This window comes from Mobula hypostoma, chromosome 6 (genome assembly GCF_963921235.1).
Source record: "Mobula hypostoma chromosome 6, sMobHyp1.1, whole genome shotgun sequence".
Taxonomy (NCBI): Eukaryota; Metazoa; Chordata; class Chondrichthyes; order Myliobatiformes; family Myliobatidae; genus Mobula; species Mobula hypostoma.
The window spans coordinates 11800520-11944698 of NC_086102.1; the positions used below are offsets into that span (position 1 = coordinate 11800520).

The window sequence follows — 144179 nt, forward strand, 5'->3', positions numbered from 1 at the left end:
GTAAATAAACAATAAATACGGCTTTCCTGATGGTAGTAATGAGAAGAGGTCATGTCTCAAATGGCGAGAGTTGTTACTGGTGGATGCCATCTTCTTGGGGCACCTCCTTTTGAAGATGTCCTCAATGGTGTAGAGACTTTTGCCTGAGATGGTGCGGGCTGAGTCTACAACTCTCCCTGTAACCACTTTCAACTCTGTATATTGGAGCAATTTTACCAGACTGTAAAGCAACCAGTCAAAATACCAGAGTCTTCGGTGGCAAGCTGGCATGGTGACATGTCCTTAGTAATGGATCTGCCTTGAGGCATTACCTTTTTAAGATGACCTTGATGGTGGGGAAGATGATGTAGAATGTCAGTTGACCACTTATTTCAACTTGCACCGAACATCCCTCCATTCAACACAACAACCCCCATACCAATCACTTCCTCAGTAACGTCTCAGAATATAGATGTTTATAAAATCAAGATTGACACAGATAATGTGGAAGGTCTAAAACCTTTAAACCTTCCGCCATCTAGCAGCACCCCACACAGCCACCATGCCTTCAACAAACAACAAAGGACACAGCACTGATCCCTGTATCACATCAGTAGTCATAGGCCTCCAGTCAGAGAAAGCAACCGACTACCACCACTGTCTGGCTTCTCCCACCAAGCCAATGTTTAATCCTCATAAAAGTTGCTGGTGAACACAGCAGGCCAGGCAGCATCTCTAGGAAGAGGTACAGTCGATATTTCCGGCCGAGACCCTTCATCAGGACTAACTGAAAGAAGAGCTAGTAAGAGATTTTGGTAAATCTCTTACCAGCTCTTTCAGTTAGTCCTGACGAAGGGTCTCAGCCCGAAACTTCGACTGTACCTCTTCCTAGAGATGCTGCCTGGCCTGCTGCGTTCACCAGCAACTTTTATGTGTGTTGCTTGAAATTCCAGCATCTGCAGATTTCCTCTTGTTTGCAATGTCTAATCCTATTTACTTCCTCTTCCTGAATTCCAAGCCACTAAACCTTCTTGACCAACCTCATCCGCAAGACTCAGTCAAAGATCTTGTATACAGCAAAAAGCCCTATCCACGTTGTGAACATCCACTGCCTTCCTTTCGTCAAGTTTCCTGGTAACTTCCTCCAAAAAATGTTATAAGATTAGTAAGATACAACCTACCATGCACAAAACCATGTTGACTACCCCTAATCAGTCCCTGTCTATCCAAATACTTATATCTAGTCCCTTAGAAAATACCTTTTAATAATTAACTCATTGCTGGTGTCAGGCTCACTGGTCTATAATTTAGGCTTATATTTAGAGCCGTTCCTAAACCACAAAACAACATTAGCTAACCTCCAATCCTCCAACGTTCCACCCATTGCTAAGGTTGTTTTAAATATCTCGGCTATAGCCCCTGCATCTTCTGCATTAATTTCCCACAAGATCCAAGAGGACATATTGTCAGGTCCTGGGATTTTTTTCCACCCTAATATGCCTCAAGTCAGAAAAACCTCCTCCTCTGTAATTTGTTTATGGTCCATGACCTTGCTGCTTCTTTGCCTCACTTCTATACACTCTGTGTCCATCTCCTGAGTAAATACAGATGCAAAAATTTCATTATGAGCTCTCCCATCTATTTCAGTTCCATGCATAGATGACCACTCTGATCTTCCAGAAGATCAATTTTGGCCTTCCTTTTATCAAGTTTCCTGGTAACTTCCTCCAAAAAATTTTATAAGATGAGTAAGATACAACCTACCATACACAAAGCCTTTTGCTCTTAATATATCTGTGGCAACCATTGGGATTGTCCTTCTCCTTGTCTGCTAGAGCAAACTCATGCCTTCTTTTAGCCCTCCTGATTTCCTTCTTAAGCGTTCTTTTGCATTTCCTATTCTCCTCTTGTTTGCTCCTTTCTACCTACACATGCTATGCATGTCCTCCTTTTTTTTCTTAAATTGGGCCTCAATATCTGTCGAAAACCAGGGATCCATAGGCCTGCTGTCCTTGCCTTTTATTCTGACAGGATCATAAAAACACTGTGCTCTCAAACTTTCATTTTTAAGGCCTCCCACTTTCCGAGCACACACATGTCAGAAAAAAAGCCTGTCCCAATCCACTTTCCCAGATCCTTTCTGATACCATCAAAATTGGCCTTTCTCCAATTTATAATCTCAACCCGAGGGCCAGACATACCCTTCTCCATAATTATCTTGAAAGTAATGTCTTAATGATCACTAAAAGCAAAGTGCTCCTCTACGCAAACTTCCATTACCTCCCTGTCTCATTTCCTAAGGGGATCTAGTATTGAACTCTGTCTAACTGGAAACTCTATGTAATGATGAAGGAAACTTTCTTGAGCACATTTGACAAATTTTATCCCATCCAGCCTTTTTACAGTAGAGGAATCCCAGTCAATATATTGAAGTTAAGAATCACCTACTATTACAAACTTAGATGTCTTGCACCAGCAATCTCTCTACAAATTTGCTCCTATAAAACCCTCTGACTATTGGGTGCTCTATATATATATAGTCAGATGCTGTACAAGTACTTGAGTATATGACAGTAAACTTGACTTTGACTTTGACATCAGTTCAGAGGAGGCCCTCCGTTGGTCGGGGTCAACCATGGGTTTTGCGCCCTAGCTGTCCACGTGATATGTAAGCCAGTACGATATGAAGAGCAAGCTGTTGTTCATGTTGCAGGTCTCCCCTCTCCACAGAGCTGATGAACCCAAAGGAACGGCAGAGACCAACACAGTTTGGCACCAGCAGCATCGCAGGAGTTGCCAGTCAGCATTTAGCTCAACATAGGACTGCCTTAGGGGCTCCAGCTCTGGATTTTTCCTCAGGGTTTACTGCTGAAGCCTTCCCCAGGAGTGGGTCCAGCCACAAGGCAGCAGAGGTTTGAGATCTCCTTTGCCTAGATGAGCTACCAACCACAGCTGATGAGCCCTATCAGGCCAAAGTGATTGGTTTTAAGGCACCAGTAACCTGCTTTTGCCCCTTCTTCTTTCTATCAGTAGAAACAGTTCCGCCTCATGTAAAGGCCAGGAGCTGGGCTTGGTTGTCAGAGGCTAATTGAGATGAATGCCATTGGGAGCATTTAATAGGTAGTGAGAACTTATTCTTGCTATGTTCCTCCAGCTATAACAAACTTAAGGAACGTCAGTTACCTCATGCCATCAGTTACATTTGAAAAGTAAGCTGAAATATCCTGACTCATGGTCAACTACAAGAGATGGAAGGACAGAAGCTTGAATGGGTATTTTCTGTGTTTCTGAATGTAGTTTCAGAGATGGGTGATAGAAAAATTGAGATCCATATACACAGGAATGGTTAGATTGATCTTAGAGTAAGTTAAAAGGTGGCACAATATCATACTATGTTCTATGTTTGTTCCAACATAATACTAGCCCAGTCAGTCCTAAAGCAAAAGGGTCATTATCACACCTCAACTGTACAAAGGAAATGAGTAAACTGGTTTATGATTATCACATGTACTGAGATACAATGAAAAGCTTCTCTTGCATACCATCATGCAGATCAATTCATTACAAAGGTGCTTTGATGTCATGCAAAGGGAAAAAAAGACAGAGTGCAGAATAAAGATGAAGGATCTCGGCACGAAATATTGACTCTTTAGATGCTGCCTGTCTTAATGAGTCCCTCCAGCATTTTGCATGTGTTGCAGAATAAAGTGTTACAATTACAGAGAAAGTGCAGTGTGGGCAAACAACAAGGTGCAAGGTCACAATGAGGTAGATTGTGAGGTCAAGAGTGCACCTTATGGGACTAAATGGGAGAATGGATCAGCTCATGATAAAATGGCGGAGCAGAGTCGATGGGCGGAATGGCTGACTTCTGCTCCTTTGTCTTATGGTCTTATCGTACTAGGGAAACATTCGATAGTCTTATAACATTGAGATAGACATTATCATTGAACCTGGTGATAGGTGCTTTCAGACTTTTGTATCTTCAAGAGAAGGAAACCAGAGGTCCATGAGACAATCATCATCGGAGGATCAGAGGTGCAGAGGTTTAGCAACTTTGAATTCCTAGGTGTTATTATTTCAGTGGACCTGTCCTGAGCCCAGCACTAAGTGCAATTATAGAGAAAGTATGGCAGTGCCTCTCCTTCGATAGGACTTTGCGGAGATTTGACATGACTTCTAAAACCTTGACAAACGTCTATAGATCCATAGTGGAGAGTATATTGACTGGCTCCATCATAATCTGGTATGGAAATTACAATGTTCTTGTACGGAAAATCCTATAAAAGTAGTGGATATGGCCCTGTCTATCACTAGTAAAGCCCTCCCAACCACTGAGGACATCTTCATGAAACGCTGCTGCAGGAGAGCAACATCCATCATCAGGGACCTCTACCACCCTCAACGTGCTGTCTTCTCACTGCTGCCATCAGGAAGATGATACAGGAGCCTCAGGACTCACACCACCAGGTTCAGGAAAAGTTACCATCCCTAAGCCATCAGGCTCTTGAACCACTGGGGATAACATCACTCAACTTCATTCACCCCATTACCGAAATGTTCCCACAATCTATGGACTCACTTTCGAGGACTCGTCATCTCATGTTCTCAATATTTATTGCTTATTTATTTGTTATTATTGTTTCCTCTTTTTGTATTTGCAGAGTTTGTTGTCCAATGCACTCTGATTGAACACCCTAGTTGGGTGGTTCTGTTTTGATTCTATTATGGTTATTATTCTATAGATTTATTGAAATAGTAGGGGACAGAGGGTCCAGTGAGATGGAGGAACTGAGGGAAATACATGTTAGTAGGGATGTGGTGTTAGGTAAATTGAAAGGATTGAAGGCAGATAAATCCCCAGGGCCAGATGGTCTGCATCCTAGAGTGCTTAAGGAAGTAGCCCAAGAAATAGTGGATGCATTAGTGATAATTTTTCAAAACTCGTTAGATTCTGGACTAGTTCCTGAGGATTGGAGGGTGGCTAATGTAACCCCACTTTTTAAAAAAGGAGGGAGAGAGAAACCGGGGAATTATAGACCGGTTAGTCTAACGTCAGTGGTGGGGAAACTGCTGGAGTCAGTTATCAAGGATGTGATAACAGCACATTTGGAAAGCGGTGAAATGATCGGACAAAGTCAGCATGGATTTGTGAAAGGAAAATCATGTCTGACGAATCTCATAGAATTTTTTGAGGATGTAACTAGTAGAGTAGATAGGGGAGAACCAGTGGATGTGGTATATTTGGATTTTCAAAAGGCTTTTGACAAGGTCCCACACAGGAAATTAGTGTGCAAACTTAAAGCACACGGTATTGGGGGTAAGGTATTGGTGTGGGTGGAGAATTGGTTAGCAGACAGGAAGCAAAGAGTGGGAATAAACGGGACCTTTTCAGAATGGCAGGCGGTGACTAGTGGGGTACCGCAAGGCTCAGTGCTGGGACCCCAGTTGTTTACAATATATATTAATGACTTGGATGAGGGAATTAAATGCAGCATCTCCAAGTTTGCGGATGACACGAAGCTGGGTGGTAGTGTTAGCTGTGAGGAGGATGCTAAGAGGATGCAGGGTGACTTGGATAGGTTGGGTGAGTGGGTAAATTCATGGCAGATGCAATTTAATGTGGATAAATGTGAAGTTATCCACTTTGGTGGCAAAAATAGGAAAACAGATTATTGTCTGAATGGTGGCCGATTAGGAAAAGGGGAAGTGCAACGAGACCTGGGTGTCATTATACACCAGTCATTGAAAGTGGGCATGCAGGTACAGCAGGCGGTGAAAAAGGCGAATGGTATGCTGACATTTATAGCGAGAGGATTCGAGTACAGGAGCAGGGACGTACTACTGCAGTTGTACAAGGCCTTGGTGAGACCACACCTGGAGTATTGTGTGCAGTTTTGGTCCCCTAATCTGAGGAAAGACATCTTTGCCATAGACGGAGTACAAAGAAGGTTCACCAGATTGATTCCTGGGATGGCAGGACTTTCATATGAAGAAGGACTGGATGAACTGGGCTTGTACTCGTTGGAATTTAGAACGTTGAGAGGGGATCTGATTGAAACGTATAAGATCCTAAAGGGATTGGACAGGCTAGATGCAGGAAGATTGTTCCCGATGTTGGGGAAGTCCAGAACGAGGGGCCACAGTTTGAGGATAGAGGGGAAGCCTTTTAGGACCGAGATTAGGAAAAACTTCTTCACACAGAGAGTGGTGAATCTGTGGAATTCTCTGCCACAGGAAACAGTTGAGGCCAGTTCATTGGCTATATTTAAGAGGGAGTTAGATATGGCCCTTGTGGCTACGGGGGTCAGGGGGTATGGAGGGAAGGCTGGGGCGGGGTTCTGAGTTGGATGATCAGCCATGATCATAATAAATGGCGGTGCAGGCTCGAAGGGCCGAATGGCCTACTCCTGCACCTATTTTCTATGTTTCTATGTTTCTATGCCCACAAGAAAATGAATCTCAGGTTTGTATATAGTGACATATATGTACTTTGAAAATAAATTTACTTTGAACTTTCTGCTTTATGGGAGGGGGAGAAGAGACAATGTCAGTGGTGGGGTTCTTTGACGAATCTGGCTGCTTTACTAGGGCAGGGAAAAGTGTTGACAGAGTCCATGGAGGAATGGTTGGTTTCCATAATGTGCTGAACGGTGTCCACAACTCTCTGCATAAAGTCATAAAATTGCTGGGTCACTGAGTGTCACAAGTAAATGGGTTGTCTTTGAAAATTATACAACCATATGGGAGATGATTTCAGGGGGTCAACAATAATTAGAATTTAGAGGATTATCTTCAGAGGACAACTCAGAAGAAATGAGAGAGTATTACTCATCTCTTTCTAACAAAGAGCCTTAAAGTGTAACATGAACACTGTTGAATGGGGTAAGATGAAGGATTCTGCAGAGATATATCTCAGTGTCGGATTAAAAGTGTAATGTTAAACGCAATGTAAATATTATTGCACACGTGCAGATTAATCCTCATGTGCAGAGTTTTATATTAACAGGAAAGGCTTGGTCACAGACTGAGTACTTCAAGAGGGAAAGCAGGTGATGGAGAGGTGGGGGTGGAAAGTTTTGTGCTGTTTCACCATCCTGATGTCTTCCTTGAAGCCAAACAACAGCTGGAGAACCAGTTAGTCAAAGTAATCAGCCAATTTCCACACTCTTTTCCATCTCAAACATTCAGAGTCAGGATCAGGTTTATTACCACTCACATACATTATGAAATCTGTTGTTTTTCAGATGCAGTGCAGTGCAATGCATTCAAAAATCATTGTAAGTTACAACTGAAGCCTGGTGATTAATACTGGGGGGATGATGGTGTTCAGCTCTGAGTTGTAATCAATAAACAGCAGCCTAACATAGGTATTGTTGTTGTCCAGATGATCCAAAGCCAAGTGGATTGCATCCGCTGTAGACCTATTGTGGTGGTAGGCAAATTGCAGCAAGTCCATGCCCTTGCTTAGGCAGGAGTTAGTTCTAGCCATGACCAATCTCTTAAAGCACTGAATCACAGTAAATGTGAGGGCCACTGGGTGATAATCATCAAGGCAGCTCCCTCTGCTCTCCTTGATGCACTTCTGAACCAGATAGGAACTTACAAACACAGCAGCGAGTGATTGAAGATATCCTTGAACACTCCAGCCAGATAGTTGACTCCAAACCGTGTCAATTTCAGGGGTCAGTCTGTGGTGAGGGAACAAAGGGAGAAGGCAGGAGAACAGGACTGAGAGGGAAAATAAATCAGCCATGATGCAATGGTGGAACAGACTCAATAAACCAAATGGCTTAATTCTGCTTCCATGTCTTATGGTCTTATGGTCTTATGGTCTAAGAAGCAATGAGCTCCAGAGATGGAAAGTAAGGATATTAGTGCAGCCATTACTGCCCTCTAGATGAAAAAGCTGCCCCTCAAGTCCCCTTTGAATCTCACTCCTCTTAGCTTTGATCTCTAGTCTTTGATTTCCCCACTCAGGGAAATCTGCTCTGACTGGTGGGAGATAGGAGAGGGAATCTTTTTCATCCAGAGGAAAGCTGGAGTCTGGAAGATGCGCCCTGCAAAAGTGTAGAGGAAGACTCTCTAGACATTTAAAACACATCTAGACAATTACAGAAAGGATGTCTGGTATTGGAGAGGGTCCAGACGAGGCTTACTTAAGTGATCCCAGGAATGAAAGGATTAATGGATGAGGGACTTTTGATTGCTCTGGGTATCTTGCTGGAATTTAGAAAACTGAGTTCTCACAGAATCCTGCTGAATATTGAAAGGCTGAGAAAGAATGGACGTTGAGAGGATATTTCCAGTAGTGGGAGAGTCTAGAACCAAAGAGCACAGGCTCACAATGCAAGCATAAGGAACTTCTCTAGCCAGACAGTGGTGAATCTATGAAATTCATTGCCATGGATGGCTGTAGAGTACAAGTCTTTGGGTATATTTAAAGTGGAGGTTGATAGGTTCTTGATTAGTAAGTTCTTGATCAAAGGTTACCAAGAGAAGTTAGGAGAAAAGGGTTAACAGGGAGATAAATCAGCCATGATGGAATGGTGGAGTATACTCAATGGGCTGAATGGCTTACTTCTGCTCTGATGCCATAGGGTCTTATGAGAAACATGGAAGGTGATGGAGCTTATGTGGATGAAAGGAATTGGTTTCAATGGATAATGTGGACATGATGCCTGCAACAGGAGTCCCTCTACTTGTATCTCAGTGAGGGAGAAATGACCCAAAAGCCAGTAGCCCCCCGTGATTTGCATTCACCATGGCTGAAAGCAGCAGAACTGATACAGGGAATTGAGTTCTACAGCCTCAAGGTAAAGTTGCAGCTTGGAGTATTGTGTTCAGATCTGGTCACCTCATTAATGGAAAGATGTGAATGCTTTAGAGAGGATGCAGAAAATATTTACCAGGATCCTGCCTGGATTAGAGAGCACGTCCTGTGAAAATAGGTTGACTGAGCTCAGGCTTTTCTCTTTGGAACGAAGAAGAATGAGATGTGACTTGATAGAGCTATATAAGATGATAAGAGCCAAAGAAAGTGTTGACAGCCAGAGACTTTTTTTTCCAAGGGTGGAATAGTTAAGACAAGGTGCCACAATTTTAAGGTGACTGGGGGAAAATGTAGGGGGATGTCAGCGGTAGGTTTTTTACACAGAGTGGTGAGTGCATAGAACATGCTGCCAGGGTTAGTAATAGATGTAAATACATAAGGTGCATTTAAGAGGCTCTAATTATGGACTGGTCTAATTCTGCTCCTGTGTCTTGTGATCTAAGACATAGGACCAGCCATTTAAAGCACTCGGAGGATAGTCACATATTGAAAGAAAAATGGAGGGTTACATGGGAGCGAAAGGGATATGTGGATTGACCTTGGTGTAGGTTAAAAGGTCAGCATAACATCATGGGTTGAAGGGCCTGTACTGTGCTGTAATATCCTATGTTCTACATTAACTAGTGAAGGCATACACAGATCAGAGCCAGCAACGCTCTCTCCTAGACCCTTCCAGAGAAAACAAATAGAGGATCCTGAAGTTTGAACAATTTCCTGAAAGGAGGGAGAAGGAGAAGGAGATGTAAATGGAAAAGCTTGCGGCCAGCACACTGATAGGGCCCTGTAGACATCCCTTGCCTGACCTCTTCCTTTGTAGTGGGGAGCACAGATGTTTACAGATGTCATTTTCCCAGTCAGGATGAGAACTCAATTCTCTCAGCTATGGGCAGAAGACAGACAGCAAACAGCAATGATTTGTACAATGGCGTCATTGTAACTGGCTCAAGTTTATTTTTGCGAAGAGGATATTGTGTAATTTGGCAGTCAAAATATTAATATATATATTCCTGTCATATTTCTGGGGAAGACACATTTTGTGGTCATCTGTTTTTTAACTGAAGCACAGCATAAATGAGCACTGTCTGAAGGGTACATCCTTGCACTGGGAGCCAGGTCAATTCCCTCTTCAGTTTCAACAACCCATTTCTTATTGTACAGACAGCAGTTAGTAAGATGTTACACAGAGAGGTGAGTGCATGGAGCTTAATTGTAACTCTAAAACATAAAACTAATCTAAAGAAATATACGAAGCCAGAATTAACATGTCTGCTCTTAGTTTTGTTTTTATTTTAGTGAGGCACACACTTACGATGTGAAAGCATTATGACTTATGCCATTCATGTACTTTTACATATTAACCACAAAGAATAATGTAAACAAACGAAGAATGCTTAATCAAACAATATATTTACAATATTACTCATATTATTGAAATATTAATTATACAACAGCTACCGAAAGACCTTAAGACATGGGAGCAAATTTGGCCCATCAATTCTGTTCTGCAATTCTATTATTTTCCCTCTCAACCACATTCTCCTGAATTCTCCCCATAACTTTTGAAGTGCTGACTAATCAAGAAGCTATTAACATCCACTTTAAATATGCCCAATGACTTGGTCTCCACAACTGTCTGTAGCAATATCAAGCAGTAGTAAATCAAGGCAACTGGACTTGCTGTGTTGTTCGGAAGACATTTCACCACTCATCTGAGAGGCTTCTTCAGTTCTGATCTGTGGTGGGTGGTTTTGCAGCTTATAAACTCTGTGAGATGTTTAAAGGTATAGCAATCACATGTGGGTCAAAAAGAGTCGTAGAGGTAACGAGAGGGTCATTAGTCTTTGCATGAATGGGGATGTGAACTGTTGTGGACACACCAGGGTATAGCTGTTAGGACTGCATTGTAAGTAATTGGTAAGCCCCCACTTTTTCCACACTACATCAATGACTGCATTGGTACTGCTTCCTGTACCCATGCAGAGCTCATCGACTTCATCAATTTTGCCTCCAGCTTCCGCCCTGCTATCAAATTTACCAGGTCCATTTCCAAAACCTCCTTCCCCTTTCTCAAACTCTCTGTCTCTAGAGACAGCTTATCTACTGATGTCTATTGTAAACCTACAGACTCTCACAGCTACCTAGACTATACCTCTTCCCACCCTGTTAATTGTAGAATCACTATCCACTTCTCTCAATTCCCCTGTCTCCACTCAGGATGAGGCTTTTCATTCCAGGACAAAGGAGATGTTCTTTATCAAAGAAAGGGTCTTCCCTTCCTCCACCATCAACACTGCTTCCTGCCTCATCTCTTCCATTTCATGCATGACTGCTCTCACCCCATCCTCCTGCCACTCTCTCTGGGATAGGATTCCTCTTGTCCTCACCTTCTATTCCACCGACCTCCACATCCAGCACATAATTCCCTGTAACTTCTGCTATCTCCAACAGGATCCCACTACCAAGCACTTTCTTCCCTCCCTCCCACTTTCTGCTTTCTGCTGGGATTGCTCCCTACATGACTCCCTCGTCCGTTCATTCCTCCCCACTGATCTCCCTCCTAACACTTAACCTTGCAAGCAGAACAAGTGCTACACCGACCCCTACACTTCCTCCCTCACTACCAAACAGTCCTTCCAGATGAGGCGACACTTCAGCTGTGAGTTGTTGGGGTCATATACCGTGTCCGGTGTTCCTGGTGTGGCCTTCTGTATATTGGTGAGACCCAGCATAGATTGGGAAACCACTTCGCTCTGTCTGCCAGGAAAGCTAGGATCTCCCTGTGGCCACTCATTTTAATTCCACTTCCCAGACCCATTCCAACATGTCCATCCATGGCCTCCTCTACCATTGCAATGAGGCCACACTCTGGTTGGAAAAGCAACACCTTATATTTTGTCTGGGTCGCCTTCAATGTGATGGCATAAATATCAATTTCTGGTAATGCCCCCCACCCTTCATCATTTCCCATCCCCTAGCCTGCCCATTGTCCCCCAGTGTGCATTCCCAAACCAAAAGCCATGAATGAACCAGGAGGTACGTCATCTGCTGAAGGTTAGGTCTGTGGCATTCTAGCCTGGCAAACCAGGTCTGTACCAGAAAACCAGGTATGATTTGCGGAGGGCTATTTCAAGGGTGAAGAGACAATTTTGAACGAGGTTGGAGGCGATATCAGACGCACGGCAACTCTGGCAGGGTCAAAGCGAAACCCAAAAGCATGAATGGCAGCGATGCTTCACTAGCAGATGAGCTCAAAACCTTCTATTCATGCTTTGAAAGGGAGAACACAACTGCAGCTGTGAAGATTCCTGCTGCACCTGATGACCCTGTGATCTCAAAGGCCGATGTTAGACTGTGTTTAAAGAGAGTGAACCCTTGCAAGGCAGAAGGTCCCAATGGAGTACCTGGTAAGGCTCTGAAAACCTGTGCCAACCAACTAGCAGGAGTATTCAAGGACATTTTCAACCTCTCACTGCTACGGACAGAAGTTCCCCCTTGCTTCAAAAAGGCAACAGTTATACCAGTGCCTAAGAAGAATAATGTGGGCTGCCTTAATGACTATCGCCCGGTAGCACTCACATCGACAGTGATGAAATGCTTTGAGAGGTTGGTTAAGACTAGACTGAACTCCTGCCTTAGCAGGAGTTGGCCCCATTGCAATTTACTTATCACCACACTAGGTCAACAGCAGATACAATCTCAATGGCTCTCCACACGGTTTTAGACCACCGAGACAACACAAACACCTACGTCAGAATGCTGTTCATCAACCATAGCTCGGCATTTAATACTATCATTCCCACAACCCTGATTGAGAAGATGCAGAACCTGGGCCTCTGTACCTCCCTCTGCAATTGGATCCTCAACTTCCAAACCGGAAGACCACAGTCTGTGCGGATTGGTGATAACATATCCTCCTCACTGACGATCAACACTGGAACACATTGGGGTGTGTGCTTAGCCCATTGCTCTACTCTCTGTATACACATGACTGTGTGGCTAAGTATAGCTCAAATGCCATCTATAAGTTTGCTGATGATTCAACCATTGTTGGTAGAATCTCAGGTGGTGATGTACAGGAGTGAGATATGCCATCTAGTGGAGTGGTGCCGCAGCAACAACCTGGCGCTCAATGTCAGTAAGATGCAAGAGCTGATTGTGGACTTCAGGAAGGGTAAGACGAAGGAACACATATCAATCCTCATAGAGGGATCAGAAGTGCAGAGAGCAAGCTGCTTCAAGTTCCTGGGTGTAAAGATCTCTGAGGATCTAACCTGGTCCCAACATATCGACGTAGTCATAAAGAAGGCAAGACAGCGGCTATATTTTATTAGGACTTTGAAGAGATTTGGCATATCGACAACTACACTCAAAAATTTCTACAGTTGTACCATGGAGAGCAATCTGACAGGCTGCATCACTGTCTGGTATGGAGGGGTTACTGCACAGGACTGAATGAAACTGCAGAAGGTTGTAAGTCTAGTCAGCTCCATCTTGGGCACTAGCCTACAAAGTACCCAGGACATCTTCAAAGAGCGGTGTCTCAGAAAGGTAGCATCCATTACTAAGGACCTCCAGCACCCAGGGCATGCCCTTTTCTCACTGTTACCATCAGGTAGGAGGTACAGAAGCCTGAAGGCACACACTCAGTTATTCAGCAACAGCTTCTTCCCCTCTGCTGTCCAATTCCTAAATGGATGTTGAAGCTTTGGACACTACTTCCACTTTTTTTTAATATATAGTATTTCTGTTTTTGCACGTTTTTAAAAATCTATTCAATATACATAATTGAATTTACTTGTTTATTTATTATGTTTTATTTTATTTATAATAATTATTATTTTTTCTCTCCGCTAGATTATGCATTGCATTGAACTGCTGCTGCTAAGTTAACAAATTTCACGAAACATGCCGGTGATAATAAACCTGATTCTGATTCTGATCCTGGTGCTTCTCCCCCTATGTCTTTCCTACATGGCCTCCCGTCCTCTCCTATTAGATCTGCCCTTCACCAGCCCTGTATCTCTTTCACCAATCAACTTCCCAGCTCTTTACCACTTTATCAAACCCACTTGGAGTACTGTGCTCATTTCTGGTCGTCTCACTACAGGAAGGATGTGGAAACCATAGAAAGGGTGCCGAGGAGATTTACGAAGATGTTGCCTGGATTCGGGAGCATGACTTATGAGAATAGGTTGAGTGAACCCGCCCTTTTCTCCTTGGAGCGACGGAGGATGAGAGGTGACCTGATAGAGGTGTTTAAGATGATGAGAGGCATTGATCGTGTGGATAGTCAGAGGCTTTTTCCCAGGGCTGAAATAGCTAACATGAGGGGGCATAGTTTTAAGGTGCTTGGAAGTAGGTACAGAGGAGATGTCAGGAGATTTTACGCCGAGAGTAGTGAGTGCGTGGAATGGGCTGCCAGCAACAGTGGTGGAGACGGAAACGATAGGGAGACTCCTGGACAGGTACACGGAGCTTAGAAAAATAGGGGGCTATGGGTAACCCTAGGTAATTTCCAAGGTAAGGACATGTTCGAACAGTTTTGTGGGCCAAAGGGGCTGTAGGTTTTCTATGTTTCTATGTTTCTATAAACACTCCTCATACATTAACCATTTCATTCTAATCTTCAATAGTTGACCCTTTCATTTGCAGGATCATTTTCGTAAACTTTCTCTGTACCCTCTTTGATGCCAGCACATCCCTTCTGAGATATGGGACCAAAGGATTTTCTTAGATGTAAGAAAAGGATGCTGTATTGTGTTTGACTATTTGCTTTACTGCAAATGTGGATTTCTGGATAAGGATTTTAGACTTTTGACAACTAATACAGTCAACACAGGTTAATTGAAGTTCTGTGGCAGCGTTCTCTGTAACATTTTACTCCATGTGCAGAGAAAATAAACACAAGATTGGCTGTGATGCCCTCCAACAGTGCCTGAAAATTAAGCAGCGACGAAGAAGGATTCGCAACTTTGCACATTTTTTTGGAATGCAGGTAAATTTGAAAGGGGCAAAACTGTTGCAACTTAACCTGTTAACTGTGGCTCAACAGTGGTGTAAACGTAATATATCTGGGCAGTGGATTTAAGTCCCATCTCACACACTCTAATCCAGATGTGTAATGAGGGGGTGCCGTCCTGTCCAGATGTGTATTTTTGTGGATGTGGCGTCAGTTTGTTCCACAGGTCCTCTTTAAACTTTCTCCTTCTCAGCTTAAATCTATGTCATTAGGTTTCAATATTTAAGAAATATTATGTTTACAAAGTTCACGAACACAGCTGAGTGCTTAACTGAACTGATTAGAAACTAGGGTGGTGTGGTATTGTTAATGCTTGGTGTAACAAGGTTACCGCACAAGCGATCATTGATTGGTGTTCCTTTCCCGCCACTGTCTGTTCGGAGCTCTCCTTGTGATCACGTGGGTTTCCTCTGGATGTTTCCTCCCACATTCTAAAGACACCAGGGTTCGGGTTAGTAAGTTGTAGGCGTGCTACATTGGCAGCAGAAGTGTGGTGACACTTGCAGGCTGCCCCCAGCACATCGCAAAATGATGACGCAAACGTTGAATTTCACGCTATGTTTCGATGTATGTGTGACAAATAAAGCTAGCTCTTATCTTTTTCTAACAGCCATGGGTGAAAATTGTCCTGCTCGTCTGGCAGCAGAAATTTATCTAACTGAAGCTGAACACCTATAACTTACCTTATTGTCACTTGGGAACCTTGCTGTGCACGAATTGGCTCCTGCTGTTCCGTGTCCCAATGGTGACTGGTCTTTGACTGTGCTTCATTGGTTATAGAAGATTTTTGTTTGATTTGAAGTTGGTAAGAGAGATGCAAGATACTCTTATAAGACCATAAGATATAGGAGCAGACAGGCTATTTGGCCCATCGAGTCTGCTCCACTATTTCATCATGGCTGATCCATTTTCACTCTCAGCTCCAATATCCCGCCTTCTCCCCATATCCCTTCATGCCCTGACTAATCAAGAATCTGTCAACTTCTGCCTTAAATATACGTGAAGACTTGGCCTCCACAGCTGCCAGTGGCAACAAATTCCACAGTTCCACCACTCTCTGGTTAAAGAATTTGCTCCTAATTTCCATTCCAAATGGACATCTCTCTTTTCTGAGGCTGTGTACTCTTGTCCTAGACTTCCTCCACCATAGGAAACAACCTCTCTACATCCACTCTAATGAGGCCTTTCACCATTCAATAGTTTTCGATTAGGTCACCCCTCATTCTTCTGAATTCCAGTGAATACAGGCTCAGAGCCATCAAATGCTCCTCAGATGATAAGCCATTCAATCCTGGAATCCTTTTTGTGAATCTCTTTTGAATCCTCCCCAATGACAATACATCCTTTCTTAGGTAAGGGCCCCAAACTGCTCATAATACTCCAAGTGAGACCTCACCTGTGCTATACTGTACATTATATTGTTGCTTTTATATTCCAGTCCACTCGAAATGAATGCTAACATCACATGCGCCTTCCTCACCACAGACTCAACCTGCATGAGGGCCCAGGTCACCAGCGTCAGAGGTCCATGCAAATCCAGAAGTCAAAGTTCAAAGTAGAATTTATTATCGGAGTACATACATGTCACCGCATACGTCTCTGAGATTCCTGTTCTGCGGGAATACTTGGCAAATCTATAGAACAGTGACTGTAAACAGGACCAGTGGACAACACACTGTGGAAATACAAATATAAATAAATAGCAGTAAATAACGTGTATGAAATAACAAGTTAAAGAGTCTCTAAAGTGAGATCATCAGTTGTGGGAACACCAGAAATAGAATAAGTGTAATTTTTCCCTTTGGTTCCAGAGCCTGATAGTTGAGGGGTAGTAACCTGGTGGTGTGAGTCCTGAGGGTCCTGTACCTTCTACCTGATGGCAGCAGTGAGAAAAGAGCATGGCCTGGGTAGTGAGGATCTTTGATGATGAATGCTGCTTTTCTACGGCAACATTTCATGTTAATGTGTGGATGGTTAGAGAGGGTTTTACCCATGATTTACTGGGCTAAATCCACTACCTTTCATAGAATTTTCCGTTCAAAGGCATTGGGTGTTCCCATACCAGGCCGTAATGCAGCCAGTCAGCACCCTTCCCACCACACATCTATAGAAATTTGCCAATGTTTTTGATGACGTGCCAAATTTAAAGTTACTGGTCCTATCCCCATCTGATCCTCCAATGATTACTGGCTCCGGTTTCCCTCTCCTGAAGTCTACAAACAGTTCCTTAGTCTTATAGACATTGAGTGAGAGGTTGTTGTTATTACACTACTCAGCCAAATTTAAAATCTCCCTCCTGTATGCTGATTCGTCACCACTTTTGATACAGCCCACAATGGTGGTATCATCAGCAAACTTGTATGTGATGTTGGAACTGTACTCAACCTAGGAGACCCAGAGTCTGAACACGTGATCGATGTCCTGGGGTAAAGTCGGAAGTGGCAGGTTCAAGATTCCAGGGACAAGGACTGGAGACCCGAAGGTAGCCTATCCTAGGATTGAGCACCCGTCTGGTTGTGGGAGTGGATGAGCGGGAGGAATGAGAAAGGGGCTCGTTTTGTTGTTGTTTGTGTTGTTCTTGGAAACATCATGGGCATGCTCTGTTGGCACCCGATTATGGCAACACTTGTGGGCTGCCGCCGGCACATACTTGGGCGTGTTGGTTGTTAACGTGAATGGCGCATTTCGCTGTAATGTACATGTGACAAATAAATCCAAATACAGTCAAAGGGTAAGCTAGAAAGGCTTCACCTAATGCAAGGCCTGAATTGATAGGCACAGAAACGTTATTTCTTTGGGATGTTGGGATGCTATGTTGAAGTTGTGTAAGATGTTAGTGAGGTCTTATTTGGGGTATTGTGTGCAGTTCTGGTCACCTTCCTAAAGGAAAGTCATCAATTAGATTGAAAGAGTACAGATAAAATTTACAAAGAACACACACACAAAATGCTGAAGGAACTCAGCAGGCCAGGCAGCGTCAATTGAAAAGAGCACTGTTGACATTTCAAACCAAGGCCCTTCATCAGATGAAGGGTCTCGACCCAGAACGTCAACTGTACTCTTTTACAGAGATGCTGCCTGGCCTGGTGAGTTCCTCCACCATTTTAAGAAGATAAGAACATAATTAATAGGAGGAGGAGTAGGCCATCTGGCCCTTCAAGTCTGCTCCACCATTTAATAAGATCATGGCTGATCTAGGTGGACTCATCTCTACCTCCCTGCCTTTTCCCCATAACCTTTAATTCCCCTGCTATGCAAAAATCTATCCAAACTTGTCTTAAATATACTTACTGAGATAGCTTCCACTGCTTCATTGGGCAGAGAATTCCACAGATTCACCACTCTTTTGGAAAAGCAGTCCCTCCTCATCTCAGTCCTAAATCTACTCCCTGAATCTTGAGGCAATGTCCCCTAGTTCTAGTCTCACCTACCAATGGAAACAACTTTCCTGCCTCTATCTTATCTATCCCTTGTATAATTTTATATGGTTCTATAAGATCTGCTCTCATTCTTCTGTCCCAGGCGACTCAGTCTCTCCTCATAGTCTTACCCCCTCATCTCTGGAATCAATCTGGTGAACCTCCTCTGCACCACCTCCAAAGCCATATCTTTCCTCATGTAAGGAGACCAGAACTGCACGCAGTACTCCAGGTGCGGCCTCACCAGTACCCTGTACAGTTGCAGCATAACCTCCCTGCTATTTAATTCAATCCCTCTAGCAATGAATGTCAACATTCCATTTGCCTTCTTAATAGCCTGCTGCACCTGCAAACCAATCTTCTGTGATTCATGCACAAGCACTCCCAAGTCCCTCTGCACAGCAGCATGCTACAATTTTTTATCATTTAAATAATAATTTGCTCTTTCACTTTTCCATCCAAAGTGGATGACCTCATATTTACCAACATTGTACTCCATCTGCCAGACCCTTGCCCACTCACTTAACCTATCTATATCTCTTTGCTGACTCTCCATAACTTCTGCACAATTTGCTTCGCCATTCAGTTTAGTATCATTAGCAAACTTAGATACACTACACTCAGTCCCCTCTTCCAGATCATTAATGTATATTGTGAACAGTTGCGGGCCCAGCACTAACCCTTGCGGCTCACCATTTATCACTGATTGCCAACCAGAGTAACACCTGTGTATCCCAACTCTCTGCTTTCTATTAATTAACCAATCCTCTATCCATGCTAATACATCACCCCCAGCTTTCCAAATGTTAAAAAGCCTGAACAGATTAGATATGGCAAACTTATTTCCCATGGTTGGGAGTCTCAGACAAGAGGGCACGACTTCAGGATTGAAGGACGTCCATTTAGAACACAGATGTGGAGAAATTACTTCAGTCAGAGGGTGGTAAATCTGTGAAATGTGTTGCCACGCGCGGCTGTGGAGGCCAAGTCATTGGGTGTATTTAAGGCAGAGATAGATAGGTTCTTGATTAGCCAGGGCATCAAATCGTATGGGAAGAAGGCAGGGGAGTGGGGATGACTGGAAGAATTGGATCAACCCATGACTGAATGGCAGAGCGGACTCGATGGACCAAATGACCTACTTCTGCTTCTATATCTTATGGTCTTATGGTCTTAACTCTATGTATCCTTATCTTATGGATAAGTCTTTTATGTGGCACCTTATCAAAGGCCTTCTGGAAACCGAAGTAAATAATGTCTATCTGCTCCCCTCTATCCACTGTGCTCATTATATCCTCAAAGAACTGCAGTAAGTCTGTCAAACAGAACTTACCTTTGCTGAATCCATGCCGTGTCTACCCGATGGGTCCATTTCTTTTTGGATACCTCACTATTTCTTCTTTAATGATTGCTTCAAGCATTTTCCCAACTACAGATGTTAATCTAACTGGCCTGTAGTTTCCTGTCTTTTGCCTACATAATATTTTGAACAGTGGCATGACATTCGCCATCTCCTAATCCACTGGGACCTGCCCAGAGTCCAAAGAAATTTGGTAAATTATCACCGAAGCTTCCACTATAACTTCGGCCATTTTTTTCAGTACACTGGGATGCATTCCAGCAGGACCAGAGGACTTGTCCATCTTCATGCCCACGAGTTTGCTCTGCACTACCTCTTTACTGACAACTATTGTATTAAGGTCCTCACCTCCCATCTCATCATAATATCGCTCTTTGACGTGTCAGACTGTGTCCTCCACTGTGAAGAACAACACAAAGCCTCTGCCATTTCCTCATTACCTAATATCAATCCCCCCTTCTTGTCCTCCAAGCGACCTATGTTCACTTTCGCCACCCTTTTCTGCTTTATATAGTTATAAAAACTTTTACTATCCGTTTTTATATTTTGTGCTTGTTTATTTTCATAATCTAGCTTCCCTTTCTTTATTGCATGCTTAGTGGTTCTTTGTTCCCAATCTTCCAGTTTCACACTGCTCTTAGCAACTTTGTATGCGCAAGCTTTTAGTTTGATTCCTTTTTTTATTTCCTTAGTTATCCAGTGCTGGCTCTCCCCACCCTTATTGTCCTTGCTTTTAACTGTAATATTCCTTTGTTGAGCACCATGAAAAATCTCTTTGAAAGTCTTCCACTGTCCTTCACTGTCTCACCATAGAGTCTGAGTTCCCAATCTACACTAGCCAAATCCCCCCTCATCTCATTGTAGTCTCCATTGCTTAGGCATAATACACTGGTTTTAGATCAAACTATAGCACCCTCCATTTGTATGAGAAACTCATTTTGTGTGTGTTCCTTGGATTTCCGGCATCTGCAGACTTTCCCTTGTTCGAAAATTTACAGGGATGGTTTTGGGACATGAGGATCTAAGTTATTAGAGAGAGGCTGAATGGGTTTGGACTTTATTCCCTAGAGGGTAGGAGAATGAGAGGGGATTTATAGGGGGTATATATGGGGTAAATGCAAGCAGGCTTTTCCCACAGAGGTTGGGTGAGACTAGAACTAGAGGTCAGGGGTTAAGGTAGAAGCTGAAATATTTCAGGGATCTTCTTCACTCTGGGTGGTGCGAGTGTGGAATGAGCTGTCAGTGCGAGTGGTGGATGTGGACTCATTTGCAATATTTAAAAGAAGTTTGGATGCATACATTAATGGGAGGGGTACGGAGGGCTGTGGTCCAGGTGAAGGTCAATGGGACTAGGCAGATTAATAGCTTGACATGGACTAAATGGGCTGAAGGGCCTGCTTCTGGACTGTAGTGTTCTGTGACTCAGTGACTCCGTGAAATTCCAAGAGGTGATGGGAAAGCAGTCTACAAATGCATACATAAGGGTTCATTGATCCACAGACATAATAGAGTTTCGCACAGAGATTTACCCTTACACACTGTGGTTCTTCAACACAAAAAGAACAACTTCTACCTATATACAGTAGTACTCTTACATAATAATATGCTTGAAGCTTCCCTTACATGTCTGATGAGGATAGGCTAAGCAAGTTGGGGCTTTCTTCTTTAGAGTGAAGGAGGATGAGAAGGAACTTGATAGAAGTGTACAAGATGATGAGGCATTGTTCGAGTGGATAGCCAGAGACTTCTCAAAGTTCAAAGTACACTTATCATCAAAGTATATATATCATATACAACCTCGGGGTTCATCTTCTTGCAGGCAGCCACAACACCAAGGACATAATAGAAGAAATGAAAGGGTTGACTATTTTCTAAATGGAGAGAGAGTGCAAAAAACTGAGACACAAAGGGACTTGGGTGTCCTTGTGCAGGATTCCCTAAAGGTTAATTTGCAGGTTGAGCCTGTGGTGAGGAAGGCAAGGACAATGTTAGTATTCATTTCAAGAGAACTAGTATATAAAAGCAAGGATGTAATGTTGATATTTTATAAAGCACTGGTGAGGCCTCACTTGGAGTACTGTGATCAGATTTGGGCTGGAGAGGGTTCAAAGGAGGTTCATGAAAATGATTCCAGGATTGAATGGCTTGTCATATGAAGAGTGTTTGATGGCTCTGGCCCTATTTTCACTGGAATTCAGAAGAGTAAAGGGCGACTTCATTGAAACCTATCGAATGGTGTAAGGCCTTGATAGATTGGATGTGGAAAGGCTGGTGGGAGAGTCTAAGACACTGCCTCAGAATACAGGGGCGTACTTTTAATATGGAGATGAGGAGGAATTTCTTTAGCCAGAGAGTGGCGAATCTGTGAAATTTTTTGCCACAGGCAGCTGTGGAGGCCAAATCTTTACGTATATTTAAGGCAGAAGTTGATAGATTCTTGATTGCTCAGGGCATGAAGGGATGTGGGGAGAAGGCAGGAGATGGGGGCTGAGAGAAAAATTGAATCAGCTATGATGAAATGGTGCAGCAGACTCAATGGACCAAATGGCCTCATTCTTATGGTAATCCATGTTAAAATGCACACACAGCAAAACTGACAAACATCCAATGTGTGGGAAAAACGTAACACCAAGGTGAAAATAACTAATCCCAAAGGGCATCATTTTAAGATCATCGAAGAAAAGTACATGGTGGGGTGGGGGGGGGGGGAACATAAGAGGTAAGTTCTTTATAAAGAGTGATGGATACGTTGAATGCCCTGCCAAGGGTGGTGGTAGAGGCAGATACATTACAGGAGTTTAATAAACTCTTGGACAGGAACATGGATGATGAAAAAATGGAGGGCTATGTTGGTAGGAAGGGTTAGATTGATCTTAGAGCAGGCTAAGAGGTTAGGACCTGTACTGTACTGTAGTGTTCTATGTTCTATGCTTAATGTCATTCATTTTATCTGTAAGAAACAAAACATTGGAGGAGCTCAACATTTGAATAAGCCAGGTAAATTTGCAACAGAGCTGTCTTGACCCTGTCAATGAGCAGTTGAATGAGTCCATTGCCAAAGGAAATCATTAAATCTCTCTCTTACTCCCCACTGTGTACTTACTGTTCCTTCCCTCCACTTGGTCAAAGTGCTCCAAAGGAAATGGGTCAAAGATATCAGCTGAACAGAAGAAAATGTTCATATCCACCAAATTGGAATTTTATTCATAGATTTCAGTTGGGCTACTATAATTACAGAAGATTATGTTCTTACAAGTAAATGATATTAATGGGAGGAAAATGGAAATTCAGATAACATTATCATTACATAAATGTAAGTTTATTTTCCCACCCTAATCCTGAGATCAAGGTTATAAGAACATAAAACATAAGAGCAGAATTAGGCCATTCAGCCTATTAGATCTCCTCCTCATTTCCATCATGGCTTATTTATTATTCCTCTCAACCCCATTCTCCTTTCTCCACATAACTTTTGATGATCTGATTAATCAGCCTCCACCTTAAATATACCCAATGAACTGGCCTGCATCGCTGTCTGTGGCAATGAATTGCACAGATTCACCACCCTCTGACAGTTGTCACCTTGCCTCAGCAAGGTACAAGTCGGCCTACCAGACTACTACAGCAACCACAACCCCCACCCCCCCATCTGCAGGTTTGATAGTGAGGTTAGGACTAGTGTGGAGAGAGTGGAGAGCAGTGTGTTCAGAAGGAGTGAGGCTGGAATTGCAGAGAGGAGTGGTGAAGACAAGACAGCTGATAGCTTGTTGGCAGTTAGCAATGAAAAGTTCCAGAGCATGCAGAAGACAAGAGTGGTGTGTCCAGGAAGAGGAGGAGGGTTGAAGATGGGAGAAGGGTTTATCGGTATGGGCTGGAGAGTCTTTGCCAAAGAAGTAAGCTTGGAGATGGAGGCAGTGGAAGAAAAGCTCTGTGTAATGACAGGCGTGGAACTCACTGAGGTGTAGACATAGCGGGACAAAGATGAGGCCCTTACTGAGGACAGAACGTTCTGTTTCAGAGAGGGGAAGGTCAGAGATGACGGTGAAGTCCAGCACGGATGAGAGTTGGGATCAGAGGGGGGAAGGGGGTTGGTAGTGTCAGAGTAGAGGGGAAGGTTGGACTGTTCAGGGAAAGTAGAGTGAGAAGAAGATGGAGGCTCCAAGGACCCAAGAGCCGGCAGTGGGACCTGAGAGGCACAGGAGTTCAGAGTGGAAGTGGGGGAAGGGGAGACAGGGGTTCCAGCAGCCGCACGTAATGTCCTGGCCTGGAGATGCTGTAGGTCAAGGCTGGAGTTGGGGTTGTAGGTTACGCAGTCGGCACTTTGAAAGTTTTATTTCTTTCACCAATCGACTTCCCAGCTCTTTACTTCACCCCTCCTCCTCCTCCCGGTTTCAGCTATCACCTACTACTTTGTATTTCTTCCTCCCCTCCCCCCACCTTCTTACTCTGGCTTCTCATCTTTTTTCTCCAGTTCTGATGCAGGGTCTCGGCCTGAAACGTCGACTGTTTACTCTTTTCCATAGATGTTACCTGATCTGCTGAGTTCCTCCTGAATTTTGTGTGTGTTGCTTGGATTCCCAGCATCTGCAGATTTTCTCCTGTTTGTGATTGGACTGCTTCCTCAATCCTACTTGGCCCTCCACCTATCTTCGTACCGTTCGCAAACAGGCACAAAACCATCAATTGCTTCATCCAAATCACTGACCTATAACGTTAAAAGAAGTACTCACAACATCAACCTCTTTGGAACACCACTGATCACCAGCAGCCAACCAGAAAAGGCTCCCTTTATTCCCACTCTTTGCCTCCTGCCAGTCAGCCAATCTACTATCCCTGCTTGTATCTTTCCTTTAATACCATGAGCTCTTATCTTGTAAAACAGCCTCATGTGTGGCACCTTGTCAAGTTCCTTCTGAAAATCTAAATAAACAACGACCACTGACTCTCCTTATCTACCCTGTCTGTTATTTCCTCAAAGATTTCCAACAGGTTTGTCAGGTACAATATCCCCTTGAGAAAAGCATGCAGACCTTGCCCTACTTTACCATGTGCCCCCAAGTACTCCAAAACCTCATCCTTAAACAGCTTTCCAAACACTGAAGTCAGGTTAACGGCTCAATAATTTCCTTTCTTCTACAACAACCCCCCCAACTTCTTAAAGAGTGGAGTGACAATTACAATTTCCAGTCCTTAGGAACCATTCCAGAATCTAGAGATTCTTGAAAGATCATTACTAATGCCTCTACAATCTCATCAGCCACCTCTTTCAAAAGCCTGGGGTGTAGTCCATCTGGTCCAGGTGACTTATCAACATTCAAACATTTCAACTCCAAAGCACCTTCTCCTTAGTAATAACAATGACACTCACTTCTGCCCCCTGACACTTTCATATTTCTGGCATTCTGCTAGTGTTTCTACATTGAAACCTGACGCAAAATGCTTATTAAATTCATCCTCCTTTTCCTTGTCCCACATTAATACCTTTCCAACATCATTTTCCAATGGTCTGATATCCACTCTCACCTCTCTTTACTCTTTATATATCTGGAAAAAAAACTCCTTGTATCCTAGTTTATATTATTGGCTATCTTACCTTCATACTTCATCTTTTCTCTCTTTATGGCTGTTTTAACCTCTTTCTGTTGGTTTTTTAAAGCTTCTCAATCCTCTAACTTACTATTAATTTTTGTTCTATTTTATGCCCTCTCTTTTGCTTTTAAGTTGACTTCAACTTCACTTGCCAGCCACAGTTGTGTCATCTTGCCTTTAGAATACTCTTTCTTCTTTGAGATGTATGTATCCTGTGCCTTCCCAATTTCACCCAGAAGCTCCAACCATTGCTGCTCTGCTGTCATCCCTGCTATTTTCTCCTTCCAGTCAAGTTTGGCCAGCTTCTTTCTTATGCCTCTATAATTCCTTTTACTCCACTGTAAACTGATACATCTGATTTTAGCTTCTCCTTCTCAAACTGCAGGATATACTCTATCATATTATGATCACTGCCTCCTAAGGGCTCATTACCTTATGTTCCCTAAACAAATCTGGGTCATTACACAATGCTCAATCCAGAACTGCTGTTCCCCTAGTGAGCTCAACCACAAGCTACTCTAGAAAGCCATCTTTTAGGCATTCTACGGATTCCCTCTCTTGGGATTTGGCACCATCCTGATTTTCCCAATCTACCTGCATATTGAAATCCCCCATGATTATCACAACATTGCCCTCTTTACATGCCTTTTCTATTTCCCATTGTAATATCTACCCAACATCCTGGCTACTGTTCAGAGGCCTGTATACAACTCCCATCAGGGTCTTTTTATCCTTGCAGTTTCTTAACTCTACCCAGAGGACTCTACATCTTCCAATCATTTGTCATCTCTTTCTAATGGACTTGATATCATTTTTTTATCTACAGAGCCTGGCTTCAGTCTCTGCCAACCTGCCTGTCCTTTTGATACAATGTGTGTCTTTGGATGTTAACCTCCCAACTATAATCTTTCAGCCAAGTCTCAGAGATGCCCACAACATCATACCTGCCAATCTCTAACTCCGCTGCCAGATCGTCTACCTCATTCCGTATACCGCATGCATTCTAATATGACACCTTCAGCCCTGTATTCCTCACCCTTTGTGATTTTGGCCTCCTGTTACAGTTTAACTCATCTCACTGACTACAATATTGCCCCATCATCTGGTTTGTCCTTCCTCACAGTACACACTGCATCTAGTTGAATAGCAACTGCCCCATCCTCAAACCTATCTTTCCAATTTCCATCTCCCTGCCAAATGAGTTTAAACCCTCTGGCAAAGCTGTCTGCAAGGATATTGGTTCCCCTTGGGTTCAGGTGTAACCTGACCTTGTGTATAGTTCATACCTTCTCCAGAAGAGATCCCAATGATCCAGAATCTGAATGGTGTAATTCTGCTCCTATATCTTACAGTATGTCTAATTGCCATGGCACAGAAGACAACCAAATGTGGAATTAGTATCCATAACAGGCTGATGAGTAGATGGGTCAAGCTGCTAGAGGATGATCAAAATATATTTGGACAGAAGAAAGATTTTATAGGTAGATTATTGATTTTATGTCTATAAAGTGACTTTAGGCACAGGAGTGTCCGCACATAAGTTGACTGACAGGAAATGATCAAGTAGTAGTAGCTGGGGGTGTGATGGGGTGGAGTTTTTGATCAGCCTTACTGCTTGGGGAGAGTAACCGGTAGACCTGGTGTAGATGCCACATAGCTTCCTCCCTGAACTGTCCATGAGCAGAGTGGGTGGGATGGTTCATGATGTTACTCGCCCTCTTCTGGCATGTTTCTGTGTGTATATACATCTCTGATAGTGGGCAGGCTGTTGCCAGTGATGCATTGAGCAGTTTTGACTACCGGTTGTAGAGCTTTCCTGTCCACACAGTGCAGTGTCTATAACGTGCTCAGATGCTCTCTACTGCACATCTGTAGAATGTGCTAAATGCACACTTAGATGAGTATGTGCCACATGTGGGCAAATGGGACCAGCTCAGATGATTTGGACTGAGAGACATTTTAATTATCATGGAAAGTCTGCTGGAAATCCTAAGCATCACACACAAAATGCTGGAGGAACTCAGCAGGTCAGACAGCATCTACAGAAATTAATAAACTGTCAACATTCTGGGCCAAGGCCCTTCATCAGGTCCAGAGAAGGGTCTTGGCCCAAAGTGCTGACTATTTAATTTCCATAGATGCTGCCTGACCTGTTTAGTTCCTCGAGCATCTTGTGTGTGTTGACGTGATTTCATTGCCATAAAACTCTGTGACAATGAAACACAATGGTTGGCACGGACATGGTCTGTGACTCTAAGAAGCAGACAGCAAGGGAACAAAACGTAGCAGAAATTATTGGAAGTACTCAGGAGGCTTGACAACATCAACAGAAAGAAAACTTAACATTCCAGATCTATGACCTCTGATCCTTCAGAGATGAACATCTTGGTAAACTGGAGAGAAAGATGGAAAGAATGCACAGGAGACAAAGAAAGGTAAACAGAATTCTGAACTCAAGAGATTCTGCAAATGTTATAGATGCAGAGCAACACATTCAAATTGATGGAGGAACTCCACAGGTCAGGAGCATCTATGAAAATCTACCAACAGTCGACGTTTTGGGCCAGATCCTTCATCAGGACTGGAAAGGAAGGGGAAGGACTCCAGAATGAAAAGTTGAGAGGAGAGGAAGGAGAATAGCTAGAAGATGATAGGTGAAGCCAGGTGGGTAGGAAAGATAAAGGGCTGGAGAGGCAAGAATCAGATAGGAGAGGAGAGTGGACCATAGGAGAAAGGGAAGGAGGAGGGGACCCAGGGGTAGGAGGTAGTCAGCAACACACACATCAATTAAATGTAAGAGATTCAGCAGATGCTGGAAATCCAGAGCAACGCACATAAAATGCTGGAGGAACGTAATAGGTCAGGCAGCATCTATGGAGAACAAAGTGATGAATCAAGTATTAGATCCAAGAGAAAACTGATGGTAAAAGCATGCATGGATATCAAAAGTTAACTCTGGAGGAGAAGTAAACAGAAAGCAAATAAATATCTAAAATTATTGGCAAACAGAAACAAAATACAAAGCAGGAAATGTGAGATGCAATGACCGGAAATGATGATTATGATCTTCAAAAATATTTCAATGCAATTTTAAGTTCAAAAAAACATGATCAGGAGATGTTGTTATTTGAGCTTGCATTTGGGCTTCCCTAGACAAATCAGGAGATCAAAGATGGAAAAGGAGTGAACATGGAAACTTAAACCATGAGGTGACTGCAAGATTGGGGAATTGCTGATTAGAAAATCTGCATTTCATCAATCGTTTCAATTTCTCTAACTTCTGGTGATCTCATTCCCCTCCTTGTGCCTTCTCTGTTTCTCCATTCCCTATTCTGATTATCCTTTCACCATTTCTCCTCATTGCCCATCACGTCTCTTTGATTCCCCTCTTCCTTCCCTTTCTCCCACAGTCCACTCCTCTCCCCTATCATATTCCTTCTTCTTTAGCTCTTTACCTCTGCCACCTTTCGTCTCCCAGTTTCTTACTTTATCAGCCCTCGCTCGACCACCCACCTTTCCCCCTCACCTGGCCTCACCTCCCATCTGCCAGCTTGTATTCCTTCAACTTCCTCATCCTGGTGTCTTCCCCTTCTTTTCCAGTCCTGATGCAAGGTCTCAGACCAAAACATTGAGTGTTTATTCATTTCTACAGATTCTGACTGAAGTGTCTCCAGCATTTTGTGTGTTTTGCTCACAACTTCCACAATCTGTAAAATCTCTGGAGTTTATGATTTCAACAATAAGTCTACACTTTGCTGCCTCAGTAAAGCAGCCAACAGAATCAAAGGCCCCAGGACTTTCACTCTTCTGCTCCTCCTATCGGACAGAAGATATAAAAGCCGAAATGAACATAACACAGCTTCTATTGACTATTGAATGGTCTCCTTGTATAAGATGCAATCTTGACCTCACAATTTGCCTTGTTAAGACCTTGGACCTTTTTGTCTGCCTGCATTGCACTTTCTCTGTCACACTTCATTCTGTATTGTTTTACCTTGTTCTACCTCAGTGCACAGCCATAATGAATTGATCTTTATGAATGATAAGCAAGACAAGTTTGCACTGTGCCTCAATATGTGTGACAATAACAGTAAACAAAACCAAATTAGTCACTGAACGGGTAATATAGATCAGATTAGCTTATTGTGTTGTACATCAGGGTGCAATGAAACACCCCTGCTTGCAGGCAGCTCACAGAGTAAACAGAATAAACAAATAATAAACAGTTAGCAGTCACTTGCAATATAAATGCAGGTTTTTTTTCTGTGATCTAAAACTACACAACACGCAATCAGACTCCAGATAAGAATTGAAACTTAAACTCTTAAATTTTGTTAAAGATGGCACTGGCAAGAAACAGTGATGCTTTACAGGAAATATACAAAACTACTAACCATTCTGCTAAATATATTTTTTCTGGACAATGATCACAGCAATCTGTAGCCTGCAATTTCCCTTTGGGAGTTATGCTTCTGAACCATCTTTACGACCTGGCGTTTACACAGTATCCTGAGAGATTCAGTGAATTGAACTCTCTAGAATGCAGGTATGACTGGGGTGACCATTGCTGGAGCAGACCTGGGGCCAGATTGAAGTAATAGGGCCCAGGCCCAAGAACAAAAAATGAACTGATGTTTAGACGATTTCAAAACTGAGCCAGATTAAAATGATCAAGGCGTCAAGTCAAGGCTGACGGCAAAGGATGAACCTGTGTTCAGCTTACTGCTCCAGGAGGTTTACTCAACTCAGTGCAGAACTGACTGTAGCTGGGCCTTAAGCCATCAGCACTCGGCTCAGTGTTGAACTGGCTCCGTAGCTGTGGCCTGCAGCCATCGGGTTCCTGAACACTGCAGCACTGAACTGGCTCCATGGTTATGGACACTTTTGGGGACTCTGATGTTCAAACTAAGGTCAGTGGACATTGGGAGACAACACTCCAATCACATGAAGGAGGGTGGTTGTGGTTGTTGGAGGTGATCATCACAGCCACAAAACATTACAGCAGGAATCCTTCTTGATTAGTAAGGGTGTCAGAGGTTACAGAGAGAAGGCAGGGAGAATGGGGTTGACATGGATAATTAAATCAGCCATGTTGAAATGGCAGTGCAGACTCAGTGAGCTAAATGGCTTAATTCTGCTTCTACATCTTATGGCTCTATAGTGGAACCATTCAGGACAATGTTCTAAGGCCAGCCATCTCCAGTTACTTTATAAATGATCATCCTTCACAGAAGAGAGAATGTTTTGTTTTCTCGATGATGATGAAGATTCTTTGACCCAAAATGTTAAATAAGACCATAAGATATAGGAGCAGAAATAGGCCCACGGAGCTTGCTCCACCATTTCATCACAGCTGATTCATTTCCCTCTCAGCCCCAGTGTCTTGTCTTCTCCCTGTAACTCCTCATGCCCTAATAATCAAGAATCTATCAACATATGCGTTAAATATATCCAATGATTTGGCCTCTACAACCGCCTGTGGCAAAAAAATTCCACAGATTCACCATTCTCCAGCTAAAGTTTCTTTTTCCACAGATGCCACCTCTCAAGTTTGGTTTTTCCAATACTTTCTGATTTTATTGGAACAATACTACTACTTTTCCTTCATAGTTATTTCTCTCCCAAACAGCACCGAGCGATTATAGCTGTTACAATTTATTCTACATTGTTACTATTTTGGGTGGCACGGTGGAGATACGTCTCTACCAAAGGAGGTGTGAGGTGCTCCTTCCCTCTGCTAGCCTGTAGGTCACCCTTGAGTGAGGTGTAGTACCTGCTTAGCCTCCCCCCCCCATCCCTCCCCACCCCACCCCACGATGGGAGCAGGTGGTGGATGGTCATATGAGCAGCTGGTGCATATCACAAGTCCTGGTTATGTGACCACTGACACCAGGCAGATAGTCTCTGAAGAGTATTGATGATGGCCGGGGTCACCTGTCTTGTAAAGACACTGCCCAGAAGAAGGCAAACCTTGTCTGTAGAAAAATTTGTCAAGAACAATTATGGTCATGAAGACCATTATCACTCATGTCATATGACACAGAGCATACAGATGATTATGATTATAATGTTATTTTTTTACCTTGTTCTACCTCAATTCACTGTGTCATGATCTGATCTGTAAGAATAGGAAAAAATATTTTTTATTCATTGCATCTCAGTACATGTGACAATAATAAATAAATTCCACTTCCGGATCTAACCTTCACTAGAACAATTGCAGCGGTTCAAAAAGACAGATCACCTCCATTTTCCCAGGGTTTGTTGGGGATGGGCCATAAATGCCGGCCCTGTCAGAGACAAAGGAAAAAAAATAGAAATTATTTCATGCAACACACACAAAATGCTGAAGGAACTCGGCAGGTCGGGCAGCATCTATGGAAAGTAATAAACCATCAACGTTTCAAGCCGAGACCCTTCTTTGGGACTGGAAAGAAGGGGAATGATGCCAGAATAAAAAGTTGGGGGGAGGGAAAGGAGGAGAGCTGGAAGGTGATAGATGAAGCCAGGTGGGTGGGGAAGGTGAAGGGCTGGAGAGGAAGGACTCTGCTGGGAAAAGAGGGTAAACCATAGGAGAAACTGTTGGGGAAATTTTTTAATGTTAGAGACAAATTGATAAGCAAAACCTTTCCCATCCAAGACATTCTTTTTTCTCCCCTCTTCTTGGGGAAGAAGATACCAAAGCTTGTAAGCATGTATCACCAGGCCTAAAGACAGTTTCTGTCCAGGTACAGCAGCCTGAAAACACACACTCAGCGATTCAGGAACAGCTTCTTCCCCTCTGCCATCCAATTCCTAAATGGATATTGAACACTACCTCACACTTTTAGTATATATTATTTCTGTGTTTGCACAATTTTGATCTATTCAATATACATATACTGTAATGATTGACTTATTTTTTTTATATTATGTATTGCATGGAACTGTTGCTGCTAAGTTAACAAATTTCACAACACGTGCTGGTGATAATAAACCTGATTCTGATTCTGAATTCAGAAGAATGAGGGGTGACCTCATTGAAACCTATCGAATGGTGAAAGGCCTTGATAGAGTGGATGTGGAGAGGGTGTTTCCTGTGGTGGGAGACTCTAAGACCAAAGGACACAGCCTCAGAATAGAGGGGCATCCTTTTAGAACAGAGATGATTGGTAAAGGTGCTGAGGAAGAGGATTTCTTGGAATGTATGCGGGATGGTTTTTTGAACCAACATGTCGAGGAACCGACTAGAGAGCAGGCTATTCTGGACTGGGTTTTGAGCAATGAGGAAGGGTTAATTAGCGATCTTGTTGTGAGAGGCCCCTTGGGTAAGAGTGACCATAATATGGTGGAATTCTTCATTAACATGGAGAGTGACGTAGTTAATTCAGAAACAAAGGTTCTGAACTTAAAGAGGGGTAACTTTGAAGGTATGAGACGTGAATTAGCTAAGATAGACTGGCAAATGACACTTCAAGGATTGATGGTGGATATGCAATGGCAGGCATTTAAAGGTTGCATGGATGAACTACAACAATTGTTCATCCCAGTTTGGCAAAAGAATAAATCAAGGAAGGTAGTGCACCCGTGGCTGACAAGAGAAATTAGGGATAGTATCAATTCCAAAGAAGTAGCATACAAATTAGCCAGAGAAAGTGGCTCACCTGAGGACTGGGAGAAATTCAGAGTTCAGCAGAGGAGGACAAAGGGCTTAATTAGGAAGGGGAAAAAAGATTATGAGAGAAAACTGGCAGAGAACATAAAAACGGACTGTAAAAGCTTTTATAGATATGTAAAAAGGAAAAGACTGATAAAGACAAATGTAGGTCCCCTGCAAACAGAAACAGGTGAATTGATTATGGGGAGCAAGGACATGGCAGACCAATTGAATAATTACTTTGGTTCTGTCTTCACTAAGGAGGACATAAATAATCTTCCAGAAATAGTAAGGGACAGAGGGTCCAGTGAGATGGAGGAACTGAGCGAAATACATGTTAGTAGGGAAGTGGTGTTAGGTAAATTGAAGGGATTGAAGGCAGATAAATCCCCAGGGCCAGATGGTCTGCATCCCAGAGTGCTTAAGGAAGTGGCCCAAGAAATAGTGGATGCATTAGTGATAATTTTTCAAAACTCGTTAGATTCTGGACTAGTTCCTGAGGATTGGAGGGTGGCTAATGTAACCCCACTTTTTAAAAAAGGAGGGAGAGAGAAACCGGGGAATTATAGGCCGGTTAGCCTAACGTCGGTGGTGGGGAAACTGCTGGAGTCAGTTATCAAGGATGTGATAACAGCACATTTGGAAAGCGGTGAAATGATCGGACAAAGTCAGCATGGATTTGTGAAAGGAAAATCATGTCTGACGAATCTCATAGAATTTTTTGAGGATGTAACTAGTAGAGTGGATAGGGGAGAACCAGTGGATGTGGTATATTTGGATTTTCAAAAGGCTTTTGACAAGGTCCCACACAGGAGATTAGTGTGCAAACTTAAAGCACACGGTATTGGGGGTAAGGTATTGGTGTGGGTGGAGAATTGGTTAGCAGACAGGAAGCAAAGAGTGGGAATAAACGGGACCTTTTCAGAATGGCAGGCGGTGACTAGTGGGGTACCGCAAGGCTCAGTGCTGGGACCCCAGTTGTTTACAATATATATTAATGACTTGGATGAGGGAATTAAATGCAGCATCTCCAAGTTTGCGGATGACACAAAGCTGGGTGGCAGTGTTAGCAGTGAGGAGGATGCTAAGAGGATGCAGGGTGACTTGGATAGGTTGGGTGAGTGGGCAAACTCATGGCAGATGCAATTTAATGTGGATAAATGTGAAGTTATCCACTTTGGTGGCAAAAATAGGAAAACAGATTATTATCTGAATGGTGGCCGATTAGGAAAAGGGGAGGTGCAACGAGACCTGGGTGTCATTATACACCAGTCATTGAAAGTGGGCATGCAGGTACAGCAGGCGGTGAAAAAGGCGAACGGTATGCTGGCATTTATAGCGAGAGGATTCGAGTACAGGAGCAGGGAGGTACTACTGCAGTTGTACAAGGCCTTGGTGAGACCACACCTGGAGTATTGTGTGCAGTTTTGGTCCCCTAATCTGAGGAAAGACATCTTTGCCATAGAGGGAGTACAAAGAAGGTTCACCAGATTGATTCCTGGGATGGCAGGTCTTTCATATGAAGAAAGACTGGATGAACTGGGCTTGTACTCGTTGGAATTTAGAAGATTGAGGGGGGATCTGATTGAAACGTATAAGATCCTAAAGGGATTGGACAGGCTAGATGCGGGAAGATTGTTCCCGATGTTGGGGAGGTCTAGAACAAGGGGTCACAGTTTGAGGATAGAGGGGAAGCCTTTTAGGACCGAGGTTAGGAAAAACTTCTTCACACAGAGAGTGGTGAATCTGTGGAATTCTCTGCCACAGCAAACTGTTGAGGCCAGTTCATTAGCTATGTTTAAAAGGAAGTTAGATATGGCCCTTGTGGCTACAGGGGTCAGGGGGTATGGAGGGAAGGCTGGGTTCTGAGTTGGATGATCAGTCATGATCATAATAAATGGCGGTGCAGGCTCGAAGGGCCAAATGGCCTACTCCTGCACCTATTTTCTATGTTTCTATGTTTCTATGAAAGGAATTTCTGTAGCCAGGGAATGGTGAATCTGTGGAATACTTTGCCAGAGGCAGCTGTGGAGGCGAAGCCTTTATGTATATTTAAGGCAGAAGTTGATAGATTCTTGATTGGTCAGGGCTTGACGGGATACGGGGAAAAGGCAAGAGACTGGGGCTGAGAGGAAAATTGGATCAGCTATGCTGAAATGGTGGAGGAGACTCGATGGACCAAGTGGCCTAATTCTGCTCCTATATCTTATGATCTTATGGTTTAATGTTATAAAAATGCACATCTTGTAGAATAAAATGGACAATTGATCTCACAATCATCATGACCTTTCACAGTATCTACTTGCACTACATTTTCCCTGCACTGTAACATTATATTCTGCGTTATGTTACAGTTTTCCCTTGTACTACCCCAAGATACTAATGGGATGAAACTATTTGTATAAATGCCATGGAAGATAAAGTTTTCTATTCTAACAGTGCGTGTGACAATAATAAACCAATTACCAACCTCGACCACAAATTCAGTATTGATTGAGCTGACGGCAACATACCAAGTTGTTTAAAAGGGAAATAACTTCAAAACCAATATCATTCCTGTGGAGAGGCCAGTAAAAGTTCATGGTCAAGGCTGGAAAATGAGCTAAGAAACTAAGTCAGGAAGAACTGGTCTGAGGACTTCACATATGCCGATTTTAATTTGAGAGTTCAAAAACTAGTGTATTTGAGAACTAGATTATTCTTATAATGTAAATCCTTGCATAGTCTGACAATATTTTGATTCAGGATTTCTCAAAAAATCAATAGGATGCTTTTGAAATGTAGAGCAGATTACAGTCTTTTAAATTCAAAGTTTGAAGTTAATTTATTCTCGAACTACATACTTCTAACCACATACAACTCTGAGATACATTTTCTTTCAAGTGTACACAGTAAATCCAAGAAACTCAATAGAATTAGTGAAAGACCACACTCAAAAGAATGGACAAACAATCAATGAGTACAAAACAAGATAATAATTATAATAATAATTGATAAATAAAGGTACAATAAATATTGAGAACGTGAGATGAAGAGTCCTCGAAAGTGACTCCATTGGTTGTGGGAACAGTGATGGGACAATTGAAGTTAAGTGAACGTACCCCCCTTTGGTTCAAGAGACTGATGGTTGAGGGATAATGAACGTTCCCGGACCTGTTGGTGTGAATCTTGAGGTTCCTGTACCTTTTTTCTGATGGGTGCAGAAAGAAGAGAGAATGCTCTGGATGGTTCGATCATTGATGATGGATCCTCCTTTCCTGCTACAACTCTCCATATAGATGTGATCAATGGTGGGGAGGGTTTTACCCATGATGGACCGGGCCATATACTCCCGCCTTTTGTAGGATTTTCCATTCACTGGCATTAGTGTTTTCATACCAAGCTGTGATGCAAACAGTCAACATACTCTCCTCCTTACATCCATCGACGCTTGTCAAAGTTTTAGATGTCATGCAGAATCTTCACAAACTTCTCAGGATATAAAGGCACTGGTATACTTTCCTTATAATGGCACGAATATGAGGAATTTAAAGTTGCTGACCCTCTGATTCCCCCATTGAAGAGTGGTTCATGGACCCCGGGGTTCTTCCTCCTGAAGTCAATAATCAGCTACTTGGTCTTGCTGACACTGGGTACGAGATTGTTGCTGTAGCACCAATCAGCCAGATTTTCAGTCTCCCTCCTATATGCTAATTCATCACCACCTTTGATTCGGCCAATGGCAGTGGTGTCATCAACAAACTTAAATATGGACTAGGAGCTGTGCTTAGCCTCACAGTCATCAGTATAAAGCAAGTAGAGCAGGGGACTAAACACCCAGCCTCGTGGTACACCCATGCTGATGGAGATCATAGAGATGTTTCTGCCAATCCAAACTGACTTGGGGTCTGGAAATGAGGAAATCGAGTTCAAGTTCAGGTTTGTTGTCAATCAACCATACACATGTATATGTCTAAATGAAACATTGTTTCCCCAGGGTCAAAGTGCAAAAACCAGTCCATATCGATACACACAGCACATATAGTTATGATCCAACACATAGAGTTACAAAATAATATGAGCATAAGTCTGTGAGTGACAAGGCCTGAAAATGACAGGTTGACATATAGCACGAGGTGCATGTTTATGTAAAACAGTGTAATGTTACTGGCAATATTATAATGAAACAAGCACGGTGGCATAGCGGTTAGTGTGACACTATTACAGCTTGGGACATTGGAGTATTGGAGTTCAATTCCGGCGCCAGCTCTAAGGAGTTAGTACATTGTCCCCCATGACCACATGGGTTTACCTTCAGGAGCTCCAGTTTCCTCCCAAAGTCCAAAGATGTACCGGTCAGTAGGTTAATTGGTCATTGTAAATTGTCCCATGATTAGGCAAGGGTATTCTGGGTTGTACAGCTCATTGGGACGGAAAGACTGACCCCTGCTGTATCTCTAAACAAAAATTAAAAACAAAAAGATGAAAAGGATCAGTGCAGGATGAGGGTGTGTCTGTGAGAAGTTGGGATGGGTGTTGCCAATTAGGTGGCAGGACATTCAGACAGGGTGTATACGTGTGCTGAGTGGCAACAGGGTGTTAAAAAGTGTAATCGCCTGCGGGAAGAAGCTATTACCCAGTCTTACAGATCTGGTTCCTGTCTCATTTTGCATCCTTAATCCCAAACCAGGGAATTATAGACACACTAAACTCTGCTCACAATAGAGACTGTTCTTGGCATCTTCCCCAGAATAAGTGGCTTCCAAAGAAGGTATTTAAGATGCCAAATAACCACTTCTTCTTTTAAACTTTCTTAGACTTGCAGATGCTGGTTCTCTTGAGTTCCAGCATGTCACAGTTCTGGTTGATGAAGAATTGTGTACTTTCATTTTCATAGAGTCACAAAAAAGTACAGCACAGAAGCAGACTATTCTGCCCATCTAGTCCATGCTGAACCATTGAAAATGCCTTGTCCCATCAACTTGCAATAGAGACATAGAAAAGTACAGTGAAGAAACAGGTCCTTCAGCCCATCTATAGACATGAAGCTACATCAAAAGAAGCAATATTAGCATTATCAAGTTCAGGTTTAATTGTTATTCATCCATGGATGCAAATACAGCCAAACGAATCAGCAAAATACAATCACACACAGCACACAGCATGTACAGCACATATAATTACGATAGCAAAAAAACATACAATTAGAAAAAAAATTAAATAATGTAGCCCATCTTCCTGAGTGCTGTGGTCCGTAGACTGATGGTACATGGATATTGTCCTGGAGCCAGGTTTCTGAAGAACAAGCCCACTGCTGATTCTAGAAATATGAAATAAAACCAGGATTATGTGTGTTGTCCAGAAAATGCTGGAAACATTCAGCAGGCAAGGTAGCTTTTGTGGAAGGAGGAACAGAGTGTTTTTTTCGGTTGAATTTTCAGCCTGTCTAAGTATGATTAATTGATGGCACCTTTTCTGGTCCTCTGTAACAAACAGTTTATGTGTTACAATTAATCACGGTTTACCTCAAACAGGTTAATTCGGCTGTCAATTAGATAATCTGTTTAAATAATCTAAGACCAAGATAAACTGCAGATACAAGAAATCTGAAGCACAAATTGATCTAAGGAGAATGAGACCGTAAGACCATAAAACACAGAAGCAGAATTAGGCCATTTGGCCCATCAAGTCTGCTATTCCATCATGGCTGATTTATTATCCCTCTCAACCCCATTTTCCTGCCTTCTCCCTGTAACCTTTGATGTCCTGATTAATCAAGAGCCTATCAACCTCCACTTTAAATATACCCAATGACTTGGCCTCCACAGTCATGAGATGGCAATAAATCGCGCAGATTCACCACCACAGAAACAGTTAGACTTCCATTAATTGTTAATTGCTAATTAATTTATTATAATCATACGTTCCAAGATACAGTGAACGTTATTCCATGCATCCATCATCATCGAGAAGGAGGTACAGGAAGCTTAGGTCCCACACCACTAGTTCAGGAACAGTTATTGTCCTACAACCAACAGGCCAGAGCCAGAGTGTTAACTTTGCTCACCTCGACACTAAAATGATTCCACAACCCACAGACTCACTTTCAAGGGATCTACAACTAATGTTCTCAGTATTATTTACTTACTTATTTATTTTTTATTTGCAGTTTGTCTTCTTTTGCATATTGGCTGTTTGTCGGTGTTGTGTGCAGTTTTCCATTGATTCTATTGTATGTCTCTGTTCTACTATAAGAAAATTAATCTCAGGGTAATATTTAATGTCTTATACTTACTTTGATAATAAATTTACCTTGAACCTTTGAATCTTTGAAGTACATGAAAACAGACATTTCACAAGATCTATTTAAATAGATACTGTATGTTCAAGAAGTGTACAGCAAGCAAAGATTTTTAACACTGCACCTCTCTGCCATCGCAGAAAAAATAATTGCTGCACTCAAAGAGTTCAGAATAAGTTCATCCAACACTTCAAGGTTACACATTAATGTGTTACACTTGCACTGTATTTTGTAGATATTCTGTTTATATTTCCCATAGCCATTCCCAAAATCTTCATTTCAGTAATTGCTTCAACTCCTCTAACCATTCCTTCCCTTCTCCCCACAGTCCCTCCATCTTTCTCCAATCCCTATTCTATCTTCTCACCCATTCTCTTCCCCTCACCTGCCCATTACCTCCCTCTGCCCCACCCCTTCCAGCTTCCCTTTCTCCCATGGTCCACTCTCCTCTCCTACCAGGCTCCTTCTTCTTCAGCTTTTCCTCTTCCACCTATCACCTCCCAGCTTCCCACTTCAACTCCCCTACCCCCACCCTCCTTTCCCTCACCTGGCCTCACCTATCACCCTCCAGCTTGTACTCCTTCCCCTCCCTCCCCCCTCCCCACCTTCTTATTCGGGCTTCTGCCCCCTTTCTTTCCAGTCCTGATCTGCTGAGTTCTTCCAGAATTTTGGGTGTGCTGCTCTGGATTTTCAGCACCTGCAGAATCTCTTGTGTTTAATAATGTCTTTAAAATGAAGTGAGGTACAATGCAAATGCTCAGTGTCTGTGGCCAGTTGTTGCATTATTTGGGAATGTGACTCTACCATCCAACTGAATCACAGCAATCACTCACACACATATACACACACACACACACACACACACACACACACACACACACACACATAGAAAATAAGAAATTGCATCTTAAAAATATGAGTGGTTGCTAATGTTCTCCACCTCTTCTTCTCACCTGCCTATCACCTTCTCCTAGATCCACTCCTCCTTCCAGTTCTTCCATAGTCCATTCTCCTCTTCTATCAGATTTCTTCCTCTCCAGTCCTATACCTTTCCCAACCACCTGGCTTCATCTATTACCTCCTAACCCTCCTCCCACTTTTTTTATTCGAGTGTCTTCCTCTCTTTCTTTCCAGTCCTGAAGAAGGGTCTTGCTGAAACATCAGCTGTTTATTCCTCTTCTTAGAAGCTCCCTGACCTGCTGAGTTCCTCCAGCATTTTGTGCGTGATGTTCTGGATTGCGAGCATCTTCAGAATCTCCTGTGTTTATAACATACTCTTTTGCACCTTGAACTATATTTTCCCTGGAAGGCAGGACATTCAGGATGAGTCTCTCTCTCTCTCCTCTGCTCCAATAGAAGTCTTTTCATGGCATTACTCTGCAGCCTTCCACTAGCATGACGGGTCCACTCAGCAACTTAACCCCTTTACCACTCACCTACCACCCCACCAGCCTCCGGGTCCAACATATTATTCTCCGTAACTTCCGCCACCTCCAACGGGATCCCACCACTAAGCACATCTTTCCCTCCCCCCCTCTCTCTGCATTCCGCAGGGATCGCTCCCTACACAACTCCCTTGTCCATTCGTCCCCCCCCCATCCCTCCCCACTGATCTCCCTCCTGGCACTTATCCGTGTAAGCGGAACAAGTGCTACACATGCCCTTACACTTCCTCCCTTACCACCATTCAGGGCCCCAAACAGTCCTTCCAGGTGAGGCATCACTTCACCTGTGAGTCGACTGGGGTGATATACTGCGTCCGGTGCTCCCGATGTGGCCTTTTATATATTGGTGAGACCCGACGCAGACTGGGAGACTGCTTTGCTGAACATCTACGCTCTGTCCGCCAGAGAAAGCAGGATCTCCCAGTGGCCACACATTTTAATTCCACATCCCATTCCCATTCTGACATGTCTATCCACGGCCTCCTCTACTGTAAAGATGAAGCCACACTCAGGTTGGAGGAACAACACCTTATATTCCGTCTGGGTAGCCTCCAACCTGATGGCATGAACATTGACTTCTCTAACTTCCGCTAGGCCCCACCTCCCCCTCGTACCCCAGCTGTTACTCATTTTTATGCACACATTCTTTCTCTCACTCTCCTTTTTCTCCCTCTGTCCCTCTGAATATACCTCTTGCCCATCCTCTGGGTCACCCCCCCCCATCTTTCTCCCTAGGCCTCCTGTCCCATGATCCTCTCGTATCCCCTTTTGCCTATCACCTGTCCAGCTCTCGGCTCTATCCCTCCCCCTCCTGTCTTCTCCTATCATTTTGCATCTCCCCCTCCCCCTCCAGCTTTCAAATCCCTTACTCACTCTTCCTTCAGTTAGTCCTGACGAAGGGTCTCGGCCTGAAACGTCGACTGCACCTCTTCCTATAGATGCTGCTTGGCCTGCTGCGTTCACCAGCAACTTTGATGTATGTTGCTTGAATTTCCAGCATCTGCAGAATTCCTGTTGTTTCCCTTTACCACAAGTATGTATGTACAGTTGCACAGTGGTTTAATTTATTGTGCTGGAATCCAGATTAATTATTGCTCCATTTGGGAATTTTGGTACTTGACATCGTTATTAACAGGGCTTAGACAGTTGACTAATTCAAGCACAACAATAAAAGTAAACTTCCATAGGAAAAAGCCATGGCTAAAGACTATTTATATCCCATTACAGTTTATTTTCAAGTACCTTGTGGCCTACAGCCATCTTTTCTGGAGTTGTGCAAATTTTTGTGACAGGATCGGCCAATCTTTTTGCAATTTTTTCAGGTGGGCTTACTTCCCCGGTTCTTCTTTTCCTTTGCTCAACCAACAGGCCCTTATAATTTGCAAGACTGTATCATGATTTCATTAATTTTATGGAAGCTTGGCCAAATTTCGTTTGGTTGCCCTAATTACCCACTTCCTCTCCCTTGATATCGAAAAAAGCATAAGAGGAATAATCCTGGAAGTTATAAGTCCATCAGCTTTACACTCAGTAGCCATTTTATTAGGTACCTCCTGTACCTTATAAAATGGCCACTGAGCATATGTTCATGGTCTTCTGCTGCTGGAGAACATCCACTTCAAGTTTCGGCAGGTGGTACACTTGGAGATGCTCTTCTACATTTCAGTATTGTAATCCGTAGTTATTTGAGTTACTGTCACCTTCCTGTCAGTTTAAACCAGTCTGATCATTCTCATGTAACGTCTCTCATTAACAAGGTGTTTTCATCCACAAAACTGCCGCTTACTGTATTTTTTTCGCACTGTTCTCTGTAAACTCTAGAGACTGTTGGGCATGAAAGTACCAGGAGTTCAGCAGTTTCTGAAACTCTTAAACCACCCCATCTGACACCAACAATCATTCCGCAGTCAAAGTCAGTCAGCTCACATTTCTTCCCCATTCTGATGTTTGACCTGAAGAACAACTGAACCTCTTGACCTTGTCTGCATGCTTTTATGCATTGAGTTGCTGCCACATGATTGGCTGTTTAGATATTTATATTAATGAGCAGATGTACCGGTGTACCTAATAAGGTGGCCTCTAAGCGTACCTCAGCTGTTGGTAAATTATTGCAGGATGTTCATAACAATAGGGTTTATTTGCATTCAGTAAAGTGTGATCTCTCAATCTACCTCATTGTGGCCTTCGCACCTTCATCGTCTATCTTGACTTTCCCTGTAACGAGGACACGATACTCTGCATTATATTATTGTTTTGCCCTTTACACTCCTTCCACACACTTATGATTTGAAATGATTTGTATGGATGACATACAAAACAAAGCTCTTTACTGTATCAGAATCTGGTTTATTATCTCTGACACATCATGAAATTAGTTGTTTTACGGCAACAGTACTGTGCAATACATTAGAAACTTCTATAAGCCACAACAAGAATTATAAAGATAAGTAGTTCAGAAAGAGAGTAACATCGTGAGGTACTGTTCATGGGTTCCTGGATCTTTCAGAAATTTGATGACAGAAGGGGAGAAGGTGTTCCTAAAACATTGGGTGTGAGTCTTCAGGCTCCTGTACCTCCTCTTCGATGGTAGCAACCAGAGAGGGCATGTTCTGAATGGTGAAGGTCTTTAAAGAAAGATGCTACCTTCTTGAAGCATCCCCTTTTGAAGATGTCCTCGTAGGGTGTCTAATGTTTATGATGGAGCTGGCTGACTTTACAAACCTCTGCAGGTTTTTCTGATCCTGTGCATTGACACCTCAGCAATGATGCAACCATGCACCATGTAGAAGCTTGCAAAGATTCACAAGGACATTTAAAACTTTGACAAACTTCCATGGATGTATGAGGGGTGATTGATAAGTTCATGGCCTAAGGTAGAAGGAGTCAATTTTAGAAAACCTAGCACATTTATTTTTCAACATAGTCCCCTCCTACATGTACACACTTAGTTCAGCAGTCGTGGATCATACGGATCCCTTCTTTGTAGAAGTGGTCCACAGCAGGGGTGATTGATAAGTTTGTGGCCTAAGGTAGAAGGAGATGAGTTATTAACTTCAAACCTTCTTCATTATCACTCAAAGATTTGAACTGCACACACATGTAACGAGAGCATCTTGGAGCTCCAGATGGTCCACAGCAGGGGTGATTGATAAGTTTGTGGCCTTTAAGCTAGAAGGAAATGAGTTATACAGCTCTTGTTACATACACATGCAGTCCAACACTTTGAGTGAAAATGCAGAAAGTTTGAAGTTTCTCCTCATCTCCTTCTACCTTAGGCCACAAACTTATCCATCACCCCTGCTGTGGACCACTTCTGGAGGTCCAAGACACTGACTTCTACAAAGAAGGGCTCCATGACCGCCGGACTAAGTGTGTAAATGTAGGAAAAATAAATGTGCCTAGGTTTTCTAAAATTGACTCTTTCTGCCTTCGGCCAAGAACTTATCAATCACCCCTCATATAGTGAAGAGTATATTGACTGGTTGCATCACAGCCTGGTATGGAAACACCAATGCCCTTGAATGGAAAATCCTACAAAATGTCATAGATACAGCCCAGTCCATCACAGTAAAGCCCTCCCCAGTACCGAGCACATCTACATGGAGCTCTGTAGCAGGAGCGAAGCATCCATCTTCTGGAACCCCCACCAGCCAGGTCATGCTCTCTTCCTGCTGCTGCCATCAGGAAGAAGGTACAAGAGCCTCAGAACTCAGGAACACTCATTACCCCTCAACTATCAACCTTTTGAACCAGATGAGATAACTTTACTCAACTTCACTTACCTCATCACTGAACTGTTCCCATAATGGATGAGAAAATCTGCAGATGCTGGAAATCCAGGCATCACACACAGAACGCTAGAGGAACTCTGCAGGCCAGGCAGCATTTATGGAAAAGAATAAAGGGCTAATGTGACAGGTTGAGACCCTTTATCATGATGTCCTGAAGAAGGATCTCAGCCAAAATGTCGACAGTTTACTCTTTTCCATAGATGCTGCTAGCCTGCTGAGTTCCTCCAGCATTTTATGCGTGTTTCCCATAACCTGTGGACTCACTTTCAAGGACATTGGTTTGTTTTCTCAATATTTATAATGTATTGATTTATTATTATTTCTTTTATTTTTCTTCTATATTTGCACAGTTAGTTGTCTATTTCACACTGGTCGTCCTCTCTGTTGTGTGTGTGGTCTTTCATTGATTCTATTAGGGTTACTGGATTTATTGAGTATACCCACAAAAAAATGAATTTCAGGGTTGTACATGGTGACGTATATGTACTTTGATAATAAACTTACTTTGAACTTTGAACTTTCTCTCAGTATATGTGACAATAATAAATTTATTTACTAATTACATACTCAGGGTGGCCAGTGTGGCTTTATGAAGGTGAGTTTTCGTTTCATAGATTTGAATTAGAGAAAGATGACCGATGAAAGTAGGACATTAGCTGTTGTCTACATGGACTTCAGAAAAGCTTTTGGAAAGATCACTCATGGTAGGCCAGTCCAGAAGATTAAGTCATATGGGATCAAGAGGGAGTTGAGAAGTTGATGAAAATGGGGCAACTAGTACATCAAACTTATTAACCCATTGTGAATCATTGATTTCATTCTTGCTAACACCAGCGACATCCCCAAATCAGAACAATGGATAAATATAATTCAGATTATCCAATCCAATTGTCCCTCTACTGGAACAAGGACCTGAAGTTATTGAGGGAGGATGTCATGATGGCCAGGAAGCAGAGGCTCCTGAGCTGTGGCTGGAGAAAAGAATCCGATAAATTGGTGCATTTTTCAGAATTTCGCCCATCCTGATTTGTCCCAGATCTGTAGGTAAACCAGAGCTGTTGTGTCAGATGTTTTAATTTAGGATAATTTGGTACATTGGCAATTTATCAAGAAAGTACAAATTTCATTGGTGCGATGGCAGGATTTGAACTCAGGTCAACAGATTACTAATAACTTTACTATTGTTCCATTACTGTTGATCAGGGTTGACCATGGAGGTTGCATCCCAGCTGTCTACATGATACACAAGCCAGGCAGTACGATATGGAGAGCAAGCTGTTGCCCATGCAGCAGGGTTCCCCTCTCCGCACAGCAGATAAATTCAAACCAACAGCAGAGACCGATACAGTTTGACACCAGCGACGTCACAGGAGTTGCCAGTCAGTGTTGAACTCAACGTAGGACTTCCTTAGGGACTCCACTCCGGATTTTTCCTCAGGATTTATTCCTGAAGCCTTCCCCGTGATTGGGTATAGCCATAAGGCAGCGGATGATTGAGATCAGAGTTTTCCTTCCCCTAGATGAGCTGCCAACCACGGCTGACAAGCCCTATCTGCCCAAAAATGACTGGTATTAAGGTGCCAGTAACTCACCTTTGCCTCTTCGCCTGTCAGTAGAAATGGATCTGCAGGGCTCAGTAGCTAAGCCACATGTGAAAGCCAGGAGCAGGACTTGGCTGTCAGAGGCTATTTGAGATGATCGCCATTGGGAGCATTTAATAAGTAGAAGGAGGTTATTCCCATTACCACCATTTTGCTTCCCCCCACCACCCCCCACAATGACAACCTTAAGGAACCTGCCACCACTGCATATAAATGAATTAAACTACATATCAACATCTTGATACGTATCAACTCTCTCCTTCAAAGTGGTGCCACAGGTAGATAGGGTCATAAAGAAAGCTTTTGGCATGTTGGCCTTTATACATCAGAGCACTGAGTACAGGAGTTGGGATGTTATGTTGTAGTTGTATAAGGTGTTGGTGAGGGTGAATTTGGGATATTGTGAGTATTTCTGCTCACTCTACCTGCAGGAAGATATCAATAAACTTGAAAGGAAGAGTGCAGAGAAAACTTACAAGGATGCTGCCAGGACTCGAGGAGCTGAGTTCTCAGGAAAGATTGAATAGGTTCGGACTTCATTCCCTAGAGCACAGGAGAATGGGGAAGATCTTATACAGGGATACAAAATTATGAAAGGTATAAATAGGGTGAATGCATGTCATCTTTTTCCCCTTCAGGTTAGGTGAGATTAGAACTAGAAGTTGTGGGTTTGGGGCAAAAGATGAAATGTTTAAGGGAATCCTGAGAGTGATCTTCTTCACTCAGAGGATGGTGCAAATGTGGAATGAGCTGCTATTGGAAACGGCAGATGCTGATTCAATTGTAACATTTCAGAGAATTTTAGGTAGGTACATGGATGAGAGGGGTATACAAGGCTTTAGCCGGTGGGCAAGTAGTTGGAACTCAGAAGAAAATTAGGTCAGCACAGACAAGATGGGCCTAAGGTCCTGTTTCTGTGCTGTAGTGCTCTATGATTCTATAGCTCTAACTCATGAAATGTCTGGCCATGTTCAACAACACCATTCAATAGGTCGCATCGAATAGAAATTAGCCTGGAATAATTGCAATCTGTGTTCAGGAGCCGTGAGAGATATCCTGACAGAGCAAAATATTGTTAGGAGCATAAAGGGATCAAATATCCTTTTCCCTTTCCCAGTCAGAGGCGGTAGCAAGTGATGATTTTGGAGTTTGTGTGGCAAACCCACTGCTGGACAACTGCTGAGTCATCATGTTCAGATAGCTTTCCTGATCACAGGAACAAGCCTGCAAAGTTAATGCACTCTGTCAACACGCGCCCCCCCCCAAATAAATCCAACCACAAAATATTCAACGCTTTGATTTTTGCTTCCCCAGTGAGTGGTATATTTCTGTAGAAAGTCTTCTCACCCTGAAAACCACATGAGGCAGAGAAAATTCTTGAACTTAAATTTAATTTTAAATTAAAGGTTTCAGTTTACAATTACAGTAATTGCAGATGTACAATTGTAGTCAGCAGATTTTAATTTACAATTCTAGCAAAACCCCAATAATCCAGCTCCCTCGGGACTTGGGTGACTCCGGACTATTGAATTTTCTCGATAATTGGATGTTACTATTCTGCTGCACCCTGCATTTCACCTTCTTATATATGATAATAAGTTGTGCAGTTTCATTTAGCGTGGTAAGTTTAAAAAGTGGGAATTCAGGCCCAGTTAGTTTATAAGGTCTGGGAAATAGAACTGTGAGTTTCGGCTTGTATGCTTCAGAATTCAGAATCAGATCGCTAAGTTGCTGTTTCTGGTTCTGGCTCCAGCCCACCGTTCAGACCCGTACGCAGTCCACATTCTAGACCCCTGACTCTGTCTGCCAACCTCTCTCTCAGTCTGGTCCCTGAGCTCTCAATCCACTCGAAGGGCCACACTCAAAAGAGAGAGCCTCCCATGAGCAGGACAGCCAATCAATTCACTGCGTGATCCATCAGCCACATGCGCATTTTACCAGCTTCTCACAATCAAACTGGATACAGTTCAGCTACGACAGTCGTTAATGCTCCCAGAAAAACCTGCAAGACACGATGTATTAAGGCCAGCCACTTGGAGGAGTGCCAAGTCTGAAAAATAACAATCGCCAACTGCATCCTTCAATAAAAGGCTCTTCTGGTAAGTGGCATGTAGAACAAGGTCATGAATCTCAAACACAGGTGCTAGAAATCCAGAGTAACACACGCAAAATGCTGGAGCAACTCTCCAAAGATGCTGATGAGTTCCTCCAGCATTTTGTGCGTGTTACACGTGGATCTCAATTCATGTTTCAACCCTCTCTTACATCTGTGCTGTACAGAATCAGAATAAGGTTTTTTATCATTGACATATGTCGTGAAATTGAGTGCTTTGTGGCAGCAGTACAGTGCAAGACATCACAAAAATTACCATAAGTTACAATTAAAAAGTGAATAAACAGATATTGTAAAAGAGAAATAATTTCACATTGGATGGTCCCAAGCCTGGCGGTGAAGAGAGGAGGGTTGGGCATGGGGGTTAGCAACCCCTTCCCGTAAAAACCCAGGGCTACAGAAATGCCAACAGAAGCTTCAAAGGTCTCATCCCTGGCAGAGGAAGGATCTTCAAAGATGAACTACATCATGGAACAACTTGACAGACTGGCCCAGGATAGACAACTCTGGTGAGTGGCTGTCAGCGGCCTATGCCCCAGTAGGGGTTAAGTTAGTAAGCAAAAGAGAAATGTCAAATTTTGAAGGGTTCAAGGACAGTTCAGAAGTCTGATGGCAGAGGGGAAGAAGCTGCTGCTAAAGTATTGAGTGTGGGTGTTCAGTCTCCTGTAACCCCTCCCAGATGGCAGAAGCGAGAGAGATTACAGTACACATTAGTCATGTGGTTCTGTGTTCTGATCAAAGGATTTTGGGGGGAAAGTTTCCTTCTGAAGCAATCCCTCGAGACTGAGGATAATTTACTCGCAACTTTTTTGAGAAGTACGATGTCAGTGGAGGCAAACTTCAAGGGTAAACAGAACAAAGAGGAGTCATGGGATCCGAGTGTCATTTGCTAAAAAGCATCAATATTTGGTTTAAAACCACTCTACCAACTTATTTATTTTCCACTTTCACTTCTCTTTTTATTGGTGTTAATGATTTATCTCCAACAGAAATATTTCCATACAACATAGAACGAGGTTATTTGGTCCATTGAGGCTATGCTGACTCTCAAAGCAATACCATTCCACCAATGACTTCCATGTAAAATAGTTATTTATTTAAATAAATAAACAGATGGATAGATAGAGAGATAAATAAATAGATAAAAAATTCTTCCCTCCATTAAGTTCATTTTTTTAGCAATGCAGCGCAGAAGAGTATTTATGTAATGAACTGCAGGCAATTAGGGAGCTTAAGGTAGAAAAAATCGTTAGGAACCAGCGATCACAATATGATTGAGTTCAACTTGAAATTTGACAGGGAGAAAGTAAAGTCTGATGTAGCAGTATTTCAGTGGAGTAAGGGAAGTTCCAGTGGTATGAGAGAGGAGTTGGCCAAAGTAAATTGGAAGGAGCTGCTGGCAGAGATGACAACAGAGCAGTAATGGGATGCGTCTCTGGGAAAACTGCAGAAGCTGCACATATAAATATGTACATATATACACCTTATACATATGTATTCCAAAAATGAAAAAATACTCAAATGGTAAAATAGTACAACAGTGGCTGACAAGGGAAGTCGAAGCTATTGTAAAAGCAAAAGAAAGGGCATACAACAAAGCAAAAATTAGTGGGAAGATCGTGGATTGGGAAGTTTTTAAAAACCTACAGAAAGCAACTAAAAAAATCATTAGAAGGGGAAGGATGAAATATGAAAGCAATCTAGCAAATAATATCAAAGTGGATAGTGAAAGTTTTTTCAAGTATTGTAAAAATAAAAGAAAAATGAGAGTGGATTTAGGACCGCCAGAAAATGAGGCAGGAGAAGTAATAACGGGGACAAGGAGATGGCTGATGAACTAAATGAGTATTTTGCATCAGTCTTCACTGTGGAAGACACTAGCAGTATGCCTGATACTGTAGTGTGTGAAGGAAGAGAAGTGGGTGCAGTTACAAGACAGAAGATGCTCAAAAGGCTGAAAGGCCTAAAGGTACATACATCACCCTGACCAGATGAACTGCACCTTAGGGCTCTGAAAGAGGTAACATTTGAGGTTGTGGTGGCATTAGAAATGATCTTTCAAAAATCATAGGACCCTGGCATGGTGCCAGAGGACTGGAAAATTGCAAATGTCACTCCACTCTTTAAGAAAGGAGGATGGCAGCAGAAAGGAAATTATAGACCAGTTAGCCAGACCTCAGTGGTTGGGAAAATGTTGGAGTCAATTGTTAAGGATAAGGTTATGGAGTACTTGGTGACACAGGACAAGATAGTACAAAGTCAACATGGTTTCCTTCAGGGAAAATCTTGCCTGACAATCCTGTTGGAATTCTTTGAGGAAATTACAAGTAGGATTGATAAAGAAGATGCAATGGATGTTGTATATTTGGACTTCCAGAAGGCCTTTGACAAGGTGCCACACATGAGGCTACTTACCAAGTTAAGAGCCCATGGTATTACAGGAAAGTTACTAACATGGTTAGAACATTGGCTGATTGGGAGGAGGCAGTGAGTGGGAATAAAAGGATCCTTTTCTGGTTGGCTGGCAGTGACTAGTGGTGTTCCGAAGGGGTCGGTGTTGGGACCATTTCTTTTTATGCTGTATATAAATGATTAAGATAATGGAATAGATGGCTTTGTTGCCAAGTTTGCAGATAATACGAAGATTGGTGATGAGACAGATAGTGTTGAGGAAACAGGCTGCAGAAGGACTTAGACAGATTAGGAGAATGGGCAAGGAAGTGGCAAATGAAATACAATGTTGGAAAATGCAAGGTCATGCACTTTGGTAGTAGAAATAAATATACAGACTGTTTTCTAAACAGGGAGAAAATCCAAAAATCTGAGATGCAAAGGGAGTCTGGAATCCTTGTGCAGTACACCCTGAAGGTTAACTTGCAGGTTGAGTCGGTGGTGAGGAAGGCAAATGCCATGTTAGCATTCATTTCAAGAGGTCTAGAATACAAGAGTAAGGATGTGATGCTGAGGCTTTATAAGCATTGGTGAGGCCTCACTTTGAGTGTTGTGAACAGTTTTGGGTCCCTCATCTTAGAAAGGATGTGCTGGCATCGGAGAGGGTCCAGAGGAAATTTACAAGGATGATTCCAGGAATGAAAGGGTTATCATATGAGGAACATTTGATGGCTTTGGGTCTGTACTCGCTGGAATTCAGAAGGATGAGGGGGGGATCTCACTGAAACCTTTCAAATGTTGAAAGGCCTAGACAGAGTAGGTGTGGAAAGGATGTTTCCCAATGTGAGAGAGTCTAGGACAAGAGGGCACAGCGTCAGGATAAAGGGGCGCCCTTTCAAAACAGAGATGTGGAGAAATTTCTTTAGCCAAAGGGTGGTGAATTTGTGAAATTTGTTGCCACATGCAGCTGTGGAGGCCAGGTCATTGGGTGTATTAAGGCAGAGATTGATAGGTTCTTGATTGGACATGGCATCAAAGGTTACAGGGAGAAGGGAACTGGGGTTGAGGAGGAGACAGAAAAAAAGGATCAGCCATGATTGAATGATCTGTGGGCCAGATGGCCTAATTCTGCTCCTATGTCTTATGGTCTTATGGTCTAAGAGACTCCTCTACCCAGAAACCACTGAATTAACCCTAACCTAATCACAGGACAATTTACAATGACCAATTAACCTATGAACTGGTACTTTAAACTTCGGGAGGAAACCAGAGCATCTGGAGGAAGCTCACCTACTCATGGAAAGGACATAAAAACTTAAGACAGCATCGGTATTGAACTCTGAAGCCCTGAGCTGTAATAACACTAACACTGTGCGAGCTGCTACACTACTGTGACACTCCTAACCTCACAAACTACCCAGGTTTCACAAGCACTGACTGTTTTCTAACTACCTTACGTGACACCTAGAACCTATTTAAAAGCAGTTAAAAAGCTGAAAGTTGTATTAATTCTTTAACATCTGCCGGATGATGGTGAGGATGTTCTACGAGTCTGTGGTGGTCAGTGCTATCATGTTTGCTGTTGTGTGCTGGGGCAGCAGGCTGAGGGTAGCAGACACCAACAGAATCAACAAACTCATTCGTAAGGCCAGTGATGTTGAGGGGATGGAACTGGACTCTCTGACGGTGGTGTCTGAAAAGAGGATGCTGTCCAAGTTGCATGCCATCTTGGACAATGTCTCCCATCCACTACATAATGTACTGGGTGGGCACAGGAGTATATTCAGCCAGAGACTCATTCCACCGAGATGCAGCACAGAGCGTCATAGGAAGTCATTCCTGCCTGTGGCCATCAAACTTTACAACTCCTCCCTTGGAGGGTCAGACACCCTGAGCCAATAGGCTGGTCCTGGACTTATTTCATAATCTACTGGCATAATTTACATATTACTATTTAACTATTTATGGTTCTATTACTATTTATTATTTATGGAACAACTGTAACGGAAACCAATTTCCCCCGGGATCAATAAAGTATGACTATGACTATGACTATGACTATGACTAATCCGTTAAAGATAGGCTCCGTGATGCCGTGAGACTGTCCCCTACTGCAGCTGCGAACATTTCAGCGATTTGGCCCGTTAATATGATGAGCTGAATACCGAGGGTCTACTCCAGGCTGCTCTGGGGAATTGGATCTAAGGGCCCAGTTTGGTTTGTTATTGCTTGCTTCTATTGTTTGCATGATTTGTTTTTTTTCTCTTTCTCTGTACGTAGGGCAGTACAATGTGGAGAGCCAGCTGTTGCCCATACAGCAGGCTCTCCCTCTCCACGCATCATAGGACAGCAGAGCACCAGAAGTGTCACGGGAGCAGCTACCACCCCACCAGCCTCCGGATCCAACACATTATCCTCCGCAACTTCCGCCACCTTCAACAGGACCCCACCACTACGCACATCTTTCCCTCTCCACCCCTCTCCGCCTTCCGCAGGGATCGGTCCCTCCGCGACTCCCTGGTCCACATGTCCCTCCCCACGGATCTCCCACCTGGCACTTATCCCCGTAGGCGTAAGTGTTACACCTGTCCCTACACCTCCTCTCTTGCCACCATTCAGGGCCCCAAACAGTACTTCCAAGTGAGGCAACACTTCACTTGTGAGTCCTTTGGGGTCATCTATTGCATCCAGTGCTCTCGGTGCGGCCTCCTCTACATTGGTGAAACCCGACGCAGATTGGGGGACCGCTTCGTCGAGCACCTCCACTCCGTCCACCAAAACAGACAGGATCTCCCAGTAGCCACCCACTTCAACTCTGCTTCCCACTCCCATTCGGATATGTCCATACATGGCCTCCTCTACTGCCATAATGAGGCTAAACTCAGGTTGGAGGAGCAACACCTCATATAATGTATAGGTAGTCTCCAGCCCCTTGGTATGAACATAGAATTCTCCAACTTCCGGTAATTCCCTCCTCCTGCTTTCCCTATGTCACTCTGCACCCTCCCCCAGCTGCCTATCACCTCCCTCTTGGTTCCCCCTCCTTCTACTATCCATTGTGTTTTCCCCTATTCCTTCTTCAATTATCCTGCCTATCCCCTCCGTGCTTCCCCTCCCCCACCCCTTTATCTTTCCCCTTACTGGTTTTTCACCTGGAACCTACCAGCCTTCTCCTTCCCACCCTCCCTCCACCTTCTTTATAGGGCCTCTGCCCCTTCCCCCTACAGTCCTGACGAAGGGTTCCGGCCCGAAACGTCGACCGATCTTTTCCACGGATGCTGCCTGACCTGCTGAGTTCCTCCAGCGTGTTGTGAGTGTTGCCAGTCATCAGAGAACTCGCCTTAGGGGCTCCAGCTCCGGATATTTCTTCAGTTTCTTCCCCATGAGGGGATATAGCTGCAAGGCAGCGGAGACTTGAGCTTGGAGCTTTCCTTCTTCCTGATGAGCTGTCAACCATGGCAGATGAGCCCCACCTTCCCGAGCAATTAAATACGTAATGAAAATAAGCTCCGACCTTTCTCGTAGCCCCTTCCTTCTCACTCATTTGAATGGGACAGCTGCATACATGTCAGGTTTAACCTGGTCCATGTTAGACAGGCAGGTTTTCCAAGATGTGTCTGTGGAAAATTGCACTATCTTACTGAGCTGTCTTAGAGTAATTTTTGCAGGTCTATGTTTACATCAATAGTAAAACTAGAAAAATTATGGGGGTGTTTTGTAATTGCATGTACATTATTGTAAAAAAGTCTTAAGCAATCCAGATTTTTTATATGGTTTCAGATGGTATGGCCTCCACAGAGCCCTCATCTCAACATCAGAAGCTGTTCTGGACTACCTATAGAGACAGAAGTAAGCAAGACAGCCAAAGACAGCAGATGAACTGTGACATGTTCTCCAAGATGCTTGGAACAACATCCCAGCCAATTTTCTTAGAAAACTGCACAACAGCGCACCTAAGAGAATTGATGCAGTTTTAATGGCAAAGAGTGGTCTCAACAAATATTGATTTGATTTAGTTTCTTACTGTTTACCACTCTTTGCCATATGTTTTTGATATTTAGAAACTTTTCATTACAGTATTTTTGAAAGCATCTTCTCTTTACAGAATTTTTCTCTTGAACCTAAGACAGTACTCTGTGTGAACAGGTGATGGAGAGGTAGATCTGTCCCATTAGGATCCAGTGTTGTACATCATGGAAGCATGCCCTACCCTCCTATCCATTCATGCCACTAAAGATTTCCATAGACATAGCAGCAGAATTAGGCCATTCAGCCCATTGATTCTACTCCACCATTCCAGCACCTCCCAACCCCATTCTCCTGCCTTTATGTAATCTCCGATGCCCCTACTGATCAAGAACCTAATAAACCTTCACTCTAAGTATACCCAATGACTTGACCTCTATAGTCATCTGTGATAATGGATTCCACAGATTCACCATCATCCTGCTCAAGGAATTCATCCTCTTCTCTGTTCCAAGTGGACATCCCTCTATTCTGAGGCTGTGCCCTCTGGTCCTAGACTCCCTGACTATAGAACACCATCCTCTCCACATTCAATAGGTTTCAGTGAGATTCCCCCAATTTATTCTTCTAAACCCTTACTCCCCATGCAACCAGACATGTCTTTTAAATGCCGTTATTGTACCTGCCTCAAATCATACCTCTAGAATATTGTTCAATACGACCATCCGTGTGACAAAGTTGCCCCTCCGGTCCTTTTTGACCTCTTTACCCCCTCATCTTAAATCTATCCCCACCCGTTCCATCTGCCGATACAGTAGCATCGAAGTTAGCACAATGTTTTACAGTACAGGTGAAAGGGTTTCAAAATTCCCACCATTATCTGGTACCATCAATAAGAGGTTTGTATGTCCTTCCTGTGAAGCATATGGGATTCCTCCCACAGGTCAAAGACATACTGGTTGGTAGGTTAATTAGACATTGTAAATTGTCCTCCTTTCCATGCGTTTGATTAACCCGAAGGAACAGCAGACACCGATACAGTTTGGTGCCGGCAGCATCGCAGGAGATACCATTCTGCGTCGAACTCAATGTAGCATGTACTGTCTTAGGGAATCCAACTCTAGACTTTTCCTTCAAGGTTTACTCCCAGGTCCTCCCACAGTCTTCCCACAGTCCAAAGACAAACTGGTTGGTAGGTTAATTTGGTCATTATAAATTGTCCCGTGACTAGGCCGGGATTAAATCATGAGATTGCTGAGGGGTCAGAAGGGCCTATTCTCAGCTGTATCTCCATAAGTAAGTGAATACATACATACATGAATAGCTGTTGATTCCCTTGCCCCGGGAAAAATACTGTGTACATTCATCTTAATGATTTTCTACACCTGTATGAGGTCATGCTATAGTCACAGAATAATCCAGCGCAGAAACGGGACCCTTGACTCAAGCAGTTAAGAACATAAGAAATAGTAGCAGGAGTAGGCCATCCGGCCCATCAAGCCTGCCCCGCCATTCAATAAGATCATGGCTGATCTGTCCGTAAACTCAGCTCCATCTACCTGCCTTCTCCCCGTAACCCTTAACTCCCCTTATATGTAAAAATCTATTTAAATGTATCTTAAATATATTTAGTGAAGAAGCCTCAGCTGCTTCCCTGGGCAGAGAACTCTACAGATTCACCACTCCAGTTCATGCCAACCAATATGCCCATCAAAGATAATCCCCATTTGCCCACTATTGGCTCATGGCACTCTAAACCTTTCCTATCCATGTACCAGTCCAAGTGTCTCTTAAAGATGTAAACAATTTTCTACTTTGTTTATTTCATACTTATTTAGAGATACAGGGTGGAATGAGCCCTTCCAGCCTTTAGAGCCACGCCGATTTAACTCGAGACTAGTCATGGGGTTAATTAACCTATTACTGGAACATTTTAGGACAGTGCGAGGAAACCGGAACACCCGGAGGAAACCCACACATTTCACAGGGAGGACATACAAACTCCTTACAGAGAACACCAGGACCAAACTCTGAACTCCTACACCCTGAGCTAACCATGATGCCCTGGAGGAACTCAGAAGGTTGAGAAGTATCTGTGGTGACAATGTTTCAGGTCAACCTGAGGCTGGTGGTATATGTCCTCAAGTTTTTGTACTTTCTGTCTGATGGTAAGGGGGGGAAGAGGGAACGATAAAGGTGGGAGGGGGCCTGATTAAATTGGTTGCTTATGGGAAGTGTAGATGGAGTTGATGGAGTGGAGACTGGATTAGGCTATGCTCATAGCTCTCTGCAATTTATTATGATCTCAAGCTGAGCAGTTCACATACCAAGCTGTGATACATCTGGGTAGGATGCCTGGCTTCTTGGATTGAATGAAAATGTGAGAAAGCAGGGTGAGAGAGTTTTGAGAATTCCCACAATCCATTCCATGGTAGAATGGCAACCCACACAAACTTCACGCTGGATGTCAACCAAGAGTTTAAGACCGGTCCTCTAATCTCTCACGGGCTAGGACTGCCTGCGGAGGGGGTTTGAACCATGCACCTCCTGAGTTGGAGGAGGAACAGCTACAACTAGAACTGAGCCACAATGCCACATGGAACTGCTGATGACAGTACAGAAACACAGCAGAGCCTGAAGATGACTTCATTGTTCTTAGCCTTTGATGTAAGGAAGTGGTGACTGGCATCCTGAGGGTTATGGTGGGAAGAATTTACTGCACAGACCCAGACAACCGAAAGCTGCCTGTGAACTCCTGGGAGCCAAGGACACATTTAGGTGCTTGTAGATTTCTTTTCCATTTGTAAAGAAATAAGTTAAATAATTTATTGTCAACACACACAGGGGAGGCACAGTAGAGCAACGGTTAATGTAATGCTTTACAACGCCAGCGATCTGGGTTCAATTCCCACCACTGTCTGTAAGGAGTTTGTACGTTCCCCTGAGACTGCAGGGTTTCCTCTGGGTGCTCCAGTTTCTTCCCACATTCCAAAAGATGTACAGATTAAGTTTAGTAAATTGTGGGCACGCTATGTTGGCAACGGAAGCAAAGCGACACTTGCAGGCTGCCCTAGGCACATTCTCAGATTGTGTTGGTCCCTGACGCAAGTGACACATTTCACTGTAGGATTTGATGTTTCGATGTACATGTGACAAATTAAGATAATCTTTTATTCTCCTATGTACAGTTGTTTTGCGTGCTTTCCATATAGGTCATTTCATCACTTCAGTACATTGCAATAGCACAAGGAAAAACAATAACCGAACAGGATGCAGAATGAAACCGTTAAGCACAAGGCTACAATGAGGTAGATTATGAAGTCAAGATTCTATCTTATTGTAAAGGGGATTGTTCAGTAGCCTCATAACAGCAGGATAGAAGCTGTCCTTGAGCCTGGTGGTATGTGATTTTTGGGCTTTTGTATCTTCTGCCCAATGGTGAGGAGAAGTTAGAACATTCATGGTGGACATCAGTACTCAGTGTGATGGAGACAGAGGTGTTACTGCCAACCTGGACTGACAAGAAATCCAAGATCCAGTTACAAAGAGAAGAGTTGAGACCCAACAAGGATAGTTTACCCACCAGCTTCTGAGGGATGATCATATTATACACAGAGATGAAGTTGATAAAGAGCATCCTGGCATATGAGGCACCATATTCCAGGAGGGACAGGACAGAGTGGAGTGCGAAGGCTATGGCATTATCAGTGGACCCATTCGAGCGATAAGCGATCTGGAAAGGGTCCAATGTACCATGAAGATAGGATATAATGTGATCTATAACCAGTCACTCAAAGCACTACATTATTGTTGAGGTCAGTGCCACTGGATGGTAGTCGTTAATCAGATTACCGGTCGCCCTCTTGGGCACCAGGATGATGGTGGTTGCCTTGAATCCTGCAGGAACAGTGGACTATTCCTGACGGGTCCTGAAGATGTCTGCTAGAGCTTCTGTTAACTGGGTTTCACAGTCCCACAGCTCCCGACCAGGTATATTATCAGGCATTCTTATGAGGGTGACCCTGGCTAGGACCCTTCTTCACATCAGTTGCATCTAGACAGAGGTGCCTGCTCCTCGGGGGGGGGGGGGGGTTCCTTCCCTGCCAGCACATCACCCTGTGCATAAATGGCATTCAGCCTTTCTGGAAGACAGGCATCACTGTCACTGACCACAGGGTGGACTTGCAGACTGTTACGGTCTGAATGCCCCACCACATGCATATCATGTCTCTGATGTCATAGAAATAGCAGCATATTCTTTGTGAACAATCCTGTTCTGTCTTCCTGACGGCACGGGAAAACGCAGCTCTTCCTGACCTGAGAGAGTCGTCTTATCCTCTAAACCAAAGGCAGGATCCTGATCTCTCATCCGTGCCAGGAACTCTGCTGTCAACCATGGCTCCTGATCTGCCCTCACATAGATGTGTTTTCTTGATCAATAATTATTTATTCCTGATAGAAGAGCCCATGACTGCTGTCATTGAAAAGTAGGGAAGGCAAAAGTATTTATTTTTGAAATTGGTTGTGAAACCTCCTTAGAAAATAAATAAAACAATGATATTTTTTGGTTCCCCAATAGTGAGGAATAGGTGCTTTGAAGAGTTAAAAGATACGATGATGCTCCATAGACATTGAAGTCCCCACTCACACTACTTTTTATGTTCTCACTATTCTCGGTATACTTATCAGTGTTGTTCATGTCTGTTCTGTCAGTCAATAGACCACATTTTGGGCCGAGACCCTTCATCAATTCTCCAAAGGATCTCTGCTTATTTCTCTCCATCGATGCTGCCTGAGCTGCCGAGTTCCTCCAGCATTTTGTGTGTTGCAATAGACCACGGCTGACCTTCTGCCATGTATGTGTGGAGCAAGGTCGATAACGGAGTAGTATGATTAAGCGCTTTTACTCAGTCACGTCAGCCACGGTACACACAGTGAGTTCCTCCCCTACGTAGGAGGCCCAAACAATTCATCAAGCATTCAGTCGGCCACACGTGCATTTACCACACTCTCGCAATTGATCAGATATGGCTGACTTTCTACCTCAGCACCAATTCCCTGCACTAACCTTTCACTCCCTTAATTCTGCCCTAACTCAGCCCACAACATTATCAGTTCCTTTCTCCCCCCAGATGCTGAGTTTCTCCAGCAGATTGCTCATTGTTCTGGATTATGAATAACAAGCAGTCAAGCGATAGATCATTGGCAGACATTTCACCTCAGTACCACGTTTATCCATATTGTATTCTCTAAACTCCATACCACTTTTAGTAATAAATCTATTTATAGCGACAATAATATGTGATCTCTGCAGAAGAGGGGGCTATTTATAGAATCAATTAGCCAAATATTTAGAATTTACCTTCGAAAGCTGGTATTGCTTCAATGCAAATAGTTGCCTTGATGATGGTGTTCACAGAAATGTTGTCTCCTGAAACCTTACTAGCTTCCTGCCTTACTCTGAGAGAGATGGGAACAGAAAATAAACAAGCTTTACCTCCATAAACATCCGATATAAAGATCCATTTGTAGGCCCTTGTACTTGCTTTATGTACCACAGGGATGAAGTCCAAAAATGTGCAGTTTCGTGTGTCCTTTGCTTTCAATATTTTAATATCTTTTACCACAGAGTCTTGAAGCTTTACTGTTGGAAAGAGTGACTTTGCAAAACTCTCAGATCTAGAGAAACCACCATTATAGCGTACCTGAAATATGCATGCATAGAATTTTTCCATTATAGGCACAGAGACAAATTGAGGCCTCATGAATGAGCCACACATTCTTTTTTTAAAAAATGTGGATGGGAGGGGGAAACCCATTAATAATGCTGTTAAATGATTGTGTAGATACTAATTTCAATAAATAACAATACAGAGTACAAAAGCAGAGATGTTTAGATCAGAGTTAAAATGCTGTGCCCATTTCTGGCCACCATGTTATAAGAAGGATAGCAAAGGCATGGGGAATATGTTCTTGCCACTGACAACTTCAACGCTACCTTGGAATCACAGAGCACTACAGCACAGAAATGAGCCTTTTGGCCTATCTAGTTTGTGCTGACCTGTTTTTCTGCCTAGTCCCATCTACTTCCACCCAGACCAAACCCTCCAAACCTTCCCACTCATGTACCTATCCAAACTTCTCTTAAATATTGGAATTGAATTCACATCCATCACTTCCACTGGAAGCTCGCTCCACACTCTCATCACCCTCTGAGTGAAGAAGATCCCCCTCACTTTCCCTTCAACATTTCATGTTTCGTCCTAAAAGTATGACCTCTTGCTCTCTTCTCACCCAAACTCAGGGGAAAAAGCTTGCATGTATTTATCCTATTTATATCCCTCATAATTTTGTATCCCTCTGTAAGATCTCTCCTCATTCTCCTAAGCTCCAGGAAATGAAGTGGTAACCTAGTCAATCTTCCAAAGTAATTCTGGTCTTCAAGACCCAGCCATACCCTTGTAAATTTTCTCTGCTATCCTTTCAACCTCATTGATATCTTTCCTGTAGATGGTGACCAAACTGTACACAATATTCCAAATATGGCTGCAATAACACCTTATACAACTCCAACATAACGTCCCAATTCCTGTACTCAGCGCTCTGATTTATGAAGGCCAATGTGTCAAAACCTCTCTCTATGACCTTCTCATTCAAGAAAGAAACAGCGAGAGGAACTCAGTCAATCAACAGCATCAGTAGAGGGAAATGGAGAGTCAACATTTTGAGCTGAAACATCAACTATCTACCTCCCTCCACAGATGCTGCATGGCCTGTTGAGCTCTTCCAGCTCTTTGGTTTTCTTTACTCCAGATTCCAGCAACTGCAGTCTTGAGTGAGAAAGTTGATAGAGTCAAAAGGTAGGGACATTTTCGGCACAACATTGTGGGCCGAGGAGCTTGTATTGTGCTGTAGGTTTTCTATGTTTCTATAAAGAAAGCTCTATTTACATTGGCCTTCATAAGTCAGAGCTTTGAGTCCAGGAATTAGAATGTTATGATGAAGTTGTAAGATACATTGGTGAGGTAGAATTTGGAGTATTGCGTCCAGTTCTGGTCAGCTACCTACAGGAAAGATATCAATAATCTTGAAAGAATGAAGAGTAAATTTACAAAGGGTGTTTCCAGGGATGGATGACCTGAGGTAAAGGGAAATGTTGAGTTGGTTGGGATTTCATTCCCTGGAGTCCACTGTCTGATGTGCTGATGCAAGGATTCCACCCTCACACCACTGGGCCCCACCACCACCAAAAAAGTCAACAATTCCTTTCCTCCCAAAACAGCATTGACTGATTCATCATTCCCAAAGGAACTGTTTCCGTGCTGATCATGACTCACCAAACCAGCCACGCATCCAGTGAAGAACATGAATACTGCAGCCTCATTTAGTGAGATGTCAGTTTGAATTGGATCATTCAAACAGGTGCAAAGTGTATGTCCACGCCTTCACCATCCCCATTTATAAAGAAACTTTAAAAAAAATTTAGAGATACAGCACAATAACAGGCCGTTCCATCCCACGTCTGCACCACACAAATACACCTATGTGACCAATTAACCTACTAACCTGTACAACTTTGGAATACGGGAGGAAACTGTAGCACCTGGAGGAAACCTACATAATCACAGGGAGGACGTACAAACTCAAAGTTTAAAGTTCAAAGTAAATTTATTATCAAAGTCTATTTATGTAACTATATACTACTCTGAGATTCTTTTTCTCGTGGGAATTCACAGTAAATATAAAGAAACACAATAGTATTGATGAAAAACTGCACACAACAAGATGGACAAACAACCAATTGCAAAAGACTGTGCAATACAAGAAGAAAAAACAAACAAACAAACAAACAAATAAATAAATAAATAGATAGATAGATAAATAAATGAATGAATGGATGAATGAATGTAAAACAAGGAAACAAAAACCAATCCTCATAGGGGATTAGAAGTGGAGAGTATAAGCATTTTCAAGTTCCTGGGTGTCAATTTCTCTGAGAGCCTGTCCTGCTGGTAATATATTGATGTAGCTATAAAGAAGGCAAGACAGCAGCTCTATTTCATTAAAAGTTTGAGGAGATTTGGTTCATTACCTAAACCACTCAGAAACCTCTGCAGAGATATCTTGAAGAGCATTCGGACTGGCTGCATCACTGTCTGCTATGGCGGGGCTGGGGGATCTACAGCACAGGATCAAAGTAACGCAGAAAGTTGCGAAATTAGTCAGCTCCATCATGGGTACTAGCCTCCAGAGTACCCAAGACATCTTCAAGGAGCGGTGCCTCGGGAAGGCGGCGACCATCACTAAGGGCCCCATCACCCAGCACATGTCGTCTTCACACTGTTACCATCAGGAAGGAGGTGCAGAAGACACACACTCAACGATTCAGGAACAGATTCTGCCCCTCTGCCCTCCGATTTCTAAATGGACATCAAACCCACGAACACTGCCTCACTACATTTTTATTTATTTCTGTTTTTTGCGCTACTTATATTAACTTAATTATTTAATATACATATCTATAATTACTGTAATACATTTTTTTCTATATTTAACATGTATTGCATTGTACTGCTGCCACAAAGTTAAAAAAATTTCACAACGTATGGTGATATTAAAACTGATTCTGATTCTGAAGAGCTCTGAAAGTGAGTCCATAAGTTGTGGGGACAGTTCAGTGATAGGGTGTGTGAAGATGAGTGAAGTTATTCCCTCTAGTTCAAGAGACTGATGGGTGAGGAGTGATAACTGTTCCTCACAGTTCTCCGCAAACTTCTCTCAGACAGCAGTTCGATGCCATCAACTCTTCATTTAAACAGAACTTCTTTCCAGAGACATATTTAAAAGGCGACTGTCGAGACTGAAAATATCCCACGACGGTGAGTAAGAACTGAATTCCCCACATCAGCCGTGTGCACTAATCACGACAGTCCTTGGGTTACTGAGCCTTTAGCCTCATCATCCTGTGTCCACGCAACATGCGATGCATTCTGCTTAGCTTGGGGCAATTTCCAGCTGACATGCCCACAACCTTCCGAGGTTCTGGAAAAAGCTAAATAATGTTGAAACCACATGAAGGAGAAATCTAAGTTCTCGCAAGAGCCTCCACCCCTCTTCTGTTACCACGTGTTATTTTAGTCCTCGCAAAACAATAACCTCCAAGAGGACCACAACTTTGTCGTGGTTAGGAGGCTTGCGTGCCTCAATAAACTTGGAGACCTATGCTAACTGGAGTCAGGGCTTTATGCTTTGGCTCTTATAAGAGTCACCCATGCCAAATAGGTCAAAGGGTAGAGGCCAGACTAATGGTGGTCCACCAGTCCTCCAGGTTCAGGGGTTCAATTCAAGGCTAACAACCCCGACCGGTCAAACAAAACGGTCACAGAAACAGCAATGAAGAATCATAGAAACATAGAAAATAGGTGCAGGAGTAGGCCATTCGGCCCTTCGAGCCTGCACCGCCATTTATTATGATCATGGCTGATCATCCAACTCAGAACCCCGCCCCAGCCTTCCCTCCATACCCCCTGACCCCTGTAGCCACAAGGGCCATATCTAACTCCCTCTTAAACATAGCCAATGAACTGGCCTCAACTGTTTCCTGTGGCAGAGAATTCCACAGATTCACCACTCTCTGTGTGAAGAAGCTTTTCCTAATCTCGGTCCTAAAAGGCTTACCCTCTATCCTCAAACTGTGACCCCTCGTTCTGGACTTCCCCAACATCGGGAACAATCTTCCTGCATCTAGCCTGTCCAATCCCTTTAGGATCTTATACGTTTAAATCAGATCCCCCCTCAATCTTCTAAATTCCAACAAGTACAAGCCCAGTTCATCCAGTCTTTCTTCATATGAAAGTCCTGCCATCCCAGGAATCAATCTGGTGAACCTTCTTTGTACTCCCTCTATGGCAAAGATGTCTTTCCTCAGATTAGGGGACCAAAACTGCACACAATACTCCAGGTGTGGTCTCACCAAGGCCTTGTACAACTCCAGGGCAAGCATTAAAAAGGGCCACTTTTCAACATAATTGTATAAGGGCTAAGAGAGTTGTAAAAGAGCACCTGAAGGCTTTATGTGTCAATGCAAGGAGCATTCGTAATAAGGTGGATGAATTGAAAGTGCAGATTGTTATTAATGATTATGATATAGTTGGGATCACAGAGACATGGCTCCAGGGTGACCAGGGATGGGAGCTCAACGTTCGGGGATATTCAATATTCAGGAGGGATAGACATGAAGGAAGGGGAGGTGGGGTGGCATTGCTGGTTAAAGAAGAGATTAACGCAATAGAAAGGAAGGACATAAGCCGGGAAGATGTGGAATCGATATGGGTAGAGCTGCGTAACACTAAGGGGCAGAAGACGCTGGTGGGAGTTGTGTACAGGCCACCTAACAGTAGTAGTGAGGTCGGAGATGGTATTAAACAGGAAATTAGAAATGTGTGCAATAAAGGAACAGCAGTTATAATGGGTGACTTCAATCTACATGTAGACTGGGTGAACCAAATTGGTAAAGGTGCTGAGGAAGAGGATTTCTTGGAATGTATGCGGGATGGTTTTTTGAACCAACATGTCGAGGAACCAACTAGAAAGCAGGCTATTCTGGACTGGGTTTTGAGCAATGAGGAAGGGTTAATTAGCGATCTTGTCGTGAGAGGCCCCTTGGGTAAGAGTGACCATAATATGGTGGAATTCTTCATTAATATGGAGAGTGACATAGTTAATTCAGAAACAAAGGTTCTGAACTTAGGGGTAGTTTTGAAGGTATGAGACGTGAATTAGCTAAGATAGACTGGCAAATGACACTTAAAGGATTGATGGTGGATATGCAATGGCAAGCATTTAAAGGTTGCATGGATGAACTACAACAATTGTTCATCCCAGTTTGGCAAAAGAATAAATCAAGGAAGGTAGTGCACCCGTGGCTGACAAGAGAAATTAGGGATAGTATCAATTCCAAAGAAGTAGCATACAAATTAGCCAGAGAAAGTGGCTCACCTGAGGACTGGGAGAAATTCAGAATTCAGCAGAGGAGGACAAAGGGCTTAATTTGGAAGGGGAAAAAAGATTATGAGAGAAAACTGGCAGGGAACATAAAAACAGACTGTAAAAGCTTTTATAGATATGTAAAAAGGAAAAGACTGGTAAAGACAAATGTAGGTCCCCTGCAGACAGAAACAGGTGAATTGATTATGGGGAGCAAGGACATGGCAGACCAATTGAATAATTACTTTGGTTCTGTCTTCACTAAGGAGGACATAAATAATCTTCCAGAAATAGTAAGGGACAGAGGGTCCAGTGAGATGGAGGAACTGAGTGAAATACATGTTAGTAGGGAAGTGGTGTTAGGTAAATTGAAGGGATTGAAGGCAGATAAATCCCCAGGGCCAGATGGTCTGCATCCTAGAGTGCTTAAGGAAGTAGCCCAAGAAATAGTGGATGCATTAGTGATAATTTTTCAAAACTCGTTAGATTCTGGACTAGTTCCTAAGGATTGGAGGGTGGCTAATGTAACCCCACTTTTTAAAAAAGGAGGGAGAGAGAAACCGGGGAATTATAGACCAGTTAGTCTAACGTCGGTGGTGATGAAACTGCTGGAGTCAGTTATCAAGGATGTGATAACAGCACATTTGGAAAGCGGTGAAATGATCGGACAAAGTCAGCATGGATTTGTGAAAGGAAAATCATGTCTGACGAATCTCATAGAATTTTTTGAGGATGTAACTAGTAGAGTGGATAGGGGAAAACCAGTGGATGTGGTATATTTGGATTTTCAAAAGGCTTTTGACAAGGTCCCACACAGGAGATTAGTGTGCAAACTTAAAGCACACAGTATTGGGGGTAAGGTATTGGTGTGGGTGGAGAATTGGTTAGCAGACAGGAAGCAAAGAGTGGGAATAAACGGGACCTTTTCAGAATGGCAGGTGGTGACTAGTGGGGTACCGCAAGGCTCAGTGCTGGGACCCCAGTTGTTTACAATATATATTAATGACTTGGATGAGGGAATTAAATGCAGCATCTCCAAGTTTGCGGATGACACGAAGCTGGGTGGCAGTGTTAGCAGTGAGGAGGATGCTAAGAGGATGCAGAGTGACTTGGATAGGTTGGGTGAGTGGGCAAACTCATGGCAGATGCAATTTAATGTGGATAAATGTGAAGTTATCCACTTTGGTGGCAAAAATAGGAAAACAGATTATTATCTGAATGGTGGCCGATTAGGAAAAGGGGAGGTGCAACGAGACCTGGGTGTCATTATACACCAGTCATTGAAAGTGGGCATGCAGGTACAGCAGGCGGTGAAAAAGGCGAATGGTATGCTGGCATTTATAGCGAGAGGATTCGAGTACAGGAGCAGGGAGGTACTACTGCACTTGGCACTTATAGACAATAGACAATAGACAGTAGGTGCAGGAGTAGGCCATTCAGCCCTTCGAGCCAGCACCGCCATTCACTGTGATCATGGCTGATCATCCACAATCAGTATCCCCATAACCTTTGATTCCACTATCTTTAAGAGCTTTAGCCATCTCTTTTTTGAAAGCATCCAGAGACTTGGCCTCCACAGCCTTCTGGGGCAGAGCATTCCATATATCCACCACTCTCTGGGTCTCTTGCATGACTGACAGTATGAAAATCAAGAAGAAGCTATTGACATGATGCAGGAAGTCCTAAATACTGCCAGAGATGAAGGACCTTCATGGCTGTCCTAAACGCCCGCCGTGTAATGGGTCGTAAGTAAGTAAAACAAAAAGCTGCAATACTGCCCAAATGTATTAACAAAAATAAGACCATAAGACCATAGGATAGAGGAGCAGAATTAGGCCATGTGGCCCATTAAGTCCGCTCCAGCATTGCATCATGGTTGATCCAATTTTCCTCTCAGCCCCAATCTCCTGCCCTCTCCCCATATGCCTTCGTGCCCTGACCAGTCAAGAATCTATCAACCTCTGCCTTAAATATACAAAAAGACTTGGCCTCCACAACTGCCTGTGGCAAAGAATTCCACAGATTCGCCACTCTCTAGCTAAAGAAATTCCTCCTCATCTCCATTCTAAAAGGATGCGCTTCTATTCTGAGGGGAAAATGTTTGCACAGAATTTTTCTCTTGTAGGCACAGAGACAAATTAAGGCCTCATGAATTAGACACACATTCTTTTTTTAAAAAATGTGGATGGGAGGGAGAAACCCGTTAATAATGCAGTTAAATGATTGTATAGATACTAATTTCAATAAATAACAATACAGAGTACAAAAGCAGAGACGTTTAGATCAGAGTTAAAATGCTGTGCCCATTTCTGGCCACCATGTTATAAGAAGGATAGCAAAGGCATGGGGAATATGTTCTTGCCACTGACAACTTCAACACTACCTTGGAATCACAGAGCACTACAGCACAGAAACAGGCTCTTCAGCCTATCTAGTCTGTGCTGACCCTGTTGTTCTGCCTCCATACAGACCAAACCCTCCAAGCCTTCCCACTCACGTTCCTATCCAAACTTCTCAAATATTGGAATGGAATCCATGTCCATCACTTCCACTGGAAGCTTGCTCCACGCTCTCACCATCCTCTGAGTAAAGAAGATCCCCCTCAGTTTTCCTTCAACATTTCATGTTTCATCCTAAAAGTATGACCTCTTGCTCTCTTCTCGCCCAACCTCTTGCTCTCTTCTCGCCCAGCCTCTTGCTCTCTTCTCACCCAACCTCTTGCTCTCTTCTCGCCCAACCTCAGGGGAAAAAGCTTGCATGTATTTACCCTATCTATACCCCTCATAATTTTGTATCCCTCTGTAAGATCTCTCCTCATTCTCCTAAGCTCCAGGGAATGAAGTCGTAACCTATTCAATCTTCCAAGGTAACTCTGGTCTTCAAGACCCAGCCACACCCTTGTAAATTTTCTTTGTTATCCTTTCAACCTCATTGATATCTTTCCTGTAGATGGTGACCGAACTGTACACAATATTCCAAATACGGCCTCAACAACACCTTATACAACTCCAACATAACGTCCCAATTCCTGTACTCAGCGCTCCGATTTAAGAAGGCTGATGTGTCAAAAACTTTCTTTATGAAATTCTCACTCAAGAAACAAACAGCGGTAGGAACTCAGTCAATCAACAGCATCAGTAGAGGGAAATAGAGAGTCAGCTATCTACTTCCCTCTACAGATGCTGCTTGGCCTGCTGAGCTCCTCCAGTTCTTTGGCTTCCTTTACTGCAGATTCCAGCATCTGCAGTCTTCTGTGTTTCTACTTCATCCTCACTAACTGCAGGGAAACTTTCTGCCCTTTAATGGCGTCAAACAAAGCAGCATCAGAGACCGAGACCTTCTATTCTGAGGCTGTGTTCTCTGGTCTTAGACTCTCCCACCATAGGAAACATCCTCTCCACATCCACTCTATCAAGCCTTTCACCATTTGATAGGTTTCAATGAGGTCACCCCCCCCCCCATTCTTCTGAATTCTGGTAAATATAGTCCCAGCGCCGTCAAAAACATATTTCTTAATTACCAGCTACATGTGCAAAGTATGCTTGAAGCAATTCCACAAAAGACCTCATTAGGTCTTTCTCCCGCAGAAATTTAATTCAGCCTCTTTTACCTGAGCCAGCCTTCCAAGGCATATGGCCCAGCCATACAATATAGCTGCTTAAAAGACATTTGGACAGGATCAGGAAGACGAAAGCTTTGGAGGGATTTCAGTCAAATGCAGGCAAATGTGACTAGCTTGAGAAGGCACCTTGATCATCATTGATAAATTGGAGTGAAGGGCTATTCCCATATGATCCTGTGATCCGAGAACATACGCCCAGCCCAAACTCAGAATGTCAAAGGACAAGATCTATTTCTGTTCATCAAACCATTTATTTTTTGAGGCATACAGTATGCTTATCTATTTATTAATTTATTAAATGTGGAAAAATAAGCCTGAAATATCAACCATTTATTCCTCTCTATAGATACTGCCTGATCCGCCGAGTTCCTCCAGCATTTTGCATGTGTTGCTCTGTATTCCCAGAATCTGCAGAAACTCTTGTGTTTAGGATGTGGAAAATATTTGGAATGATATTGTTCCTGCCCAATATCAAAGCTGGGCCAGGACTGTAATCCAAGCGATCAGAGTGAGGATGGCAGATTTCCTGTTTTCCTGTGTTCTAGGTGAGGATTTTCAGGAAGAATTGGTAATCCATGAAAAGACTCGGTATCTCATCTACAGAGGAGAGAATTCTGACTGAGTGTATCACAGCCTGGCATGGATCTTCTGATGCACAGGAACAGAGGCTACAGAAGGTTGTAGACCTAGACAGTTCCATCAGTGGCACAAGCCTCTCCACCGTCGAGGACTTCTTCAATAGGCGATGCCTTAAGAAGGTGGTCTTCACAGGCCATTGAACATAGCACAGGACTTGGCCTTTCATCCCACAATATTGTGCCCAACCAATTAAATTAGTAATCAAATGGTCAACTAAACTCTGCCTACACAATGATGTCCATGTCCTTCCATATTCCTCACATTCATGTCCCTATCTAAACATCTCTTAAAAGTCTCTACCACCACAACAGGCAGTGCATTCCAGGCGTCCACCACTCTGTGCTTCTCACATCTCCTTTGAAATTATCACCTCTCAACTTAAATGCATGACCTCTGGTATCAGACATTTCAACCCTGGGAAACATACACTATCTACTCTATTTATGCCTCTCATAATCTTGTAAACCTCTGTCAGATCTCCCCTCAGCTTCTGCCACTCTAGAGAAACAACCCAAGTTTATGCAACCTCTCATTACAGCACATGTCCCCTAATCCAGACAGCATCCTGGTCAACCCCTTCTGCACCCTCTGCAAAGCCTCAACATCATTCCTATAACGGGGTGACCAGAACTGTGTGCAATACCCCAGATGCGGCCTAACTAGAGTTTTATAAAGCTGCAATGCAACTTTCTGACGCCTGAACTCAATGCCTCAACAAATAAAGGCAAGCATGTCATATGCCTTCTTAAGCATCCTATCTACCTGTTTAGACACTTTCAGAGAGCTATGAACTTGGAAGTCAAGATCATTAAGGACCCTTACCATCTGGGGCAAGCACATTGTACATTTGGGAGGAGGTACGGGAGACTGAAGACACGCACTCCACGATTTCAGAAACAGCTTCTTCCCCAGCACCATCAGATTTCTGACCGGTCCATGAACTCTTGAATTCATGATTCCTTTTTGTTGCACTATTTACTATTTATTTTGTAATTGATAGTAATTTTATATCTTTACACTATGCACTGACACACGGGGCACAGTTGCATTGTGGTTAGCATAATGCTTTACAGTGCCAGCGACCCGGGTTCAATTCCCACCCCACCTGTAAGGAGTCTGTACGTTCTCCCCATGACAACATGGGTTTCCTCCAAGTGCTCCGGTTTCCTCCCACATTCCAAAGACATACTGGTTGGTAGGTTAGTTGGTCATTGTAAATTGTCTTGTGATTACACTGGGACTGAATTGAGGGATTGCTGGGTGGTGAGGCTCAAAGAGCCAGAGGCCCTGCTCCATACAGTATGACAACAAAACAACAGATTTCACATTATATAAGTCAGTGATAATAAAACTCATTCCGATTACCTTTACTGATTCTATGCCAAATTTACTTTAATGAATTAAATTTAAACTCTCTGCCTGCAATGGTGGAATCTGAAATGAATTTCAATATCCAGCCTCTGTCTTGTAGCTCAATCACTACTGTGCCCAGATATCAAAATACTGCTGCGTTCATATTCAAGTGGCAGAAGCACATTCATCTTCTATGCTGCTAAAACAATGTGGTTTCTTGGTGTCATTTACTGAAAAGCCCAGAAAAAGTGATGACTAGACTGTTTTTTTCCAGATCTCCTGATGTTGTGGACCACACTTGGAGGATTGTGTTCATTTCTGGTCATCTCATTATAGGAAGGATGTGGAAGCTTTAGAGAGGGTGCAGAGGAGATTTACCAAGATGCTGCCTGGACTAGAGAGCATGTCATATGAGGAAAGGTTAGGGCTTTTCTCTTTGGAGCTAAGATGGGGACTTGATAGAGATGTACAAAATGATCAGAGGCATAGATGGAATGGACAGCGGAAGATTTTCTTTTTTCCCAGGATCATCATCATTATGTACTGTGTTGTATAACATAGGAAATTAAGGTCATGACCATGATTGCTCTTGGTAAATTTTTCTACAGAATTTTTCCCAGGATAGTAATGCAGAGAGTGGTGAGTGCATAGAACACACTGCCAGGGGTGCTTGTAAAGACAGATACATTTGGAACATTTAAGAAGCTCTGAGGTAGGAAGATGGTGGAAGGAAAAATGGAGGGCTACATGGAAGGGAAAGGTTATATTGATCTTGGAGTAGGTTCAAAGGTTGGCACAACATCATAGACTGAGGGGCCTGTACTGTGGTGTACCGTTCGATGTTCTGTTTTTCTCTTTTTGATCACAAATTGGTGGATTACATGGTGGTAAACTTTAAACTGCAGTATCTTTTGAGTAAGAGTCATTAAACACAGAGAATGGAAAACAGAAAACAGACCTGTGTCCAACTTGTCCAAGTCTACCAAGTTGCCTAACTGAGCTAGCGTCCTGTGCCTGAATTTGGCTGATAGCTCTCTGAACCTTTCCTATCCAATTATTCGGTCAGTTCAAGTGTCTTTTACACAATGTAATTGTACTCGCCTCTACTGCTTCCACTGGCAGCTCTTTTCATGTACTCAACACCCTCACTTTAAATTAAATTCCATTTTTATTTCCAATGAATACAAAGTGAAAACAAACCTTCGAAGATATGTAAGATATTCTATTATGGTCCTATGACCACCAAGACAGAGGCGAAATGCATTCTGTTATTAGAAGATGCAGGCAGCACGTTTAGCATAAAAACTGTAAGTCATAATTATTCCTTCAACAGCAGAATGATGCAAAAAGCTAACAGATTTGGGGATTTAGATTCTCGGTGAGTTATCAGCTGTCCGGTGGTGGGGGGGGGGAGGTAGAGCCTCTGGTGGAGGGGGTTGTCATATCTATTCCAGGGCACCTTTGGTCCTTCCCCCTAGACAATCAGCTCTCAAATGTGGCTCCAAGTAGCTGTTTTCATGCAACAGCGGCCACACACCGCCACACCGCTTCGACAGGCGGGCTAAACCAGGTGGGGGTAGCCGGCGGCCTCATACCCTGGTGTGACAGGACATGCCTGTCCTCGCATGTGAAGTCAGCTCCGGCGGACTGTGCGGATGAGATCTACAGAGAGATCCAACGGCCAGGAAGACGGTTCTGCAACGCTCCGTGAAGAGCAAAGGGCACAACAAGGCTCAGAGGACGTCATGGTCATCCACTGCAACCAAGGAAGACCCCAGTTTGTGACGCTTGTCTGTACCACTGGACCAGACTTCTAAGGTCGCGGGAGTGGAACTGTCCCAGTACAAATGCTTTCCCACTTTAAGAACTCTCCCACACAGGCCTCCTGTCATCTTTGGACACAATGAACAACCACCATGACCAATGAGCATTATCAGAAGCGTGCCAAGTGGTTGACAAGACTAAATGTTGGTGGAATGTCACATTTATGGGCAAGACAACTGAGCAGTAAAAATGAACAAAAAGCATCCTATCCCGAGGTAGCAGAGCTTGTTGCAACATCAGTACAAACAGTGAAAGGCACCAGTTGCTTAAACGACCAACACAATCTGAAATGTGCTGCGGGATGCCTGCAAGAATCACCACACTTCCAGCTCCAACATTGGATGCCCACAACTTACTAATCCTAACCTGTGCGTAAGAGGGTCATAGACAGGCAGCGCACTATGCAGCCACTGGAGGGATAAAGACCATGTGCAGACAGAAAGGATTAGTTCAGTTTGATGTCATTAGCTTAGTGCAGCACAACCTTGTGGGCCGAAGGGCCGTCTCAGTTTGGTGCTCACCGCATCACTTTGTAGGTTCTGAAGCCAATGTGGAAATCACAGAGCAACACAAAACACTGGAGGAACTCAACAAGTTGGACAGAATCAATGGAGGGAAATGGACAGTCAATATTTCAGGCCAAGTCCCCTCATCTGAGCCTGCCCCTTCGATGGGACAGGCAGTGCCTGAAGGAACAGGTGGGTTGGCTGGGGTGAATAATGATGAAGGTCTCATTCCAAAATGACTGTTTATTATCCTCTATAGTTGTTGCCCAATCTGCTGAGTTCCTCCAGCATTTTAAGGTGGCGATGGACAATGCCATGACCCAGTTTAGACTGGGTAACTAGGAGGAAGCTAATGCTTCAAGGACCTGGAAACACAGAATTATTATTCAGAGTAAGTGATACAAAGAAGTGAAGACTGGTTTTACTCAGTGGGCACTATGATCTGAAAGTTATTGCGTGTGGACCTGATGGACACAGTCATCTCAAATTTCAAAGTTCAAAGTAAATTTATTATCTAAGTACATACAGTATATGTCAACATATACGTGAGGGGTATGGATAGGGTAAATACAAGCAAGCTTTTTCCACTGAGGTTGGGTGGGACTACAACCAGAGGTCATGGGTTAAGCATGAAAGGTGAAAAGGTTAAGGAGAACATGAGGGGAAACTTCTTCACTCAGAGGGTGGTTAGAATGTGGAATGAGCTGCCAGCATAAGTGATACATGCGAGATCAATTTCAATGTCTAGGAGAAGTTTGGTTAGGTACCTGAAAGGCAGGGTCTATGGAGGGCTATGGTCCCAGTGCAGGACAATGGAAGTGGACCGTTTAAATGGTTTTGGCATGGACTAGATGGGTTGAATGGCCAATCTCTGTGCTGTTCTCCTCTATGACTCTGACTCTATACAACTCTGAGATTCATTTTCATGCAGGCATATACAGAAAATCCAAAAAGCACAATAGAATCAATGAGACCGCACCCAACAGGACGGAGAAACAATCAATGTGCAAAAGACAACAAACTGTGCAAATACGAAAGAGAAAAAATAATTATTATTAATAAACAAACAAACAATAAATATTGAGAACATGAGATGAAAGTAACTCTATAGGTTCTGGGAACAGTTCAGTGTTGGGGAAAATGACGTTGAGTGAAGATATCCCCTCTGGTTCAAGAGCCAGATGGCTGAGGGGTAATAATGTTCCTGAACCTGGTGGTGTGGGTCCCCTGAGGCTCCTGTCCTTTCTTCCTGGTGGCAGCAACAAGAAGAGAACTATCGCCTGGATGGGTGGTGGGGGGGTCTTGCTAATGGATGTTGCTTTTCTACGACAGCGCTCCATGTAGATGTGCTCAGTGGTGAGGAGAACTGTACCCATGATGGACTGGGTTGTATCCATTACTTTTGTAGAATTTTCCATTCAAGAGCATTGGTATGTCCATATCAGACCATGATACAACTAGTCAATATACTCTCCACCACACATCTGTAGAAGTTTGCCAATGTTTTACAGAATTTTACCGTGCTTTCTTTATGATTGCACTTATGTGCTAGGTCCAGAAAAGATCTCTGAAATAATTTCTCTCAAAGTGGAATTAGATAAACACTTGAGGAAAAGTAATTTACAAAGCTGGAGAGAAAGAGTCAAGAATGAGTCTAATGGAGCTGTTCTCCTAGGATCTGGGATTGACTTGATGGGCTGAATGGCCTACATTTTATGATTCTTCACCCATTGATCTCCCCTTCACTGTATCCACACATGAGGCATGAACCTCAGAGCTGCATATGGTATCATACATGTAATTTGATAATAGAAGTTACTTTAAACTTCGAACTTTGAACCTCAGTTAAAAACAACTGTTGAAATGCAATCCAATGGAAATTAATAAATGTATAGGAATTGGTTTTGCTTATATAACACCAACACCCAAAAGTTAACATCATCCTCAAAGCATTTTCATTTGTTTATCAGATAGTCATATATTAAACACTGAACAGTTCCCAATCACGCTGAGCTAAACCTTTAAGATCCCTTGTTGGAACATGTACACTATCTAAAGCTCAGCAGTGAAGCATTCTTTGGGAAGGACAATAGTGGAAAAGTGCCAGAGTTCTCTTCTCAAATATCAATTTATTTGTGAAATAAGGATGAGAAAGAGAGTGGCCCCGTTACAGCTCAGTAGTTTTCATAATATGAATAGTTGTGTCAAATAAAACTATTTGCCTCAACTTCTCATTTCTTTTTTTTCTTGGAAGTGTTTGCCTAGAGGAAAATGGGTTCCAGATGGTTAGGAATGTTTTCTTGGAGCCTTTCTTCAATGAATTCGTAGTCCTAGGAACAGAATATCTCCAAAACAGTGACAGAACCCAATTATGCCTGCTAATACATTCTTTGCAGAAGAAATCTTTAATGGCAAATGACAATCTTCAGAGTATTAGAGGAAAAACAACAACACACATTATAAAGATTTATTTATTTCTTTATTTATCAAAGTATCTATCTATTTATTTAAACATAGTACGGAATAGACCCTTCCAGCCCTTCGAGCCACGTCACCTAGGAACCCCCTGATTTAACCCTAGCCTAATCACAGGACAATTTACAATGACTAATTAACCCACTAACCAGCACATTCTGGGACTGTGGGAGGAAACTGGAGCATCCGAAGGAAACCCACGCAGTCACGGGGAGAACATACAAACTCATCACGGGCAGTGGCAGAATCTGCCTGATTGTTTCTGTCTTTCCAAATCTTTTTATTATTTTTTTCCAAAATAAACATGAGTACATCGAAGTAAATAACACTTACAATGTCTCGAGAAAAAAAACATTATATAAAGATTGAAAAAATTTTCTGATGGGAAAAAAACTCTACTAAGCAAGAAAAGTGGGAAAAAAGAAAAATCTCATTAGATGTTCAACACCAGAGACATGCGTCATGTTTATCAGGATAACATTGCATTTTATAGTCATAAAATGATACAGCTCTGTAACAGGCCATTCAGCCCAACTGGTTCATGCTGACCACAGCATACTTTCTGCTACTCACAGTTGCATGTGTTCAACACATAATCCTCTAGCCCCTTTTTTCCCATGTACCTATCCAATTACCTCTAAATGTTGCAATGATACCCACCTCGTCTAGCAGCTCATTCCAGTTACTCACTAGCCTCTGTGTAAAGAAAGTTATTTCCTGGATCTTTTTCAAATCTTTCCCCTCATAACTTTCAACTGTGCCCTCTAGTTTTGGACTCTGCAAAGTTGGGAAAAGGATAGTGACCGTCCACTTATCCATACCCTTCATGATTGGTATGGGAATGTACGATCAGCTGTTGATTGTGCAATATGGTAAGAATTTACCATTTAAATCCAGTTTAAACAAGTCTCAAAGTGCATTTCAAATTTCTCACAAATGCAGAGCTGTACAAAAGTCTGAGGTACATATCCATAGAGAGGGCGCATAATGCTTTTGTACAGTAATGTACTGAGTTTGTCAATGTGGAGTGGAGAGCAAGTTTGTAAATCTGGAGTGAGCAAAGAATGCTGGGAATGGTGAGGGTGGAGTGCCATGGCTGGGGTGTGGAACAGGTGGCAGAGAAGGCAGATGGGCAGCCCAGAGACACCACCAAAGGTAATTTGATTCCAAACAATTGATTTATTAATCATTACAGAGTGTCTCTCTGGTGCTTCTCACTCTCTGCCTTCGCCCTTCCCCTTTTCCCAGCCATGATTCCCCTCTCCCTGCCCGCTTCCCACTCTCAGTCCACAGTCGAGACCCATATCAGAATCAGGTTTATCATCACTCCCGTATGTCATTAAATTTGTTTATTTTTGTGGCAGCAGTACAGTGTAGTGCATAAAATTACTACAGAACTGTGCAAAAGTCTTAGGAACCCGAGCTGTGTGTGTATATATATATATATATACCTAAGACTCTTTCACAGCACTGTATTTTAAGTATTCATCCACAATCATATGAACTTCGTGTGCAATATAGAAATGGAACTCTGCTTCTGAAATTTGCCTCCACTGATGTCAGTATCGTGACTGTTAGTTTCATGCAATTGAGGACACCTGATATAGTGTTACTGGCCAAAGTTTCATACGACCAAAGTATGTACTGGGAGAGTGAATACCAGGCCCAAACCCATCCACATGTGCCCCATTTAACTCCTGGGCTATGGTGACAGGGTAGAGATACGTCTATACCAGCAAAGGTGTAAGGCACGCCTTCACTCCACTATACTGCAGGTCACCCTTGGGCAAGGTGTAGCACCTGCTTAGCCCCCGAACAGGGTCACGTGAAGCCTTGGGAGCAGATGATAGATATCTCAAGTCCTAGTTATGCAACCCCTGGCCACCAGGCAGACAATCTCTGAAGAGTATTGATAATGGCTGATGTCACTTATTTTGTAAAGACACTGTCAGAAGGCATTGGTCAACCACTTCTGTAGAAAAGTTTGCCAGGAACAATCATGGTCATGGGACCGTGATGATATATGTCAAGCAACACAACACATCATGATGATACGACATACATAGATGTGTCTGAAGTCCAAGTACAGCACCCATTACACAGCACAGCACGGTAGCGTAGTGGTTATCACAACGCTTCACAGTACAGGTAACCTAGGTTCAATTCCCGTCTCTGCCTGTAAGGAGTTTGTACATCCCATAGTCCAAAGGTGTACCAGTTGGTAGGTTAATTGGTCATTTTAAATTGTCCTATGATTAGGTTCCGATTAAATTGGGGTTTGCTGGGTGTCGCAGCTTGAAGGGCCAGAAGGGTCTATTCCGCACTATATCTCAATAATTAATAAATTATGGAAAGGATATGGAAGCTTTGGAAAGGGTGCTGGATGCTGCCCGGATAAGAGAGTATGAACTAAAAGAAGAGGTGGGGCAAATTTGTGTTGTTTTTCCCAGAGTATTAGAGGTTGTGGGGACAGAGGCTTACAAGATTATGAGGGCATAAAGCAACACATACAAAATGATAGAGGAACTCAGCAAGCCAGGCAGCATCTATGGAAAAAAGCAAACTATCGTGTTTCAGGCCTGATAAAGGGCCTCAGCCAGAATCTTTTCCCAAGTGCAGAAATTTCAAGTACCGGAGGACATGCATTTAACATGATGGGGAAAAGTTTAAAGGAGATGTGCAGGATAAAGTTTCCTCCTGGAAGACCACAACCTTGTCATTGGATTTGGAGGCTCGTATGCCTCAATGATCCAGAGAGCTATGTTGCCTGGAGACAGGGCTTTATGATTTGGCTCTTGGTAAGGTCAGCCATGCCAAACCGGTCAAAGGGTAGATGCCATACCAAAAGTGGTCCACCACTCCTCCAGGTTCAGGGGTTCAACTCAGAGCTACCAATCTTGACTGGTAAAACTAACTAGTTACAAAAACAGCAATGAAGAATCGTTCTATATCTAAGTGAAACAGTATTGCTAAGTTTCCACCCAGGACTTCCATGGCTGATAGTAGTGAAAACCGAGAGGAAGCTACTAACATGATGAAGGAAACTCTGAACACCACCAGAGATGGAGGGTCTTTAGTGCTGCCCTAAACACCAGTGGTGTAGTAGGCAGTAAGCATGGTAAAGTTTATGCATAGAGGATGGTGTATGCCTACAACAGGCTGTTAGGGATGGAGGTAGAAGTAGATCTGATAGTTCCATAACCAATGGTCTCACTCTTCATCTCATGTTCTCGATACATATTGCCTATTTATTTATTATTATTTCTTTTTCTTTTATATTTGAACAGTTTGTTGTCTTTTGCAAATTGGTTGTCTGTCCATCCAGTCAGGTGTGACCTTTAATTGATTCTATTATGGTGTTTTGATTCCACGATGATGACGGTTCTTGGCAAATTTTTCTACAGAAGTGATTTCCCATTGCCTTCTTCTGGGCAGTGTCTTTACAAGACGGGTGACTCCAGCCATTATCAATACTCTTCAGAGATTGTCTGCCTGGTGTCCGTGGTCACGTAACCAGGACTTGTGAAATGCACCAGCTGCTCATACGACCATCCACCACCTGCTTCCATGGCTTCATGTGACCCTGATCAGGGAGCTGAGCAGGTGCTGTACCTTGCCCCAAGATGACCTGCAGGCTACCAGAGAGAAGTGCGCCTTGCAACTGCTTTGGTAGAAACAGCTCTCCACCCCCTACCTGCTTACTGAGTGTGCTGCAAGTAAACAAATCTCAGGGTTGTATACAGTGACATGTGTGTACTTCCGTAATAAATTTATTTTGAACTTTGAACTTTGTTAGATAGACACATGAATACTCAGGAAATGGAGGGATATTGATCTTGTGCAGGCAGACGAGATTTAGTTTAATTGGGTATGATGCTTAACACGGACACGATGGGTCAAAAATCTGAACCTATGCTATACTTTTGTACACTCTACCAATGAAATCGTTTCAGTAATGGTTTTGACAGACTAAAGCACCATAGAAACATGAATAACTGAGCACTGAGTACAGCCAAAGACTCAAAGAGATGGATACAGTTTCAGCAAACTACCAAAGGATAGAAAGAGGAAAAGAAACTAAAGAGAGAAAATTGAAATGGCAAGAGTGACAAAAGAAAACGAAAATAAAAAAGCAGAAAGACAACTTCAGTTTCAAACACTTTTTACACCCTCAAGATAATCTTATGTTTGCCGTTGTTGACCAAATTTAAGGTGGTGATGAATCAGCATATAGGAGGAAGATTGAAAATCTGGCTAAATGGTGCCACAACAATAACTTCTCATTCAACATCAGCAAAACCAAAGAGCTGATTATTGATTATTGCTGCTGCCTGACCTGCTCAGTTCCCCCAGCATTTCTATTTTATTTTATTTTTTATTCATTCAGAGATGCAGCATGGAACAGACACTTATAGCCCTTCGAGCAGTGCTGCCCAGCAACCCACCTATTTAGCCCTTGTCTAATCACAGCGCACAGGCCCACCAGTGTGCGGACATGCCCTGGTATTTGTGAACTAGATCCCCAGCTATGACTAAATAGCCCCAATGCCTGGAGGGCAGCCTCGGGAGAGATGAAGGTTACGGGAGTAAACCCAGATAGTAAGTCCGGAGTGGAGCCCCTGAGGCAGCTGGATGTCATGAACACCCTTCTGGCAGCTCCAGCAGCCAAGCTGATGCCAAATGTATTGCTTCATAAGCTTTCCTTTGGACTACACGAGTGAGGCTGAGAGGGGGAGCTTGATGACTGGGCATCTCAGGTTCTCCATACCTTCTGCCTGGGCTTGTGATGATCATCATCATCACCCCAACCACCAAACACAGGACAACTTACAATGAACAATAACATACTAACCGGTAGGTCTTTGGACTATGGGAGGAAACCAGAGCACCTGGAGGAACTCCACATGCATCACAAGGGTGTACAACTCGCTTACTGATGACGCCAGAACTGAATTCCGAATTCTGATGCCTTGAATTGTAATAGTGTCCTGCTAACCTCTATGCAACTGTGGCACCTGATTATTGACTATGGCAGGAAGAAGCCAGAGGTCCAGGGGGGGATTGGGAACAGAGAGTGTCAGTAACTTTACATTCCTCAGAGTTGTCATACCAAAGGATCTGTCCTGGGACCAGCATGTAGGTGCAATAACAATTAAGGCACAACAGCGCCTCTACTTTCTTTGAGGTCTAAGAAGATTCAACATATCTTTTAAAACTTTGACAAACTTCTATAGATCACAGTCCAGAGTGTACTGACTGGATGCATCATTGCCTGGTATGGAAACACCAATGCCCGGGAACAGTAAATATTCCAAGAAGTGGTGGATATAGCCCAGTCCATCACTGGAAAAGCCTTCCCCACCAGCGAGCACATTTACACGGAGCACTGCCACAAGAAACAAGCATCCATCATCAAGGACCCCCACCATCTAGCCCATGCTCTCTAATCATCACTATCATTGAGCAGGAGGTATAGGGGCCTTAGGTCCCACAACACCAGGTTCAGGAACAGTTACTACCCTTTAACCATCAGGCTCCTAAAGCAATATGGATAACTTCACTCACCTCAAATCTGAACCACCACCATCAGACCACTTTTAAGGACTCTACAACTCATGTTCCCAGTTTTATTTATTTATCTTTTTATATTATTTGCACATTAGCTGCTGGTCAGTCTTTATTTATCATAATTTCTATTGTATTTCTTTATTTTCCAGTAAACACCTGTAAAAATAAAAGGATCTCAGGTAGCATATGGTGACATGTACGTACTTTGATAATGAACTTACTTTGACTTTGATCCTCAGGACATCCCAAAACACTTGCAATCTCATAAACACAAGAGATTCTGCAGATGCTGGAAATCCAGAGCAACACACACAAAATGCTGGACAAACTCAGCAGATCAGGCAGCATTTATGGAAGGGAATAAACAGTCGACATTTCGGGCTGAGGCTCTTCATCAGGACTGGAAAGGAAGGGAAAAGTGAGACGTGTCAGGTGATGAAGTACAAGCTGGCAGGTGATAGGTGTGACCAGGTGAGGGGGGTTCTACATGGACTAGATGGGCTTGTTTCTGTGCTCAATGTGCCACTACATGTTTTACGTGAGTGGCTTCAGCAGACCAGATGTGCATGATGGAAATTAATGGACTAGGTCCCCAACGGCCATCACTGTGCATGTTCCAGTATCTCTATGTATGAACGTGCTGATGGACAGAGAGACTCCAATGGGATGCCTCTTATTTTCTTTAATGACAGGGACTCCTGTGCCAATTAATGGAAAACCACATCAAAGTTCAGAGTAAATTTATTATCAAAGTAGATATGTGTGACGATATATGACTCTGAGATTAGTTTTCTTGCAGGCATTCACAGTAGAACAAGGAAATACAATAGAATCAATGAGAAACTACACACAAAGACTGACAAATAGCTAATGTTCAAAAGAAGACAAACTGTGCAAATATAAAAAATAAATAATTATAATACTAATAATAATAAAAATAAAGAATACTGAGTTGAGGTGTCCTTGAAAGTAAGGCTATAGTTTGTGCTTGGTATTGGGGGTAAGTGAGGTTATCCATGCTGGTTCAGGAACCTGATGGTTGAAGGGTAATAACTATTCCTGAACCTGGTGGTGTGGGACCTGAGGCTCCTGTACCTTCTGATCAATGGTAGTTATGGCCCTTCCTGAACCTGGCACTTCTAGTATTCATTGCATTCATAGTATGTCTAGTATTTACTGGATTACTAAACCTCAGTTGGAGATGGAGGTACAAAGTGATCCCTCAAATAGATGATAGGAAAATGGAGGTCTCTGTGGTAGGATGGGAATATTGGACTGGTGATTGGGGGGTGGGTCGGGTGGCTCCAAAAGGATCACAACTTTGCTGAGGTTTGGAGGCTGGTATGCCTCAATGACTTGGAGAGCTATGTTGACTGGAGTCAGGGCTTCGTGTTCTCGGTAGGATCACCCATACCAAGTAGGTCAAAGGGTAGAGGCAAAACTACCAGTCCCCTAGGCTCGGGGGTTCAGCTCACAGCTAACAACCCTGACTGGTAAAACAAAATTGTTATGGAAGTACCAATGAAGAATGCTTCTACATCTGAGTGTGACAGCATTCCTGAGACTCCACTTAGGAGTTGCACTTCTACCAGTAGTGAAAATTAGGAGGAGGCTACTGACATGATGCAGGAAGCCCTGAACACCATCAGAGATGGAGGACCTTCATTACTGCCATAAATGCCAGCACCATAATGAACAGTAAGTAAGTGAATGGGTTGTAAGTGAGGATGGTGAATCAAATATCAACCTTCAGAGCCGGACGTAACCATAGAAACCATCGAAACCATAGAAACTACAGCAGAGAAGCAGGCCTTTTGGTCCTTCTTGGCTGTGCCGAAAACCAGGACATACTGCCCTACCTCATGTGGCTGCAGGGATAAGAAAGGAGCATCTATTGATAAAGCTCCTAAAAATAACATAGGAATGTTTTTTACAACTCAAGTTCAGCAACCAACACTAATGTTAATGATATTAGATCATAATTAGGTCATAACATACTACGCAATCGCGATTTATTTAAGTATCTTTGGTGTCTTTCATGTTTGCAATTGGCCAATGATTCAGAAGGGAATTAGGTTTGGAAGGTCTGATGAAGCAATAATATTTTGAATTCTTGAAGGTGCTGTTGGGGGATTGCACACAGAGCGTTCTAGGACTTTTCTCTTGTATAATGAAGTGCTGTGAACAGCAAAACCATAATAACTCAACACGTCTGCCAGAAAAACACAGGGCAGCCGGGAAAAAGGTGAGTAACATTGTGGGAAAGTTTGTTCAAAGCACAGAGCTGCTGCTAATAGGAATAGTTCAGAACAGTAGTATCCCGGGAGTGTCTTTAATCGTTAAAGGCACTGGGAAGGTTTGTAACAGGTGGAGACCACTGGCCTCCCAGACTTCTCCCCATGCCAGTCAACGGGAAATGCATTTCATGCAGTGAGGTTGGTCCTGCTGTTGAATTTGACTACCTGTGACAGCTGATCCAACAAAGAGCTAGTAAAGGTGCGTTCAGACCAACACACAAAGAGATAGAGGAGCTCAGCGGGTCAGGCAGCATCTCCAGAGGGAAATGGACAGTCAACATTTTACATTAAGATCCTTCGCTGAGACTGAAAGGACCATAAAACCAAAAGACAAAGGAGCAGAGTTAGGCTATTCGGCCCATCGAGTCTGTTCTGCCATTCCGTCATAGCTGATTTATCAACCTCATTCTCCAGCCTTCTCCCCAGAACTGTTGACATCCTTACTAACCAGGAATCTATCAACCTCCACTTTAAATATACCCAATGATATGGCCTCCACAGCCATGAATTCCACAGATTCACCACCCTCTGGCTGAAGAAATTCCTCCTTAGCTCTGCCCTAAAGGGGCATACTTCTATTCTGAGGCTGTGCCCTCTGGTCCTAGACTCAGCCACTATAGGAAACAACCACTCCAGTCCACTCTATCTAGGCTTTTCAATGTTCGATGTTTAATGAGATTCCACCTCATTCTTCTAAACTCCAGTGAGTACAGCCCCAGAGCCATCAGATATTGCTCATATCTACAGACAGGGCCATCTATCTATCTATCTATTTATTTGTGTGGCGCAGCACCGTAGCACATGCTGTTGTGGTGCTACGAACTGCAACGCCCAGCAACCCACCAGTTTAACCCTAGCCTAATCAGAAGACAATTTACAATCATCAATTAACCTACTAACTGGACTGTGGGAGAAAACCAGAGCACCTGGAGGAACGCCTCACATTCACAGGAACAACATACAATCTTCCCTACTCAGGAAAGCCGGAAGTGAACATCAAATTCTGGCACCCTGAGAGGTAATAGCATCATGATAACTACTACGCCATGGTGCAGTGCCTAAAAACAGGAGCAGAAGAGTACATAATCCCTCTGCCCCATTGGAAACATCTTGCGAATTATCAAAGGTTTTTGGCCAGCTATTCTGCACAGTATAAAATGGTGATTCTCTCTATTTGTGGAATTTAATTTCTTTTTGCTGGAACCTCGTAAACGAATGTGCCTCTGCTTTTCAGTATGTATCAGGAACAGGGAGCAGATGGACAGGACTGTAAGCATTTCTGACAAGTTACTTTGATAAAGCTACAATCGAACCGTCAGCTGGAGGAAACCTTTGCGATAATGCATTGAAATTCGCAGATGGAACACAGGCCACTTGGCAGGGCACTGTGGGAAGTGGAGACAATGACCTCCATTCTGCATCCTAATCCTTTCCAGTTCAAAGCCAGAACAATGCTAAGTGGCACCAATCCTTAAACAGGTCACAGTGGGCCGAGGGCCCAGGGTACTTGTCACATTATCGTTGTACCTCCAGGCCATCTTTGGAAAGAAGACTTGAATCTAGACGATGTGGGATCTCCATCGACTATTGGCATGTAGCTGCCTGAGCACAGCAAGACCCCCACGTAGCAAGGTTCCTGATTGACATGCACTATGCATTACCTCAGTATAACAACACTATAACTGCTTTGCATTTAAAATGAACTTCACTTCGGTTCTAATTTTTCATTTTTGTAAAAATTGTGTATAATCCGTTTAATTTTTGCTTTGATTGTTTAATGCTGTGTGCATGCAATGCTGCTGCAAGTAAGCTTTTCATTGCACCTGTGCACACATGGACTTGTGTATATAACAATAAACTTGATTTTGATTTTAACTTTGGATTTGTTAGTGACTATCCCGAATTCATATATTTTGGAATATCCAACAGGTTTAATTCAGTGGCAAAAAGTCATAAAATCTCAAACAGCAGAGACTGCACTTTCTGAGGAAGCTTAAACAAGCATCACTCCCACTAACATTTTAACTACATTCTACAGAGGCGTGGTTGAGAGCGTGCTGACCTTTTGCAGCCTGGTATTCCAGCTGCAGTGCTGTCGACAAAAAAGCCTTGCAGAGGGTGGTTAGGGGAGCAGAGAAGGTTATTGGGGTCTCCCTACCTTCTGTCCAAGACCTCTTTCAGAGTCGATGCCTCCAGAAGACACAGTACATCATTAAAGACCCCTCACACCCTCTCCATGAACTGTTTGTTCTTCTGCCGTCAGGCAAACGTTACAGGAGCATCAAAACTAAAACCACAAGACTACTAAACAGCTTCCTCCCACAGGCAGTCAGACTGCTAAATAGCTGCTCTACCTGACTCTGCTTTGGACACTTTTAACTTGCACTGGACACTTATAACTTGATTTTAACTGACATGTGGCTGTTGTGTTTTATTATTTATTATGTTTATTATCTAGTGTTGCATTTGTTATGTTATGATTGCACTGCCCCTGCGAAACGCTGTCTCATTCTGCCCTGCAGAGCTGATGTACGGTTAGAATGGCAATAAAGTTTTTTGAATCTTGAATCTTGAAACTGTGGTGAAATGGCAGTCCAGCCATCAGCTCATGTTGATAGGGTGGTTAAGAAGGCATATGGTGTGTTGGCCTTCATTTGTCAGGGAAATGCTTTCAAGAGCCACAAGGTATTATTGCAGCTATATAAAGCTCTGGTTAGACTACAATTGGAATATTGTGTTCACTTCTGATCACCTCATTATTAGAAGGACGTGGAATGATAAGGGGTAGTTTGAGTATCTCAGAATTTCATATAACTCCTGAGTCCAGCCCCTCCATCCAGTAAGGAGAGGATTGATTCTGTACTTTAACCTCACTTCCTGTCCAACTACCACATCCTTTGAGTGTCCAAAAGGTTATTGTTTCCCGGACTTAAAGCAGTAAACGTACACTCCATGTCCACTTTATTAGGTACCTCCTGTAGCTAATAAAGTGTATGTTCATGCTGTTCTGCTTTAACCCATCCACCTCAAGGTTTGATGTGTTGTGCATTCAGAGACCTCTTCCGTGCACCACTCTTGTGACATGTGGTTATTTTAGTTACCATCATCTTCCTGTCAGCTTGAACCAGTCTGGTCATTCTCCTTTTACCTCCCTCATTAACAAAGCATTTTTCTCACAGAACTGATGCTCACTGCTTGCTTGCTTTTTTTTTTGTTTACTACACCATTCTCTGTAAGCTCTAAAAGACTGTTGTGCATGAAAATCCCAGGAAATCAGCAGTTTCTGAGATACTCAAAACATTTGGTCTGGCACCAACAATCATTCCACAGACAAAATCACTTAGATCACATTTGTCCCCCTTTCTGATGTCTGGTGTGAACAACTGATCCTCTTGACCATGTCTGCATGCTTTTTATGCGTTGAGTTGCTGCCAACTGATTGACTGATTAAATATTTGCATTAACGAGCAGTTGTATAGTTGTACCTAATAAAGTGGAATCGACAGTCTAGAATGGAGGATTCCTAACATTTACAATCCTCTTCTGAATTTTACATTGCTTACTCCATACATTGAGATTCAACTTTTGTCACTACAGCTGATTTCATAGCTCTGATATAACCTAAAAGCACAGGGTTAGTGTTGCCTTTGAAAGCGAGCAAACCACCTCAAACCCGTAAGTCATTGTGTGGAGATTTCTTAAATTTCCAAACTACTGTATCGGACTGCAATGGGAGACAGCATTTCCTTAATTTGAATGTGTAATTCAAGTCCAGTGGATAGGCAGGGAGAAACAGTAGTGATTTTGTGGACTTTCTCATTCTGGTGTAATTGCAAAAGTACCGACCAACAGCAGTCACTGAACGTTGAAGAGGTTTCAAGTGAACTCTGTCTGCAGCCAGTGTTGGAGCACATTCACAGAAAAATCTGGGACAAGGCCTCAAGGAAACAATGTGTATGAGCCATTAACAGGCCTCCCAGGCAGACAGTGTTGGCTGGAATATAAAAGACAGCAAAATTCCCAATGCTTCTCTGTGGCAGGCAAGAATGGATGACCCTAACACAACCTGTTGTGTCACATTAACACTGATAATCACACTAGATTGCTATGCCACCTTCGTGCAGCTATCATCGGCCAGGAGGTACAGAAGCCTGAAGTCCCACACCACCCAGTTCAAGAACAGTTACGTCCTTTCAGTCACTCGCTTTGTAAACCAACCGTCAAAACCTTAATCACTGCAGTTTAGCAACGCTTTGACATATTTTGTTCTAATCGTGTTCCTTCCTGTAAACATTTTGTGTAATTTACATTTAATTTGAACCATTTCATTTGTATTTTTCATGTGAATACTACTTATACAGTATGTACTTGCGATGCAGCTAGGAGTAAGATTCTCATTGCACCTGTGTATTTATGTACTTGTGTATATGATAATAAACTCAACTTTGACTTGATTTTGACTCAGTAAATGAATTACTGCATTTGGATTCATTCAAATTACAAAGTTCAAAGTAAAGTTTATGATCAAAATACTTATATGTCACTGAGATTAATTTCCCTGTGGTCATTCTCAGCAATTCTATAGAATAGTAACAGGATCAGTAAAAGACCACCTAGGGTGCAGAAAAAAGGCACAAGAGATTCTACAGATGCTGGAAATCCAGAGCAACAGACTCAAAATGCTGGAGGAACTCAGCAGGTCAGGCAGCATCTATGAAGGGAAATAAACAGTCCTTTGTCGGAATTTTTCCCCTCCCTAAATGCAGCCTGGCCTGCTGAGTTCCTCTGCACTCGGTGTGTTGCTCTGGATTCATGATAAAATGCTCAGTGCCATTCTCTAGATAAGGCATTGGTTTCCATCAGCACTGGATTCCAGAGGAGGACTTCACAATGAATGGTGAGCCCTGGGCAGTATTGTAAAATAGAGGGACCTAGCTCATAGTTCTCAGAAAGTGGTGCCACAGGTAGAGAAGGTGATTGAAACACTCAGAGCTTGATCATAGGGTTTGGGCATTCTGCTGCAACTGTGTTAGGTCTTGGTGAAGAGGCACTTGCAATATTATGTGCAATTTTGACTATCCTAGACATGTTGAGCTAGAGAAAGTGCAAAGAGATTTACAAGAATCTTGCCAGGGTTTGAGGGCCTGATATATAGGGAGAAGATGAACAGGCTAGGACTTTATTCCTTGAAATGTAGAGAGGGTGACTCTACAGAGGTTTAGAATCATGAAGGGTATTGAACAGGTGAACGTACAGTCCTTATCCCACGGAAAGGAGCTCAAAAAGGGCATAGGTTTAAGGTAAGAAGAGAAAGATTTATAAGGGACCTGACGGGCAAGTCTTCACCCAGAGGATGAATGTATATGGAATGAGCTGCCAGAGGAAATGGTTGAAGCAGGTGCATGAACAAAATTTAAATTATATTTGGACAGGTACACAGATAAGGACATTTTAGAGAGATAATAGGCAAACGGGATTAGTTTACAAACCTTGGTTGACAACACAAGTCGCTTCAGAGACCCATTCAGGTAAATGTGGAAATTCCAAATTTCCTAAAGGATCTTCATTTCAGTCCTCCCCAGCACTTCCCAACAAATTTTATCACTGACTCTCCACAATTTTTGACCTAGTACTATTTTGGAGACTCCATAACATCAATAAAGAGGAAAGGTTGCAAGGTAGAGAGGTAGGTTTCAAGTGACATTTTTTTAAATAATTGATCCAATTGTATTTAATAGTTAACAAATACAGTATATCTGAATATATTTATTTGGTTTATATTTTTCTAGTGGTTTTGTCCTTTTTTAAGCTCATTGCCACAATTATTAATTTATTAAAGTTTCCGTAGTCTTATGAACATAGAACCCACCTTCCAAAAGATGTACGTTAATTGGTGTAATTGGGTGGTGCTGTCTCATTGGGCTGGAGGGTCCTGTTACTGGTATCTCTAAAGAAAATTAAGAACACAGTACAGGCCCTTCAGCCCATAATGTAGTTTCGATTATTTACCTTACTCAAAGATCAATCTAATCCTTCCCTCTATTTTTTCTGTTATCCATTTGCCTAGCTAGGAACTTCTTAACTGTCCACAATGTAGTTGCCTCTGTCGTACCCCTGGCAGGACATTCCATACACCTACATCCTCCCTAGACTTTCCTCCAAACACCTTAAAGTTATGCCCTTGTATTAGCATGATAATGATGATGTTATATAGTTTTTGAATTTTTTTTAAATTGTGAAATCAGCAATAGCCTGAGATGTGTCCTGGCGAACTATTGAAGCAATTCTGTTGTTGCTACTTGGCACGGAAATCACCCAGAGGCAGCCAGCTACAGGAAGTTGCTCAAGGTAGGTATGAAGAGGGAAGTTGCTCCACCGCATACAACCTGGCTCGTGGTACAATTGGTTTGGTATTACTTAGCATTTGAACAGCTGATGGTGGCCTTCATTGTAAGAGAATCTGAATGCAAGAATAGAGATCTTTTGTTGCAATTATGTGGAGACCACACATACAACATAGAACAGTACAATCCATGGCCCACCATGTCTGTGCTGACCAGAGTTCCAAATTAAACAAATTCTTTCTGCCTGAACATGATCCATATCCCTCCATTCCCCGTATGTTCGTTCACCCATCTAAAATCCTCTTAAAGCAATTCTATTGTCATCTGGTTACACCACCAACCCTGTAAGTCTGTTCCAGGCCCTTCAACTCTCTGTGTGAAAAACAAGTTCTGCACAAATCCTTTAAACATTCCCCCTCTCTCCTTAAATATATCATCTCTAGTATTTGATATTTCAAACCTGGGAAAAAGCTTCTGATTCACCACGCTATCTATGTCTCACATCATTTTATAAAGCTCTATCAGATCTCTCCTTAGCCATCTGCGCTGCAGAGCAGGCAAAATAATTTTATCAGATATATCCCCCACCACCACTACATCCACATTAACCGCTCCTCAGGTACTTGCACATTGTGTTTTATAGGATTGCTTTTATTTTTTTATTGATTATTTTCTGCTTTTTTATTACGGCCTTTATTGTTGGTTACTTTTTAATGCTACATCGGATCTGGAGTAACAATCATTTCATTGCACTTTACACTCGTATGCTGAAGAAGGGCTCTAAACAATCTTGAATCTTGAATCTTGAATATGAAGCTTTTTCCCCTCTCAGTTTGGGACTAGACTAGACTCACACAAAATACCGGAGGAACCCAGCAGTCAGGCAGTATTTATGGAAAGGAATGAAGAGTTGAAGTTTCAGACCAAGAAACATACTGTTCAGACAGATCAAATCATTGCACAGAACATAGAACGTACATAGAACTGTACAGTATTATGTACAGTACTTACTGCATTGAGGAAGAACAAGGTAAAACAATAGTAGACTGCAAAATAAATTTTAAGAGCTACAGAGGAAGTGCAATGTAGGTAAACATTAAGATGCAAGATCATAATGAGCGAGATTGTGAGGTCAAGAGTCCATCTCATCGTAGTTAGGGAACCTTCTAATAATCTTCTAACAGTAGGACTGGAGCTGTCCTTGAGTCTTGTTGTATATGCTTTCAGGCTTTTATCTTCTGCCCAATGGGAGACGGGAGTTGGGAGAACGTCTGGGATGAGTGAGGTCTTTGATTGTGTTGGCTGATTTACTGAGGCAATGAGAAGAGTAAGCAGAGTCCATGAAGGTGAGGCTGGTTTCTGTGATGTGCTGAGCTGCGTCCGCAACTCTCTGCAGTTTCTTGCGGTCACGTACAAAACAGTTGGTGTATCAAGCCATTAAACATCTGAGCAGAATGGTGCATCAATAAAAATTGGTAGGGTCGAGGGGATATGCCAAATTTAGCCTCATGGGCAGGTAAAGGCTTCGGTGAGCTTCTATCTGGTTCGATCAGGACATAGTTTTTGTGATGTTCACACGTAAGAATTTGCAGATGATGATGCTGGGTTAACACACAAAGTTGGAGGAACTCAGCAGGTTAGGCAGCATCTCTGGAGGAAAATGAACAATTCCACTTTTCAGGCTGAGACCCTTCATCAGGAATGGAAAGGAACGGGGCAGAAGCCAGAATAGGAGAGTAGAGGTTGGGAGAGGAGAAGGAGCTAGCTGGTGATTGGGAATCGAGGTAAGAGGGAGAAGGCAAAAGGGTGGGAAGAGGGCAAAGAACCTCCCAGAGTCTTACATTATTTCCTCCCCCTCATTGGATTCACCCATCACCTTCCAGTTCCAGCTCCTCCCCCCACCCTTTCATTCTGGCTGCTGCCCCCTTATTTTCCTGTCACGGTACGTGCTCGCAGGACCGGAGCCAGGTGAGAAGAAGCGGCAGCCTCTCTCTGTCACAGTGGTCACCGGTATCAGCTCAGCCCTGGAACAGCGGATGGCAGGCTCACAACACAACCCAGGAGAAGACCAACAGCAGAATCCCCGTGAGGAGACGGAAACAGGAGGTTAGGCATAGGAAAGCTAACAGAGCGTCAGAAGGGAAACTGAGTGACACTGCAAGACAAATCATTCTCTATAACACAGCAGGACTTTGCTAAAAGGAGGAGGAGATGGCGACACGACGCAGCTCGCAGCAGCTACTCCGGTGAATGATATCTGTTATCTGTCAAGTAGGGTGCCATGCACAATCCTGATTTGATGGAGACGGACATGAGAGCACGGAGGAACATCTGGTGAAACTTCTGAAATGCCTGCTTCGCTGCCACTGCTGCTGTGTGATCCAGAATCTCCGGAGGGGAAGGCCCAGAGTCCTCGGCTTTGCTTGTTGCTCAGCAGCCAGGGCAGAGTCGAAGCGCTCGGCAGAGGATGGTGCTCGGAGAGGCTGTGTCAGAGGGGCTGGTCGGAGGCTCGAAGTTTTCGGACGGACTCAGAGTCCGCTGCGGTCGGGTGCTTCCAATGGTGCTGCATCGGCAAGTTTGCAGCGCTTGGAGGTTCATGGCAGGGAGAGTTTCTCCCTTCTACCGTCTACGTGAGATGACGGGGCTATCGGGACTTGAGACTTTTTTTTACCTTGCCCATGGTCCGCTCTTTATCAAATTACGGTATTGCTTTGCACTGTTGTAACTATGTGTTATAATTATGTGGTTTTGTCAGTTTAGTCTTGGCTTGTCCTGTGTTCCTGTGATATCTTTCTGGAGGAACATTGTATTATTTTTTATTGCGAACAACAGGAATTCTGCAGATGCTGGAAGTTCAAGCAACACACATCAAAGTTGCTGGTGAACGCAGCAGGCCAGGCAGCATCTCTAGGAATTTTTTGATGCATGCATTTCTAAACGACAATAAACGAGGACTGAGTATCCTCATAATCTAATCTAAAAAGAGCTAACTAGAGACCCCTTTACATAATCAGAGAATGTGGGAAACACTTGCCAGTTGCATTTAACTTGACAAGATTAAACCGAAAATACAAGGGCTTAATGGTTCTGTTTTAGATAACAGTTAGTAAACACAGCTGCTTGAGAAACCTAGAAGATCAACGTTCTACGGCTGGCACAAAGGTCTGCAGGACTTGTGACACTTTCCAGTCCTGATGAAGGATCTCAGCCTGAAACATGAAGGGTTCATTTTCCTCTATAGATGCTGCCTTGACCTGCTGCATTCCTCCAACATCTGGAGTGTGTTGAGCAAGAGTTAATTCTCTGCCCATTTCAGGTAACGCAAGTCACCAAGCCTTATATAAACAAAATAATGGGGAGCACATTTTAAACATAAAGAAACAGGCTGAGTTTAATGGAGTCTTCATTACAACTGAGTATCGCCTGTGGGAAGAGGCTGAAGGAAGCAGGAGTGTGCAGCACGGACTGTTATTTCCCTGGAGCCTCCGCTATCAGGATTAATCCAGACAGTGCTTGCGATCTGGGAACATTCCCGTGCGTGGAAAACATGAGCAACCTAGCCATTTTTCACTGTCATCGCCATTCCGTTTCGCCGACCTGAGCGAAGGTTAAACATTGTGTAAATTGTGACTCCCTCTTTAAGGGCATTGTGTTATTCTTGCATTTGCTTCAAAGTGGAGCTTAAAAACTATTTTATTTCAAAGTCTGGTTTTCATGGCAAGGTGTCAGGATTGTGTCCAGCCTATCTCAAGAACTGTAAACCCAATCAGCCTCCCTCAGCTCATGCCAAAGCTGAGGGATGTGACCAAAAAGACTGGGAACAGAATTCGGCTATTTAGGCCCACTGAGTCTCCTCCACCACTCCATCATGGCTGATGCGATTTTCCTCTCAGCCCCATCCTTCTGCCTTCTCCCTGTAACCTTTGATGCCCTTTCACAGTGTTGTTGGTGTTATGTTTTTTAACTTTAGAAAATTATTGAAAGAAAAACACAGGAGCTGGGAATCCTGCCTATTTAGTTTTTCTTTTCCTTTTTATTAAGTGAGGTGCTCGCATGTGACATATTGTATAATGATATATACCATTCATGTACTTCTTGCATTTAACCCTGAAAGAGTTAAAAATACACTTGGACTGAAATGTTAACTGTCCTGTGCTATCACCAGTGGGATCATCAGGGGAATTACATAAGCAAAGAAAGAATGCTCAATTAAACAATTTATTTACAATATTACTAAACAATCACTGAAATATTGAATATATTACAATGGGGATTACAGAGGTCAAAGAAAAATGTCTTTCTGAGTTTTACCTTTGCACTCTGGAGATTATCTGCCAACTCCATCTGTTAACATCAACCTTACCACTGCGAAAAGAGAAATACAAATCCTCACAGTTTTAGCCATCTCTGGCCAATACCATTTCAACACCTGATCACATCTTCATACCAGAATCAGAATCAGAATCAGGTTTAACATGTCCTGAAATAAGCAGCGCAAAAAAAGTAGTGAGATAGTGTTCATGGGTTCAGAAATCTGATGGCAGAGGGGAAGAAGCTTTGGCAGAGACGTAAGCTCAATCCTGTCAGTGTGGAGTTTGCACGTTCTCCCTGCGATGATGTGGGTTTTTCCTGGGTAGAGATTGGTCAAACTTGGACTTCTTTCTCTGGAGTGACAGAGGGGAGATCTGATAGAGGTTTATAAGATTATGGGAGGTGTAGGTAGAGTAGAGTAGACTGCTGATTAGGATTTCCAATATCTGCAGAGTGTCTTGCGTTAAAGCCTGCGAGGTCAAAAATCTATCTTGTCATACTAAGGAACAATTTAATAGTCTTTTACAGCAAGGTAGAAGCTATTCTTGAGACTTGTGGTTTGTGCTTTCAAGCGTTTTTATCTTCTGCCGGGTGGGAGGGGGAAGAAGAGAGAACATCCGGGACGGGTGGGGTCTTTGATTATACTGGCTGCTTTACCGAAGCAGCGAGCAGCATAGGCAGAATCCATGGAAGCGAGACTGATTTCAGAGATGTCTACAGCTCTCTGCAATTTCTTGTGGTCACGTTGCCATACCAAGCCATTGTGCATCCAGACAGGATGCTTTCTCTGGTGCGGGTGGAACCAGGTGAGGGAGGGAGTTGGGGAAGTGGACGCCAAAGCTGAACAGAGGCAGAAGAAAATTGGGTGGACTGGTGAGTGCGTAAGTGGGTTGTCTGAAAACAGAGAATTCATTGTAAGACTGCCTTAGCGTTTTTGTGTGACCTCCATTAGGCACAGAAGTTGCTTGTTGCGATACCTCCTTTACAAAAGTGAATCAAAATAAGAATCAGGTTTATTATCACTGACAAATATTGTAAAATGTGTTCTTTTGTGGCAGAAGTACAGTGCAACACATCAAGTATACTGTAAATTATCATAAAAAATACTGTATATATAAATACTGCAGAGCAAAATGAGAGCAAATATAGTGAGGTGGTGTTCGTAGGTTCATTGTACATTCAGAAATCTGATGGCGGGGGAAGAAGCTGTTACTAACACATTAAGTGTCTTCAGGCTCATGTACCTCCTTCCTGATGGCAGTAATAAGAAGAGGGCATGTCCTGGGTAATTGGGGTCTTTAATGATAGATGCCACCTTTCAAGGCATCAGCCTTTGAAGATGTCCTCAATGCTGGGGAGGTAGCTGACAAATTTCTGAAACACCCGTCCGCTGCTGTCGTTACTGTGTGGTCAGGAGTCTTCCGGAGGGTAGGCCTCAATATCCCCGGCCCTGCCTGCTGTTGGCGACCGAGGTTGAGGTTGAATCGTTCAGACAGAGATGGCGCTCTGTACTCGGTGTCGGAGAGCTGATCAGAGCTCAAAGTTTTCGGATGACTCAGGGTCGGATTGTGGTCGGCATGGCAGGGAGAGTTTTTCTTCCTTCTCCCTTCTGTGTGAGATGTGGGACATTTGAGAAACTTTGAACTTTACTGTGCTCACAGATTTCTTCATCAAGTTATGGTATTGTTGCACTATTGTAACTATATGTTATAATTATGTGGTTTTGTTAGTTTTTTCAGTCTTGGTCTGTCCTGTGTTTTGTGATATCACACCAGAGGAAATATTGTATCATTTCTTAATGCATGCATTAGTAAATGACAATAAAAGCGGACTACGTGTCTTCATAATCATCACCTTGAGGTTCATTTTCTTGAAGTCACCCACATGAAAACAAAGAAATACAGTAGAATCGATGGAAAACGAAAGACCAACAAATATCCAATGTACAAAAGAGGACAAATTGTACAAACAATTAAAAAACAGTGAACAAATAATACTGAGAACAAAAGCTGCAGATTCCCCAAAAGTGTGTCCATAGGCTGTGGAGTCAGTTCAGTGCCAGGGTGCATGAAGCTGGTCCAGGAGCCCGATGGCTGCAGGGCAACAGCTGCTCCTGAACAATGCCAGTGCTCCCCTGTCACAGCATCCATGTGGCTGAAAGTTCGAGTCAAATTTATTGTCATCTGCACAAGTACATGTGTGCACATTCGCAATGAAAAACTTACTTGAAGCAGCTTCACAAACGCATAGGACCAGAGCCACAACGTTGACACGAATACCATACATTTGTGGGCCAAAGGGCCTGTAATATGTTGTAGATTTCTATGTTCGGAACATAAATTAAACAAAATTATACAAGAAAGAGCACAATTACAACAAAAAGGTCCATTGTAATGCAAAGTGGTCATAATGCTATGTGTTCGTCCTTCGTCGACGTCAATGAGGACCTCAACACCAGTAACACACATCAAAGTTGCTGGTGAACGCAGCAGGCCAGGCAGCATCTCTAGGAAGAGGTACAGTCGACGTTTCAGGCCAAGACCCTTCGTCAATGTTCATGCCAACAGGTTGGAGGCTACCCAGATGGAATATAAGGTGTTGTTCCTCCAACCTGAGTGTGGCTTCATCTTTACAGTAGAGGAGGCCGTGGAAATGAGTGTCCTCCATCTCTTGCTGTGTTCAGGGCTTCCTTCATTGCGCCAGTAGCTTCCTCTCAGTTTTCACTACTGTCAGTCTTGGAAGTCCTGGGTGGAGACTCAGGAATATCATCACACTCAGATGTAGAAGGATTCTTCATTTGCTGTTTTTGTAACAATTTTGTTTGATCAGTCAGGGTTGTTAGCCCTGAGCTGAATCCCCAAACCCAGAGGACTGGTGGGCCACTCTTAGTCTGGCCTCTACCCTTTGACCTGTTTGGCATGGATCACCCCACCAAGAGCCAAAGCATAAAGCCCTGCACTCCACCCAGCATAGCTCTGTGCAACATTGAGGCACGCAAACCTCCAAATCACGACAAGGTTGTGGTCCTCCAGCTGTTTGTTTCTCACTTCAATTCCAACAGAATTCTTATATCTTTGTCGTTCACATTTTATTTTGAGTTTATAGAAGCTTTTCCATCAGAACAGGAGATAACATTCCAGCAAACACTGTGCAGACTTACAATAGCAATCTTGGGGATCAATGGGCCCCAAGGTCTACTGTGCTGTATTTCTAAATAAAATAGATAAGTAACATCGCTCAAAACTCAGGTCCACTATGATCTTTAAGGTTTGTGCTTAAAATAACTCATAAGTCCAAGAGATGGTGCGCAAAGCTAAAAGAGAAACAGGTGTAATACTGATTCCATGGTAACAAGTCAATTGGAAAACTAAATATCTTGATATTGGTGGTGACTGCACTGTCACCCAGTTTGAGGAGATTTGGTAAGAAACCAAAAACTTGAGCAAAGTTCTACAGATGTTCTGTGGGGAGAATTCTAACTGGTAGCATCACCGTCTGTTATGGAGTGGCCACTGCACAGGATTGGAAATAACTGCAGAGAGTTGCAAACTCAGACAGCTCCATCATGGGCACTAGCCTCCCCAGCATCGAGGACGTCTTCACAAGTTGATGCCTCAAAAAGGTGGCAACTATCACGAAGGACATGCCCTCTTCTCATTACTACCATCAAGGAGGAGGTACAGCAGCCTCATGTTTCATGTAGCACCATGGTCCTGGAAAACGTTGTCTCATTTTTACTATGTTCTGTACCAGCAGTTATGGTTGAAATGACAATAAAAAGTGACTTGACTTGACAGTGTTTTAGAAACAACTTCTTCCCCTCTGCCATCAGATTTCTGAATGGCAATGAACCCGTGTACAGTACCTCACTATACATATTCTGTATTGTTATTTGTTAGGTTTTTTTATGTATTACAATATATTGCTGCTGCAAAACAGTAGCAGTGTCCTGATTAAACCTGATTTTGATCCTGATGCTGATCTTGATTCCACACAGGCTCATTAACAATACAACGTATAACACGCGTCCCTGTGGCCTCCTGTGTACATCACATTGCTTCTGTGCATAGTGTCAGATGATTGTTTCAGAAGCATTTGGGGATGATCAAAAGTTTCTGCTCGGTTGCTTCCGATCCTCCTGAGGAGTCTGTGATGCTCTGCACTTGTCAAGTTACATAACAGGCCATGAATGAATTTCTTGTTTCCATTACAGCAGTTCCGGCTTCTCCCACGTCGCCTTCACAGACATAAAACCCAGCCGCAGGAAGCAGCTGCAGAGTGGAAGGCAAACTCGGAGCTCATCACCACTTACAGCCCAATCACAACTTTACATTTCCCTCTACAACTGAAACGGAGGCCATTTTGCCCATCTACTACTTTTCCCTAGAACCTTTTAAACTATCAGATCAGATCAGATTCATTTATTTATCACCTGTATATGAAAATATACAGTGAAATGTGTTGTTTCACTGCGTGCGTGCTGAGGGCAGCCCACAAGGGTTGCCACACATTGTGGCGCCAGTATAGCATTCCCACAATGCTCTGCAGAACAACTCAAGCCAAAACAAACTCCTTTCTTAGCAACACACACAAAGTTGGTGGAGGAACTCAGCAGGTCAGGCAGCATCCATGAAAAAGAGTAAACAGTCAATGTTTTGGGTCGACACCCTTCATCAGGACTGGGAAAAAAAAGATGAGAAGTCAGTTCAAGAAGTGGGGGGAGAGAAGAGGAGGAGGTACAAGGTGGTAGGTGATAGGTGAAACCGGGGAAGGGGAAGGGCTGAAATAAAGAGCCGGGAAGTCGGTTTGTGAAAGAGATAAAAGGCTGGAGAAGGGGGAGTCTGATAGAGGAGGGTAGAAGACCATGGAAGAAAGGGAAGGGGGAGGAGCAACAGAGGGAGGTGATGGGCAGGTTAGGAGATACGGTGAGAGAGGGAAACAGGAATTAGGAATGGTAAAGCAGAGGGAGGGGCAATTATTGGAAGCTCAAGAAATCAATGTTCATGCCATCAGGTTGGAGGCTACCCAGACAGAATATAATGTGTTGCTTTTCCAACCTGAGTGTGGCCTCATTCTGGCAGTAAAGGAGCCCAAGGACTGGTATGTCGGAATGGGAATGGAAAGTAGAATTGAAATGGGTGGCCATCAACAAACCCTGCTTTATCTGGCAGATGGAGCATAGGTACTTGGCAAAGCGGCCTCACAATTTACATTCTCACTGATTATTCTCACAACGGGAGCACTGGATACAGTACGTGACCCCAACAGACTCTCAGGTGAAATGTTGCCTCACCTGGAAATACTGTTTGAGGCCCTGAATGCTAGTGAGGGAGGAGGTGTAGGGGCAGGTATGGCACTTGTTCTGCTTGCAATGATAAGTACCAGGAGGAAGATCAGTGGGGAGGGACAAGTATAAGGGAGTCACATAGGGAGTGATATCCTTGCAGAAAGCAAAAGGTTGGGGGAGGGAGGGAAAGATCTGCTTAGTGGTGGGATCCCATTGGAGATGGCAGAAGTTATAGAGAATTATGTGCTGAGCATAGACCAGTGCCTTAAAAAGCTCCTTTCCTCCCTTCCACTCTCCCTCCCACCCTCCCACCTCCACATAAGGATAGTTGTCCAACTCTAGCACAGGCCTCCATCCTCCAAAACTAATCAAACACTGAGACCATTAGATACAGGAGCAGAATTAGGCCATTTGGCAATTCAAGTCCGCTCTGTCATTTCATCATGGCCGATCCAATTTTCCTCTCAGTCCCAATCTCCTGCTTTCTCCTCGTATCCCTTCATGCCCTACCAATCAAGAATCTATTGGCCTCTGCCCTAAATGTACCCAATAAATTGAACTCCACAACTGCCTGTGGCAACAAATTCCTCAGATTCACCACTCCCTGGCCAAAGAAATTCCTCTTCATCTCCAACCGAAATGGACATCCCTCTATTCTGAGGTTGTGTCCTTTGGTCTTCTATTTTCCTACCATAGGAAACAACCTCTCAACGATCATTCCCTCGATGCCTTTCAACATTTTTTAGATTTCTATTTGGTCACCCTTCATTCTTCTGAATCCCAGAGAGTACAGGCCCCGAGGCATCAAACGCTCCTCATACAATAAGTCTTTCAATCCCAGAATCATTTTTGTGAACCTCCTTTGAACCCTTTCCAGTTTCAGCATGTCCTTTCTCAGATAAAGGGCCCATAGCTGCTCAAAGTACTCCAAGCGAGGCCTCACCAGTGCTTTATAAAGTATCGACATTATATCCTTGCTTTTATATTCTTGTCCTCTCGAAATGAATAATAACATTGCACTTACTTTCCTCGCCACCAACTCAACCTGTAAATTAGCCTTTGAGGGAATCCTGCACAATGTCTCTCAGATTTTTCTCCTCGTTAGAAAACAGTCTACGCTTTTATTTCTTCTATCAAACTGCATGACCATGCACTTCCTGACAGTGCGTTCCATCTGCCACTTCCTTGCCCATTCTCCTAATCTGTCTAAGTCCTTTTGTAGCCTCTCTACTTCCCCTACCCATGCTAGTAACTTCCCTGTAATACCATGGGCTCTTAACTTGTTACGCAGCCTCATGTGTGACAACTTGTCAAAGGCCTTCTGAAAATCCAAGTACACAACATCAACAGATTCTCCTTTGTTTATCCTGCTTAGTATTTCTTACCACGAAGGGTCTCATCCTGAAACGTTGACTGTTTATTTTGTTCCACAGATGGCTCCTGGCTTGCAGACTTCCTCCAGCCTTCCGTTTGTGCTGACTGTAATACTCACTTTCCCAGTGACAAATATCTGCCGGGAACAGAAATTCAGAAAAATAATTCTTAAGCCGCATTCCCTGAAATTGGCAGTGCAGGTGGATAAGGTGGTGAAAAATGCATGTGGCATGCCAGCCTTCATAGGACAGGCATAGACTGTAACAATTAATACATTATGTTACAACATTACATCACAGTGCTTAGACCGCACGTGGAGTTCTGGTCACCACACTGGAGAAAGGATGTGCTGTGTTGGAAAGAGTGTGGAAGATGTGAAAAGTTCAAAGTAAATTATTATCGAACTATGTATATGTTACCATATACTATCCTGAAATTCATTTGCTTGCAGGCATTCACAGTAGAATAAAAAATACAATGAAAAAACTACACATAGTCTAACAAACAACCAATGTGAAAAGGAAGGCAAATAAGAAATAAATAAACAAACAAACAAGCAGGCAGACATACAGATCAATAGGTGATAGCTAGATAATACTGAGGACATGAGCTGTAGTGTCTTTGAAATTGAGTCCATAGGTTGTGGAGTCAGTTCAGAGTTGAGGTAATTGAAGTTACCCATGCTGGTTCAAGAGCCTGATGACTGAAGGGTAATAACTGTCCTTGAACCTAGTGGTATGAGACCTAAGGCTCCTATAACAGGATGTGAAGACTTAGTTAAGAAGGGAGATTATATTCCAGATACCTTCCTGCACCTCTCTCAGTCCAGAATGCAGAACTTCAAAGATTGAAGCTTCAGAGACTCAAAATACATTTATTATCGAAGTATGAATGCAGTATACAACCCAGAGCTTCATCTTCCCACAGACAGACACAAAAACAACATCCTGGAACCCATTCAAAGAAAACATCGAAGACCCAATGTGCAAAAAAAAAAGAACAAATCGTGCAAAACAGCAAAAAAAAAATGAGCACACAGGATATTAACCATCAAACCTCACTGTCCTTGATATAGTCTGGGAATGTTCATTCCAAAATATCAACAGTTCCTTCCCTCCACCCAAGCTGCTCAACCCACTGAGTTCCTCCAGCAGTTGGCTTTTATTGCTCGAGATCCCAGTATCTCAGTCTCTTGTGGCTCCATCTTTCTTTTGTTTTTCTCTGTAGCCACAGCTGCCTCTGCCTGAACGTCAGGATTGCAATGTGAATGTTCTACTCAGTCAGAAAATTATTCTAAAATACTGCCTTATTTTCTTCATATTACTAATCCTTCCTGAGTCTGACAACATCTCACATAATTACACCATTTCTCGTGGATGTACAGAATTATATCTGGAATCACTTTACACATCCATAGCTCCAAGTAGAATTTTAAATTACTTAATCCACTTTTCCCATTTTGGACCGGCTGTGCTATATAACTGGTGAACCTCAAACAGCCAAGAATGTTTCAATCAAAGGCATTCCTGTTTACTGAATTATTTTATTTTCCTCTGGCAGCTGGCTGTGTTTTTCAGCTGTTTGTGTCTGCTTTATTCTATGTTAGTTGCAGAAATAGTGCCTTTGGCTAAACTGTATTGACATTACCAATGTGACATTGAGGAGTTGGAGAGTCCAGATCCTGATGAGATGGCAGATGATGAAATCTAGAGCAAAAGAACAAACTGCTGCAGGAAATCTTGAGCAACACACGTAGAATGCTGGAGGAACTCGGCAAGTCAGGCAGCACCTATGGAGGGGAATATACAGCTGACATTTTTTAACCAAGACCCTTCTTCAGGACCAAATCTCTTGTGTTTACAATTTACTGGGGTAAGATTCAGATTCAGATTCAAATTCATTTATGTCTCTACCAAAGGAGGTGTAAGGCACTCCTTCCCTCTGCTAGCCTGCAGGTCACCCTTGGGCAAGGTAGCACCCGCTTAGCCCCCGATCAGGGTCATGTGAAGCCATGGGAGCAGGTGGTGGATGGTTGTATGAGCATCTGATGCATATCACAAGTCCTGCTTATGTGACCACTGTTGCCAGGCAGACAATCTCTGAAGAGTATTGATAATGGCTGGGGTTGCACGTCTTGTAAAGACACTGCCCAGAAGAAGGCAATGGCAAACCACTCCTGTGGAAAAATCTGCCAAGAACAATCACGATCACGGAAAGACCATGATCACTCACGTCATTCAACATGGCACAATAATAAATGAATGATCGCATGTACATTGAAACACACAGAGAAATGTGTTCTGGTTGAGCTTATCAGCCCGAAAACTTGACTGTCCATTCCTCTCCATAGATACTGCCAGACCAGCAAGGTTCCTCCAGCACTTTGCGAGTTACATTGTGTCATTTGCTCTAACAACCAATGCACCCAAAGATGTACCGGGGGCAGCCTGCAGGTGTTACCATACACTCTCCTCCATAGACAATAGACAATAGACAATAGGTGCAGGAGTAGGCCATTCGGCCCTTCGAGCCAGCACCGCCATTCACAATCATCCACAAATCAGTACCCCGTTCCTGCCTTCTCCCCATATCCCTTGACTCCGCTATCATTAAGAGCTCTATCTAACTCTTTCTTGAAAGCATCCAGAGAATTGGCCTCCACTGCCTTCTGAGGCAGAGCATTCCACAGATCCACAGCTCTCTGGGTGAAAAAGTTTTTCCTCAACTCCGTTCTAAATGGCTTACCCCTTATTCTCAAATTGTGGCCTTTGGTTCTGGACTCCCCCAACATCGGGAACATGTTTCCTGCCTCTAGCGTGTCCAATCCCTTAATAATCTTATATGTTTCAATCAGATCCCTTCTCATCCTTCTAAATTCCAGCGTATACAAGCCCAGTCACTCCAATCTTTCAACGTATGACAGTCCCGCCATCCTGGGAATTAACCTCCTGAATCTCCACTGCACTCCCTCAATAGCAAGAATGTCCTTCCTCAAATTTGGAGACCAAATCCATAGATGCTACCTGACATGTTGAGCTCCTCCAGCATTTTGTGTGTATTGCTTGACCAAGATACCCTCTAAAAAACATTTTACCTGCTCCTTCAAGCATTGATTCTCTCCACCACTAATTGGCTGTAAATCATTTAGAATAGGCATTTGTTCTGATAATTCCTCACAAGCCACCAGGCTTCTATCACCAGGCACAGGAGGATCTATGAAAGTAGGTTGTCCACTAGATCACTTGAACTGGAGGAGCTCAACATGTACACTCAGTCGACACTTCGGGCCGAGACCCTTTGTCAGGACTAACTGAAAGAAGAGCTAGTTAAAGATTTGAAAGTGGGAGGGGGAGGGGGAGATCCAAAATGATAGGAGAAGACAGGTGGGGGAGGGATGGAGCCAGAGCTGGACAGGTGATTGGCAAAAGGGATATGAGAGGATCATGGGACAGGAGGCCCAGGAAGAAAGAAAAGGGGGAGGGGAGAAAAGCCCAGAAGATGGGCAAGGGGTATAGTCAGAGGGACAGAGGGAGAAAAAGGAGAGAGAGAGAAAGAATTTGTGTATATAAATAAATAACGGATGGGGTACGAGGGGGAGGTGGGGCATTAGCAGAAGTTTGAGAAGTCAATGTTCATGCCATCAGGTTGGAGGCTACCCAAACGGAATATAAGGTGTTGTTCCTCCAACCTGAATGTGGCTTCATCTTTACAGTAGAGGAAGCCATGGATAGACATGTCAGAATGGGAATGGGACGTGGAATTAAAATGTGTGGCCACTGGAAGATCCTGCTTTCTCTGGCGGACAGAGCGTAGGTGTTCAGCGAAACAATCTCCCAGTATGCGTCGGGTCTCGCCAATATATAGAAGACCACATCGGGAGCACCGGACGCAGTACATCACCCCAGCCGACTCACAGGTGAAGTGTCACCTCACCTGGAAGGACTGTCTGGGGCCCTGAATGGTGGTAAGGGAGGAACTGTAAAGGCATGTGTAGCACTTGTTCCACCTCACCAGCAGCTTTGATGTGTGTTGCTTGAATTTCCAGCGTCTGCAGAATTCTTCGTACGTACATTTAGTGACCACTTTATTAGGTGCACCTATACACCTGCTCATTAATGCAAATATTTACTCAGCCAATCATGTGGCAGCAATTCAATACATAAAAGCATGCAGACGTGGTCACAAGGTTCAGTTGGTGTTCAGACCAAACATCAGAACAGGGAAGAAATGTGATCTAAGTGACTTTGACTGCATAATGATTGTTGGTGCTGGACGGGGTGGTTTCAGTATCTCAGAAACAGCTGATCTCCTGGGACTTTCACGCATGACGGTCTCCAGAACTTGCAGAGGGTGGTGCGAAAAGAGAAAAACATCCAGTGAGCAGCATTTCTGTGAGTGAAAACACCTTGCTAATGAGAGAGGTCAGAGAAGAATGGCCAGACTGGTTCAAACTGACAGGAAGGTAACGGTAAATCAAATAACCACACGTTACAACAGTAGTGTTCAGAAGAGATTCTCCGAAAGCATGTGTTGAACCTTGGGCTATAGCAGCAGAAGACCAGGGTGTTCCACTCCTGTACCAAATAAAATGGCCTCTGAGTGTATATTGTCCTTCCTAACTACCCTGTGTCAACATCCCAGAACAATGCAATAGAGCAGCATACTTGCAGTGTCTTAAAGCAGCAGAACCTCAAATTAGGCAATGAAGATAAAATCTCAAAGACTGGCTCACCATTCAGCTCATAGACTAAATTCAAGTTAAAACTTCATAGATGCAGTCTGTTCTCCACAGATCTTTGAACTGTTCTGTCTTCATGGTTCAGTGAGGTGAATCGCAGCCACCTTCCAAAAGGCAATATTCAACTCCTAAGGAGGAATTAAGATCGTAGAGTAACAAATACAAAATGCTGGAGGAACTCAGCAAGTCAGGCAGCATCTGTGGAGGGGAATGACTGTGCTGCATTGGCTCTAAAAACGCAAACAACAGGAATTCTGCAGATGCTGGAAATTCAAGCAACACACATCAAAGTTGCTGGTGAACGCAGCAGGCCAGGCAGCATCTCTAGGAAGAGGTACAGTCACCAGGCAGCAGAGGTACCTCTTCCTAGAGATGCTGCCTGGCCTGCTGCGTTCACCAGCAACTTTGATGTGTGCTGTATTGGCTCTGAAGTTTTTAAATACTTTTTTTGAGTCTTTGTTTACTATTTAGCGACACAGCATGTAAACAGGCCAACAAAGCATGTGCTGCCCAATTACACTCATGTGACCAATTAATTAATTAATTAAATGTATACAGTGCAGAATAGGTCCTTCTGGCCCGTCAAACCGCGCCACCCAGCAGTCTCCCTTTTTAACAGCGTAATCACAGGACAATTTACAATGACCAATTACCCTACCAACTGGTATGCCTTTGGACTGTGGGAGGAAACCAGAGCACCCGGGGGAAATTCACATGGTCATGGAGAGGACATACAACTCCATACAGACAGTGGCAGGATTTGAACCTGGGTCACTGACTGTGAAGCATTGTGCTAACCATTATGCTACCCCATCCTCCCAACTCATCCATCTTTGGAATATTGGAGTAAACTGGAGCATCCGGAAAATACTCACACAGTCAACATACAAACTCCTTACAGACAGCAATGAATTGAACCCAGGTTCCTGCAGTGTAATGGATAGCTACTAACTTCTCCGCTACTGCATTACCCCAGAGAATGGTTGATCGCAGGAACATACTGCCAAAGGCAGAGGAGAGGTGGAGTCAGATACAATCTGTACTTGTAAACAACATTGCTTAATGACAACAGTTAAAAGACATTTGGATAAATCCATGCATAAGAGGGGGTAGGAAAGGAAATGAGCTGAACACAGGCAAATGGGACTAGCTTGGTGGGCACCATAGCTGACATGAGCGAGTTGGGCCACAGAGTCTCTTTCTCTGTGGGGAAAGGCTTTCAGACAGGCACATAAATAGGCAATAAAGATTAAATATATTTTAAAGATTAGCTTTATTGGTCACATGTACATCAAAAATACAGTGAAATTCGTTGTTTGCTTCAAACTTCAATCGCAGTCTACGAATGGCCTGAGGGCCGCCTGCACGTGTAGCTATGCTTCTGGTGCCAAAGTAGCAAACCCACAACCTACTGACCCTAATCAGTCCTGCTGAAGGGTTTTGGCCCGAAACGTCGACTGTTCCTTTTTTTCCATAGATGCTGCCTGGCCTGCTGAGTTCCTCCAGCACTGTGTGTGTATGGCACTATGTGCTAGCTGTTACACCACCATACCGCCCTCGGCATAGAAAGGTACAGCCACAATGCAGAGAAATTGGATTCGTGTTGATGGGTAAAAGGAATGCAGCGGGATGAATTGCTTGTGTCTGTGCTGTTCCACTATGTGACCCCATGTAAGTATCCAAACCGCGGTGAAAGTAATTCTATTATCAAAGCATGTATATATTGCCATGTACTACCATGAGATCCTTTTGTTGCAGGCATTTACAGGAAAATAAAGAAATGCAACGGAATCTATGAAAACCTATACTTAAAGACTGACAAATAACCAATGTACAAAAGGAGACAACTTATACTAATGAAAGAAGCAATTACTTAACACTGAGAACATGAGTTGTAGATTCCTTGAAAGTGAGTCTGTAGTCGTAGTTAGCTCAGTGCTGAGGTGAATGAAGTTATCCACACTGGTTCAGGAGCCTGATAGTTGTAGAGTGATAACTGTTCCTGAACCTGGTGGTCCGGGATCTATGTCTCCCATACAGTACAAGAGGTACAGTGTACCTCTTGCCCGATGGTAGTAGCAAGAAGAGAACATGGTCTGAACGTGGTGGTGGTGGGGGGTGGGGTCCTTGATGATGGATGCTGCTGTCTTGTGGCAGCTCTCCTTGTAAATGTGCTGAACGGTTGGGAAGGCTTTGCCTGCGATAGACTGGGCCGTATCCACCACTTCTTGTCGACTTTTCTGTTCTTGAGCATTGTCGATTCCATACCAGGCCTTGATGTAACCAGTCAAGATACTCTCCACTGTACACCTATGGAAGCTTGTCAAGGTTTTAGATGACATTCCGATTCAATGCAAACTTCTCAGGAGCAGATGTGTCTCCTTTGTGGGACCCGCTGATCTCCATTAACAAAGTCACCTTCTTTCCTGTAACTTTTCTATGATCCAGGGACTCTATTTGTGGAGTGACTTCACGCATCTGCAGCATGGAGTAGGCTCCAAATCTTTTTATCTTATTCCATGTTTTCTGGACTGAGTGTGTTGTATAATGGTAAACCTCAGAATGCTTCAATCAGTGGAAGGCATTCCTGTTTACAGAATAATGTTACTTTCTGCTGGCAGCTGACTGTGTTTTTCATTAGACTGTGTGCTTTTCGTTCCATGTTTGCCTCAATTGTGCTGTCATCAGCAATAGTACATCTGCATTTGCAAGGGACTCCCGGAAAACTTTTGGAGCAGCGCTTGTCCAGGTAAGAGAAGAGCATTTCATCACATGCCTGAATCGTGCCTTGTAGATGGCAGAGAGTCGCTGGAAGTCCAAAGCTGAGTCATTCAAGACAGCTAACTTTAAAGATTAAAAATCTTTTAAAGACTAGCTTTATTTGTCCCATGAACATCGAAACATCAGACCATACAATGAAATGTGTCGTTTGTGTCAATGACCGAAACAGTCTGAAGATGACTAAAGTGACATGGCTGTACCGGTTAGCACAAATCATTACAGTACCAGCGACCTAGGTTCAACTCGCCACTGCCTGTAAGGACTTTGTACATTCTCCCCGTGACCGCATGGTTTCCTCCGGGGTGGGGCCATTTTCCTGCCACATTCCAAAGATGCACCGGTTGGTAGGTTAACTGGTGATTGTAAATTGTCCCGTGATAGGCCAGAGATTGCTGGGCAGCGTAGCTCACTGTATGTCAATAAATAAATAAATGTGCCGGGGGGCAGCCTGCAAGGTTTGCCATCCTTCCAGCATAACAACTTACCCTCATCATGACCATACATATTTGGAATGTGGGAAGAAACCAGAGCACCAAGAGGAAATCCACATGATCACGGAGAGAATATTAAAACTCCTTACAGATACCGACAAATATTGAACCCAGACTGCTGTAAAGTGTTACGCCAACCACTAATCTACCGTGCTACCCCTACGAGCCTCCATTCCTTTCCCGTTGCTTCAATATCTTTAGGGTGTAAACACAGGAATGTCTGCAGAGGCTGGACATCCAAAGCAACACACACAAAATCTCAGCAGGTCAGGCAGCATCTATGGAAGTGAATTAACAGTCAAGAGAAGATGGCAGCACGATGCAGGGCACAGCGGCCATTCTGGGATGAATATCTGTTATTTGTCAAATAGGATGCCGTGCACAAACCTGATTTGATGGAGACATATGTGAGAAGCACGGAGGAACATCTGGTGAAACTTCTGAAATGCCTGTTTCGCTGCCGCTGCTACTGTAAGATCGAGAATCTCCGGAGGGGAAGGCCCCAAATCCTTGGCTTTACCCGCTGCTTGGCGGCTGGGGCTGGGGTTGAAGCGCTCGGCAGAGATGGTGCTCGCTGATCAGTGTCAGAGGGCTGGTCGGAGGCTCGAAGTTTTCGGACGGGCTCAGAGTTGGCTGTGGTCGGGTGCTTCCAGGGTGCTGCATCGGCAAGTTTGCGGCGCTGGAGTTTCATGGCAGGGAGAGTTTTCTTCCTTCTACCGTCTGCGTGAGATGATGGGGCTTTTGGGACTTCGAGACTTTTTTTTACCGTGCCCATGGTCTGCTCTTATCAAATTACGGTATTGCTTTGCACTGTTGTAACTATATGTTATAATTATGTGGTTTTTGTCAGTTTTAGTCTTGGCTTGTCTTGTGTTTCTGTGATATCATACTGGAAGAACAATGTATCATTTCTTAATGCATGCATTTCTAAATGACAGTAAACGAGGACTGAGTGTCCTCATAATCTAATCTAATCTAATCTAAGTGAATTAACAGTCAACGTTTTGGGCTGAGACCTTACTTCAAGACTGGAAAGGAAGGGGGAAGACACCAGAGTAAAAATATGGGGGGAAGGGAAGGAGGACTGGCTAGAAAGTGATAGGTAAAACCAGGTGGATAGGAAAGGTAAACGGCTGGAGAAGGAGGGTTCCCAGTTAAGTGTCTGGTAAACTCAGGATATTGATGGTCACAATCAGAATCAGAAACAGGTTTAATATCACTGGGATATGTCGTGAAATTTGTTGTCTTTTTGGCAGCTGTATGATGCAATACATAATAAAAAAAAACTGTGAATTATATTTAATGGTTAAATTAAATAAGTAGTGCAAAAATAAAAATGATTTAAAAAGTGCCCATTCAGAAATTGTATAGCAGTGGAGAAGAAACTGTTTCTGATTCACTGAGTGTGTGTCTTCAGGCTTCTGTACCTCCTCCCGGATGGTAGCAATGAGAAGAGGGAACATCCTGGGTGATGGAGGATGCTGCCTTTTTGAGGCATCACTCCTTGAAAATGTCCTGGATACTACACGGTCTAGTGCCCATGTCGGAGCTGACTACGTTTACAACTGTCTGCAGCTTATTTCGATCCTGTGCAGTAACCCCCTCCCTTTCCCCCACCCACCCCCCATTCCAGACAGTGAGGCAGCCAATTAGAATGCTCTCCACGGTATATATGTAGCAATTTGTGAGTATGGCACTCAATAATGTTAATACTGTTGATTTTTAAGAGTAGTTGGTTAGAGTCTGACTTGTTAGAAGCCATCATCGCCTGGCATAAATGTAATACAAACATTACAGCATGTGACTGAATACTTTTTAAGTTTAGCTGTATGTTGGCACTGGTTAGTTCATTCATTTGGAGTTGAACACTGGGCAATCTCTAACAAACTTCCTCAATTTTGATCTTGCAGTGGAAGGAAATCAAAGTCAAAGTAAATTTATTCTCAAAGTATGTATATGTCACCATGTACAACCCTGAGATTCATTTACTTGCAGGCATTTATATGAAAATAACGCAATACAATATAATTTATGAAAACCTATACATAAACAACTAATGTGCAAAAAAAGACAAATTGTACAATTCTCTTAAAAAATAAATAAAAACGTCTCAACCCAAGCAAGGCTGCGGGACCGGATGGTGTCAGTACCAGGGTGCTCAAAGCCTGTGCCCCTCAGCTATGTGGAGTACTTCGCCATGTCTTCAAGCTGAGCCTGAGGCTCTGGAGGGTTCCTGTGCTGTGGAAGATGTCCTGCCTCGTCCCTGTGCCGAAGACGCCGCACCCCAGCAGCCTCAATGACTACAGACCGGTGGCATTGACCTCCCACATCATGAAGACCCTGGAGAAACTTGTTCTGGAGCTGCTCCGGCCTATGGTCAGGCCACACTTAGATCCCCTCCAGTTCGCCTACCAGCCCCGACTAGGAGTTGAGGATGCCATCATCTACTTGCTGAACCGTGTCTACGCCCACCTGGACAAGCCAGCGAGCACTGTGAGGGTCATGTTTTTTGACTTCTCCAGTGCGTTCAACACCATCCGCCCTGCTCTGCTGGGGGAGAAGCTGACAGCGATGCAGGTGGATGCTTCCCTGGTGTCATGGATTCTTGATTACCTGACTGGCAGACCACAGTACGTGAGCTTGCAACACTGTGTGTCCGACAGAGTGATCAGCAACACTGGGGCTCCACAGGGGACTGTCTTGTCTCCCTTTCTCTTCACCATTTACACCTCGGACTTCAACTACTGCACAGAGTCTTGTCATCTTCAGAAGTTTTCTGATGACTCTGCCATAGTTGGATGCATCAGCAAGGGAGATGAGGCTGAGTACAGGGCTATGGTAGGAAACTTTGTCACATGGTGTGAGCAGAATTATCTGTAGCTTAATGTGAAAAAGATAAGGAGCTGGTGGTAGACCTGAGAAGAGCTAAGGTACCGGTGACCCCTGTTTCCGTCCAGAGGGTCAGTGTGGATATGGTGGAGGATTACAAATACCTGGGGATACGAATTGACAATAAACTGGACTGGTCAAAGAACACTGAGGCTGTCTACAAGAAGGGTCAGAGCCGGCTCTATGTCCTGAGGAGACTGAGGTCCTTTAACATCTGTTGGACGATACTGAGGATGTTCTATGAGTCTGTGGTGGCCAGTGCGATCATGTTTGCTGTTGTGTGCTGGGGCAGCAGGCTGAGGGTAGCAGACACCAACAGAATCAACAAACTCATTCATAAGGCCAGTGATGTTGTGGGGATGGAACTAGACTCTCTGACGGTGGTGTCTGAAAAGAGGATGCTGTCCAAGTTGCATTCCATCTTGGACAATGTCTCCCATCCACTACATAATGTATTGGGTGGGCACAGGAGTACATTCAGCCAGAGACTCATTCCACTGAGATGCAACACAGAGCGTCATAGGAAGTCATTCCTGCCTGTGGCCATCAAAATACAACCCCTCCCTTGGAGGGTCAGACACCCTGAGCCAATCGGCTGGTCCTGGACTTATTTACATATTACTATTTAACTATTTATGGTTTTATTACTATTTATTATTTATGGTGCAACTGTAACGAAAACCAATTTCCCCCAGGATCAATAAAGTATGACTATGACTATGACTGTGAACATGTATGGTAGAGTCCTTGAAATTGAGTTGTAGGTTGTGGAATCAGTTCACAGTTGAGGTGAGTGAAGAAAGCTTATGGGGTGCTAGCTTTCATAAGTCGAGGGATAGAGTTTAAGAGTCGCGATGTAATGATGCAGCTCTATAAAACTTTGGTTTGGCCACGCTTGGAGTACTATGTCCAGTTCTGGTCGCCTCACTATAGGAAGGATGTGGAAGCATTGGAAAGGGTACAGAGGAGATTTACCAGGATGCTGCCTGGTTTAGAGAGTATGGATTATGATCAGAGATTAAGGGAGCTAGGGCTTTACTCTTTGGAGAAGAAGGATGAGAGGAGACATGATAGAGGTGCACAAGATATTAAGAGGAATAGATAGAGTGGATAGCCAGTGCCTTTTCCCCAGGGCACCACTGCTCAATACAAGAGGACATGGCTTTAAGGTAAGGGGTGGGAAGTTCAAGGGGAATATTAGAGGAAGATTTTTTATTCAGAGAATGGTTGGTGCGTGGAATGCACTGCCTGAGTCAGTGGTGGAGGCAGATACACTAGTGAAATTTAAGGTATATGGAGGAATTTAAGGTGGGGGTGTTATATGGGAGGTAGGGTTTAAGGGTCAGCACAACATTGTGGGCCGAAAGGCCTGTACTGTGTTGTACTATTCGATGTTCTATGTTCTATGTTATCTCTGCTGGTTCAGGAGCCTGGTGGTTGGAGGGTAGTAACTGTTCGTGAACCTGGCGTTGTGGGACCTAAAGCTCCTGTACCTCCTGCCCGATGGTTAAGAGCAAAATCAGAGCATGGTCTGGATAGTGGGGGTCCTTGATGATGGATGCTGTTTTCCTGTGACAGTGCTCCTTGTAAATGTGCTCAATGGTGGGCGGGGCTTTACCTGTGATGGACTGGGCTGCATCTACCATTTTCAGCAGACTCCTCCGTTCCTGTGCATTGGTGTTTCCATACCAGGCCATGATACATCCTGTCACTGTCAATGCGGAAGCAGCTAAGGATGGTTGTACACTGTCCTGAGGATAACTTGGAGTTGTCCTGGGATGAAGCAGCTCATTTCCAATGACCCTTCCTCTGTGCAAGATATGACCCCAGCCTGCAGAAGATGTTCCTGTTACTGCCCACTGAGCTCAGTTTCATGGTGATGCTTGTAACCACATTTGTGCAAATGTTGCCTCTGAATTTTTATTTATTTTGAGATACTACACAGTAACAGGGCCATCAAACCTAATGAGACCATGCCTCCCAGTTACACTCATGTGACCAATTAATCTACTAACCCATATCGTTGGAATGTAGGAGGAAACCAGAGCACGCAGAGAATATGCTGTAGTCACAGGGAAAACCTCAGCCCATCTAGTCCATTAAAGGTTAAAGTCTGTCACGAGCCTTGTGGCCCAGCAGGCCGGTGCTTATGCCGGTTTCTGTGCTGTGAAGCAATTGAGAGTACGAGACTCCCCCACCCTGGATAGGACGCCAGTCTATCGTGAGGTTAATCCCCAGCATTTTTGCAGGTACCCATTCTCAGCTGGGTAGACTGGAGCATTGTGTGGTTAAGTGCCTTGCTCAAGGACACACACGCTGCCTCAGCCAAGGCTCGAACCCACAACCTTCAGATAGGTAGTCCAAAGCACTAACCACTTGGCCACGCGCCACACCATCTAGTCCATACTAAACTGTTATTCTGTCCAGCACCATTGACCATAGCCCTCCATACTGCTCCCATCAATGTACCTATCCAAATTCCTCTTAAATGTTTCAATTGAGCCCACATCCACCACTTATGCTGGTGGCCACACTCTCATGACCCTCTGAATGAAGAAGTTGCCCCTCAGATTCCCTGTAAATATTTCACCTTTCACCTTTAACCCATAACCTCTAGTTCTCATCCCACACAACTTCAGTGGAAAAAGCTTACTTGTATATCCATATCCCTCATAAATTTTTATAACTTGAGCAATCTACCCTCACTCTGCTATATTCCAGGGAATAAAATCTTAACCTATTCAACTTTTCTAAAAGCCTACATGCCAAAAGCTCACTTTCCAGTGAACAGAGAAGACAGATCATTTCCCAAGATGAACAACCCACTTAAAATCATATTAAAATTAAATTAGTTAAAGGATTAGTTAAATTAGTTAAAGAATGAATAAACCCAACTGGATGGCAAGGTGGAGATACGTCTCTACCAAAGGAAGTGTAAGGTGCTCCTTCCCTCTGCTAACCTGGGGTCACCCTTTGGCAAGGTGTAGCACCTGTTTAGCCCTCTGATTAAGGTCACATGAAGCGATGGAAGCAGCTGGTGGATGGTCATATGAGCAGCTGGTGCGTATCACAAGCCTTGGTTATGTTGTCAGTTTTCACAAATAAAACAAAGGTTTTTATGTTTAATGAAACCCGTAACACAATTAACTGAACTCCAATGCATAAACTTAAAATTGCACTAAAAATCTTTACATAATAACATCATCATGTCAGACCAGCTTCTTAAAGTGAAACCCCAATTCAATGTTGGTGATTGTGAATTATGTACATTTTCCCCAACTACGTTACCCTACAATTCGGCCACTGATGCCAGACAGACAATCTCTGAAGTGTATTAATAATACCTGGGGTCATCTGTCTTGTAAAGGCACTGCCTAGAAGAAGGCAATGACAAACCACTTCTGAAGAAAGATTTGCCAAGAGGAATCATTGTCAGGGAAAGACCATGATCACCTACAAGGGGTGATTGATAAGTTTGTGGCCTAAGGTAGAAGGAGCCAATTTTAGAAAACCTCGCACATTTATTTTTCAACATAGTCCCCCTCTACATTTACATACCTAGTCCGCGCTCGTGGAGCATACGGATCTTGGACCTATAGAAAGTGTCCACAGCATGGGTGATTGATAAGTTTGTGACCTAAGGTAGAAGAAGATGAGTTATACAGCTGTCATAACATACACATGCAGTTCAACTCTTTGAGTGATTATGCAGAAAGTTTGAAGTTAATAACTTGTTACGTTGAAAAATAAATGTGCTAGGTTTTCTAAAAATGACTCTTTCTACCTTAGGCCACAAACTTATCAATCACTCCTCGTACATCATATGATATGGTACATGATGAACGAATGAAATCCAATCATAAAAGATGTTACTGTAAATCCACTCGACCATTTTAGAACTGTAGGATTACCATTCGAAAGCCAGATGCAATGTACTGGCTTGATGGAATCCACAGAAGTCACCCTGTGGTAATTATCACATGGCATTGTCCCAAAGAGCCATACAGGCAACAAAGACTCCAATATAGAAAAATAATCATTTGGGAAATCATGCAAATATTTCAGCATAATTTCTCAGCCACTTAATGCTTCATTGAACTTAAAGCCAAGGAAAAATTACTGGTAGAATAGAAAGTAACTTTTGATAGGTAAAAGAGGGCATTTAGTGCTGCTTTTCAATTATGTATTTTTAGCAGAAAGCTATATACTGAGAAAATTAAATTAAAAATTCAGGTTGGTTCATGATTGTTGAACTAATGATCTGAAATCATTCTGCACACACACCTTGAGATCTCAACAGGGAAAATGCCCAATAAGTATTCTTTTATTAGAGGAAATTACGGTACCAAATAATAAATCATAATGGGCACATGTCAAAACGTTGATGTACAAACTAGAGTCCCATAGGGATTCAGTACTTAGGTCACTGTTTTTAACATATAGCAATGATTTAGACATGGGTGCACACAGCACTATTTCCATAGATGACACAAAATGGGGAGTGTGGGGACAGCAACAGATTTCAAGGAGATAAAATGAAGGTTGGAAGAACGGGTGAATAAGCAGCAGATTAAATTTAAATCTCCTTCAATAGGTCCATAATCTTGTCATTGGCTGTGGAGACTTGCGTGCCTCACTGACCTGAAGAACTATGTTGGCCGGCGTCAGGGCTTTGGCTCTTGGTAGGGTCACCCATGCCAAACAGGTCAAAGGATAGACACCAGATTAAGAATGAACCACTGGTCCTCCAGGTTCAGAGGTTCAGCTTAGAACTAACAAACCCGACTGGTAAAAGAAAATTGTTACAGAAACAGCAATGAAGAATCTTTCTACATCTGGATATTCCTGAGTCTCCACCTGGGACTTGCATGACTGACGGTGGTGAAAACTGAGAGGAAGCTACTGACATGATGAAGGAAGCCCTGAACACCGCCAGAGATGGAGGAGCTTCATTGCTGCCTCAGATTTAAAATAAATTTGAATCTGCCAAAGTGTGATATATTATATTTTTGGTCAGAAGAAGAAGTATCAACTGGGGACCACAATTCTGAAAGGGTGCAAAAACAGCAGGTGCATTTAAGAGACTCTTAGATATTGTAAGCACTTGAATGATAGAAAAATGGTGTGCTATGCGGGAGGGAAGGGTTTGATAGATCTTGGAGCAGGTTAAAAAGTTGACATGACACTGTGGGCTGAAGGCCTTGGACTATTCTGTGGTAATATTCTATGATTGTTGTTCTAACAGTGGAAAACATAAAATACTACAGATGCTGGAAATCTGAAATAAAAACAGAGAGTGCTGGAAAAACTCAGCAAATCAGACAGTATCTATGAAAAGGGAAACAGTGAGCACTTCAGGTTCCAGAGTCTGAATGGACCTAGTCCTTAGTAACCTGAATGTGAACTGTTTCTCTTTCCACAGGTGCAGACTGACCTGCTGGGTTTTTCCTCAGCATATTCTGAGGTCTGGAATGATTGGTGCATTGTTCATCTAAAGTGACAAGGCAGTTTAAAATTAAGAAAAACATGTGGGATCCTGGATTTCATAAGCAGAGGCATAGATTGCAAAAGAAAGGAAATAACATTGAACCTTTATAAAACACTGGTTCAGCTACAACTGGGTCAATTTCATGGCCATCTTTAGGAATCTGTAGAATTGAAATCCAGGATCCCTCTGGTCCTAAGTCCACATGGCAAACTGATCGAGTACTCTCCACTATTCAACCATGGCTTATTTATTGTCCTTCCCAACTCCTTTCTCCAGCTTACTCCCCATAACCTATGATTGCCTGACTAAGTACCTATCAATCTCCACTTTACCCAACGAGCTCCTTAGCATTTTAACCTGTACATTTAATCCCTTACCTTGCTCAGTTTTACAGCCGCATCTTTCATTCTCCCACCTATCTGACCAGTCCACCGTAATTTCCCCGCATTCACCTCACCACTAACTACAGTTGATTTTAATACCATCCGCAAACTCACTAAGCAGGGCTAAATTGCCAATCGCAGATTGTATCCGTGGCATTTTTGTGCAAGATTTATTTATCTAAGGAGGTTTGACTGAAATGATATCTTTCAATAATTAAGAGCATATTATCTTATAATATACAAACCCTTGTTACCATCACACTTGCTCTTTCTTTGGATTCCATGATCAGTCTCTATTCCAGCTTCTCTTTATGGGCAAGGGAGATATATTATCATATTAACTTCAATATTTATAAAACATAATCTTTTTTTTTGGCAGGACTTCTTGATATCTGTCAGCTGTCGCGCATCTTGATTCGATTTTACAAACTGTATAAACAATATATCCAGCTTCCCTTTGGAGTGTGAAGCATCCCAAAAGTGTAATACAATAATATTTAGGATTACAAAGTTTCACAGGTTATTAGGAGGGAGCAGAACAGCAGCCTCAACACCACAGTTTTCTACCACTGAATACTTTTAATTTTACAATCATACCACAGCATTATCTCCCTATTTCTGCACCCCCATCCCCCCATCATAGGATGAATCTCATTCACTCCTGAACGCTTTTTTCCGAGTTTAGCTATCATAAAACATAAAACAGTACAGGCCCCTTGGCCCATGATGTTGGACTGACATTTATTTATATGTTAAGGTTGGAACAGGCCCTTCCAGCCTTTTGAGCTGCGCTGCCCAGCAAGCCCCGATTTAACCCTATCCTAATCACAGAAAAAAAAAATCACAATAAACAATTAACCTACAACCAATACATCTTTGGACTGTGGGGGGACCTGGAGGAAATCCACATGGTCACAGGGAGAACGTACAAACTCCTTACAGGCAGCAACAGGAACTGAACCAGGTCACTGGTACTGAAAAGCATTGTGTTATTCCCTATGCTATGGTGCCAGGAACCTATTTCACGATCAATCTAACCCTTCCCTCCTACATATAACCACAATATTATGGTGCCGCTAACCTATTTTATGATCAATTTTACCCTTCCCTCCTACATAGCCCCCCATTTTCATTTCATCCATGTGCTTGTCTAAGAATCTCTTAAAAGCTCCTCATGCATTCATGATAAGGTTCCCCATGCAAAGCTCCTACAGAAAGTAAGGAGGCATGGGATCCAAGGAGACCTTGCTTTGTGGATCCAGAATTGACTTGCCCACAGAAGGCAAAGGGTGGCTGTAGATGGTTCGTATTCTGCATAGAGGTCAGTGACTAAGCTTGGGGGTTTTGTGAATAGTCTGGAGGGTTGAAACGGGAAATCGATAGGTTGCAGAACTAGGCTAAGAAGTGGCAGATGGACTTCAACCCAAATAAGTGTGAAATGATTCATTTTGGTAGGTCAAATTTGAAGTCAGAATATAATATAAATGGTAAGACTCTTGGCAGTGTGGAGGACCTGAGATCTTGGGGTCCATATCCATAGGACACTCAAAGCTGCTGTGCAGGTTGACAGTGTTGTTAAGAAGGTGTGTGGTGTGTTGGCATTCATCAATTGTGGGATTGAGTTCAAGAGCAGTGAGGTAATGTTACAGCTGTATAAGACCTTGGTCAGACCCCACTTGGAGAACTGTGTTCAGTTCTGGTCACCTCACTACAGGAAGGATGTGGATACCAAAGAGATAGTGCAGAGGAGATTTACAAGGATGTTGCCTGGATTGGAGGGCATACCTTGTGAGAATAGGTTGAGTGAACTTGGCCTTTTCTCCCTGGAGTGACAGAGAATGAGAGGTGACCTGATAGAGGTGTACAAGATGATGAGGGATATTGATCGTGCGGATAGCCAGAAGCTTTTTCCCAGGGCTGAAATGGCTAACATGAAGGGCCATAGCATTAAGGTGTCAGGAAAAAGGTACTGAAGGGACGTTAGGGATAAGTTTTTCACACAGAGAATGGCGGGTGCATGGAATGCACTGCTGGCGCCAGTGGTGGTGGAAGCGGATACAACAGGGTCTTTTAAGAGCCTCTTAAATAGGTATATGGAGCTTAGAAAAATAGAGGGCTATGCATTAGGGAAATTCTAGGCAGTCTCTAGAGTAGGTTACATGGTCGGCAAAACATTGTTGGCTGAAGGACCTGTAATATGCTGTAAAATTCTATGTTCTATTTTCAATGTTCTGTGTATCTGTCTCTACGACCACCCCGACAGTGTGTTTTATGTACTTCCTACTTTCTATGTAAAAAGAAAACCTATATCTGACATCCCCCTATACTTTCCTCCAATCATCTTAAAACTATGTCCTCTCATATTAGCCATTGTCACCCTGGGGAAAAAAAGCACGTTTCCTACTCTACTTACATAGTCTTAGTTTCAAATTTATCTGGGCCAGATCCTTTTCCAAATCACAGAAATTAACCCTCCCCATTATTTTTGGTTAATAGCTCCCAATCCTTTTCCAGTTATATTATGATCACTATTTTTGTAAAATGCTCCCCCCTGAAACTTGTTGCACTCAATTCTCTAGGGCCAGATCCACTACTGTTTCCTCCCTTCCTGGTTTGCGAGCTTTTGAAAAGGATGTCTCACTGAAATGAAATATTTAGATTGTTGTGTCTGCACAGGGGCACCACGGTATTGCAGCGGTTAGCGTGATGCTAATACAGCTCGGGGTGTTGGAGTTTGGAGTTCAGTTCCAGTATCGACTCAAATGAGTCCTGTGAGTCCTTCCTGTGAGTGTGAGTGTTTCCTCCAGGAGCTCCAGTTTCTACCCACAGTCCAAAGACATACTGGTTAGTAGGTTAATTGGTCATTGTAAGTTGGCATGGGATTAGGCGAGGGTTAAATAGATGGTTTGCTGGACAGTGTGGTTCATTGGGTCAGGTGGGGCAGTTCCATGTTGCATCTCTAAATAAATCAATAAATAAATAGACCCTCCAAGAAGACTGCAACCTTTTCATGGTTTGGAGGCTTGCATGCCTCAGTGAACTGGAGAGCAATGCTGGCTGGAGTCAGAGTTCTTGGTAAGGTCACCCATGCCATGCAGGTCAAAGGATAAAAACGAGACTAAAAGTGGTGCACTAGTTCTCTAGGTTCAGGGGTTCATCTCAGAGCTAACAACCCTGAATGGTAAAACAAAACTGTTACAGAAACATTAATGAAAAATCCTTCTACATCTGATTGCGACAGTATTCCTGATCACCAGGACTTCCGTGAATGACAGCGGTGGTAACCGAGAGGAGGCTACTGGCATGATGAGGAAAGCCCTGAACACTGCCAGTAATGCGGGACCTTCATTGCTGCCCTAAGCATCAGCGCGTGACAGGCAGTAAGTGAGTAAATAAATAGTCGCAACCATGGGTGTATCGGTAGAGTCGTTCTGCATGGAAACAGGCCTTTCTGCCCATTGTTCTACGCCAGCCAAGGTTCCCATCTGAACTCATCGCATTTGCCTGTCCCGCTAAACCTTTCCTATCCATGTATCTGTCCAAGTATCTTTAAAATGTTGTTCATGTACCCATCCTACCCACTTCCTCTGGTAGTTCATTCCATATATGGAACAACATGGGGGGGGGGGAAATGCCCCGGTAAAATCTCTCCCCCTCACCTTAAATCTGTCCCTCTACTTCTTGATTTCCCAACACTAGGTAAAAGACTGAGTGCATTCACCCTATGCGTGCCCCTCGTGATTTAATACTTTATACTTTATTGTCGCCAAACAATTAGTACAAGAATGTACAATCATCACAGCGATATTTGATTCTGCGCTTCACACTCCCTGGATTACAAATACTAAATGTTAAAAATATTAAAAATAGTCAAAATCAGTAAATATTAAAAATTTAAATTATAAATCCTAAATAGAAAATAGAAAAATGGGAAATAAGGTAGTGCAAAAAAACCGAGAGGCAGGTCCGGATATTTGGAGGGTACGGCCCAGATCCTGGTCAGGATCAGTTCAGCTGTCTTGTCACAGTTGGAAAGAAGCTGTTCCCAAATCTGGCCATATGAGTCTTCAAGCTCCTGAACCTTCTCCCGGAGGGAAGAGGGACAAAAAGTCTGTTGGCTCTATAATATCACCCAGTATTTATCTACATGTTGACCGGTCCCACCCACCTCAACCCCTCTCCGTAACACAGTCCTTGAGTCCCTGCAACATCCTTGTAAACCTCCTCTGCATTCTTTGCACCTATTCCTACAGCAGGATGACCAAAACTGAACACAATATTCCAAATATCAATGTTATCGAGGTAAATTTATTATCAAAGTACAGATAAGTCATCAGATTCATTTTCTTGAAGGTATTTTCAGGAAAATAAAGAAATACAATAGAATTCATGAAAAACTATGCGGAGAAAAGACTGACAAACAACTAATGTACAAAAGAAGACAGATTGTAAAAATCAAAATCAATAAATAAATACCGAGAATATGAGTGTAGAGTCCTTGAAGGTGAGTCCATAGGTTGTGTTCAGTGTTGAGCTGAATGAAGCTATCTACCCTGGTTCAGGAGTTTGTGGTTGAAGGGTAATTACTGCTCCTGAACCTGGTGGCGTGGAAATTTGTACATTCTTTCCATGATGGCATGGGGTTCCTCTTTGTGCTCCAGTTTCTCCCCACATTCCAAAGACGTACGGATTAAATTTAGTAAGATGTGGACCTGCTATGTTGGTGCCAGAAGTGTGACCTTCAGCACATCCTCCGACTGTCTTGGCCATTGAAGAAAACAACGCATCTCACAGTATGTTTTGATGCACACATGACAACTAAACCTAATGCAATCAAACCAAACTAGTGGTATGTAATTGTGTCAATCTATCCCTTCTGTCGGAGCTACTGTATGCTGTGTCAGGCCCTCTGTGTTTAACGCAGAGATTTACACTCTTCATTATTGCTTGGGTCAAAACATATCCTACATATCTGACGTCCTGATAAAGACCAGACCTAAGATCTGATGAAGGGTCTCAGTCTAAAACACTGACAGCTTATTCCTCTCCATCGATGCTTCCTGACCTACTGAGCTCCTTCAGCATTTTGTGTTTGTTGCTCTGGATTTCCAGCATCTGATTTTAGCCTCAGAGTACAAGGATGTCCCTTTACAACAAAGATCTGGAGGAATTCCTTTAGCCAGAGATTGGTGAATCTGTGGAATTCATTGCCACAGATAGCTGTAGATGCCATGTCTTTGGGTACATTTAAAGTGGAGGTTCATAGGTTCTTTGCTATATATTTAATATTACTATAATATTTGAGCAATCTTGTATGTATATTGGTTAAGATTCTTGTTCATTTAAATAATTCTTTACAGGTTATATGTATAACTACGTGAATTGTATATGTCATCATGAGATGATGGGCCTTTCGAGAGACTTTGAGACTCTTTACTGTGCCATGGTCTGTTCTTTATCAAATTACGGTATTGCTTTGCACTGTTGTAACTATATGTTATAATTATGTGGTTTTTGTCAGTTTTTCAGTCAGTTTGTCATGTGTTTTTGTGATATCATTCTGGAGAAACATTGTATCATTTCTTAATGCAGGCATTACTAAATGACAATAAAAGAGGACTGCATGTCCTCATAATCTAATCTAATTTAATCACGCTACCACGTGATAGATGCATGCCTCGTTTAAAGTAAACACAAAGTTAGATTCACATATTGGACTCCCGTGTCTTCCTTTGAATTAGTTTAATGTTTTGAAGTCACAAAATGTAACATTCTTGATTAGTAAGGGTATCAAGGGTTACAGGGAGAAAGCAAGATAGTGTGGTTGGGAGGGATAGTAAATCACCCATGAGCAGATTTGATGGGCTGAATGGCCTAATTCTCTTTGTCTTATGACCTTATCTATAGTATCCCTTGGGTTCTAAATATTTATGGAAGTTTGCGTTTCCTTTATTCAGACCTTTTCCAAATGACGCAGATTAAAGTGCTATCCATTTACAGAGTAGAAGCCTCTTGAGTGCCATTATGCTCATTGTAAATTTAGTCTACGTTAAAGGACATTCTATTTCCTATGACACATCCAGCATCCTACTCGTTGTTCTCCTCAAACTTGAATAAACAGGAAAATACCCAATTACGTAAGCATTGCAACCAGTATCAGACAAACAGAAGGAAGATGTGTAATCCTACATGATAAGCTTATTTTGTGCGTTTCTAGTCACCACATTACAGGAAGGATGTAGAGGCTTTCGAAAGGGTGTAGAAGGGGTCTATTAGAATGCCGACTGGATCAGAGAGTGGTAGCTTCAAGGAGATGCTGGACAAACTTGGGTTGTTTCTTCTGGAGCACTGGAAGCTAAGGAGAGACCTGCTACAGACGTGAGGAATAGATATGGAAGACAATAAAAATTGTTATCCCCAAGGTATAAATGTCATACTAGAGGAAATGCATATAAAAAGTTTAAAGTTACGTAAGGGGGTACTTTTGCAATCATCTTCTCTATCCAGTGCTCCTAGTGTGGTCTCCTCTGCAATGGTGAGATCAGATGTAGATTGGAGATAGCACCTTCACTCTGTTCAAAACAAGCAGGACTTCCTGGTGTCCAAACATTTTAATTCAAATCCCCATTCCCATTCCGACATATTGGCCCATGACCTCCTCTTCTGCTAATAGTAGGCCACTCATCAGATTGGAGGGGCAATACCTCATATTCCGACTGGGTAGCCTCCAATTTGCTGGCATGAGCATCGATTTCTTTAACTTTTGGTAATTTCTCTCCCTTCCCCCTCCCTCTTCTGGTTCTCCTCTTACCTCTTCTCTTCTCCCACTGGTGCCCCTTCTCCTTCCCTTTCTCCAATGGTCCACTCTACTTTCCTATCTGATTCCTCCTTCTTCAGCCCTTCACCTCTTCCACCTGTAACCTCCCAACTTCTCACTTCATTCCCCTCTCACCCACCCATTTACTTTCCTCTCACCTGGTCTCACCCTATCACCTTCTAGGTGTATAAGAGTTTAGTTAAACTTATGAACATGTATGAATTGGAGAATATGGATCATGTACAGGAAGAAGATATTTAGCTTAATAACTCATTATAATTGTCGTCATGAGCCAAAGAACATAAGAACATAAATAGGAGTAGGAGTCAGCCATCTGGCCCGTCAAGCCTGCTCCGCCATTCAATAAGATCATGGCTGATCTGGCCATGGACCCATCTTCACCTGCCTTTTCCCCATAACCCTTAATTCCCCAACTATCCAAAAATCTATCCAGCCTTGTCTTAAATATATTTACTGAGGAAGCCTCCACTGCTTCATTGGGCAGAGAATTCCACAGATTCACCACTCTTTGGGAAAAGCAGTTCCCTTTCATCTCCGTCCTAAATCTACTCCCCCGAATCTTGAGGCGATGTCCCCTAGTTCTAGTCTCACCTATCAATGGAAACAACTTTCCTGCCTCTATCTTATCTATCCATTTCATAATTTTATATGTTTCTATAAGTTCTCCTCTCATTCTTCTTAATTCCAGCGAATACAGTCCCAGGCAACTCAATCTCTCCTCATAGTCTAACCCCCTCATCTCTGGAATCATCCTGGTGAAGCTCCTCTGCACCACCTCCAAAGCCAGTATATCCTTCCTCAAGTAAGGAGACCGGAACTGCACACAGTACTCCAGGTGCAGCCTTACCAGTACCCTGTATAGTTGCAGCATGACCTCCCTGCTCTTAAATTCAGTCCCTCTAGTAATGAAGGCTAACATTCCATTTGCCTTCTTGATAGCCTGCTGCACCCGCAAACCAATCTTTTGTGATTTATACATAATCACTCCCAAGTCCCTCTGCACAGCAGCGTGCTGCTATTTTTTACCATTTAAGTAACAATATGCTTTTTCATTTTTCATTCCAAAATGGATGATCTCACAATTACTGACACTGTATTCCAACTGCCAGACCCTCACGCACTCACTTAGCCTATCTATATCTCTCTACAGCTTCTCCAAATCTTCTGCTCAATTTGCTTTTCCACTCAATTTAGTATCATCAGCAAACTTAGGTACACTACACTCGATCCCCTCTTCAGATTGTTGATGTATATTGTGAACAGTTGCAGGCCCAGCAACAGCCCCTGTGGCACACCGCTCACCACTGATTGTCAACCAGATTAACACCCATATATCCCAACTCTCTGCTTTCTATTAGTTAATCAATCCTCTATCCATGCTAATACATCACCCCCAACTCTATGCATCCTTATCTTATGGATGTCTTTTATTTGGCTTCTTATAGAACGCCTTCTGTTCCCCTCTATCCACTGCACTCATTATATCCTCAAAGAACTCCATTAAGTTTGTCAAACAAGACCTGTCTTTGCTGAATCCATGCTGCGTCTCCCTAATGGATCCGTTTCTTTCCAGATGCTTCACTATTTCTTCTTTAATGACAGCTTCAAGCATTTTCCCAACTACAGATGTTAAACTAAATGGCCTATAATTACCTACCTTATGCCTACATCCTTTTGTGAACAGTGATATGACACTCGCCATCCTTCAATCCATTGGGACCTGCGCAGAGTCCAGAGAATTTTGGTAAATTATCACTAAAGCATCTACTGTAACTTCAGCCATTTCTTTCAGTACCCTGGGATGCATTCCATCAGGACCAGGGGACTTATCTGTCTTCAGACCCACAAGATTGCTCAGCACTACCTCTTTAGTGATAGCTACTGTATTGAAGTATTGAAGTCCTCATCTCCTATCTCATCCATAACATCTCTTTTTGGCATGTTAGACGTTGTTCCTAAAGTGAGCTGTTATATAATGAACATATAACCATGCTGAATGAATGGAAGTTGTACAAATCAGTGACCTGAGTAGTATTGTACTTAAACAAGTACTGTACCTACAGGAACATACATTTTACATACAGTTAATGTGTATTGGAAACACTCACAACCAAGGTAATATATTCATATTAACAGGATGGATGTGGACAGGGTGTTCAAAGTTCAAAGTAAATTTATCATCAAAGTACAGTGCCTATAAAAAGTATTCACCCCCTTTGGAAGTTTTTATGTTTTATTGATTTACAACATTGAATCACAGTGGATTTATTTTGGCTTGTTGGAGAGAAAGGGCTGGAACTTTTGGAAAAAAGGTAGGAAGACTTCAAGGTATTGTTTAAATTTGACCTGGAACAGTCTCCTTCCATCAATACCATTAAATTAACTATAGCATTAAAATTGACTATAGAGAATATAGCTTGTGCTTGTACTTTAAGAGGAGGGAATGTGTTAATTGTTTGTAAAAAAAACAGTGTGAGAAGTCATTATGATTGAAGACTTCACTTGGCAAAAAGATAGTATCTATGTTGCCTAATGAAAATAGAGGTGTTAGGGGTGTTATAATGGGTGTTCTGGTGGAAATGTCATTAGAAGAGGTTAAATCTCATTTATTGGGAGGCAAGGTTAAGGAGATAAAGAGATTGCAAGTAGTCAGAAATGGGGAAATGATGGATAGTTTATCTGTATTGATATGTTTTGATGAAGTGAAGCTCCCTGATAAAGTTAGTTTGGGGTATGTTAGTTATAATATATGAACTTATATTCCACCTCTGCTTAGATGTTACAAGTGTCAGAGGTATGGGCACGTTGCTGCATTATGTCATGGGAAACCAAGATTTAGTAAACGTGATGGGGAACATAAGTATGAAGATTGTGAAGGCATGAAGTTTGATTGTAATTGTGGATGAGAACATAGTGCAGTTTATAGAGGATGTGAAGTGCTTAAGAAGGCAGCTAAAGTTCAACAGGTTATAGTTAAGTATGTCTTGTGCAGAGGCCATGCAAAAAGTTCAATAAAACACTGATGAAGTATTACCAGTCAGAAAACAGAATGTGAAGTCAGAGACTATACGTTGGCATCGTACTTCTCTTTCTAAAGATACTTAACTAGTTGATAAAATGAAGTTTGTGATATTCATAATGGATGTGGCGAATTGTACTGCTCCACATCTAGTCATACTGAGAAAATAAAAATTATAGTGAAAGCTGCTGGAAAGTATCTGGGTATAACAGGTGTTATGTGGGAAGCTGTGAATGAAGCTCTGATGGGTGGGGTATCTGTATTTCAGTCCTCGTGAAGGTACGTAATGGGCATAAGAATATTACAGGATGCAAGAAGCCTGATTTCTAATGGTCAAGACTTTAAGAAGTTTGTTTCTGATTTGTCAAATCCACCTGATGTTATATGTATTCAGGAATCCTGGTTGTTACCACATTTAAGTTTTTCTTTGTAGGATTATATTTTAATTAGGCACGATAGGTTAGTTGGTAGAGAGGGTGGTGTTGCAAGTTTTATAAAGAAAAGGATAGGACATAGAGTTGTGGATGTAAATGAAGTATATGAGCTGCTTGCTGCAGAAGTACTTGATTCAACAGGTAGGGGCATTAAAGTGGTAAATTTTTACAAACCTTGTGGAAAGCTTTCAATTGATTTGTTGGAAAGTATATGTAGCTCTAGCTCACTAAGGGTTGTATGCTGTGGGGATTTTAACGCACAGTTCATTGTGGGGTTGTTTGCGGAATGATGGTAATGATTTGATTGTAGAAGAATTTTTAGATATTTCACATTTTGTGCGTCTTAATGATGGGAGGGGCACAAGATTTAATGCTCATAATAGTTCTGAAACTGCTATAGATTGAACTTTAGTTTCCAACAATCTGGCTAGAGCGAGTGAGTGGGATGTCATGGGAGTGATCATTTTCCAATGTTTATAAGCTTGGGTTTGGATTTATATGGGGGACAGGAGGCCACTTTTAGGAGATGGAATTTTGGTAAAGTAAATTGGGAGAGGTTTAAGCTTTTATGTGATGAATGTCTCTCAGGGCTGAATGTTGAGGATGATGTGGATTTCTGCAATGAAAGATTATGTCACATTATTCCTCAAACTGCGTTGGAAGTGATTCCCATCAAAAAAGGGCATTAATAGGAGAAAGTCTGTACCAAGGTGGACTGAGGAGTGTGCAGGTGCAATTAGGGAGAGAAATAAGGTGCTTAGGAAAGTTAAGAAGTATCACTCTCTAATTGACCTTATTAAGTATAAAAGGGCACAGACCATGGTGAGGAAAGTAGTGAAGGTTGCAGTAAAGGTTTACTGGAGATCATATTGTGATAGTATTGGAAGGGATATTAAACTTGGAGATATTTGGGGAATGATTAAAAAAATGGGGGGGTAGTATTCATAGGGGTAATAACATTCCAGTTTTGATTAAAGAAGGTTATACAATTATTACTAAAATAGAGAAAGTTGAGTTATTGGCTTGGTCAATTGCTGCAATTCATAATCAAGATAGTTGAAAAGGTTAAACAACATAGGGATAAAATTCTAAGTGAATACCTTGATATGTTTGAAGCCAGCTGTAGCAGTGATAGTATTAGTGATGTAGAGTTTTCCTTGTATAAATTTAAGAAAGCTATTAATAGTATAGGTCACGACGGCTCCAGGAAAGGATGATGTATGTTATTATATGTTTAAGCATATGGCTGACAACTCTCTGAAGATAATATTAAATTTTTCTGAATAATGTTTGGAGTTTAGGCCATCTTGCCTCCTCATGGAAAATGTCAGTAGTAGTGCCTATTCTAAACCCTGGGAAACCCACGTCAGAATCTTCTATTATAAACCAATGATGTCCCATTTGTCTAAACTTATGGAAGGTAGGGTAATAGAGCGGTTAAATTGTATTTTGGAAAAGAAGAGGTGATATAGCATTTTATGAGAGCGGATTTCGGAAGGGTAGAATGACATTGAATTCAGTTTTACGTTTGGAAGATGTTATTAGGAAAGTCCAGATAAATAAGGAAGTTGCAATAGCTGTATTTTTTGATATAGAAAAAGCATATGTTATGTTAATAAGGGAGGATCTTTTGATTAAATTATGGAAATTAGGAGTGAGAGGAAGGCTGCATAATTTTTTTCTGAGTTTTTTATTAGGACATTCTATGCAGGCAAGGGTAGGAAATGTATATTCAGGCTTCTATGATTTAGAGAATGGGACTCCACAAGGCAATATTTGCAGCCCTTTATTGTTTAATATTATGATTAATGATATTTTCTCTGGGATAAGGACTGGGCTAGGTAAATCACTTTTTGCAGACGATGGAGCTTTATGGATCAGAGGAAAAAAATCAATTTAACTGTATATAGGATGCAATTACTGATTAATAAGGTTGAACAGTGTGGCGCTTGGCCAAGTGGTTAGGACGATGGGCTCATGATCTGAAGGTCGTGGGTTCGAGTCTCGGCCAGGGCAGCGTGTTGTGTCTTTGAGCAAGGCACTTAACCACACACTGCTCCAGTCCACCCAGCTGAAAATGGGTACCAGCAAATGCTGGGGGTTAACCTCACGATAGACTGGCGTCCTATCCGGGGGGGAGTCTCGTACTCTCAGTTGCTTCATGCCACAGAAAATGGCATAAGCACCGGCCTGATGGGCCACAAGGCTCAGGAGAGACTTAAAAAAAAAGGTTGAACAGTGGGAAGATAGATGGGGTTTTAAGCTTCCAGTAGCTAAAACGCAAGTTATGTATTTTACAAAGAGGATCAATAGACCGGCACTTAATTTGAAATTGTATAGTCAAGCTCTTGAGGAAGTGTCAGTGGTAAGATTTCTTGGTATGTGGCTGGATAATAAGCAGATACAGAAGAACCATATCAGTAAGATAATTGACAAGTGTAAAGGGGCATTAAATACCCTTGGATGTCTGTGTGGGTATTCTTGGGGTGCTACACAAAACTCTATGTAGACTATATCTCAAATCTGTTGACAAATCTCTGTTGTTTAATTAGATCGTACTTCAAGATTCAAGATTCAAAAAAACTTTATTGTCATTCTAACCGTACATCAGCTCTGCAGGGCAGAATGAGACAGCGTTTCCCAGGAGCAGTGCAATCATAACATAACAAACACAACACTAAATAATAAACATAACACTAAATAGTAAAACACAACAGCCACATGTCAGTTAAAATCAAGTTGTAAGTGTCCAGTGCAAGTTAAAAGTGTCCAAAGCAGAGTCAGGTAGAGCAGCTATTTAGCAGTCTGACTGCCTGTGGGAGGAAGCTGTTTAGTAGCCTTGTGGTTTTAGTTTTGATGCTCCTGTAACGTTTGCCTGACGGCAGAAGAACAAACAGTTCATGGACAGGGTGTGAGGGGTCTTTAATGATGTACCGTGTCTTCTGGAGACTTGATTATGGCTGTGTGGCTTATGGATCAGCTTCATCTTCAAATTTAAAATGTTTGGATGTGATAGAAGCTCAGGCTTTAAGACTTTGTTGTGGTGCAATAAAGTCATCTCCTGTTTCAGCTTTACTGGTTGAAGTGGGACAATTACCCTTACAGTTTGCAGAGATGGAAGTTGCTGTTTACATAGTGGGTTAACTTGAGGGGACAGAGGAATGATCACCCTGTTAAAAGTATGTTGGAAGATGATTGGGAACATCCCAAGAAGAGTGCTTTAGTTTTGGGTGGTTGGGTTCTCATCACGCTAGAATTATATAATTTGTCCCACTGTAGCTTGTTTTGGTAACCCCACTGTGTTTTTTTCCAATGGCTTCAGTTGATTCTAGGTTGCATGATTTAATGAAAACCAAGGATACTGATGTTCCTGAGAGTCTGTTGGTTTATCAGTATGTTAAGGAAAATTATTATGATATGTTAACCATTTTTACTGATGGATCAAAAGATAATTTAATGGGAAATGCTAATGTGGTTGTTTTTGTGCCTGAATTAAAGATAACAATAAAGAAATGTATTACTAACTATTTATCAGTGTATACTGCAGAACTGGTTGCCATTATTTTGGGCTTAGAGTGGGTGGAGGAAATCTGTCTTTGCAAAGTTATAATTTGTTCAGGTTCTTTTTCGGTTTTGACTCATCTTAAAACAGGTTGTTCTAGCAGTAGGTCAGATTTACTGGAAACTCTTCAAACTTTATTTCATATTCAAAGTATTGGTCTACATGTTCTCTTCTTATGAGTTCCTGCACATAGTGGTGTTGAGGGGAATGAGTGGGTTGATTGTTTGGCCAAAAGGGCTGTTAAAAGCTCATCTGTGGATAGAGACCTTCCACTGAACAAATCAGAAGCTAAGGGGTTGGTGAGGCTAAGAATTAGGGGATTATGGCAAGACCTGTGGGATAATGGGCATAAGGCGAGAAACCTTTACAGAATTCGTAAAACTGTTGGGTTGATGGGAGAAGGGGATAAAACAAGACGGGAAGGAATTATATTGACCCAACTTAGAATTGGGCACCCTATGCTTAATTATTCCTTATATCTTGTTGGAAAATGTCACTCTTGTGTGCAGATGTTGCCTCCATTATGAAACAGTTGAACATATTCTTTTACAATGCGAAGCATACAAGGTTGCAAGAAAGCAAATGCAGGCTGCACTACTAGCTTTAGGGTTGACAGTTTTAATTTTCAAAACTTTACTAAGTTATGGAAGTGACCTTAATTTAATTCACAATATTGTCTTTCATTATTTAAAATCTATAGAGCTTTTTGGGGTAATTTAGTTTTCATTTGATAAAGAACGAGTCATGGAATTATTTCCCAACTCTCTACACCACACTCCAGTCCACTTGGTGGGGGTAATGCTTAAGTTGGACTGCCAATCGCTATTAAAAGTCAGAGGAAGCGGAAGAAAAAAAGAAGAAGGAGGTCCAGCTGCTGGAGAGTCAATACCCTGGTAAAAACTATGCTATGAAGACAAAACACAAACACGAGGAATTCTGCAGATGCTGGAAATTCAAGCAACGCACATCAAAGTTGCTGGTGAACGCAGCAGGCCAGGCAGCATCTCTAGGAAGAGGTACAGTCGACGTTTCAGGCCGAGACCCTTCGTCAGGACTAACTGAAGGAAGAGCTAGTAAGAGATTTGAAAGTGGGAGGGGGAGGGGGAAATCCAAAATGATAGGAGAAGACAGGAGGGGGAGGGATGGAGCCAAGAGCTGGACAGGTGATAGGCAAAAGGGATATGAGAGGATCATGGGACAGGAAACCCAGGGAGAAGGAAAAGGGAGGGGGGGGGAAAAACCCAGAAGATGGGCAAGGGGTATAGTCAGAGGGAGAGAGGGAGAAAAAGGAGAGAGAGAGAGAGAAAGAATGTGTGTATAAAAATAAGTAATGGATGGGGTACGAGGGGGAGGTGGGGCATCAGCGGAAGTTAGAGAAGTCAATGTTCATCCCATCAGGGAGGCATGTGGGAGACTCTGAAGTCAACTGGAAGAAGGTTCTATGGTCTGATTAAACCAAAATTGAGTTTTGGGCCATCAGGCTAAACATTCTCTTTGGCCTAAGAGAAGCACCATCATCAAAAACACACCATCCCTATCGTGAAGCAAGGTGGTGGCTGCATCATGCTGTGGGGATGCTCCATTGCAGCAGGCCCTGGAAGGCTTGTGAAGGTAGAGGGTAAAATGAATGCAGCAAAATACAGGGAAATCCTGGAGGAAAACCTGATTCAATCTGCAAGAGAACTGCAACTTGGGAGAAGATTTGTTTTCCAACAAGACAATGACCCCAAGCATAAAGCCACAGCTACACAGGAATGGCTTAAAAACAACAAAGTTAATGTCCTGGATTGGCCAAGTCAGAGTCCAAACCTTAATCCAATTGAGAATTTGTGGCTGGACTTGCAAAGGACTGTACACTCATGATCCCCATGCAATCTGACAGAGCTTGAGCAGTTTTGTAAAGAAGAATGGGGAAACATTTCATTGTCCTGATGTGCAAAGCTGATAGAGACCTATCCACACAGACTCAAAGCTGTAATTGCTGCCAAAGGTGCATCTACTAAATATTGACTTAAAAGGGGTGAGTAATTATGCAATCAATTATTTTGTGTTTAATAATTGTAATAAATTCAGATCAATTTATAGAAATTTGTTTTCCCTTTGATATGAAAAAGTCTTTTCTGTCGATCAGTGTAAAAAATAGCCAAATTAAATCTATTGTGATTCAACGATGTAAAACAATAAAACATGAAAACTTCCAAGGGGGATAAGTACTTCTTATAGGCACTGGGCATGCATGTCACCATATACAACCCGGAGATTCGTTTTCTTGTGGGCATACTCAATAAGTCTATGTAATAAAGACCATAACAGAATCGATGAAAGACTGCCCAACTAGGGTGTTCAACCAGAATGCAGAAGACAGCAAACTATGCAAATACAAAATAAATAACTGGACAATAAATATCATGAACATGAAATGAAAAGTCCTTAAAAGTGATTCCATTGGTTGTGGGAACATTTTAGTGATGGGGCAGGAGAGGTAGAGTGAAGCTGTCCCCTCTAATTCAAGAGCCTGATGGCCGAGGGGTAATAGCTGCCTCTGAACCTGGTGGTATGGATCCTGAGGCTTCTCCTCCTAATGGCAGTAGGATGTGTCCTAAGGTGGGAGAATGTACAGCTATGGCACTTTCTAAAAGTAAGTTACCCATTAAGACATAAATAAACCATTTTTTTAAAAGAAACATAGAGACATCGAAAACCTACAGCCCAATACAGGCTCTTCAGCCCACAGAGTTGTGCTGAACATGAGACCACACCTGGAGTATAGTGTGCAGTTTTGGTCCCCTAATCTGAGGAAAGGCATCCTTGCCATAGAGGGAGTACAAAGAAGGTTCACCAGATTGATTCCTGGGATGGCAGGACTTTCATACGAAGAAAGACCGGATGAATTGGGCTTGTACTCGTTGGAATTTAGAAGATTGAGGGGGGATCTGATTGAAACGTATAAGATCCTAAAGGGATTGGACAGGCTAGATGCAGGAAGATTGTTCCCGATGTTGGGGAAGTCCAGAACGAGGGGCCACAGTTTGAGGATAGAGGGGAAGCCTTTTAGGACCGAGATTAGGAAAAACTTCTTCACACAGAGAGTGGTGAATCTGTGGAATTCTCTGCCACAGGAAACAGTTGAGGCCAGTTCATTGGCTATATTTAAGAGGGAGTTAGATATGGCCCTTGTGGCTACGGGGGTCAGGGGGTATGGAGGGAAGGCTGGGGCGGGGTTCTGAGTTGGAGGATCAGCCATCATCATAATAAATGGCGGTGCAGGCTCGAAGGGCCGAATGGCCTACTCCTGCACCTATTTTCTATGTTTCTATATTTCTATGTCCCTACCTTAGAAATGACTGGCCTTATCTAAAGCCCTCTATTTTACTAAGCTCCATGCACCTATCTAAAAGTCTCTTAAAAAACCCTATCATATCTGCCACCACCACCACCGTTGCCGGCAGCCCATTCCACGCACTCACCACTCTCTGAGTAAAAAAACTTACCCCTGACATCTCCTCTGTACCTACTCCCCAGCACTTTAAACTTGTGTCCTCTTGTGGCAACCATTTCAGCCCTGGGAAAAAACCTCTGACTATCCACACGATCAATGCCTCTCATCATCTTGTACACCTCTATCAGGTCACCTCTCATCCTCCGTCGCTCCAAGGAGAAAAGGCCGAGTTCACTCAGCCTATTCTCATAAGGCATGCTCCCCAATCCAGGCAACATCCTTGTAAATCTCCTCTGCACCCTTTCTATGGTTTCCACATCCTTCCTGTAGTAAGGTGACCAGAACTGAGCACAGTACTCCAAGAGTGGTCTGACCTGGGTCCTATATAGCTGCAATATTACCTCTCGGCTCCTAAATTCAGTTCCATGAATGATGAAGGCCAATACACCATACGCCTTTCTTAAAAACAGCGTCAACCTATGCAGCTGCTTTGAGTGTCCTATGGACTCAGACCCCAAGATCCCTCTGATCCTCCACACTGCCAAGAGTCTTACCATTAATATTATATTCTGCCATCATACTTGACCTACCAAAATGAACCACTTCACACTTATCTGGGTTGAACTCCAGAATTTCTTTCTCAAAAAGATTATAAAAGTCTTCAGATCTCCCTTCCTTAAGGGGCAATATCTTAATTCTGACACTGACAGATACGTGATAAAGTAAGGGGGCAGAATGGAACACAGTTATATCAAAGTACATATATGTCACCATACACTATCCTGGGATTCATTTTATTGCAGGCATTTACAGGAAAATTTAAAAATACAATGTAATTTATAAAGAAATATACATACTGAAAACAAACACTGACTAACAGCCAATATGAAAAAGAAGACAATTTGTCCAAATAATAAATAAATAATACTGAGAACATGAGTTGCAGAGGACTTGAAAGTGAATGTGCTGGTTGTAGAATCAATTCAATGTTGGGGTGAGTAAAGTCAACCATGTCAGTTCAGCAACATCATGGTTGTAAAGTTACAAATATTCCTGAACCTGGTAGTGTGGGACCCAAGGCTCCTTGTATCTCCTGCCCGATGGTGGCAGCAAGAAGAGAGAGAGGCCTGGGGGTCCTTGATGATGGCTTCTGCTTTCCTGCAACAGCACTCAATGTAAATGTGCTCACTGGTGGGGGAGGGCTTTGCCTGTTATGGGCTGGGCTGCATCCACCACTTTCTGTAGACTTTTCCAGTCCTAAGCATTGGTGTTTAAGATTAAAGAACACATGATTAAATGGAACTACAGGCTCAAAGACTAAATAATCTATTCAGATATCCTATGTTGTTTGTAACCTCACCTGGCTGAATAAGACCTATACACTTAGCTTATAAAGAAGGGGATAAATCACTGCGTTTTTCCAAGAATACTTTTTAGTACTAAGAATTCACTCTGATGCCTGCACTGTTAGTTCAACGGGATAATATTTTCCTTTCCATGTCGCATTGTAGAGACGCTGTTGCATAATGTAATATTCATGTGGTCTAGGTAATGCGCTGAGTGGGAGGCTGAGTTTCAAAAATCTGCAGCTGAGTTGCAGACAAAATTGGGGAAGATTAATAATTGCTTTCCATTAATACAGTTTGCAAAAGTCAGCAGGCACATTCAATCTCCAGGCAACAAACAATTTAAATTTTACTACCTCTCTTCTCCTGCGTTTTATACACATTGATAATGGTGCTGTGACTCCTGCAGTGAAAAATGACTTGTATTTGACACAAGAGATTCTGCAGATGCTGAAAATCGTGAAGTTTCTCAGTCAGAAATGTCAACTTTTTATTCCTCTCCATTAATGCTGCCTGGCCTAGTGGCACAGTAGCATAGCGGCTAAAGCTATCACTTTACAATGCCAGCAATTACCAACTGAGGTTCGATTCCCACCCCAGTCTGTAAGGAGTTTGTACATTCTCCTGGTGACCACATGGATTTCCTCCCACATTCCAAACACACACAGCTCAGGGTTAGTATTACTGAGTTGTGGGCATGTTATGTTGGTGCCAGAAGCCTGGCAACATTTGCCGCCTGCTCCAACACATCTTCGGACTGTGTAGGTCACTGATCAAAACAATGCATTTCACTGGGGTTTTTTGATGTCTCAAACTACATGTGATGAAATAAATCTGATTTAATCTGTTGAATTCTTACGCGTTGCCGTGTGTGTGGCTCAATTAATTGTCTGGCCTCAGCAGTCAGCCGTCAGCTTTAAGGGTGGATCAGTGAGTGAGGGGGTAGGCTCTTGGTCTTGAGGACTCAGAGGATGAGGGACCCATGTAGACCTTCCTCGCTCCCGGAGGAGTGGCGATGGTGACACTCATCCTCATCTCATCCTGGGGGCAGGTTCCACCAGCCCAATAACTCCCCCTCAAAGGACAGCCTGACTCACTGAAAACCCCCTTTAGATGAAGTACCAATCACCAGTTCTTTGATGATTGCACAGTTCAAGTAGATCACTCATTCCACTCTTGATCTTGCCACCATCTCATGTGTAGTCCAGTCAAGATAGCACTGAGAAGCAATGTCCAATGTTGTGTCTCAGACCTCCTTGATTTTTGGTTGATTTAGGACACCCATCACCCAGGGCTTGACCTCTTTTCATTACACCCATCACCCAGGGCATGACCTCTTTTCATTGCTACAATCAGGAAGGAGGTCCAGAAGCCTGAAGCCTCAATAATTCAGGAACAGCTTCTTCCCCTCTGTCATCCAATTTCGGAATGGACAATGAACCTATGAACACTACCTCTCTGCTTTTCTATTTCTGTTTTTGCATTTCTTATTTAATTTAACTACTTAATATACATATACACTTACTGTAATTCACAGTTTTTTTCTATGTTATCGTGCATTGCATTGTACTGCTGCCACAAGGGTAACAAATTTCACGACTCATGCCAGTGATATTAAACCTGATTCTGATCCATCAGGATGTTTTCTGGGGATAGTGCAGGGAGTTAGGGGTGAAGTTAGGATTAAGGGACAGGCATGAGGGAGAGTCAGAGGTCAAGGGCTGTAAACAAAGAGTGAATGTCAGGAGCCAGTGTTCAAGTCAGGATAGTACCGAGCTGCAATGTCTGCAGGAAGAGGGATGGCAGAGAATAAAGGGTCCAACACAGGAATCGGTGTTCAGAGTCCAAATCAGAAGGAAAAAGGCTTGTTTTGTTGTTGTTGTTTATGCTTGTATTGTCCTGCTGAGTATTGTGGGAATGCTATGTTGCCGCTGGAATGTGTGGTGACACTTGCCCCCAGCATGTCCTTGGTTATGTCCCTTAATCCTAACCTGTCCTTGGTTGTGGTGGTTAACGTAAGTGACACATTTTGCTGCCTGTTTCAATGTAGATGTGAGAAATAAATCTGAATCACCAGAAAAAGGAAGGCGATTTCAGAGGCAGGATATCCCATACACAAAACCGTGCTGACTCAGGCTCTGCCTTTCCAAGCGATTATAAATCCTATTCTTAAGAGCTTTTCCTAATTCTTTCCCTGCAACTGATGCAAGACTCAGCCTGTAGCTTCCTGATTCATTCCTACACTGTTCTTGAATATGGGAACGTTGACTACGCTCCAGTCTTCTGGTCCCACAGTAATCAGCAGCCCAGTCATCTCCTCGCCCACTTCCTGAATGTTGGAAAGCCTTGAGAGAGTGGATGCTTCCAACAGTGGGTGGGTCTAGGACCGGACGCCACGGCCACATAATAGAAGGGTGTCCCTTTAGAACAGAGATGAGGAGAAATTTCTTTAGCCAGAGGCTGGTGGTGAACTTACAGAATTTATTGCAATGGATGACTGTGGAGGTCAAGTCATTGGGGATATTTAAAGTGGAGCTTGACACGTTCTTGATTAGTAAAAGCCTCACAGGTTATGGGGAGAAGAAAGGAGAAAGAAGTTGAGGGGGGAAATAAATCAGCCACAATTGAATGGCAGAGCAGACTCAATGGCTGAATGGCCTAATTCTGCTCCAATGGACTGACCTTCTCATAACACCCTGAGGTGGATTTCAGACTCTGAGAATTTTTTTTTCAATTATGAGGACACTCAGTCCTCGTTTATTGTCATTTAGAAATGCATGTGTTAAAAAATGAAGCAACGTTCCTCCAGAATGATATCACAAGAAAACACAGGACAAACCAAGACTAAAACTTACAAATCCACATAATCATAATATATAGTTACAACAGTGCAAAGCAATACCATAATTTATAAAGAGCAGACCATGGGCACGGTAAAAAAAAGTCTCAAAGTTCCGATAGCCTCATCATCTCACACAGACGGCAGAAGGGAGAAACTCTCCCTGCCATGAACCTCCAAGCGCTGCAAACTTGCCGATGCAGCACCATTGGAAGCACCCGACCACAGCCGACTCCGAGTCTGTCCGAAAACTTCGAGCCTCCGACCAGCCCTATGACACAGCCTACTCCGAGCACCATCCTCTGCCGAGCGCTTCAACCCCGTTCCGGCCGCCAAGCAGCAAGCAAAGCCGAGGACTCGGGGACTTCCCCTCCGGAGATTCTGGACCACACAGTAGCAGCAGCGACGAAGCAGGCATTTCAGAAGTTTCACCAGATGTTCCTCCGTGCTCTCACGTCCATCTCCAACAAATCAGGATTGTGCACGGCACTCTACTTGACAAATAACAGACATCACCTCCGGAGTGGCCGTTGCGAGCTACATCGCGCCGCCATCTTCTCCTCCCTCCCACCCTCGAGGAGAGACAGCATTAATTTGGTTCCTTTTCCTTAGAATAGATGTGGCTGTGGAAGGGGTCTTGTCAGGGGTTGACAAAATTCTGAACAGGACCCAAACATTAATCTCAAACACAAGAGGTTCTGCAGATGCTGGAATTAAAGAGCAACACGAACAAAATGATGAAGGAACTCAGCAGAACAGGCAGCATCTACGGAAATGAATAAACCAAGTGGGTGGAAAAGGTAACGGTCTGGAGAAGAAGGAATCTGATAGAAGAGGGGAGTGGACCATGGGAGAAAGGGAAGAAGGAGGAGCACTGGGGGAAGGTGATAGGTAGGTGAGGAAAGGAGGTAAGAGGCCAGTGGGGAATTGAAGAAAAAGGGAGGGGGGAGAAGAAAACAGATTACTGGACGGAGAAATCGATGTTCAAGCCATCAGGTTGGAGAATACTTAAATGGAATATGAGGTGTTGCTCCTCTACCCTGAGAGGGGCCTCATTGTGGCAGACAAGGAGGTAATGGACCGACATGTCAGAACAGGTATGGGGATAGGAATTAAAATGGTTGGCCACTGGGAAATTCCACTTTTTAAGGACAGAGTAGAAAATCCCCCAACATTAACTTCCCCTTTGCTTCCACGGATGCTGCCTGACCAGAGCTCGTCACGCAGTTAGACTTAGAGACACAGAGCACTACAGCCCATCTACTGTCAGCTGACCTTATCTTCTCCCTAGCTCCATCTATCTGCGCACAGGCCAGAGACTTCCAGATCCCTCCCACACCCACCTGTCTCACCTGCCAAGATGAGGCTGCGCTCTGGCTGGAGGAGCAACACCTCATATTCCGTCTGGTGGCATGAACATCAATTTCCCCAACTTCCAGTAATCTCTCCCCCTCCCCCATTTATCTTTTTCGATTCCCTGTTCTGCTTACCCTCGCTATCCTTCTGTTCTCCTCTAACGTCCATCCTCTGGGCCACTTTCACCTCAGTGCTAAAGTGACTCCATCAAACTCTGCAGTTCATGTTCTGTGTGGTATTTGTTTACTATTCTAATGGCTAGGTAGTGGGTAGTGGCTCCAGATGTCACTACTACAGGGTGTGACGACCCTGCCTTACACGAGTCCCGGGCTCAGCTGGCTCCGGCTGACAGTACCCGGGTATGGGCCCCTATCCAGGGTCACGGATCCCACTGCCTTGTGGGTATCTTCGGAAGAAGAGAAGGCTAAGAAGTAAACCCTACACAAATCCGGAGTGGAGCCCCTAAGGCGGTTGGATGACGTATCACGTCACCTCTTGGCAGCTCCTGCAGCCAAGCTGATGCCAAATGTACTGCTTCACATTCCTTTGGACCACATCTGCAAGGGCAAGAGGGGGATCTTGATGTCTGGGCAGACCAGGATCTCCATATTCATTGCCCAGGTCTGTGCCCCGGAACGGGCGCATCCATTGTCTACTTAGACAGACAGAGCCATGATTCTATTATTTGCACAATTTGTTCTTTTTTCACACATTGGGTGATTGACGGTCTTTGCTGTGTCTGTTTTTTAATGAAAAATCTATAGAACCCACAGTAATGGGTTCTACTGTGTTTCTTTGTCTGGTGTTTGCCTGCAAGAAGATGAACCTCAAGGCTGCATATAGTATACACGAGGCCTCCATTGGTCAGGGTCAGCCATGGACGTTGCATCCCAGCTGTCAAGCTGAGCAAGCCAGGGAAGTACAGAGCAAGTTGTTGCCCATGTAGCAGGCTCCTCTCCTCCTCTCCACACTACTGATGAACCCAAAGGAACAGCAGAGACCAATACAGTTTGGCACCAATAGCATCGCAAGATTTGCCAGTCAACATTGAACTCAACAAAGGACTACCTTAGGGATTCCAGCTCCGGATTTTTCCCTCGGGGTTTACTTCTGAAGCCTTCTCCATAACAAAGTATAGCCACAAGGCAGCAGAGGCTTGAGATCAGAGTTTTCCTTCTCCTGGATGAGCTGCCGACCACAGCTGACAAGCCCCATCTGCCCAAAGTGACTGGTTTTAAGACACCAGTAACCCACCTTTGCTCCTTCTCCTGTCAGTAGAAACAGTTCCACTGGGCTTAGTAGCTAAACCACACATGAAGACAAGAAGCTGGACTTGGCTGTCAGAGGCTATTTGAGACTCACACCATTGGGAGCGTACAACCCCTCCTCGCACCGCCCCCCCCCCCCCGGCTATAACCACCTTAGAGAACAAACAGTATACATTCTTTAATAATAATGTACTTCGAACATTTGAGTTCGTCCAGTAGAATGCCTGTTTCCCCCGGGATTACCCCGGGAAAACCAATTTCCCCTGGGATTAATGAAGTATGACTATGTTACTACCTTTATAAATCATTATATACTACGTATTTCAAAGAAAATCTATTGTTTGCACATGAGCCTGATTGAGAAATTTGAAGCTGGTATTAAAATTGCCTGAAGCTGTTGGTGAGAGAGTGTAGACTGCAAATAAATTGTCAGGCAGCGAGGCAGAGACATGGGAGGCAAACAGAGTAGGAGGAAGGCACAAACATTCAAAGTAAATGGTAAAATATGAAGTGTAGAAGACCAGGAGGATCTTAAAACTTAGGACCACAGGCTCCTCAAAATAACAATAAGATGATGTGGTTCATAAGGCAAAACTAATCAAAATCAGAATCCGATTTATTATCGCAATAATACAGTGCCCATGAAAAGCATTCACCCCCCCCACCAGAAATTTTCATGTTTTATTGTTCTACAACATTGAGTCGCAGTGGATTTAATTTGGCATTTTTGACACCGATCAACAGAAAAAGCCTCTTTCGTGTCAAAGTGAATCTCTACAAACTAATCTAAATTTATTACAAATATAAAACACAAAATAATTGATTGCATAAGTATTAGTGGTTTTAGAAGTCACATAATCAATTAAATGGAGATTTGTTCTTAACATAGAACATAGAATAGTACAGCACAGTACAGGTCCTTCGGCCCACAATGTTGTGCCGACCCTCAAACCCTGCCTCCCATATAAGCCCCCACCTTAGATTCCTCCATATACCTGTCTAGTAGTCTCTTAAACTTCACTAGTGTATCTGCCTCCACCACTGACTCAGGCAGTGCATTCCATGCACCAACCACTCTCTGAGTAAAAAACCTTCCTCTAATATCTCCCTTGAACTTCCCACCTCTTACCTTAAAGCCATGTCCTCCTGTTTTGAGCAGTGGTGCCCTGGGGAAGAGGCGCTGGCTATCCACTCTATCTATTCCTCTTATTATCTTGTACACCCCTATCATGTCTCCTCTCATCCTCCTTCTCTCCAAAGAGTAAAGCCCTAGCTCCCTTAATCTCTGATCATAATGCATACTTTCTAAACCAGGCAGCATCCTGGTAAATCTCCTCTGTACCCTTTCCAATGCTTCCACATCTTTCCTATAGTGAAGTGACCAGAACTGGACACAATACTCCAAGTGTGGCCTAACCAGAGTTTTATAGAGCTGCATCATTACATCGCGACTCTTAAACTCTATCCCTCGACTTATGAAAGCTAACACCCCATAAGCTTTCTTAACTACCCTATCCACCTGTGAGGCAACTTTCAGGGATCTGTGGACATGTACCCCGAGATCCCTCTGCTCCTCCACACTGCCAAGTATCCTGCCATTTACTTTGTACTCTGCCTTGGAGTTTGTCCTTCCAAAGTGTACCACCTCACACTTCTCCGGGTTGAACTCCATCTGCCACTTCTCAGCCCACTTCTGCATCCTATCAATGTCTCTCTGCAATCTTTGACAATCCTCTACACTATCTACAACACCACCAACCTTTGTGTCATCTGCAAACTTGCCAACCCACCCTTCTACCCCCACATCCAGGTCGATAATAAAAATCACGAAAAGTAGAGGTCCCAGAACAGATCTTTGTGGGACATCACTAGTCACAATCCTCCAATCTGAATGTACTCCCTCCACCACCACCCTCTGCCTTCTGCAGGCAAGCCAATTCTGAATCCACCTGGCCAAACTTCCCTGGATCCCATGCCTTCTGACTTTCTGAATAAGCCTACCGTGTTCTTGTAAGCTTTCAAGATGTCTCAATTGATTGTAGTTAAAATACACTTGTAGCTGGAAGGTCCAGCTGCTGGTGAGTCAGCATCCTGGCAAAACCGACACCATGAAGACAAAAGAACACTTTTGTGTTCTTGAAAAGCACAAGTCAGGAGATGGATACAAGAAAATTTCCAAGTCACTGACTATCCCTTGGAGTACAGTTAAGTCAATCAGCAAGAAATGGAAAGAATATGGCACAGTTGTAAATCTGCCTAGAGTAGGCTATCCTCAAAAACTAAGTGACAGTGCAAGAAGG

General features: G+C 43.1%; 1 long non-coding RNA gene across 1 annotated transcript; it reads right to left on the bottom strand.

The window, feature by feature from the left end:
• Positions 1-16455: 16455 nt before the first annotated feature.
• Positions 16456-101104, bottom strand: LOC134347458 (uncharacterized). Its single transcript, XR_010018161.1, has 4 exons — positions 101020-101104; positions 31403-31489; positions 31282-31317; positions 16456-16506 (listed from the first exon to the last, which is right to left on the bottom strand). It is a non-coding gene; the product is annotated as an uncharacterized LOC134347458 (long non-coding RNA).
• Positions 101105-144179: the final 43075 nt, after the last annotated feature.